Consider the following 144,179-nt stretch of genomic DNA (forward strand, 5'->3'; position numbering starts at 1 on the left):
GTTGACCTTTCGACCCGTACCCAGACACCTCTTCTCCTCCGTGATGGAGGAGTGAAGGTTGTGCGTTTTTAACTCTATGCAGCGAAGTCAAGTGCTAATTGGAGGTGGGCAGTTTGTCGGTTTGACTGGAGGCCACAGCCACCTGCTCTCTCTCTCGCTCGCTCTCTCTCTCTGCAAACACACACACACATGCAGCTCTCGCGTTCTGCATGCACTTACGCCTTTGCTCACACACTCAGTCCTGCCTCCAGCTAGACAGCCTCAGTGGTCTCCGCATCCCAGTTTGGGCCGAGCTATTCCATATCGATTTTTTGGAGGCTCTTTAAATGCGTTTATAAATGCATGAGTGTGAGAGCGTAGTCGGCTGCTCTTTGCAGTCTGCAAACACTTTTTTTTTTTACTGAATATACATATATAACAGCAAATAGACTGTTAAATCTCTCCCCTCTTGAAACAAATGTATTTTGGTGAATATTACAAAATCTGTTAAGAACATTTCTGGGTCATATTCTCCTCTGCCTCGAAAAAAAGAAGAAAACAATAGAAAGAAATATTTTTTTTAAATAAAGAAATTATTATTTTCTTAAAAAGGCCTACTGCATTTTGGGGTTTTTTTCTTTAAAATTATTATTTTTATAATTCTCATTCTGAGTAGAGATTTTCTTTGTTGTAATGCAGTATTTTTTTTTATGTAATTACAGTAAGAAACACTAAAACAACGTTTTTTATTTTTTTATTTAATCTAAATCAGCACGATGGCAGTGCAAAAAGTACAATCATATATATATATAGTCTTTTTTAATATATAACTAAACTATTTATTGTTTTTTTCTCTTACCAGTTTCACTGTACTCATTCAGAACAATGTCACAAAGTTTATATTTCATATTTTAGCACATTGTGATGACAAATTATTTTAAAATTGTATAGAATTTGAAGTTGAATATATAATATATTTGTGTGTGTGTGTGTGTGTGTTCTTGAGAGGTTGATATTCAGCAATAAAATGTATTATATATTCAAGTAACACAATTCTATACAATTTTAAATAAAATTGTCATCATGACAATGTGCTAAAATATGAAACATAAACTTTATGGCATTGTCTGAATGAGTACAATTAAACTGTTCAGAGAAAAAAAAAAACATGTGCATGTTTGCAAACGTGTTGGAGTGCAGGAGAACTATTACAGGCACATTGTCTGATTTTATCAAGTAATTGCAGTAGTGCTCAGATGTGGTAAGGCAAAGTACACATAAAAAAAAAAGCATGCTCCTCTTTTTTATATCATGCACTTACACACACACACACACACAAACCATTAACAAATCCTTCACTTTTTTTCCCCGGAACACACACAGGCGTCAGGGATTGTGTGTATGGCTTGTTAGAAATGAGGAGATAAAACTTAGCATAGTGCTCCCAATTAGTGCAGCAGTGACCATGCGCTGTCTCCGACTAACACACTCTCCTGACGGCACGCGCGAGAGAGAGCGATAGTGGAAGAGAAGAGAGGGAGATGAAAACGGCTTAAGCATTCATTCTGAGTAGAGAGACAGGTCCTATTAACATTTAACAGCGTTTGTGCAACTTGGTGCCGAGGTTATGATGCAAATGAAGGAGAATTAAAAGTGGCCAGGGGTTTGGCATTGATGGATTGCAGTCTGGCAGCTCTCACACTTTCCAGTGTCCATCAGAGGCGATTACTATGTAATTAAAGCTTATTTCTGGACTCTCCGGCGCATAATTACTTTGTGAATGTAACCATCATCTAAAAGCTAGAGAAAACGCTTTAGCGTTTAGTTGGCCAGTCATTTCCGCTGGCTTGTGTCAGATATAGCCATCAGACGGTGCAAAAGAACTGTCACTTTTAATAAGAGGCAAAATATTAAATGAAACAGTATGCTTATTACCGAAAAATTAGGCTTTCAAGAGTCCTTTCTGTGATTTGCATAATTTATTCTTTTCCCCCCTCCTCCTCGCCCGGAGCTTTAGGCAATTTCCCTCACATTTAAATCGATTGCACATTTAAGGCTACTTAAAGAAAATTATCACTTTGCATATTTTAATTGTTATGAAGGAAGTGATTTGAGAGAGGTCCGTGCCTCATCCTCTTGAGCAGTGTGTGTGTGTGTGTGTGTGCGAGAGAGAGAGAGAGAGACGCGCTGTGGCGTCAGATAACCTCCGAGTTCACAGACTTTCCACTCCACTTTCATCAGAATGCTAATGAGGAAGCTAACGCTAGGACAAGTGGATCTTTGATATTTACAAAATAGGCCCTAATAACTGGAGTGTAATTTGTTTCACACAACTTTAGTTTTTCCTCTTGTCTTATCACCACTTATATTTCATTTCATTTTTCTTTTCTTTTTTTGTGGCCAGAAATAAAACAGAATTAAAGTTCACAGGCTTTCCACTCCACTTTCATCAGAATGCTAATGAGGACACTAACGCTATAGTGGATCTTTGATGTTTACAAAATTTAGGTACATAGATTATTATTTTTCCCTTTCTCACTCCTTTTATTAGTATTTTTTGTTTGTGTTTGCATGTGTGTTTGGTCAGTTGTTTTTGTGCAGAAATAAAGACCGTATAGGGTGTGTTCACACATATGTTTGGTTGGATTAAAACAAACCCTGCTGCGATTGCTCTAGTGCGCTTCATTTGAATAAGTGTGAACGCTGCCATCCGAACTAAACAAGCGGACCGAGACGCTGAAAAGATGGCTCTCGATCTGCTTCCAAACGAACTCTGGTGCGGTTCGGCTGAAATATGAACACAACACGGACCAAAGACATGATGTAAACAAACCAAAAACAGGAAGATGAGACTCTAAACAGGACAGAATGCTTAAGCGTACCTGTTTTTTCTCGTCATAGTCGTGATGTTGTCAAAGTTCATTACAGGCATCAGAACCACGTCTCCTCACAGTTGATCTTGGTTTGTGTGTGTGTGTGACGGAGGGATTCCTGCCGCTGTTTTGACTCCTTTAAACATTTCATAAGCGCTTCACGAGTTCTCAGCTGGTTAAAATATCATCATATGTACACTGTAAACCCGAATAAGTTGGCAAAACTCAAAAAAATTTGAGGTAATCAGTTACATCATTTTTTTAAGTTAAGAAATGTTACATTTAAGTAAGCAGAACTTGCCGATTTTTTTGTACTAGTACATTTTAATAGCTCTTAACTTGAAATATTTGAGTAAACTATTTCATACGCATTGCTTAAAATTATCATGTAATCTCAACTTAAATATTTTTAGTAGTGGAATTTGGCTAGCTAATTCAATAAATGCTACCTTGCTAATTTGAAACACAATGGGGAGTGAGAATGAGAGAATGAGTGATTTGCGCGTAAAGAGACCTTCCCGAAAACTCATCTCTTGATTCACAAATACTTGGTAAACGTCAGATGTGATAGTGAAATGTGTGTGTGTGTTAATGAATTCCAATCAGTCGTAAATGGGACGCGCGTGCACACTCAATTACCATAAATCCCGCCCATATATCCGACTCACAACTATAGATGGGCATCATATTATGACACCAAACGAAGGATTTCAACATGTCTTCTCAAAAGCGAATGAAAAAGAAAAATTTCTCAGATGCAGAAATCGAAGTTTTATTATCAGAAGTTCATTCAAAATTTTCATTTTCAAGCGTAGGCTACATAGTGGCGTATCAGGTCCTAAAGAAAGCAAGCTTGGCAGCATATTACAGATGCAGTTAATGGAGTTTCATCTGTTAATCAAACACTCCCAGAAGTAAAAAGATAAAGCGTATGTAATTACTATATATAATATTTTTTCAAAATGCTGTGCAAATATGTACCCGATTAAGGTGAATTAAAATGCAGCCTTAGTTATTAAAGAGCAAAACGTTCGGATGTTAAACTCACTATTTACGCGTGGCTGGGAGCAGGTGTAGATTTCTTTCGTACCAACTAACATTTGGAAAATACGAACATTTTAATGAATCCGAAAATTTACGCCAGAACCACTTTACACACGATTTACACAAAAATTCGTTCTGCTCGTGTTTCATGAATGAGACCCAATGCTTTGATAGCATTAGCATAGCATAGCACTTGCTGAATGAGTACAGCATTTAACATACTATCTGTTCTCAAACTAAACTCATGCTCCACTCGTGACGATGGTAACCCCCAAAAAACCCAACATAACAAACTCTTCTAAACTGGCATAGCAAAACATTAAACACTACTAAATCTCCCCTTTAACATTAATCTTGCACAAAAAAAGCATTTACTCACGTCATGGCAAAGTATGCTGGAAAATAGAAATCCCAGCTCACATTCTGTTAAATTAATTTTGTCTAAATTAAAAGAAACAAGTTCATAAAACTCAAAACAATGAAAAAAAAAACAGATTACTTAAAATGTATCAGTTTTGTGAACTCAAAAGAAAAGGAAGTTCTAAATACTCATAAAAGTTAATTTGATTGAAGAAATCGTTTAATTTGAGTTAGCTCTACTCAAACCAAATAATTATTTTGAGCATTAGGGTTTACACACATACAAGCGCATTTAGCCCAGCAAATGTTCGGTAAGTTCCTTTGCAAAATATACCTCAGAAAAGCCGACCAATCAGGTTGTGAACACATCCCATGCCTTTAGGTTCGGTATCTTTAGGTTTAGGTGATAAAATGCTAATGTGGGGACTATATATAAAAAAAATTTGTCCGGATCAAATGAACGAAGTGAACCGAACTGCAAGTGTGAACACACCCTTATGGTTCACTTTCATTCAAATGCTAATGAAGAAGTTAATGTGAGTATAAGTGGATCTTTGATATTTACGTGGAGTGCATCTTTATTTTTTTGTTTCCTTTTCTCCTGATTTTTGTTTGTTTTGTTTTTCCGTTTCAACTTTACCACCCATACATTCATCATGATAATCAGGATACTGGTACTGATGATCACAAAACCGGCCCTAATAATTGTGTAATTTTATGCAACTTTTACTTGGCTAAAGCTTGGACAAGTGGACCTTTGATGGCCCTATATTTACAAACCCCAATATCTACAGTGTAGTTTTTATACTCAACTCTTCCTGTTTTCTAATAAACTATTCAAAAATATATATTAAGTGCACTCACAGATACATACATTGTTCTACAGGCTCACTTACACAAAACACGGCAGGCGATCAATGTGAGGAAGGAAGAGTTTTATATCAGTCTCTGTTTGTTTGAAACTGAGAAACAAAGGAAAGTGAATTTCTCATTCATCATACTAAACCCGATGACAGCAAACCGAGGCCTGCAGGTTTTTTTACAGCCCGTCTGTGTGAAAGGAAACATTCTCCAAATGTTCTCTATTGAACGCTAAACCACAAAGAAGAGATCAGTTTCATTGGCACCTTATAGAAGGGAATAAAACACTAGTGCTTCATGGACTCAACTCACGCTATTGTATAAAAATCAATGTGTTCTAATCAGGTTACGTTGACATTCATTTATCATTTATAAAATAAACGGTAGTATTGCATTCTTAATCCAATTTTGTGAAAAACATCTTAACTGTTGCGGTCCGATTTAATGAGTCAAGAAAGAAAAGAAATCACAGTTGATGTTTCCATTAATTCATCACTTGGACATGAAAGGTCAAGCATTGCATTATGCTCTGTTGTAGACATTTGAGCAGATAGGGGATGTATTTATAGGAATTTGTGGTAACACTTTACTTTATTATTTATCATTAGTTAATACTTTAGCAAACTAAAAATGAGCAATACATTTTTTACAGCTTTTATTAACCTGTTATTTTGAATAAAAATGTTCATGTTCATGCTAGTAGTGCATAATGGTAACAGATACAACTTTTGATCTTCAAAAATAGTATAGTAAATGTTGATATTAACTAAGATTAATAAATGCGGTAACTTTACAGTAAGGTTTCATAGTTAACATTATTTAACAACATTAGTTAACATGAACACAATGAACTGCACTTTTATTAATTTTAGTTCATGTCAATTTCAACATTTACGTTATTACAAATCAAGAGTTGTATTTGTTAACATTGTTTGTTCATGTTAATTCACATGCATTAACTAATCAACAGCTGGATTTTTATTAACTGTTAACAAAGATTAACAAATACAGTAACACATTTATTGTTCATGTTAGTTAATGCATTAACTAACGTTAACAAATTAAAACCTTATTGTAGATACCAAAAATACTTCTAAAACATTTATTAATCTTAGTTATTTCCAACATTTACTAATACAATCATTAAAATGTGTTAATATTATTTCATGTACCTGAGCTGACATGAACTAACAATGAATGGTTGTTTTTTAAGAATTAGCATTGACTAATAAATATTGTAACACATCTAGTGTTCATTCTTAGTTAATACATCAACTCTTTCCCCGCCATTGACAGAATTTTCCGGCTTTCTGTGTTTTCACGGTTATATGGCAGGGGGCGCTATTACACATCTCCTGAAAGAGTACTGAACCTCCAGATCAAAACACAGTTAAAGAAGCAGAAACAAGCGATAGAAGCATTGCTCACGCACATGTAGACTCAGGGTGAAGCTTTGGGGTGTTGATGGACTCGATCTACTCCATCTGTGTTTTGATCATCTTTCTGCATGTAGTCTTTGACAAAAACACGATTTTCTCAGCGTTTTGTTCAAATGCTGCTATTTTTTAATTAAACTGAATTTTTTTGTTGTTGTTTAAAAGCAGAGGCTCTGTTCTTTCTTTTGACATATTGCATGTTCAGATATTCAACACAAAATATACTGGGGGGCATTACATTTTTGTGAAAATGATCAAAAATGCTGGCGCTGACCAACTATATATATATATATATATATATATATAAAAAATCAACTCTTTAAAAAAAAAATCTTTTTCAAAAGTGAATCACTACTTTTTCAAAAAAGAATCGCTACTTTTTAAAAAATGAATCGCTACTTTTTCATAGTTCTATAGAGTTTTTCATAGTTACATTGTAATAAACGTATAATTGCATTGTAAAACACGTATAATCACATTGTATTAAATGTATAATTACATTGTAATAAATGTATAAGACTAAGAAATGTATTACTTTTTTTACTCTATTTTCAAAAAGAATCGCTACTTTTTCAAAAAGAATAATGTAACAAAGTAATAATTTAACAAATGTATAATAATAATGTAACAAACGTATTAGATTGTAACAAACGTATAATTACATTGTAACAAACGTATAATTACATTGTAACAAACGTATAATCACATTGTATTAAATGTATAATTACATTGTAATAAATGTATAAGACTAAGAAATGTATTACTTTTTTTTACTCTATTTTCAAAAAGAATCGCTACTTTTTAAAAAAGAATGTAACAAAATAATAATTTAACAAATGTATAATAATAATGTAACAAACGTATTAGATTGTAACAAACGTATAATTACATTGTAACAAACGTATAATTACATTGTAACAAACGTATAATCACATTGTATTAAATGTATAATTACATTGTAATAAATGTATAAGACTAAGAAATGTATTACTTTTTTTTACTCTATTTTCGAAAAGAATCGCTACTTTTTCAAAAAGAATGTAACAAAATAATAATGTAACAAATGTATAATAATAATAATGTAACAAATGTATAATAATAATAATGTAATAAACGTATAATAACACTGTAATAAACGTATAATTACATTGTAAAAACTGTATAAAAAAATGTACACTACTTTTTTTCAAAAAGAATCGCTACTTTTTCAAAAAGAATGTAACAAAATAATGTAACAAACGTATAATAATAATAAAACAAATGTATAATAACACTGTAATAAACGTATAATTACATTGTAACAAATGTATAAAAAAAATTTACACTACTTTTTTTCAAAAAGAATCGCTACTTTTTCAAAAAGAATGTAACAAAATAATAATGTAATAAATGCATAAGACTGTAACAAATGTTTAATTAAATTTTTTATACTTTTTCAAAAAGAATCGCTACTTTTTCCAAAAAGAATAATGTAACAAAATAATAATGTAACAAATGTATAATAATAATAAAGTAACAAATGTATAACACTAATGTATAATTACACTGTAATAAATGTATAACACTGTAATAAATGTATAATTACACTGTAATAAACATAATAACACTGTAGCTGACAGAATGTTTATTTTTAAACCACAACTTCAATGTGTGCTTCTTTCACCGATATATTTAACGATATATTTTGCATTTCTAATCCAAACAATGTGAAACTCTGCACTGCACTTATCCGCGCCCGTAGCAAGACACCTGTCAAGTTTGAAATCCATCGGACTAACGGTTCGAGAGATATTCGATTAACAGACAGACAGACGTTCCTGTAATTTACAGATCGATGGAACCTTATTGTAAAGTGTTAATAATTATAATACTATGTATTTAGTATGCTACTTTTAAAATACCCAGACTTCGGACTATGATAGCATTCATTTTAAAAGACAAAAAAATATATATATATACATACCAATAAATTTAAATGTAGTGTCACATGGACCTTTTTTCTGCCATACATTCTGAGTTCGATTTTAAATCATTACCTCAACGTTTATTTGAATAATCAATTAACTTATATTTTACACATTCATTAGCCTAATCATTTTGAATAAATAAAATGCAAAGCACTAAATGTAATGAACACAGCGCTGAGCAATACAAATGTGCGACAATGACGAGCTTATGGTAAAATAAAAAGTGACCAGAGAGTTTTGATGAAGCTAAAGCCTCGTGATTATCAGCTTTTATCAGTCGATGCATGACTCAGCAACACTAGCCCGTATCGGCTGCCACGCTCTGACCTATATCGAAGGAAAGGAGACTCGCACACATCAACAGCACAGTTGCAGAATTAATTGCATTTTAATGAACACTGAGGCAACCTTCCAGGTATTTGAAATCAAAAGGAAATGTACAATCAAACGAGAAAGAAATTACAACGCGTCTCCCATTAATGTCAGATTCTGAAGGCGTTTGCGTGAATTTATCTTCCCACGTTATAAACACACACCGCATGTGACTCCAGCATTGTGTGTTTGAGGTCCGCTCGCCTTCTTTCTCCACTTAAGACATAAATTACAAATATGAACACGAGACGCCCCAATAAAAAGTACATCTCATCGTCCCCTCGTTGTGATTTGGCCCGAGCGCGTTCCCTGTGTTTCTGTGGAGGACCCTGTTGAATTGCATCCATTAAGAGAGAGTATTTGAACATGTACAGCCATGGAAATGACACACAGCTCTTTACAGATGAAACAGCCATGGGCACCAAATGCACCAACTTCCCAATGTTAATTGTACCGCAGCTTCCCACGCATAGACCATCCAAATACATAATTACGCCATCAAAAAAACAAAACATCCAGGGCATTAATGGAATGTCTTTTTCGAAATGAAGAATAATGAAATATCACAAACAATGGAAACTGTATTTAAGAAATGCAGCAAATGGTTTTGGAAACGGATGCTAATGGTCATCTTTCAGAAGCGTAATTACTGGGTAGACTCTGGAAACGTGCCGCTTAAACTCCAGGTATTGGGCTTTAAAAGCTTTAGTTTTGTTTAATGCAAAAGTACTCAGCCTTTTAAATGGGTTGCTGTGTAAAAACTTCACCAAATAACATCTGCAGTGCTAGCGCTGGGCGATACAATGAGTCGTCGATAGATTCACGAGGATTAAGTGACTGTAGGCCTACAGGTAAATGTAGTGAAAATGATTTTTTTTTTAAACAAATCAATTAAAAACCTAATGAACTATTTGTTTACATCACTCAAAGGCCCTGTCCCAAAAGTGCTCCGTTTTTTTTGTTTTTTTTTCATAGTATATCATATATACTTTTAAGCCAACAAACCAAAATGTACATACTGATATTGCAAACAGGCTGAAAAATAAAGATTTAAAGGCAGGGTAGGCAATTTCAGAGAGGCTAGCAATAGCAAGTTAGCTTTGATAACCACATAATTACCGTGAATAAGAGATGACAACACGTGACACTAATTCGAGCCGTTCCTCGGATTCAGACTTATAGCTACGTTTCTCTTGCACTATAAACTCGAATCTGAGGACGTGAACCGCTCCGAGTAGAAAATGACGTGAACGCAGCATTAGCTCGTTGTTTTGGTTCAGGAGAAGCTGTAGAAGGCAGCTGCTGTTGGTTTGGGGCGCTGTGTGTGTGTGTGTGTGTGGGTTAGTACAACTCTGCAGAGCCACGAACATTGAAATCAGACTGAACGCAATTTGGACAATTTTTTTTGGTCTTGAGACTTCAACAGAAAGTGCACATTTTTGAATATTTATTTAGACCATTTCTACAATTAATTACTATCAGGATGCGAGGAGTTTCAACCAGTAGCCTTAATGGATTTTTTTGTGAAAACCATTGTCTTCCATAGCTTTACTTTGTTAGAGAAAGCACATTTTATTTGTACAGCACCTTTCACAGCACATGTGTTTCAAAGTAGCTTTACAGAAAAACATCCTAAAATCTGGAAATTATCACATAATTCAAGCTGTATTTACAGCTCATTATGAGAGTGAAATAGTACAATTTCCTACCATTTAAGGGGGTTAACAGTTTTGTACAGATATTAGATTATCCATTAGCACCATTAGCATTTATAAATTTGCACATTCACACAATGAAGAAAGAAAGAAAACCATAAATAAATGCGATCTGATTGGATGTCTAAACCGGTGCCCTGTTAAAATGTCATTCATCGTAGAAAAAAAAAACTTTAATGTTTGATACATTGTGCAGTGTATAGGTCTCTCTCAAACAGATCTTTCAATGAACCATTTCATTTCAAAGCAGATTTACAGTTCACAGAGGTGTCTAAAATTGTGATGCACGAGGCATGCAACAGAAAATAAAAATAAAACACGACGTTTCAAAAGCATTTGAATGATCTTTTATTGTCCTTTGCCCCTATGCATACATGAAAATACATTTACGTTGAATGTAATTATGGCAATATTGTACATACACACACATATTAACATGTATGTGGTGCGTTTCAAAATGTTATACTAATAACAAATGTACATTAAGTACACAAATGTGCAAGTGTATCTAATGTACAAATACGGTATATGAAATGTACCTACATTTCATATAGAATTTTCATATATAAAAATGCACACTTACACACTTCATAATAAGTGCACACACATCCACATGCACACTACAATTCACAAGGGGGGAAAAGCGATTTACTTCAATTGAAAAAATGAAAAGAAAAACTTGCATGTAGAGACCTTGGAGAAGACCTATACAGTCCACAATATCCCCGATCACGGCGGCGTAACGAATGGTCCGAGTTCGTGTGGTCAGTGTGCATCGTCTCTGCCTAATGCGTGTCTTTTCAGTATGTGCAGCTACTCCACTGCTCAGTGTACGGACAGACAGTCTTTCTGAGGTAGACTGCTCAAGTTAAAGAACAAGCCTTTTTTATTTATTGATTTTTTTGTTCTTTTACGTTTTTCTTTCTTTTTTTTTTTTTTTAAATTTTCTTTTATACAAATGTGTGACATTCAAAAAAGACAGAACATAGGTACTACATGTCAATATGTAGCAATGAGGTAGAAATGGTCATAAAGAATAATGGTTGAAAAACAAACACTGATGACAGTTACATATTGGTGAAAGAAACATCTATAACAGCGCTGAAGCAAATTAACACAAACCCGAGAACAAAAACAACTCAAAAAAAACTCAAATCAAGTGATATTTTGATTTATATATACATAGGAGATGTGCTTTATAACTTATTGTACTTTTTGGATGTTCCCACATTTCTTCCCCCCCTCTCCCCTCTTTCTATTTTGCAATCAATTAAAGGAATGTTCCGGTTCAATACAAGCTAAGCTCTATCGACAGCATTTGTGGCATGATATTGATTACCACAGAATATCATTTGGACTAATCCCTTCATTTTCAAAATTACAGTAAAAGTTACACTTAAAATGGAAGTAAACAGGTAAAGAGGGTTTAAAAGCTTTTTTTTTGTTACAGCACATGCATGAATTATGGCTGTAAATTTGTTTAAAGTGGAAAGACTTCTAGTGGATTCATGCTTGATTATCATAACTTTTGTGAGTAAAGTTACCAACTTTACTGTACATTTTCATTGAAGTTGAATACAAATGATTTTAAATCACGCTAGACTTATGGTAACATGTAAAGACTTCTGGCTATAATAAAAATAAACAACTTATTTTAATAAATGGCCCTGTGCACTTTTAAATGTGATCTGGTGTTTAAAAACAATAATAAAATAGAAAACAAGTGACGAGTCATACCAATGCTGTCGGTAACATTCCTTTAACCAATTATAAAGAGCTTTCAAAAATAAATCGGTTTTGTTCAAGGGCATATAGGCTTCAAACATTAGCGTTAGCCCCAACCCTGACAACACCACCAGCAGTAGCACTATAAGATCATTCCTCTTCAGGGTTAATGTGGGTTTTGTTTATCAGTGCTATTTGGCTTTGAAATCCAGAGTACGATCATTTTCAACAAAACAGAGCAATACTTTGTGGATATCACAGGTTTAACCTATGCGAAGTTCCATACAAATTTCTCCAAACGTGTAAATGTGTCCATGGATCTGAATATTTGATCTTAGAGTTATGGATCAGTTTTGGATCTTAAATTGTTTTGTTCGCTTTGGTTTTGAGGGAGGACAATTAAGTATGATCGGCTTTAACACAAAACATTAAAAGTGCATTTGACAAATTGCACATAGTAACTTTTCTTCAAAACAACACAAAACAAAAACAAGAAAGCAGAATGAAAATACCCCTAAAGAAAAAAAAAAGGCTTCCACTTTAGACGACAAAACAAGGCTAGAAATCGTAGTCCTTTGGGCGTACATATCACTTTACGAACATTGTGAAGTAAGTGGTGTCTCACAGCTACTGAAAAGACTATCTGGATGTCTGTCAAAAAAGCAAACAGATATTTCTTCAACGATATGTCATATATATACACACGTGTATTGGAGGTTTGGTGCCTCCAACCGCTAAATAAGCACCTTTAAATGGTGTCAAATTACACTGCAGTGGACCAACAAAAAAAAAAAGTTCAAAACAGAGTGTGCATTCTCCCCAACATTTGAGACGCATGATATAAAAGGCAGAGAAAATTGACAGAGGGAACACATCGCTTCACCAACTCTAGTGCTAGACAAAAGAAAAAAGCTGACTCAAATGATCAGAGAAAGTAGACATCAAAAAACAAACAAAAAATACATTCAAACACAAGGTTTCGTCTTATGGTTACCAACATCCTGTGCTACCTTGAGCCAGAAACATACTGTAAGCAAGTGCACAAATGGCAACGCTTAGCCAAAGCATGGCAAGAGCAAGGTCTTGTTGTATGTAATATTGTGGTTGTAGCAAACCTCCATACTCAAGGGGGCGATAGAGTTTCTTTCAAATGTCTGTGCCGGTAAACTGGGTGGACAGACATTAAAAATGTAGAAAGTTTGACTTATTTGTTCAGCAAGATTCCCTAAATAAACTGTTGCTTTGCTATAATAGTTGTTGACTTGAAAAAGAAAACTCAATGTATAAAACACAATTTATAGCAATGCCTGCTTTAGCCTCCTTGCATTGCGTTATAAATTGCGATCTGGCGCCTTTCGGAATGCAACAATGCTTAAAGTCTTCTAACTTGCATTGCTAGAAGTGCTTGCGTACCTGCGTAGAGTATGTTTCTAGCTTTAGGTAATGCATTGCTAGAAGTGCTTGCGTACCTGCGTAGAGTATGTTTCTAGCTTTAGGTAATGTGGCCCCAATAAGTGTCCCCATAGAGACCCCATCAATAAGTGTTTTAGAGACATCTGGGCACTCTAAGCAAAAAATTGCACAGGTAGTGAGACACAAACGTTTGTTGTATCTTTTTTGGGGGGGCAAAAAGGCAGCTTGTTCTTTATAGAGGCTTCAGAGTGGAGAAAACCTAAAGAGGTTAAAGACACCAAGCTCTCATCTTTCTGTTCTAGTTGCAGAGAAAATAGTGCTAAACTGAGGTAGAACAGAATGTAGGGTACACATGATCCTTCAGATATCTTTACACCAACACCACACAGCAGCAGGACAGAGTCCAAAACAAAAACGAAACGTGTTACGGAAAATGTTTCCACTTCAAGAATCTAGTAGCCTCTTTGTAAAGTTTTGGTTCACCCCAACGTTTCTGTCTGCAGAGAGGAGACAAACACGCAAATGTTGACGTCTACTGCATACTCTGGTGTGGACGTGGTTTCAGACAAACCTTATCTACACAAGAAGACACCGCCCATCTCTGACTCAAGCATTCGTTGCAGAGTCTGAACTGTGCTATGCAGGGAGGAACCAGTGCTGTAAGTCAATACTGGCACGCAATTCTGCTTTCGAAACTTGAAGAAATATCCACAAAGGAATTAAAAAGTAATTTAGAAAGAACAAAAAGAATATAACGGAAGAAAAAGAAACTCTTCAATTTTTTCTTCTAAACAACCCAGAAATGTTCTGGTTACATTCATAGTCATATCCTTTTCATTTTTTAATTGGTTGAGGTAAACCTAGCGTTAGAAATTAGAAACCAAACCCAATGTTGTCAGCAGTATGTAGTGCTATCTCATAATCTTTTTTGAGGTACTGTACAAATCACAAATCACTTTCCTGAGTTTTTGAAGAAAATCTAACACAAATGAATTTCATAAATTAGGATCCAGATTCAAAGTACAACATGGACCTTCTCCTGCCCTTCCTGGGGTCTACAGGTCAGACTTGATTGAGGAATACTGTTGTTCTTTTGAAAGAAGTGTTGAAAACAAGGAAAAGAACAAAAAGCAGAACATATCTGTTTTAGTTTCATGTTAAAGCTCTCTATATTAGCACATGCCACCAATGAGATGGTGAGGCAAACAAATCCAAATCCAAATCAATAAAGTACCACTTCAGGCACTTCATAGCAACATAATCTCAAAAACAGCAGAATGATATTTACACACAAAGAAGTTTGTCCTCACTTACAGAGCCCCTCGGTAAGTGGAGCTCTGCGTCTGCAGTACTGAGCCCAGAAAACAGTATTTCTCTGTCTGGATTATGTGCAAAGGGCCAGACCTTGACTTAAGTACAGTCATGCATCATTCAACTCTATCTGACCGTCCTTCAGGTTCTTCTTTAGGGGTCATCTACATTTGTAATAACCACACTGTTTAACTGCATGTTTCACCCAAAGAATTCTGAATTGTATCCCCGTTTAGAGTAGGGGAGGTCACCCCACCGATTTAGTTATGCCCTCGCTCTTTACTGACTACAGCCAAACATCTTATTCCATTCAGTGTATGTATCAAGTTCTTTCTGTGATATGCTGGGCTGGATTTTGCAAAACACATTCTCAAAGTCTTGGTATGATACCGGCCTCATCTGACCCGGCATCATTCCGGAAATGTCTGTACCGGACAAGCCATGGAGAGGACCGACCATGGCCTCTTGGCAAAGTCGGACCACATCCAGCCCGGAAAAGCCGTCTGTCCGCTGAACAAGCAGGGCAACCTCTTTGTCGCTGAGGCAGTAGTTGTGCTGTGAGATCAGCTGGCTGATTATCTGATGTCGTGCAGTGGCATCCGGTAAGGGGACGAGCAACCGCTTTATAAAGTACCTTCGCAGAGATTCATCAATCTCTTCAGGTTTGCTGGTGGAACATACCACTAGAACATGTTCCTCTGGTGAGCTTAGAACTCCATCAAGCTGGAGGAGGAGTTCACTCTTGATTCGGTTCACCGGGCTCTCTTCGCTCAACTGGGCAGACAACAGCAGATCTACGTCGCTGATGAAAACCACCGAAGGCTGCCGGCAGCGAGCGACAAGGAATGAGGCCTGGACGATCTTCTCGCCCTCTCCCAGCCACTTTGTGACCAGTGCAGAGCCACTAAGCAGGAGGAAAGTAGCGCCAAGCTGACTGGCCATACACCGACCAAGAAGAGTCCGACCCGTGCCCTGAGGTCCAAAGAGAAGGATGCTGCGAGGTAATGTGGCCAGTCCGCTGAACATGTCTGGCCTCAGAATAGGCCACAGGACCTCATCTTTGATGGTGGCTTTCACCATCTCCAGTCCAGCAATGTCACTCCAGTCCACAGGGGGCGTCTGCTGCAGAATCTCAGTGGTGACCATCTCTACCAGACTAGCATCGCTGTTTTTTAACTGCTCCTCCGCAGGGTGGCTGGATGAAGTAGTCGTGCCCATGGAATGGGGGAGATGCTGTCTGTTGTCGTCACCATGGTCACTCAAAACGGGGGAACCAAACTTTCCAAATGACTCGCCTGACCGTAGGGATCCCAAGGAACCTTTGGAGGATCCGTATGAAGGAGGGGTTAGTGCCCTGCCGGACTGACTGCCAAACTTCCGCTGCTGATCCGGTGGCATTGACTGCTTTGTGGGCTTAAACGCCAAAGATGATGTGTCAGCATTCCTGTCAAATCCATTCCCTCTGGTTGAGTCAAGACTGTTGTCTGGCATTCTGTACATGGGGCTTTGAGCAGAACGCTGCTGGCTGTAGTTGAAATTTCCATAACTGGAGTCTATATCTCCCTGGCCCGTCATGTAAAATGCTTTTCTTTTCAGTGTGTTAGCCGAGCTGCCATTCAAAGGGGTTGGTGCAATTGGCCCATGGTTGTGGGTCTGGTAGGAGTAACCGGGAAGGGTGGAAGGGGGTAGGGGAGTGGGGGCAGCAATGCCTGAGGGCAAGTAAGCTGAAGGAGGGGGTGCTCCTCCTGGGCTGTAGCCTGGGGGAACAGCAGTCTGTGGGGGATACCCTGCTGGAGGGTAATTGTAACTGGAGAGATTGGGGGAACTTGCATTGTAGCTGGGCACCAGGGTTGGAGGTGGCGGGGGTGGAGGCTGAAGGAGCCCAGCGCTGTGCAAAGGTGAGGGATGTGGGGACGGGAGAGCTGGTGTGCTTTGCCCACCGCTGTAAGTGGAATGCAAGTACGAGCCATTGTAACTGCTAGCGAATTCCTGAGAGGGGATACCCGAGTGGAGTGCAGTAGACGCATGATTCCCACAGTTACTGCTGGAGTAGCTGGGCTCGCTCAAGCTACTAGCCACTCCCGTGGAGCTGCCAACACTTGCCGTCACATCTGGAGGAGGCAGGGCGGGCGTCATGCCAGTCTTACTAGCAGAAATCACATCTGCAGCGCAGCTCATTGGGTAGATCCCCTCCTGCCATGCTTCGCTCTCCGACTTGCGTCCGTTCAGGAGTCCATGGGCACTCTCGGAGTATGAGCAGAGGAGCGCCCGCTCGCTGGGACCCTCCAGGATACCAGAATACTTCTCTGCGTACTTTTTCAGAAGGTTGGAGGCCGTCAAAGCTGATATATCGTCATTGGCCCAGGCATACTGGTAGGTCCGCTGCAGGTGTCCACGATACGCCTCTGCTTTATGTGCGGGGGAACGTGTGGTGGATGAGATGTCGAAATGTTGCTCGGCCCACTGCGCATGCTCTGGGGTCCACTGCATCTTTAAGCCTAAACAATCAGCAAAGAAAAAACAAACGGGTGTTAGAAACTTGATAAACAGCCCTTATGAATAGAGACTGATTAATCTTGTAATGCCGTGTTGGTTAATCTGCCAATATTTGGGTTTTTGAGATGTTTGCTTTGGAAGTAGTCACGTGGCTTGATATCAATGGGTAGTACATATATACACTTTTTATTTTCTATTTTTCAATAGTTCAAAAATATTTAATAAAGACATATTTCATGCATATAATCTGTTTTCAAATATTTAATATATGTTATTAAATATCGCATAAACTAAAATGTTGTGTACATTATATTACACAGAAAAAAGTACTGGACATTAAAAACACATCGGACAACCACTATTTGTGAATTTCAGGGTTTTCTTTTTTGTCACATCAGACTCAATGATCCAATAAGCAACTGCCATTGAAAAGAAATGAAATGCACACAAAACCGCAACAACAACCGTAAAATATTATTTCCATTTCCCCCATCCAGCTCTCCAAGAGTCCTGGCTTCATATCGCAGGCACTGCTGACAGTTGGTATCTCAGGAACAGTGCAGATGTGGGCCTCCAACACCTGGTTAGCACAGTATAATGCACCCTGCACACAGCCGAGTGACACAGACATCGCAGGTCACTCTATAATCCAACTCTCATCTAAAGCAGTCCCAGACAGTTTCGAATCTGCTTGGAGGAGTGCAGCAAAGCAATCTCCCAGGCAGCGCTCTACTGCTTTCATCACACAAACTCGCAGCACAGCATGAATTACAACAGCTTTCTGTCTGCCGCCCGCCTCCCGGAGCACAGAGAACTGGAAAGGGGGAAAAAAAACATGCCTGCCTCCCTCTCATTCGCTCTAATGCTCCCTTTTCTCTCTCTTCCTTTTACTCTGACGCTCTGGGTTCTGCCTCTCTCTTTCTCACTGTCTTTTCTCTCCACAGCCTCTGTCTTTTATTGGCTCCAGGGCTCAAAAGCCACCATCAAGTTTAATCCCAAACTCCATCTGCAAACACAAGCAGTTACATACGCTGTCATCTTAGACACAGCATGGGATTATCAAAGAGACATTTACTCAAGAGCCGACGGGATGACGGGGGTGGTCGCGCGCACACTCGCGCGTCTGTAGATAGACTTCTGATGACAACAGCGCTCGGCCGCAGTGTCCAGCAGGCGTGTTATTGTGCACACACCACCCGCTTATCCGAGCTTACTGGGCCTAAGCACTCACGAACACTATTCACGGCACAAAAAGGGAAGAAGATGTCACAGAAAACGATGCCGTTTACGAGCTTTTAGCCATGAGTCCATGTACCTTGATCTTTAAAGTCTGTCAAATTACATATAGACTGAACCTTTTTTATTACTCAATTGCAAATAACAGAAAATGAGCATTTAAAAACTTTACACACCTCATAAAGCCAAGACATAATAAACAAAGATAGTTACTCCCTATAGCATGTGCACCACAAATAAAAGATAAATCCTTTATCAGTAAGACCACAATTTTTGGATTTGGGGACTGCATTAATTTTCCACCTTCTGAAAATATCCTATCTATATATCTTGATATTTGGTCCAAACTCTTTTTTTTTCTCTCTCTCAAAGGAACCACGATTTTGACAATTACATTAAAAATGATTAAATGCATGAAGCAAAATATTATAATAAAAGCAATCATGTTTATCCACAAACAACATTTAGTAAAAACAAAAGTGCAATATTAAAGAAAAATACTTTAATATACCGGTATGAAAGATGCGTAACACTTTAGAGTCCAATACTCACTATAAACTAGTTGCTTATTAGCATGCATATGACTAGGATATTATTGGCTGTTTATTAGTACTAGTTTATAAGCACATATTAATGCCTTATTCTGCATGACCATATTTTACATCTTTTATTCCTTATAAGCAGTAATTAGGAGTTTACTGAGGCAAAAGTTATAGTTAATAGTGAAAATTGAACCCTAAACTAAAGTGTGAGCGAAAGATGATGCATCCATGAACATTTTTGAACAATGACACAAATTAATAATTTTGATTCATTGAAGTTGACAGTTTGAACAGGTTTCATAAATGCTGTTTTCACTACTGAAGTTAAATTCTTCTGAACGAGGCAATAAAGGATTGAGAAACTAGTCTAATTACACATTAGTGCACTAAAATCACTGCACTATTCTCAATATCGCTTAATTTTGTGTTGCCAACAAAATCATCACAAACATAACATAATATTCATTATATCACCCTGCCCTAGTTGTATTTGAGGCATCTACTGTATGATGTCTACTGACTGTCTCTATAAATAAATCCCATCAGTGTATTGTGTGTATATCAGAGTACTTTTTCCACAATAGAAGATGGCCATGTGGTTTTCCCTCGCCTGAATCCCCCAGCAGCCTGGCCAGACACCACACACACACACACACACACAGAGAGAGAGAGAGCTAATTAGCAGGATGATGCTGAGCTAATTGTGTTAATTTACAAGGTTTTAGTCAAAGGGATCGCTGCTTTGGCTGGCGAGGCTGTCAGGCCCGCGAGTTAATGACTAAGAAAGGCTGAAGACAAAGAAAGCTGGCAAGAACATGGCAGACATGCCAGCAAGCCCATTAATAAAGCCCAGGGATAAAACCAGTGCTCCAAACCTAGACAGATGTCAGTTCTAGCACGATTATCAACTGACCAGCAATGTAACACCTATGTTTAAGACTTGCTTGCAATAAATACATTTAATTATCATCACAGTCCACTGTACGACACTGACTTTTTATCCAGACTCCCTTAATCAATTTTCAAAAGCAGGTCTCTACAGTGTGTAAGCATAAGTGCAAAATTGCTGCATGCAAATGTAAAAAATAAAACTATTTGGAGCAATTATGCCGTTGCAAGTGACATCTGACATCCAAATCAAAAGTAATTTTTTCAACAGATCCTCACTTTGCAGGCAAATTACGTTTCACACACTGCGGTTTGCTGCCTTTCTGTTGCTTTGCATCAAAGTCAATAAAAAAAAAGTGTGTTTGCAATTGCTAATGTATAAGACAAATGTCAGAATAACTGAAAATATTAAGCGTTCATAAGTGAAGGTGTCTAAAGTCCTTATTCACATATTAAATGTATGTCTTTGCGTCCATAAAAAAATATACACGTGATAAGAATTTTAAAATCAGCCTTACGTTTTATTTTTACATACAAACATCTGCTGGTACATATTGATTTAGCTCCATTAATAACCTACTAAACACCGAATGCATGTTTGCAATCATCTGAGCATAAGCTTTATTTTTTTTTACTGTGGCTGTAGCGCCAGGAAATATTACCTTGGGAATACAGAGGTTCAGCTTTCTCCTTGCCTCTCTACATCCACTTGTTAATACATTTATTACTCTTCTTTCATGTTCCACTTTCGAATATATATATATATTTATATATCGCTCCTCTCACAGGCAGGTCTTTGTGAGGAATGTGGGTGTTAACTTGCTCTACAACAAAGTAAGACATTTCAAGAGGTTGAAATCCTCGGCTGCGCACACAGAGAGATTTCAAACAATGCTCTCGTCTCGCTGTTTGATGGGTTTTATGAAATGCACTACTCTCGAACAAAAGAACAAATTCACTTCCCGTCACTATTACCGAGCCATTACAAAAATAAAACCTTTCTCAACAAGATTAAAGCAGTTGGAAATGAGACGGGGATTTATTCTACAGATGAATAGCGAGAGTTGCTCTGGACACTTTGAATTACAGTACTCACCTCATGTATGTGCCAGTGCCAGTATTTGTAAATTGCTTCTTTTCTATTTTTATTCAATATGCTTACTTTGACCCTCCAGTCAGTCGCAGCCCTGTCGTCCCTATAGCTTGTTTAAACACAAATTGGGAGCTTTGTACGATGGCACCACTTGAGAAAGATTTGAGGAAAATAATTGAGCGTACAAGTGAACTATGGAGGAGGAAAACGGCAGAGAGAAGAAAAGGAATCCTGAGTTTATACTCCACTAAATCAACGCTCAGATTTCAGTTCAGCACTGTGACAGAAACATAAATAACACAAAAATCACAGCCTTATCGCTATACTAGAGTTATAAAAATGTCATTCAGGCCTCTCTAATCTGTCATGGTAAGCTTGCTAACATGTCGACTAGCACTATGATCAACAATGAGGTTCCTGTGGCCATACCATACTATATTATGTCATAGTTCCTAAATAATAATTGCATATATATATATATATATATATATATATATATATATATGTGTGTGCGCATGTATGCATGTATGTATGTATGTGTACTGTATGTATATATACACACACACACACATTATATGTAGTACACACATTGCCGTTCAAAAGTTTTTTTTTTATGTTTCAACTTTTTTTATGTCTCTTATGCTCACCAAGGCTAAATTTATTTGAGTAAAAAAAAAAAAGAGTAATATTGTTTAATATTATGACAATTTAAAATAACTGTTTTCTATTTGAATATATTTTAAAATATAACTTATTCCTGTGATCAAAGCTGAATTTTCAGTCTTCAGCGTCACATGATCCTTCAGAAATCATTATAATATGCTGATTTGATGCTCAAAAAACATTCATTATTATAATCAATGTTGAAAACAGTTGTGTGCAATTTTGTTTCAGGATTCTTTGATGAATAGAAAGTTCTATTTGATTTATTTTGAAATGGAATCGTTTGCAACATTATAAATGTCTTTACTGTAACTTTTGATCAATTTAATGCATTCTTGCTGAATAAAAGCATTGATTTATTGTGTAATAATATTTGACAATATTACTGTTTTTTTTTTATTTTTAATAAAATAAATGCAGTTGCAGTATGGTGAGCAGAAGAGACTTCTTTTAAAAACATTAAAAAATCATAATTTGCAATATATTTAAGGTAGGGGTAATCAGTCTTCGGTATTAAATTAGGCCGATCTACGTTATGTAATGGCGCTTTTCCACTACACAGTACCAGCTCGCCTCGGCTCGACTCGACTCGCCTTTGTTTGGTTTTCCACTGTGTAAAAGTTGTACCTGTACCTGCTTTCGGGTACTTTTTTTCGTACCACCTCCGGCGAGGTTCTAAGCGAGCTGAGGCGAGCTAAGCCGATACTAAAATGTGACGTGAAAACAATGCCGACTGCTGATTGGTCACAGAGAATCTGCGTCATCATTGCACGCGCCAGATGGAGTATCCAGAATAATCCCGCCATTTTTAAATAGTTTGGCCAGAGATAGTTACTAAACTTACTACTATTATTATGGCAACTCGGAAGAATACGCCGTGGTCAAACGAGGAGGTGCAGACATTCCTTTGTTTGGTTGCCGAAGAGAGGATCCAGCGAGAGCTTGATGGGGCAACGAGGAACGAAATGCGTCGCTATGACGACCGGGTACTATTTGTGGCGGTACTTTCTGCAATGGAAAACGGAGCGAAAAGCGAGCCGAGTCGAGGCGAGCCAAGGCGAGTCGAGTCGAGTCGAGCTGGTACTGGTAATGGAAAAGCGCCATTACTGACTTAAAAACGTTTTAAGGAAAAAAATAGATGACTAACTTGTAAGACTGGTCTAAGCTTATGCAGTTTATGCAAGCGGCTCTATGTAGGCTGTAGACACCAAGGCAAGCTCACTAGGTTTAGGAACAGAGCAAATGTCAGTTCTAAGAAACAGTAATTCTTCTCTGTGTAATCTGAATGGTCATATAATTACTTGTTTTTGTATTGCAGGGATGTTTGGAGACAGCCTAAGCTCAATTTTCACTGATTGACTTCTCACAAAACCCCCTTTTGTTTAATTTACCACTGTCTGCCGGTCTACTTTACGCCTGGAAAATCTTAGATTACGCTGACCATTGTCACTCATTTGGGTGAGATGCCAAACAAAAGCAGGCAAGACTGATTGATCGCGAGCTGGACTTCATTAGACTGGATATTCTGAAGGTGCATTGACTCTCTGATAATAATGTGCCACTTTCCAAATGAACTTTGCACATGATGTGGTGTCGGTGGGTTTTTGGGTCACAGGTCTTTTCTGAGGGTCACAGACAGCAGGGAAAAGCCATTTTAAATGCATATGATAAAATGCTAAATGCAGTTAGGGAAGTGTAATAAGTCAAATGTTTAAAAGTATGACGCCAAAAAGACAACATCAAACTCGAGTTTTGAAGACATTTATCTGGCATTTGATAGAAACTCATCTAAACAGATACCAAGACAGGTTGCGAGACATGCTCTCATCTTCAAAATCATGAACAAAACCCCACAAAGTGAAAGAAAATACGACTCAAAATACATTAAATATGGTTTCACTTGCAGCTGGGATAAATAAGGTTTGTGTTGATGACAATATGCTGAGAATAATGAATTATTGACCATTTATAGGCTGAAACATTCAATTTGAAACATTTAGAAGCCACAATTGACTTTTATTCCATTCAGCCTATGTGATTTTGAATTATTGTTAGGCCTATGAAGTGTATGGTGGTGGTAATATCAAAACATATCAGCATTTGATTTGAAGGATTTTTTTGTTTTGTTTTATATGATAAAAACTTCAACATAATGGGTCCTGAAGCAGAAACCAGTGATTTACTAACACATGCTTTGTACAAACTCCACTATCACACAAACACAACGTCAAATACAAGCTATACATTTCAAAAAGATAATGGTCAAATTTGTCTTCCCAAGCACAGACTCATCTGAATGATTAAAGATACGGCATACTTCCTCACCTATTACAAGCTGAAACCTGACAGTAATTACTGATCATCTGTGCTCGTCTAATGGCTCTGTTAGTTCTCAGAGTGATCAACACAGCGAGTTGGGATGGAGGGGGGAGCGGGCGAGCGAGTGAGTGTGCGGCGATACACTGCAGTGTGTAATTTCAGACACTGTGATCATGGCCAATGAGACAGAGAAGCTGACCTTTTTCGGATCTATTAATCTGGCTAGCCTCGGCCGATTTTAAGCAAACAGCGGCGAGCTTGCGCTCTGTCTGTCCAATTTCCCAGTGCGTAAATTGGACAGCCGCTCGCACCATTCTCAATTCATTACTGTGCTGCTGAAAGGAAGCTATGAGGTGGTGGAGAGGTGTGTGTCCTGATGTGTGTGTGTGTGTGTATCATCTAGGGATGTGCAGTTTGGTCATTTTGACTGCTCAAATACTCAATAGATAAATCAGATGAGTAACCGGATGGACTTCGGTCTATATTGCAGTTAATTTGTGCACATTTCCACCAGAAAAGAGAACTTCGGCCATTGCATTGTTCCTTTTGTCATTTTAATTCTGTTTTCATCTTGCTCTCCAGTAAAATGACCTAAACATCCCTTAAACAAGTTGAGTGTACTAAATCGCAAAAGCTACTATTTTAATAAACATATGCTTTTGAATACTTTTATTTTTCTTACAACATTAGCAAATAGATTTACAAGTCAAGTCACCTTTATTTATATATTTGAAACAATACAGATTGTTTCAAAGCAGCTTTACAGAGATTGCACAACACAGTGTTTCCCCTACCATTGTTTTGGTGGAAACGACCCCCCGCCCCCCCTAAAATGCTGACGAAATCCAGTCATAAAAAAGGAATTTAGTGTATAACATTTCACGGAATTTGTAAATTTGAGGAAAAAAATAGAAAGCAGTTCAGTACACTTGAAATCAAATCGCGATGTAGAATAGTGTGTGTGAATATTAAAACACAAAGACCATTTAAATAGGAATCCTGCATGTTCTGTGTGAATGAATGGTGCCGCCGACGCGCAGTTTCATTTAACGTTACCACACACACACACACACACACACGGAAGCACGTGTGACGCTTGCGCTGTTTTTTGGCCTATATGAAGACACAAACGCATGAACTTCCTCTCAGGCTCTAGATCCACTCTGAAAGTCACTTCGTGATCATTTCACCGCTTCATTTGAGAAAAACTATCATCATGACATAAACAAAAGGTCTTCACGGCAACCCGTCAAAATAAAAGTTCGGTTTAACTTGACAGAAATATATTACTGTTGTACATTAGAATTTAGATATGTCCCAATGTAATACACTAATCCAAATAAATTAACATCAAAACTGAAATTTTTAAGGAATAATCCATGTTTTAATTTTAACAGTAAAGCCCATTGTGCAGCAAGTTATTTGACAAAAAGTTTATTTAATTTCATATGATTAAAATTGATGATAAATGATTAAATTTGTGTTTTATGTCTTCATTTTATTACCAGAAAAAACACAACACAGAATTAGTGTGAATTTTTTTTCATATATATATATTTTAAAAAGTTGTATAAGTTTAATGATTCATAATAGATGATTTCAATTAATTAGACATGCTTTTGGATTGCAAAAAAAATTACACCACGTATCCGCAACACTAGCAGCAAAAAAAAATGGTTATAATGGGTCTCAAATCTGCGTAGTGCTCGATTCCATCAGATGTGAGCCATCTATCGTTGCTGTCCCAAAATTTACCACTCAAAAAGCCAATCCCAATTTGAATAAATGCCACTATCAAGTCACTATAGTACCAAGAAGTGCTAGTTTAGTATCATTGATATACTAGTATTTTCGAATTAGATTTTAGACTTTCTTTTCATTTTAATTTGAGAGTTTAACTCATGTACTCGTGCAAATCCGTAGTATATCCATGCAATCATTTCTAGCCCAATTCCGTCGCATAAAAGGCCTGTTTTAGCTGGTTCTCGTCTGGTGTTTTTGCGCGGGTGGATGGATAGATGGATGATGCGGTTGCCCTAGGAGGAAGCTGTCATAATTGAAACGTGGCCTAATCAGACTCATTACCATTTTGGGCAATTTGCACCACCAAAGATGCTTATTAGGTAACTGTGTTTAATAAAGCGCTCTTTAGAAAGCTAACAGTAATGAGCTCTTTAAAGTCAGCTCGGAGTGTGATTATGCCAGTGGAAGTGTTTAGCCTGCTGCGCACAGACTGCTACATTTAGTCTTGTGCAATGTCATAATTAAGCCATGCAACCTGCTTTCACTGGCTCACAATGGATGCGGCTGCGGCCTGTAAAACCCGGGAAAATATTTATAATTACTGATCATTACAGCCCAGGGATTTTTATCTGCGGATGTAAACACAATTATGAGAGCCTCTTGCTTTCATGTGCCTCAAACAGAGGACTCCATATGACAAGCGTGCAAATAGTGTGGACACACATTAATTACATTTATAAATAAAAACAAGCTTGTGTTTTTGTTTCAACGCTCCACAGATCGCCTTTTCTCTTTCTCCTCTTTTAGTGCGAGCCTGGGATGTGCTACTAATTCAATCGCTACTAGAAATTATTATGGCAATTCATCTTACATATCAACTTAAAAGGTAATTTGAAAATCCATGTCGTCCTCGTTCAAATGCTGGCGGAGACTGAGGTCATCGTTTAGTCCCTAATTTACTCAAGAAATGTAGTCGAGGGCCTGTAACTGCTGTGGAGCGTACGGCCTTCCTGACCGCACGTGTGCCATGATGGAGGACGACGTTGATGGACGGGTTTTCTCTTATCTCGGTTTTATATTTTTTTATTTTTCCAATTTGGCTGGACGATATTAATGAGTTCACATTATATTTGTGAAGTTTATGCAGCCTAAACAAAATTAGCCAGTGTTGTTGAGAGTAGTAAAAATTGTGTTTGAGTTACATTTTTATTAATCACACTACCCATAGAACGATAAGAGCTATAAATGGGACGATAGATAGATAGAACGATAGACGGATAGATAGGTGGATGTATAGACAGGCGGAACGACAGAAAGAGACAGACAGATAGACAAACAGACAGACAGATAGACAGGCAGACAGATAGATAGATAAAACAATAGACTGAACGATAGATAGAACGACAGACGGAACTATAAATAGATGGGACGATAGATAGATAGAGCGATAGATAGATAGAGCAAGAGATAGATGGGACAATATAACGATAGACAGACAGATAGACAGATCGATAGATAGATAGAACGATAGACAGATAGATAGATAGACAGGTAGATAAAACGATAGATGGATAGAACGATAGACAGATAGCTAGATAGACAGATAGGTAGAACGATAGATGGATAGAACGATAGACAGGTAGATAAAACGATAGATGGATAGAACGATAGACAGATAGCTAGATAGACAGATAGATAGAACGATAGATGGATAGAACGATAGACAGACAGCTAGATAGACAGACAGGTAGATAGAACGATAGATGGATAGAACGATAGACAGATAGATAAAACGATAGATGGATAGAACGATAGACAGGTAGATAGATAGACAGATAGATAGATAGATAGATAGATAGATAGATAGATAGATAGATAGATAGATAGATAGATAGACAGATAGATAGATAGAACGATAGATAGATAGAACGATAGACAGATAGATAGATAGACAGATAGATAGAACGATAGATGGATAGAACGATAGACAGATAGATAGAACGATAGATGGATAGAACGATAGACAGATAGATAGAACGATAGACAGATAGATAGATAGATAGATAGAACAATAGACAGATAGAACGATAGACAGATAGATAGAACGATAGATAGATAGATAGATAGATAGATAGATAGATAGATAGACAGATAGATAGATAGATAGATAGATAGATAGATAGATAGATAGATAGATAGATAGATAGATAGATAGATAGATAAAACAATAGACTGAACGATAGATAGAACGACAGACGGAACTATATATAGATGGGACGATAGTTAGATAGATCGATAGATAGATAGATAGATAGAATGATAGACAGATAGATAGATAGAACGATAGATAGATAGATAGAACAATAGACAGATAGATAGATAGATAGATAGAACGATAGACAGATAGATAGAACGATAGACAGATAGATAGATAGAACGATAGATAGATAGATAGAACAATAGACAGATAGATAGATAGATAGACAGATAGATAGATAGAACGATAGACAGATAGATCGATGGAACGATAGACAGATAGATAGATAGAACAATGGACAGATAGATAGATAGACAGATAGATAGATAGATAGATAGATAGATAGATAGATAGATAGACAGATAGATAGATAGATAGATAGATAGATAGATAGATAGATAGATAGACAGATAGACAGATAGATAGATAGATAGATAGATAGATAGATAGATGAACAGACAGACAGACAGATAGACAGATAGATAGATAGATAGAGCAAGAGATAGATGGGACAATAGATAGATAGAACTACAGTGTATAGATAGACAGACAGAATGATAGAAAGACGCACAGATAGATCATCCAGTCCTACTTTACACACACACACACACACTCTCTTTTCTAATTAGTTAATGACCAACAACATCAAATGAAGTAACACACCTGCAGTCGCACGGCCTTCTGCGCGCTATAATTTAATCAAGCCGTCTAAACACAATTAATCAATTAATTACTCTTAAATACATGTCAGAGACTGAAGTCCATCATTTAGTGGTTCGGTTAATTGTGGGAGTAAGAGCAGAAACATGACAGGGAAATAACTGGGTCGATGACAAACCCATGAGATGAAGATGAAGACGAGGAATCGTAAGAAAAAATCTAGATTGCTACAAGCACACCTGACACGTTCCTGAAAATATAGTCTTTGTATTCATGTCAATTCCAAGCATATTTAAAAAGCATTTATAAAATTCTCACTGAAAATATTTGAATGAACTCTAAAAATGTCAAGTGGCTTATCAGTCAAGTAAAAAGTAGTATAAATATTTTCCTTAGACCTTCAATACACATTACAATTATTTTCAAAAATATTTATCAAGGTAATTTTTTTTTTTTTTTTTTTACAGTTTTCTTGAGTAATGGAAAAAATGAAAACATAAACTTTACATAAAGAAAATAACTTTATTAAAATAACATTTTTGGTTATACCATATATAATATAAATAAAATTCTTTATTACAATATCCACACAGTTGCACCTCCTAAACATTTTAATGATTAAATTAAATGAATATTTAAACCAAATGAATTGGTTTGAATGAGTGTTGCCAACACTCAAACTGAAACACTAAATTGAATTAAAGCAAAAAACTAATTGTTTAGGTAAAACAAAAGCGGACATGACTAATAATATATTAACATGTGCATGTGATATATCATTTCCTTACTTATAAATAAATAAAAAGTATCAAATCATCATTAGAATGATTTCTGAAGGATCATGTGACACTGAAGATTGGAGTAATGATGCTGAAAATTCAGAAATAATTTATATTTTTAAGTATATTAAAAAAAGAAAACCATTATTTTAAATTGTAATAATATTGAACAATATTACTGTTTTTTTTCAACCCGTATTTTTTTAAATCAAATAAATGCAGGCTTGATGAGCATTAGAGACCTTTTTCAAAAACATTAAAAATAGTAATGTTATATATATATATTTACATTTATTTTACCAGACAAGTCACTTGCCTTTGTGTGTGTGTGTCCATGAGGAAACCGGCTTATCAATCATACTGTGATGTTTTTTTAAAAAGTGAAAATGCAGAAAGTTTTCTGTGATGGGTAGGTTTAGAGTATACATATATGTTTTATTACAATAATTATTATTTATTAACATATAATATATACTATATATAATATAAATGTATACACAAATTCAATTTAAATGATGGCAAATGAGATTAAAAATATTACTTCAATACAAAAATTGTTTAACACTTAAAGTGGACATGACTATTGGGGAATGTATTAATGTGTGTGGTATAAAATTATGAATAATAAAACAATTTATACATAAATAATATATTGCATCACACACATATTTACATGTACTCACACACACACACAAAATACATTTTAAATGATGGCAAATAAGATTGAAAAATTCTGGCTACAGAAATGTGGTAACACTACAAAAAGGTTTCATTATTTCACTACTTGAGTGAACTAATGATAAACAATACTTCTTCAGCATTTTTGATTTCAACATTTACTAAAACAAAAGTTGTAATTGTTAATATTAGTTAATGCACTGAGAACTAACATGAACAAACAAATCAACAGCTGTATTTTCATCAACTAACATTGACAAAGATTAGTAACACATAATACATTAACTAATGCAAATAAATGAAACCTTATTGTGTTTCTGAAAATGTTTAGGCAGCACTTGTGCTAATCTGCCCAATGAACAACTATTGAACGATGCGATAACCTAAAAATGGCCAAATATCACATTTATTACGACACAACTCTGCCTTTCGGTAACCTTGTCAAAAAGAGTCTGTCACAAAAGAACAGTTGGTGCGGTTGACCACACTAACACACCAACAACCTGAAGTGGTCAATCCGTCAATATGTTTGCGAGTCTTGCATATGCGCGGCAGCGAAGCGAAGCTGTACTGAAGAAACTGGAGGCGGATAATGTGATAATTTCTGTCTAATGTACCATCTGCTATTGTATCAATGTCACCGTTAGCATGAAGCAGCTTTACTTTCCGTCTGTAGCCTGATGCTCTCGAAGGCTTTCAGTGTGGACTGCCAAAGCACTCACAACAGCCCTTCACACACACCAAACAACACGGCACCGACGCTTGTTTCCCATACAGACAAACAAGATGACTGCTGGGAAACCAAAGGCCCAAATATAAGCATACCTGCCAGAGCTGCCGAGAAATGCACACCGTGTACTTATCTTTAATGTGGTCGGGCCTGTCAGTCAAGCAGTCAATTTCTAGAGACAAGGCCACTCTTTGTAAATCAGCGTAATATTCACGATTCAATTCAGAGGGAAGACGAAGCGCAGACGGCGTGGACTGTGACAGAGCTGTAATCATTTCAATCTGGTAAACACCGATTATGCCTCTCAAAGCGTCTGGCTGTTCAACTGATACAGGAGTCTCGTCTCTTCTCTCGCACGCTCTCTGTGAAACCACACACACGGCCTGAGTTTCAGCGCAGGTGTCGCGCACAGTTTCAATCAAATCCTGCAAGCTCCACGTTCATGATGCTGCGGGGAATTTCTACTACAATATATAGCTGAGAATTAGTAGATGAATCCACAAAGATAAAGTCAAATCAATCATTTTATCTTTCAAGGGCTCCAGACTGCGACTAAAGCTACGGTTGAATGCTTCATTTCTATGCAAATCTTCAAAACACTGCAATGTGTTCTCAAAAATCATCCAAAAAAAAAACTGGCTTAAATTTACAGGGAAAACCGTGCTTCTAAAATAAATAATAAAATCAATTATCAAATAAATAAATTAAAATTAAAAATGAAATCCGATAAAATACACACATTTTTTATATGAAAAACAATAAAATATACAAATATAAAATAAATAATACAGAAATAGAACATAAAAAATATCAAAATAAAGTAAAAGCTCCTAAAAGTTCCTCTGTAGCCATTGTTGTCTACAGTCTCAAATGACTACAAAAGACCAAAACACAAGAGTTGCATTTGAATTTTTTTTTTTTTGACATACTGAAACAGGGGTGGGAATCTCTAGGCAACTCACGATTCGATTAAGATTCAGAGGGCTGCGATTCGATGCTAAATCGATTATCTGAATCTTTTTGTGTGTGTGAGTGCGACTATAAATACTTTGCTTTAAAAGTACAAAGTAATGACCCATAAAGAATTAACGTACAATATATTTTATTAACATTGCAAAGAACCAACAGGAAAATAAATGTGTGCCTGAACTAGCAGCATACTTGTAGTAAATTAATAATATAACAACGACCTGTACAGCCGAGTGTTTTTCCTCCTCTGGGTGGAAACGCGTCATATGGCTTCTCATGTTTGTCGTGTTTCCGAAATATTTTAGTTTTATTCTACAAAGCTTACAACTAGTGTGACTCTTGACTGTCCAGCTCCTTTCCCCCTTCAACTTCAGAAGCCAAAATATTTCCACACGTCAGCTTTTAACGAGTGTGTTTGGATCTCGCGCGCCATCGCGTCTCTGTTATGTGCACGCCACAGACGGTCCGGGCACTGCACTTCCGCGCTTCAGAGTTCCGTCTTTTGCGTTCCGTCAATATTACGTTATTATAAATATATATCTAACATTTTTTTTTTTTTTTTGAAAATCGATTTTTGACATTTGTGAATCGATTCAGAATCGTCCACGTCCACATCGCGATGCATCTAAGAATCGATTTTTCCCCCCACCCCTACTGAAACATGATATTCAATGAGACTAAGGAAAAAACTAAGGTGGGACTTGATTTTATCCATACGGAATTGATTGAAACCTGGAAGCATTTCACATTCACAAACATGCATGTGATCAGCTAAAGACCAAAAAAAAAGAAGGAACACCTGACACCCCCCACAGATTTATAAACAAATCTTATTACAAATCTGGGAAGATGATTGGCACATGTTGCGTTCTCAAATGCAAATTATAAGCGACTCAAAGTGACACCGCATTTACAGAGAAGCAATTACTGTGAATCGAAACTGAAAATGAACAGTGCTGGGCTTTACTCTGAAACATGCAGCGCGTCAGACGAAACATTTATGTAGTTACATGATCAAAACCATTGCGATTTGATGATCACATGAAGCCATATTACATTCTCACAACCATGCATAGTCAAAATTCATAAAAAAAAAAGTTACCAGGCGAATAACGCCGTTTCAATGCCGATTTTTACTCGCATTTGGTGCTTTGAATCTGTGCTGAGAACAGGCGCGCTCAACTCCCAAAACATTTATGGGTGCGAGTTATAAAGAAGTTTATCAAATAAAGATGAAAAAACCGCACTCTCTAGTTATATCTCATATCTTTTTTATTATTACCATGTCCACTCAGACGCGTTTCGGCCTAAGCCATCATCAGTGTGTCCTAACACAGATGCCGTCGCAATCTGTGCATTATTTGAAAACTTAAAATTTTTTCAGTTTATTTTGCAATTGTACCCTATACTTTTCAGGTCGGAAAATATGGAAATCCGCATAACCTTATAAAAATCACATTCCTGACAACCCTAAAAAGCGGCAACTTCTCGGCTATTGGCCACAGCTGTACATGAGATAGCCATTTTCAGCTCGGCTGCCTGTTCTTACGGCGACATTAAGGGCAACAGAATCGTCTCATTTGCTTCGGTCTCATCCATCAGTCTAACTACAGTGAGCTAATTATTTAGCCCATAACCCAGACATGATGCACATTACATCGGCTGAAAGATAAATCATTACACATGCTACGCTTTCTGATATTAAGTGGTTTGTAAGTACAGTGGATGCATCATATTTCAAGAGCAGACAATATACACCGACGTGACGGCAGCTAGAGTAATGACCACCCATTATCTTATATTGCTTGCAATAATAATTTTCAAGAGACTCGTTTCGTGAAGGGTGGTCCATCAGATGTTTAGGACAAAGACTTTCCTACGTAATCCAAAAATCGCTTTTTAAAGGTCGTTAAATGAAGACACGGATAAACCCTTGAGGGAGGTTATTTTTACATCTAAAACGCCAGTGATCACAGAACATCATATGCGTTTTATAAATATATCATCTTTTATACACTGCCACGATAATGTTATTAAAGCACTGCTCTATCTGTAGCAGGAATAGACAAGAGAAAGAAAAAGGATGATTCAAAATGTGTCATATTCACAATTATTTTTCTGGTAATAGTGAAAAACATGCATTGATTATTTTAAACAAACTAAAAAATTTACCAAAAAAAGCAAATTTTTTACATTAATCAAATGATCAATTACTTTGTTGTTGTTGATAGCTTTAATAAAATACATGTGCAGTTAGTGTTCCAAGACCATGATATCCAACAGCATTCATTCGGCCATATATTAACTATATGAGCGACACAATAGACACTTGCAGAGACAGCAAACAAATGTCTGGCCTTGATAGCTGTCATCTTAAACACTATCAGATCGATTGAAAATAAAAAGTTAAATAATAATAAAAAATAAAATAAATAAAAGATGGTAAAACAGAAAAGGCAAATCTAGTTACAATCCATACCGAAGTGGAAACTTGTTAAAAAAAAAAAACACCAGATAAATCCACCAAAAAAAAAAAAAAAAAAAAAAAGATTTGATGAATGGTACAGGTCAGATCAACAGTCTTGAGAAGAGCGCCATGCCCTTGCCCACCACAAAGCCGTTTTGTGGACTAAATAAAAAAGTATATTAAATGGCTTTAGAAAAATGTTTCTTTTTCAGTACTATGAAACATTTGTAAGTGCTGGATGAGTTTAGCACTTCACAACATAACTCTCCCAAACGTTGTTAATTTCATTTAGTTAAAAAACACATTGAGAATGGAAGAATGCAGCCCAAGGACGGTGAATGCATGGGGCAACGGCGGTAAAAAGAAGAAACGTTAATACTTGGACATTTGGAATAATTTTAATAGAATCAAATTCAATTATATAAAAATGACATAAAAACCTTGCATGACAACATAACTGATTAACCAGGAATTCTTTAATTTAGTTCAGAAATTCAAATGTAATCCAGATGTTCTAGATGTCTCTAAACCACTTTAGCTTAGGCTGATTAACAGGTAAATTAAATGTCAAAAATAAAATCAATAACTAACTCATTTACTGGTCATGATTGTCTTAAAGGAACAGTTCAACGAATACAATTGTGTTTTATTATGTACACATTATTTTGTCATTATTATTGACCCTAATGTCATTCCAGACCTGCATTCATGGAACACGAAAGAAGAAATTAAGGCAGTGATGGTTAATAGTGACCACATCTGAAAAGCTCCAAAAATAAAAAAGGCATCATAAAAGTAGCCCATACAACATGTCTGCCGGTTTTTTTTTACAACAATGCCATAAAAGAACCATTTTTTTTGTTCTCCAAAGAACCTTTGAGTGAACAGTTCTTAAATTAACCATTTTTTGTAGGAATGCACCGATAATTTTGGTCGATACCAATAACTCTTTATATTTGAAAGCCGATAACCGATATATTGGCCGATATTATTTTATTTTATAATTACAAAAACAAGTCTCACCATTTAAAGCCACAACATAACAACATAATTATAAGAATTATAATGTTATCATAATTGTATAGTATGTATTTTTGAAGTGATTTAAATCAAATTTCAAGAAATTTAAAACCATTATGGCGACCAGTGAGCATCTGAAGTGTCTCAACTGAAGGAAATAATCCATTATTTATCGGCTTTAATATATCGGCCAAACTTTTTTTATCGGGCCGATAACCACAAAATTAAAAATGTATATGTATATGTATATGTATATATATATATATATATATATATATATATATATATATATATATATATATCGGCCGATACCGATATGGTGGCCGATATATCATGCATCCCTAATTTTGTGAGTGTGTGTTAGTGTGAAAAACATTGTAATAATTTAAAGAATCTTTTTGCTCTATAAAAGAACCTTCTGTGGAATGGAAAGATTCAATGGATTTAAAAGGTTCTTCATGGAACCATTGACACAAATAAATAATTGTTATTTGTAAGAATGAATGGTCAAATAAAAGCGACATTTCAAATTTAGCGCACTATTTCTTCAATAATGTTTTATTCACTTTTTGATTAACTAAACTAAAGGGTGCTCCGATCAGGATTTTGTGGGCCGATCACAGATCACTAGAAGCAGATACTGATTCACATGTGACTTATTTACCAACTGTTTATGTTCACATAAGACTATAAGCATAATGCTACGTTCACACCGGACGCGAATAGCGCGTCAAATTCGCGCCTACCGCGTCTAGTTATACGCTTGACCACTTTGAATCCATTCGCGCGTCAAGAGCGAAATTGACGCGCGTAAAAAACAAAACTTTGAAGCGAAATTTACGCGCGTCTGAATCGAAACCCGTTGGCGGCCATCTTTTTTTATGTTGATCGCGCATTCATCGAGAGAGTCACCGCTCTGTATTTGCTCTGAATAGCATATATTCTGAATACGAGAGCAGAACAGCGGCGTAGGGATCATCGTCGCCGTATTTGTGTCCACCAGACCCTTCAAAGGCGAACCCAGTGTGGCGAGTTTCACCATTTGCTCGCTCCAGGAGCTGCGCCTGGATGACGGCCGCTGTCAGCGGTACTTCCGCCTGTCCCGCGCACAGCTTGATGACCTGTTGTCCCGCATCGGAGCGAGGATCACCCTCGCCCTCATCCACCTAATCTGTCATTTATTTTTGTTTTGATGATAAATGGAGCCAGCCTCCAAAAGTGATTAATCTGTCCTGTGATTTTTTTCTCTCTCACACACATCTGTCCAGACACGAATGTTAGTTGTCTTTACATTATAATAATAATATTTCATATAGGCCTAATCTAGATATGGAATAAATAGCATTCAATACAAAATGAATATGTCTCATAGGCCTATATTGAAATCAAGTTTTATGTGATAAAATATTTGCTTTGTTGTGCATTAGAACTACATTAGAACCACCGTCAAATTACAAAATAATTTATTGAAGCATCCAGATACTTCACCACGTGACAGCAGCAAGCAGCTAGGCTCCTGATTGGTTAACGCGGCGCGAATTGACGCAGAAGTTCAAATTTTTCAACTCGGGCGGCAGACGCGAATTCGCGTCAAACGCGTGAATGCACAAAATGCACCATTCGCGCGTAACGCGCCAGACGCTCAATTCGCGCCATTCGCGCGAACTTGACGCGCAAATGAGGCGTATTCGCGTCTACCGCGCCACGCTCTACGCCTCATTCGCGCCGCAGGAATTTTTTATGCGCGTAACGCGTCTTTGCATTGACTTAACATTGAAATCACTCGCGCCTGACGCGCTATTCGCGTCCGGTGTGAACGTAGCATTAGACAGAATCACATTTTCATGTTACAATAATAGCTAAAGCTTTTATCACGGTATACGGTATTATCACGATACTGAAATAAGTTGCAACATAAAGTGTTGTCATAACTCTGAACTCTGAACATATAAATACAATAAAGCAATACACAAAATTTTTTATAAAGTTTTCTTAAAATTTAGGGGTGGGAATCTATGGTCACCTCACGATCCGATCCGATTCCGATTCTGGGAGTCACGATCCGATTCCAGAACGATTCTTTATCTACCTTTCCTCCCCTTATTAATTCATTAGTTTACATAAGTAATTAAGTACTTTTTAAAAAATAATTACAAATTAATTTGTTTTTATTAAAACAGTTGTATGTTAAGAATTTTAAACCAATATAACAAATAATAAAGAGGAGCATAGAAAAATATAACAAACAACAAACAAAAAGTGCTTTCAGTAGCCTATAGATTATCTGAACGTTTTCCATTCAAGAACTGTGAGTGATTTTTCTTCATCTTTACTGTTGTTTTTTACTATGACATCATAGACTGCGGGAGATCTATTAAGCTGCATTCACGCACGCATCTCTTTTTAAATAAAAGAAGTAATGCGGTGTGTCCTGTCCGTTTAATCCCTTAAGACATAACTGGCTGTGTTTACATTAATTTTGCACAAGTACATTAAACCACTACACGGAGTCGCACAGCCGCATGCGCGAGCAGTCTCACAAACAAAGCGCGCGTCAGCATTTGAAATTGAAAGCAGCCTTCTGTTACTTATTGAGGTTCATATTTTAAATATATAAGTCCACTGCATTCCAAACCACATAAATGATGACTTCGTAGAGCATTTGTAAGGAAAATACCGACGGGCGAGACAGCACACTTCAAGTGTAAGGGTGTACTCACACTAGGCACGGTTGCCATGAACCGGGCCCGAGTACGATTGTCCCCCCTCCCCACTCCCCCTCTGGCCTGCACTCACATAGGGTTTCAGCATTCGTGCCGGAGCACGCTTACGTCATTATGGTGCGTGCGACGGTTTCGGGATAAACAAGAAGAGCGGCGCTCTCTGAACACAATGAAGTCCATCGCTCTGTTTTCTTTGTGGATAATTTTGTGTCGTTTGGTCCACGGTGGTCCACAGCCTGTTGTTAAACAGATGCGTCGCCTTAGTGGCGCGAAAATTTTCACGTAATCGTGCTGCTCGTATGAGGAGGTTTGCAAGGTACCAGCTGAAGTGCAGCAAGGACTTTGCAGCTTTGATTACGGACTGTGTTGGTTTTGGAGCGTCGCAAAACCATGACGCCACGCGTCCTGTTCCGTGCTCCAGCACGGTTAGCGCTCACACTGCATGCGAACCGCGCCCGAGTCCAACTGAACCGTGCTCTGGCCCACCTCTTCCAAGCGGGCCAGGGCCGGCTAATCGAGCCGCGCCCGGGCACGGTTCGGAGCACTCACACTAGTCAAACGAACCGCGCTTTGGTGGTCAAACGCACTCGGGCACGGTTCAAACTGGCTAGTGTGAGTACACCCTTACATCAAAGAAAGCGCGCGTCTCTCACAGCGTATCCTGTGCAATGAAGCCTGTGAATGTCCTTGTCGCTTCAACCTTTCCGAACTTTATGAAAGATTATTTTACGAAAGGTTCGAGTGGTGTATGTGTGTGAGGAATTGGAAGCAAGCAGAATACGGGTGTTTCTAAAGCAAACTCAACGTCATCGCACATCTGGTTAAAAACTAAGCTCAGAATCGATCCAGAATCGTTGGAGAGAGAATCGCGATGCATCGATGGATCGATTTTTTCTCCCACCCCTATTAAAATTAGTGGTGCACGATATATCGGCCGATTTGGTCAATGTTTTACACATCGGTATCGTTCCGATGTCAAAATAGGGCCGATGTGAACAGGCCGATAAACATTCCTGTGTATTTGACGTGTGTGTAGATGTGAGTGTGGGGTGGGGATGTTTGTTTTTGCACGAGCGCATACATTACGAGTGCAAGTCCTGTCAGTGTAAACATCAAGCGCAAGAAGACTGGAACTTGCGCGCTTTCTAAGGTGTATTTTTGTCCCGCCAAAACCTTATTTGACCGGTGAGTGATGTAGATGAGTGATGTAGATGAGTGACTGCTGCGCTTGTTTAACTGAGAGAACGAGCAGAGAGAGTGAAAGCCCCGGTCGCGCGCGCGCGCACTCTCATCGTCTTCAAACTGTCTTGCTCTCTCTCCCTCCCTCGCGCATATTAATGAATTGAGTTGACCGAATATCTTTGAGAACACACGATTGTAAAAGGTCGGAAGACCGAAGTTTTTTTTACCACTGGTTGTGAACTGGCTAAAATAACGTTGCCTTATCTTCTCTGACAAGCTTTCCACAGATGACAAACCACACTTTCAATAAACAACAACAAAAAAAATCTATCTATCTAGCGATGAAATGTTTTCTGTGTTGAGACAAATCTTGTGCGATGTCCTAAACTGCAAGGATAATCACACAACGACGTGTGCCGTGGTCCGTTAATGACACGTCCGATTCGCGAACTAATGACTCCTTTGAACCGATTCACTTTAATGAATGGTTAAAACAACTGATCTGTCCAACACTGAACTCAAGAGACATAAATCGGAAACACTTTACAATAAGGTTCCATTTATTAAAGTCTAGTTAACTACATTAGTTAACATTCTATTAATATTAGTTTCTATGCGGATTTACTCCATGACAAAACCACCCCAGTCATTCTAGAATGATTCATTCTTTCCAAATAGAGCTATTCAAGTCATCATGGTGAAATAGTTTTTATATCGCAATATATAAATCGCAGAAAAATAAAATATCGCAATGTCATTTTTTACCAATATCGTGCAGCCCTAATCCTCGCTATGTGTTTTCTATACAGAGATATCGACATCGATAAATATCGGTATCGGCCATAACAGCAATATTAATATCGGTTATCGGTATCGGCCACAATTTTCACATCGATGCGTCACTACTTAAAATGCAGTCTAAATAAGTCGTAATAAACAATTATTTATGGTATTTTGAAGTGCCCACGGTAACAATATTGTGCATGTTCATTATCGTAAAATAGCCGTATACCGGCACTTAAGACATAACCAACAGTATTTAAGCGAATACTCAAGCCAGGCATTTTGACAGATTTCTGTGTGTATTTGACCGTTTAGGGGAACAGTATCTCTAATTCAGTTTAATAACTCTTTTTATTAATCGAGCACGTCCTGCAGTTTAGCAACAGTAGCCTATTTTATGACAATCCCTGATCTAGCTGATCTGGACGTGAAGTTTGGGCTTTTATGGAGGAACGAAAGCGTACTGATGTGAAGGAAAGAAATGCAGTAAAATAGCACAGCTCTAGTTTCTTGCTCTCTTTGCTGTAGAGTTGTAATGTGTCCACTCTCTGCAAATGTATTGTCCTTTTCAGACACCTGGTGGAGCTGCTAAAAGCAATTTTAGCTGCGCATAGAACAATTGTCTCTCGAGTTTTGCGTCACCTGATTGGCTCTTCTGATATGCCGTCATAGAGACCACCGATCAAACTATATAAAGCTATTATCGGCCGGTAACGGTAATCAATCAGAGCACTCTTACTATAAAAGATATTAAAAAAGCTTTGTAAGAGCAACCGCTGTAGAAAGTGTCGTTCAAACATTGATAGATTTCAGTGTATCTGGCAGAGAGCTTCAGGACAAACCCTGAGAAGATTCTGGACATAAAATTACAATAAGATAAAAAAAAAGCAGAGATTTTTAACTACACTACTGGGTACTGAAATTCTATTCACCATTTCCATCAAGTTTGTATAGGTCCAGAGAGTAGGTGTGTGCATTAGTTCTGAGTTTGACAGCCATGAATAACCTCTGTAGAAAACACCTCTGCTGAGCCACTGACGCATTACAGAAATCAGCCACATTATGCAGATTACCATCGCATTACGCCACGCATCCTTCAACACCACACTACAGAAGAGCTGGACTCATTTAGTCCAAAACTTCCTTCCATCAGACGGTTTAACTTGTTTAACAAATGTAACTCAAATACTTGTTTGGAGTTATGCATTTAGCAGAAAAGTAGAAATAGTAGTGAAATATAAAATTGTGCACACTTCAAGTTTGACCACAGGCGTTCCTCAGGGTTCAGTTCTCGGACCGCTCCTCTTCTCCATTTACACCACATCACTGGGACCTATCATACAGGCACATGGTTTCTCTTACCATTGCTATGCTGATGACACCCAGCTCTACCTCTCATTTCAACCAGATGACCCCACAGTAGCTGTACGGATCTCAAGCTGTCTGGCGGACATCTCGGCATGGATGAAGGAACATCACCTGCAGCTCAACCTGGCAAAGACTGAGCTTCTCGTCCTCCCTGCCAATCCGTCTCTACAGCACGACCTCACTATCCAGCTAGATTCATCCTCAATCACCCCATCAAGGTCGGTCAGAAATCTTGGAGTAATCTTTGATGATCAGCTGACCTTCACAGACCACATTACAAAGACAGCTCGATCATGCAGGTTTGCTATGCACAACATCAGGAAGATCAGGCCTTTCCTAACTGAGCATGCAACACAACTTCTCGTCCAGGCCCTGGTCATTTCTAGGCTTGATTACTGCAATGCTCTTCTGGCTGGACTTCCATCATGTGCAACTAAACCTCTACAAATGATCCAGAATGCTGCAGCTCGTCTGGTCTTCAACGAGCCCAAAAGGGCCCACGTCACTCCTCTGTTCATCTCTCTGCACTGGCTACCACTCGCTGCTCGCATCAAGTTCAAGGCTTTGACGCTTGCTTACAGATTGACCACAGGTTCAGCTCCCTCCTACTTCCACTCACTACTACAAGTCTACATCCCTACCAGAAGCCTACGATCGGTCTATGAGCGACGGCTCGTGGTACCATCACAGCGGGGCACAAAATCACTCTCCAGAACATTCTCATTCACAGTTCCATGCTGGTGGAATGATCTCCCCACCCTCATCCGGAATGCAGAATCCCTGACAACATTCAAAAGACAACTGAAAACTCATCTCTTCCGGGAGCACTTAACATAAAAAAAAAAAAAAAAAATCCTTTCCTCTAAATCCTCGCTTGCCTGGCTTATGCTACTCCGAGCTATGTCTGAACTTTGTATTTTGAGCACTTCTTGCGTTGCTTTTGCCTCTTCACGATGACTCGCTTGGTTTAGTCCTCAGTTGTAAGTCGCTTTGGATAAAAGCGTCTGCTAAATGACTAAATGTAAAATGTAAATGTAAATGCATCATCACAAAAATATTTAAAGGGTAACTAAACCCCTGGTCAGAGCCTGACTCCACCCACTGGCAATATTTGAAAAATGCTGAAAAAATGGGCAGACCCCAGCGGAGATAGAGGGGATGAACCGAGGGCGGGGCTGAGCCGGGGGGAGGGGGTGGGGTTGCGCCTGAGACCCGCAGTGACAGCTCCTGTCAGACTCTAAAATGGAGAGACGACGCAAGTAGCTTTGCAACAGAGCTGTCATTTGAAGTCGAGGACTTTTCTCCCCCACCTTCACCTGAAGTGGAGGAGGGTGAATTGTCTGTGCGATCGGCATCTGATGAGTTTTGTCGAGTTGATGTCAATAGCGCGCGCTCTCTGTAGGCATATATTCATACCATGGGCGTAGGTTTGGTCTCAGCTTTGGAGGGGACATCCACCCCCCCCCCCCCCCCCCCCACGCGAATTATTTTGTTGTAAGATTACAGTGCTTTAATGGCGATTTCCTTTGTCATTTCAGACTGCTGGCAATACAGTATATCACAATACAGCAGTGAATCTACTTCATCTCATTATATTGTATCCTGACCCCGATACACCATCCTGTATACTGTCAATAAAGAGCTAGTATAACTGTATAATCTCAAAAATGCACTCTCAAAAAATAAAAACCTTAGACTGTGTAATGCTGAACAACCAAACATTTTATTTAACATAAATTATTATGTACATTAGTTTCCGTGCTGCACACCCCTAATTAATGCTCCTAACCTTGAAAGATTGCAGAAGCAAGGTTTAACTGTAACAATATCCTGGGCAACCAGGATCACTAGTTAATACTATTTTCCACAGTAGAATCTGCATTTGAAAGCCTGGTCAGTCACTACTACTGCTAGTTATTTGTGTGGCTATAGTTATTTTGTACGGTGGCCGAGACAGCTCAACGCGCTGCAACTGAAGCAAACACATGCAAATAGAGAAAAACGCGTGCAAATAGAAAAAAACGCATGCAAATAGAAAAAAACACCTGCAAATTAAAAAAACATCTTCATCAGTTTCACAACACACGTGTGCTCCAAATAAGGAAATGCGCTGCAAAAGTTCACAACACAACCAAATACAGAAAACGCGCTGCAAATAACACAGACCACAACGGAAATGTTTCCAGGGGAACCAAATAAGTGACGAACCCGGCTGAGACGTGCTTATTGCTCGTGAGCTTCCCTATGCCATACTCCCTTCGAAAGGGCAGATATTAGAGCCCTTTTGGAGTGAGCAAGGCTCTAGTGGGCTGTTAGGCAGCCGTGTGGAGCGCACTTGATGAAGGGAGCAACTAAAGACATCGTGGGATGTTCCCATGACAACGCAGCACGGTGTCCATCAGCTGGTCTTACGACAGTAATATGATGCTGTTAACATAACGGATGCAAATACATTTTTATTTTTATTTTACAAAAAAAGCTTTTAAAATATGCGTTATATATTTGTGTCTCAACTTAAAAATTTTGGACCCTACATTACCTAACATTTCTTACGAAACTTTTCTTTATGAAAATGTAATAACATGAAACAATTTGTACAGTGTAACTGATCTATAGATAAATATCTTTCCTTCATGTTTTTCTTCTTTATCTTTTTTATTTATTTATTTTAGTTTCCAGCTCATTGTTCTTTTCTCATTTGTATTCTGATGACATTGAACATATTGTTAATACATTTTGTACATTGTATACAAGTTGTATGTCATAAAAAATGTAATCTCTGTATGTTTTGCACAAACAAATAAATAAATAAACAAATAAATAAAGTATAATTTTAAGCTGTAAGCACCAGCACGCATAGATTTATGGATATCAATGGATATGGATATATGCCAGCACGTCCCAGCCGGGTTCGTCACTTATTTGGTTCCTCTGGAAACATTTCCGTTGTGCTCTGTGTTATTTGCAGCGCGTTTATGTATTTGGTGGTGTTGTGAGTATTTGGAGCACACGTGTGTTGTGAAACTGATGAAGATGTTTTCTTAATTTGCAGGTGTTTTTTTTTATTTGCATGCGTTTTTTTTCTATTTGCATGCGTTTTATTTTATTTGCATGTGTTTTTTTTCTATTTGCACGCGTTGTTTTCTATTTGCATGTGTTTTCTTCTATTTGCATGTGTTTTCTTCAGTTGCAGCGCGTTGAGCTCTCTCGGCCACCGTAATTTTGCCTACTTACACTCTGCTTTATGAAAAAGCTTCGTATGTCCCCTTTCTTCTTCTTGGGTGACATAGCTGATCTACAAAGTACAAAAAGGGGCAAAAAAACCGGAATATTAAAATGTTTTACTCTGGCATTTGTATATGGGAGGCAGAGAGACAGCCCTGGTAACTTGTCGGAGTCGTCACGCGCGCACACGCACACACCACCCGCTCGCTGCCAGTGAGTGCAAGCACAGAAAGTAGTCCCGGCCCGCACGTGTAGCCTGTCAGATACCCCGCCGCCAATCAAATTACGGCGTATCTTGTACCTACTGTCGTCGTCCTGGCCGTTGGAATCGATCCAAATAGCAGCGCAAGTATCAAAATAGCAGTTTAAAGGAGCTTGCTAAATATTGGTGGGGACAAATTTGTCATCTCAAAATATTGATTGGGACTAGTACCTAGCGTCCCCCCCTAAACCTACGCCCTTGATTCATACTGATATTTTGCCGCTATGTGAAAAAAATCCAACAAAATGCGCCGGCGCGTTTGTCGACCCCAGAGGATTAACTTTAGCCTAACCATAAATTGTGATTAAAATATACATGATCACTCACATCAAGACGCCGCTGCGGTGGTGGAGTCCACGCAGGAGGAGCAGTGTTTGGCACTGCGTCGCTTTTTAACGTGAGCTGTGTGGAGAAGCGCATTTCCACCTCTATTCCGTTACCATCCTGACCACTGTACTAAATACAGATAAATCTACGCTACCTTGAAGCTATCCTAACTGTACTATGCTACTAACTAACTAACTAACTAACTAGGCTACACAAAATAATCTAAATAACTTTATAAATGCTATGGCTAAATAGATGCTAAAATACTCTATCCTGATCGTTTTCAATACTCGTAATTCCAACTCTTGACTCGCAGTATTTTGACGAAACAAGATGGTTTTTATACTGCCAAGGGCGTGGTAGCTCGTACCAGGGCGTGGTGAGCTGGAACCTGCTTACGTCAGCAGCTCTCACCGCCTACATCACGAAGCACCGCAAACATCCAATAGGAAAATTCAACTGCATTAGCCACCGTTCAACCTGAAGAGGGCAGCACTCGGACGTTTTTACACCATATATTGTAGAATTAAAACACTTTATACCCAAATGTCAAAAAAGTTACTCGAATCAATGATCAGCACTAATAAAGCCCCAGTCTTACAGATCATTAACTAAAGAAAGTTGGTTTAGGGTTTAATTACCCTTTAAATGAGAAGCCTCTAGAAGTAAAAAAAAGGGTTAAATTTAAAGGTGACACGCAAACAATAGAATATGAACAACACTTCAATGATCACACTTTTAAACTGTTGTAGATGATAAAAGGCTAATAAATGCATGTGTGCATTTCAAGTGCAGCGTTTCTTGTACTTAGTAATATAATGCAATAATGGTTTTATTTAACATTGATACTGCTAAGATATCTGAAAAGATTTTTTTTCTTTTTGCTTGTAATTTCATTATAATAACTGGGACAATTACTTGGACAAACACAAAGCAATGTTTAAATGCGAACGGAGAACTACATGAAAGCTACATGACTAATTCAATTACTGAACTTTTAAATAGTTTAGCTGGAGCATTGAGAATCTCCAACTTTTACTAGTTTATATCGAAATTAAAAGAAATGAAACAGACAGTTTGTACTGGATCATGCCTAAAATTCACCACCAATGTTTGCTGTAGTTCATTTTCCACTGGGAACTTCTCGGAAAGACTTATTTTCAAAGCTTCTTTAGCTGTACAATCAACACCGACGTAGACAACTATATAGGCCTACACTCATTACAACAATGCCATTCACCCTTACTAAGATCCATTAGTATTGACTAGGGCTGCACGATTTGGGGAAAATGTCATATTGCGATTATTGAGGTCAATATTGCGATATGCGATTGCGATATAATAAACAAATGGTTTCATGAGTCAACTTGCTTGGTTCTAAAGCAAAATGCACACACAGATTAGTGATAATTCTGAAATGTGTATTTCTCAACTCAAACTAGCAACAACAACTAAATGATTGAGAACACCTATAATGATCAATAAGCTATTGATGTCTGGATAAAAATTAATTTAATTTTAATTTAAGTGAACTTCAAATAATCCTCACATAAACCCATAATAAATGTCATATTTACCTGTGCTCTTCCTGTCTACAGGTAGGACATATACAAAAATTGAATAAAGTTATCAAACAGTCTGCGCTGCATAAATTATACATTATATGGACTAAAATCCTATTTAAAGCTACAAGTTGTTTGGGCAAGAGCAGTGAGTGTTTTTCTCGGTTTCCTTTGTTCTTTGATTAACTTTACTGACAGAAAGCATTATTGGATGCTGGCCCTTTAAGAGTTGCTGACAGAGACGCGGATCTCACACGCGCCTTATTCTCTCACAACTCTTTACGACCATCATAAGACTGCTCTTATGTTATGAAGACACTCGACAAATGATATTTTGGCATAATTGTGTGTGTTATTGTTCGTTCGCTTCAAACGGAAAGAGAACTGTATTCTGGCGCGCGGTCTGTGCATGCGCATGATACCGGCGCGCGTCTTTCAGTCAGGACATTCACAGGCTGCGCGCTCTCTTGACGTGTCTCGCTGAATGGTTTAAAGCATTCGCATGAATAAGAGCGGGATCATGTAACACTAGCCAAAGGATGACAAATAATAACAGATGCTGCGTTAACAGCCCTAATTCGTTTATTTCATATAAAATCACAGTATTTTGCGTCATATAATCGCATAGGTTTGACATCGCGATTACGATTGCGATATGATTAATCGTGCAGAACTAGTATTGACCGATCGACTGGTCAGGGACAGTATGCTCGGACTGGACCGGTGGCCCAGGCGCATTCTCGCTCTCTTCTCTGCGACGGCGAAAGTGACACACACCCATCTAATTCGCTACGGTTAAATACTGCTTATATTGCGCTTCATTTTTCTGTCGGTAATTCCCGAAGGTTTCATGCTCACACCAAAAGCACGCACCACTGATCTATGTAAGTGGCGAGCACATAAAGCCGCCTCTCAAACAACTTGTGTAACAGTGTATTGGATCCGTGCTTTAACTCTTAATGTGACAGCAGTCTAATATTCCTGCTGTTAATCAAAGAAAATCACTCTTTGCTCTTGACTGAATAACTTTAAATGTAAGCATTAATCTGTATTTTATTTTTACAATAAAGACTATATCCAGTGTTATTTAGCATTTGATTACTTTAATTTCTATAGTATTTCTTACCTGAATACTAACCTACTGTTAGACCCACCTGAAAAACTTAAAGCCGTGTTTATTTCATATCCCTTTTTATTCAATTGCATTTATTTGTGCTGTTGTTTGCGTTTTATTTGTTTGTTCTTATTTTATTACTGACTTTTTACTTTTTTTAATGAAAATAAAATTTTGCAGTGAAGAAAAGTAAGACAAGGCAAGTTTATTTATATAGCACATTTCATACACTATGGCAATTCAAAGTGCTCTAAAATAATCACTAAAAATTAAAACAGTTATAAAAGAAATTAAAAGAGATATATGATACAGTTATAAAATGAATTAAAAGAGTAAAAAGATGATACATAGATAAACTTCTCATCTGGCAAAACACCGGTGTATCATATTTTTCACAACTCCCAGTTTTACTCTGAGATTTCCCCATGGTGATGAACACAATCCAAAAAAACACAATCTGGTCCGCACCCCACAAAACCTCGAGTCTAATCACACATCAAACTCACTCCTCCACCACAGACCCAGGCCATCAGTATGGTTTCATCTCTCAAGTTCCCCATTTAAGTCATTTATGTTTCTCTCTTACCCAAAACTGTCTACTAAAGACCTGATTTTTCCCTAAAATCGGACAGGAGGAGCTCTAGGATGGTCTTCACTGCCTCATCAGTCCGCACCCCAAAAACACTAAGTAGATTTTTGTTTGTATGTGGTGTCAATTATAGTTCTTCAATTATATCGTAATCAGCAGGTCACAAGAAAAATCGGAATCGGGCCAAAAAAACACAATCTGGTCCGCACCCCACAAAACCTCGAGTCTAATCACACATCAAACTCACTCCTCCACCACAGACCCAGGCCATCAGTATGGTTTCATCTCTCAAGTTCCCCATTTAAGTCATTTATGTTTCTCTCTTACCCAATTCTCAGTGCCATTTGAGTTCAGTTTACAATCAAAAGGAGGAATATAGTGCAATCATTCGGACATACAGTGGATACAGTTATACAAAGAATTAGAAGAGTAATACGCTTATACATAAATAAACTTCTCATCTGGCAAAACTGTCTACTAAAGACCTGATTTTTCCCTAAAATCGGACAGGAGGAGCTCTAGGATGGTCTTCACTGCCTCATCAGTCCGCACCCCAAAAACACTAAGTAGATTTTTGTTTGTATGTGGTGTCAATTATAGTTCTTCAATTATATCGTAATCAGCAGGTCACAAGAAAAATCGGAATCGGGCCAAAAAAATTTGCTATTGTACATCTCTAGTATTGACTATTTAAATGTTGCATCCTTAGTGTTCACTAGTGAGTACACTGTAAATAAGTGTTTAAGTAATCGTAAATAATTTTACAAACCAAGATTAGTGGAGTATGTTTTACAAGAAAATACCGTTTCAGTTTTTCTACTTAACTTTGTAATTTACATGCAATGTGCAAGAGAAAATAGTTTCAAAGAAAGATCCTACACCATTCTTTTAGTTCAGTGCATTAGCACTGTAAGTCTTGCTGTCGTGGTTAGCCAGGCGTTTCGGTAGCCACCTCAAATTTTGTCCTCAGATCAGAGCAGTCAGATTGTGTTCGGCTGGTGAACCTGGAAGTAAGCTGGCCCTGACTCAAACTCTCGGAGTAGTCCATGCGTTGAATAATGCATCCCGTGTGTCACAAGAGGCCCTCTGCAGCAATTTCTAAGCCAGATTTAAATGTTCACACTCAATTGAGTCCAGCTATGATACATAGACTCGCTTCGACACACACACACTCATCATCATCATCCACGTCCCACCTGAACACGGTTTTATGATACTCTCACTAGGGATGAATATAGATCAGAAACAAACACAGATGTAAGACAAGTTAAACAAAAACCAAAGACTTGAAACACCCGAGGGCTGTTATTCACAGGATGTTTGCATTTGGGCTATGATGATTACTGACGTCTGCAGCCAAAAAAAGGCCATGTGCTGGACTAAAATTACATTTGCAATTATGGTCTTCGCAAATGCTTTCTTGCCAAAGATTACAAAGCTTACAAGACTTGAGACAATAAAACTAAACGCACACACCACACACAATTTAACACCTCTTTGACTAGTGGAAACCAAACGCTGGCACCTGAACAATGCTTTAGAAGAAACGATGCTTTCTTCTGCTTGACAGAAGCAAAATGACTCGTGCGCAGAATAATAAAATGGTTTGCCTATTTTAACTGCACGTATCATTGCATTTCTCTACAGCAAACACTAGGGCTGCACGATTAATCGGAATAAAAATTAAATCGCGATATGGCTTAGTGCAATTTCCAAGCTCCAAGATTGTCGCTTTGACACAATTCAATGTTCAAATCATCTTTCCGTACTTGTAATGAGAAGCGCTTATCAATAAAAGGGAAGCTTTAAAAGGGCTCCCTGTGGGTTTCAGCCAAAATAAAAGTTTGATGGTTTAACGTGTGAAACTGAAATAAATACTAGTATTGTAACTTTACAAAAAAGAGCATTTTAGAATAATAATTTTATATTTATTATTAAATATAACAAAAGTTAGTTACAATTATATTTATTTTTTTATATAAAAATTGTATTATCATATGGCCATATCGATTTATAAATCACAAAATTGTGCCCTACAAACAAGCACAGTTCAGTTCAGTTTCAGTTTATTGTCCCCTAAGGGAAACTTGTCTTGCAGCCAGGTAAACATACAGATGACACACAGGTAAACACCACATACACATACCAATAAACAACACAAACTACTAATTATAAACAGCAACACTTTATGCCATTTTAAAATTGCAAATCACAATTTTTATCAGAAAAATCCCAATTCGACTCCCCCCCCCCTAAAACTGCAGTCCTAGCAAACACAATGTCTTTCCTCCAGTGCTAATCAACATTAATTCTACGCATTTTCTTCTCTTCTCTGGCTTGCTTTTAATAAACCTGGCATTGTATATAACGAATATTGTCGGCTCTTTTGACGAATTGCCGTGGCTCCTCTTTTGTGAGTCACTTTGGATAAAATCGCCTGCTTAATGCATAAATGTAAATGTATAATATTTCAGGCAGCGTTTAAGCCTTGCAGTCATACAGAAGCGCTATTTATCTTGAATAAAAACCAACACACATGTACCATTAATCAAAAATCTGAGCTGAACAATTAGCTCACACTGGGTAAAACATTCAAATGGTTCACTAAACAGCAACAGCAAACAGATCCAAGAGAGAAAAAACCCTCAGGCGAGGTGTTAAGTGAGCAAGTGAAACAATCCACAACACATCTCTGGCGAAATTCATCACGGCATGCTTAAAACGTACCCGCGCGTCATCATTCAAATGCAAATTTAAATGCTCCAACCTTTCCACATAATCACAGATGATTTTATAGCTGATGAGTTGCGCGCTGTTGACGGCGCATATGCGAGGACTAATAGCCCATGATGGCGTTCTGCCTGACTAGCGCTTCGCTGTGAAAAGAGACAACTGTTTCACATTTGGCATTTTCTTATGCAAAGCAATAATTCACGGGGTCCTGCGCATACGTGGGGCGTCGCTATTCTGTCCAAGCGATGCTCATTAAGACACGCCACCAGAGGTCAAAAGAGCTGAGCCCATCACTTTACTCTAAAGAACAGTAACCAGCACACGAGCAGCGGGCCAGAGATGTTTCACCGCAATGGAGAGATTTCAGACTGTCATCTGCAAAACTGTGCATCACATCCATGCGGCCTACGTGAAAACTTCCAGAACTCACAGAGAGAAATTATCAATAAACTATGGCTGGGTGGTATGACAATGTATACTGTAGCGATGTCAAAATACAGGTCAATATTTTAAGATTTTGCTATTACGTTTATAACACGGTAGATGTGTTAGCATGGCTATTGCGCGTGAAAGTGATGGGAATCAACAGAGCTGCGAGTTCCACAACAACTAAAGATGAGAAAGAACAAGGTGAGGTTTAGCTGTTTACAAATGCAGTGAAAAAAATGATGCTGAAAAATAAAAACAATTCTTTTTTATTTCTGTATATTTTTTTCATTCAAATGGCATTTTAACAAAATTAAAAATAAAATGTGATAATTCTATGATTTCCAAAATATCATTATTTCACACAACTTATTCAAATTAATTATTTTAAACTTCTTTTTTAAATAATGCATTTATAATAATAACTTTTTAGTTTTATACAGTAATTACAACAATTTTTAGCGGCATTCAGCACAAAAATAACTGTTTACAAGGCAAAACAATCTGAAGGCAATGCAAAACGACGGCAAAGGTTAATACAGTAACACCAAAGTCATTTTCTTCTTAAGAGAGAAAAAAAAGATGTTCTTAAATAGGAATGCAATGAAATTTTGGCCGCCGAAAATGGCATTTTTGTTTTTTGGCTGAAAGAGAAAAACAGCTCCGCCCCTCAGTGTTTAGCGCTAACTGTACGTTGACACCGCCGCCGACTTGAGCGTCAAAGAAGCTCTGGCCGCCCTGTCAAGGACGCTTGTCAAAAAGTACGGGGAAGCTTGTTAACGCTTTGAACGCTCTGACGTTGCAGGGAGAATAGAAGTGTCACAACATGAAATGTAATAAACAGAAAAAAACAAGCAATACATTGAAGAAACTTTTTACAATGACAGCATTTTTATAACCGATTTGGTCGGGAAAAAAAGAATAGTTAGCTATTATTATTATTATTTGCGTTAAATCGGTGTCACCGTGAGCAAATGAATTGCATTCCCGCTTTAAAACGAGCGTTCGTAAATATTTCAAATAAAAGTTGCGCTCATGCGGTCCCTATAAGCAAACAACGTCAAGTCATAAATGATAGGAAACCTGTAGGAAACCCAGCAACGGCGATTATTAGCTTCTCTTCCATTTTCTCGGAGCTAATGTTTTGGTAGGAACGAAAATTTACATCGTATGTTTCTCCGGAATCAGCCAGCGCGAAGGACGTCTATATTCCGATTGGTTGCTGGCGTTTTGCCGCTGCTTGCCGCTGAACCGCGTCATAGCTCATTACCATAAAGTTGAGCTTCTTTCAACTTTCTGATTGACGCTAAAAACGCCCAAAACGCGACGCCGATGGATTTGACGCTCCTTACAGCTGAGAAAAGCCAGCTTCCATTGAAAATGAGTGACTTCCGGCCGCTTTGGAAGCTCAAGTCGGCGGCGGTGTGAACGTACAGTAAGGTTTCACACTCGCTCAAGCCGTTCTCACGATTCCGTTCTATGTCTTAAAGGAATAGTTCAACCAAAAAAATGTTAATTATCGTATAATGTACTTACCATGAAGCCATTGGTGTATGACTTTCTTTTTTCAGCCAAACACAATCAGAGTTATATTAAATAATATCCTGGTTCTTCCCAGAAATGTAATGGCGTTGAAGAGTGTCTAAGTTTCCGAAGCTCTAAAAAGCGCATTGATCCATCATAAAAGTAATCCATACAACAAAATAGCCATATTTATAACTTTATAAACTATTATCACTGGCTTCTGGCAACAGCCGTACACACGTTCACGAGAGTCGAGATCTGGCGGAAGAGTGACCTCTGACCTGACGCATGACGTAGCTCCTCTTCTCTTATACTAAAATCCTCTGACATAAAAAAAATAATAATAATCATCCTGTTTTAGACTTCTAATTCATGCCCAGCATTTTGTTTTGCTCTATCCTCTGCATTTTCTCACTCGTCAGTTCTCACCTAAGCTTACGCTACGCCAACATCATGCGTCAGGTCAGAGGTCACCCTTCCTTCGTGAACACGCGTACAGCCATTGCTGGAAGCCAGTGATTAAAGTTTTGAAAATGGATATCGCTTCGCTTCAGAAGCCATTTATTAACTCACTATAGTCATATGGTTTACTTTCATGATGGATGGACGTGCTTTTTGGAGTTTCAAAAACTCCGACACAAATCAAAAAGTCATATACGCAGGATGACTTGAAGGTGAGATGATAATTGTAATGGGGTTCAGATGTTATGGGAAGAAGGAGGCGGGAAACGGCGAACATTCAACACTTTAATAATAAAATAAACAAATACAAAATGAAAGTAAAACCAGCAGCCCCTCACGGACGACTGCTGGCCACAGAAACAAAACACAACATAAAATCAGGCCTGTTCCTCTCTCGATCTGCACCTCCTTTATGCTTCCGCTCCTCCGTGAGAGACGCGAGACCGGTGCGTCTCACAGGTGTCGCTCATTACCACTCACGCCACCTGCCTCGCGCCGCTCTCACATCACTCGGCCTCGTCCTGCTCGCCACATACCCCCATCGCATACCCCTCGCAAGCCGGGAGGTACCCACGAGACTGCGCTCTACTGCCCCCTCCCCCGGCGGCGGCTGCGATCCCTGGGGGGTATGGACAGACGAGGCGAGAGAAACGGAGACGAAAGCATGAGGAGCGACAGATCCGAGAGAGGGGAGAGAGGAAAAAAAGAAAAATCTTGGCCCGGTTCCCACAACGCGCTGCCATCTGGTCCTCCACCCGCTGGGCGATCTTCTCCGCCGTGCCTGGCGGTGGCGCTGGCGCTGGATAGCCCTCGGTGGTCGGCTCGACACTCCACCTCCGCCGCCTGGTGGACGGCGACGGCTCCTCCGGGTTCGGGCAGACGGCAGGAATCCCCCGTTCCCTGCTCCTCCCCTTCAAGGCTCCGACTCCTCCGCTCCCTCACGGACGGCAGGCGCCCCTCCGGCCGGCCGCGAGCTCGACCGTCCCCCCGGCAACTCACTCCAGCGCACCGCCTCGAGCGTCCATGGTGACGGACTCTGCCCACCATGCTCGACGGCACCACGGATTCCCCACAGTGGCGAGGACTCTTTGACAGCGCGTTCCTCCTTCCTCCCGGGTTTCGGCACCAATGTAACGGGGTTCAGATGTTATGGGAAGAAGGAGGCGGGAACCGGCGAACATTCAACACTTTAATAATAAAATAAACAAATACAAAATGAAAGTAAAACCAGCAGCCCCTCACGGACGACTGCTGGCCACAGAAACAAAACACAACATAAAATCAGGCCTGTTCCTCTCTCGATCTGCACCTCCTTTATGCTTCCGCTCCTCCGTGAGAGACGCGAGACCGGTGCGTCTCACAGGTGTCGCTCATTACCACTCACGCCACCTGCCTCGCGCCGCTCTCACATCACTCGGCCTCGTCCTGCTCGCCACATACCCCCATCGCATACCCCTCGCAAGCCGGGAGGTACCCACGAGACTGCGCTCTACTGCCCCCTCCCCCGGCGGCGGCTGCGATCCCTGGGGGGTATGGACAGACGAGGCGAGAGAAACGGAGACGAAAGCATGAGGAGCGACAGATCCGAGAGAGGGGAGAGAGGAAAAAAAGAAAAATCTTGGCCCGGTTCCCACAACGCGCTGCCATCTGGTCCTCCACCCGCTGGGCGATCTTCTCCGCCGTGCCTGGCGGTGGCGCTGGCGCTGGATAGCCCTCGGTGGTCGGCTCGACACTCCACCTCCGCCGCCTGGTGGACGGCGACGGCTCCTCCGGGTTCGGGCAGACGGCAGGAATCCCCCGTTCCCTGCTCCTCCCCTTCATGGCGGATGGCAGCAGGCTCCGACTCCTCCGCTCCCTCACGGACGGCAGGCGCCCCTCCGGCCGGCCGCGAGCTCGACCGTCCCCCCGGCAACTCACTCCAGCGCACCGCCTCGAGCGTCCATGGTGACGGACTCTGCCCACCATGCTCGACGGCACCACGGATTCCCCACAGTGGCGAGGACTCTTTGACAGCGCGTTCCTCCTTCCTCCCGGGTTTCGGCACCAATGTAACGGGGTTCAGATGTTATGGGAAGAAGGAGGCGGGAACCGGCGAACATTCAACACTTTAATAATAAAATAAACAAATACAAAATGAAAGTAAAACCAGCAGCCCCTCACGGACGACTGCTGGCCACAGAAACACAACATAAAATCAGGCCTGTTCCTCTCTTGATCTTCACTGTCGTCGCTCCTCTATGCTTCCGCTCCTCCGTGAGAGACGCGAGACCGGTGCGTCTCACAGGTGTCGCTCATTACCACTCACGCCACCGGCCTCGTCCTGCTCGCCACAATTTTTGGGTGAACTATTCTCCTTTAACTTCTTAAGTTTTGTTTGCAATCTATGGAGAAAATGCAATATCAATGCAACAAAATCGACAGGCCTGAATTTCCTCCTGAAAGCGGTACGAGAAAACACTGGCGTGTTCACTTAGTTCTGCAGCACAGTGATGCAGTCGTGATGATCGAAATCAGATAGACGGACTTAGAGGTTTGGATCAGTTGTCCCACTCCAGAGATTACTTACACACTTCAAAAGACGAGGTTGCCAAGACTGCGACCTTGCTACATGAAGCCCTATTGACCAAAATCCACTTCCTCCTCAACACACACTTCCTCAGAACTCGTCGTAATCTCCATAAGGATGTTCACACACAACTTCTAGCGGAAAAAGCTGGAAGTAGGGCAGGAAGGAAGAGCAGATCTCGTCGAGTGTGTTCTAGCTGTTGTGGCGCTTCTCTTCAGCAAATTTAATAGCAGCAGTGGGCCATTATTTGAATTAGGAGCCAACAGGCCCGGCCCGCCGCAAATGAACAGATTACCTTGTTCAGTGGTCCGACACAGGATTGTGATTACCTCACACTCTCCCCTCATTACACACACAGGAATAAAAAGCCACTGTGAATGAAAAAAAAAAAACTGATCGGAATAATCTGATTGCTGTTAACACGCCGTTGATGGAATTAATAAACAGCAGTGCTGATGATGTTCTGTTTACAGTAGCGATACGCTGCGAGTCGCTGCATTTAGAAGTAAACATTTTAGTCGGTGTGTAAAAGACCATCAGAGCAGATCTGAAGTTAATATCTGGAGTAATAAAAACTACAGTTTCCTCCAAAATACCACAGTTACTTCAGTTCCTGAAACAAGACTGAGTAATATAAAATGCTTTCAAGATCTGTCTATTTAAATGTTTTGATGATTGTGGTGGCTAATACTAAATTCACAAGTTTTACTGTAATTATAACTGTAGAGATTTTGATTTTGATGTAACTTAATTAGGATAAAAAATTTATTTTAAAAAAAATCCTATTTAATTTACCCCTTATAAGTTAATAATTTATATCAAAATAAAAATGTCAATAGTGTGAATTTTAATTGAAAAAATATATATATCAATACATATTCTATCTTAACCCCTTTGAAGATGTGCATTTGGTCTTGTGTACTTTCTCTCTCACAAATATTTTAAAACATAATATTGTGATAATATCATCATTAATATTACTTTTATAATTAAAGTATTATAATTACAATATTACTCAATATTGATAATAAATTGTACTTTCTCACTCTTATAAATACAAATAATATATTGTGTCATTATTATTAATAAAAACAATAACATTTAAATAAAATCTAAATATTAAAGAATATTTTCAACATTTTACCACCACATTTGTATTATTATAAATTAACAACAACAAAATAATTATTCTAAAATATAATTTTAATATATAAAAAGTAATTAGACCAAACATAGGGAGAAGATGATGGTTCTTTGACAAAACATCACCCATTAGAGAGAGAGAGAGAGAGAGAGAGGCTGAAAAACACCATCACCAATGCAGTAGTAGTGTGTCTTTCAGAGTTGAGTTCCAGGTGCCATGATCATCTCACATAAAGGAGTGAAACTCAATCTGTGGTCCGCGGCCTCTCTCTCGCTCTCTCATCCTCATCAGATCCTCAACACCTTCTTCTGAAATGCTACACTTCTCTCTATCACTCTCCTGTGTCCTGGGACGTTGAAATATATCTTAAGGCCAGTCTAATAAGACGGGTAAACAGGACAGTCTCCGCCAGACCAGATGACCGGCTCATTCAGCAATCTCCATCATGTCCAGACGAATGTTATCATTATCAACAAAAACTAGATTGAAGACAAAAAGCAGTAGCGAAGATTATATTAGTTAAACATGAACTTAAACCTGAAATTTTTAAGTACAAAGACTGAAATAGTATTTTCTTGTAAAACATAGTTTTTTTTTAGTTTAGAGCTTTATTATTCCCCGTGGGGCAATTAGTTTGAGCTTACATGGTGCCTCACATAAAACACTTAGCACATACATTCAAATAAATAAAAAATTAAAAGTTTTTTACAAGTTTTACCCTAAGTTTATTACATAGCCGCCTACATAGTCACCTAAGTTTATTACATAGCTACTCCAATAAACTGTTTTATCTACAACTAAATACGAATGAAAACGATACCAGATAATTACATTTTTCATATTATAATCAATATTTTACAGTCTGATTTAATTAAAAATTTGTGGTGCTGTGATAAAAACCTAATAACTAGGCTTATAACGAAAACAACTACTAAACTAAATCTAGCTCAAATCAAAGATGCAAAAAAAACAAAATAATAGTGAGATTTTCAAGACTATATTAACCCTGATCAGCTCCATAAAGAATCTCGGCCTGTCTGTGACGTGCCTCGTCATTTCAGTCTGTCATTCATAAATATGTATTTCTATAAAGCCTCTCCACAGCCCTTCTGTTTGATTGCTTAACATTTGGTTTCTTGCTCTTAGAGACTAATAAAAACTGAAGTATGTGGTGGCTAAAGCGTCTCAGGCTTATGAAATATGTACAGCCAAGTGGCTATTGGATATCTGAATGGAATTCAAATAGCCTCAGCGCCACAGTGGAGCTCCAGAACATCACGCGGCCCTTTAGCTTGCTGAGATCGATAGCCCTTAAAACAGCCCGCGAGAAGGACGACACGCAGACTATCAGTTTGGATGAAATTCATTTTTAAAACCCTTCCTGCGTTTCAAACTACACACCTCACAATTTTTAAATGAATCTTGCACTGAATGGCATCAATATTTTGCCTTATAATTTGACTAGTATTTTTTTTCTGATCTAGAGGAGCATGAGTGACTGACTGATATAATACTGATTTAAAGGTAGTACATCATATAGTTGAAGTGTGTACAGGTCTGCTTTTACTATTACTTTATATATTTTAGGATAACAATACAAGCATGAAATCAAAAGATTAATTTGCTAATGTATTAATAATAATAAAAAGATTTGTGTAAATATAATACAATTTAAAAAAAAAATCATACAGGAACAATGTATATTAGTCTAGAAAACCAGTATCAAGATTTTTTTTCTTTTACAGGTGAAACTCGAAAAATTAGAATATCGTGCAAAAGTTCATTTATTTCAGTAATTCAACTTAAAAGGTGAAACTATTTTATTATCATTACATGCAATGTGAGATATTTCAAGCCTGTATTTGTTATAATTTGGATGATTATGGCTTAGTTATGAAAACCTTTTCACAATATTCTAATTTTGAATTTGGGGTTTTCATAAGCTGTAAGCCATAATCATCAAAATTATAACAAATAAAGGCTTGAAATATATAACTTTGCATGTAATTAATCTATATATTAGTTTCACCTTTTAAGTTGAATTACTGAAAGTAACTTTTGCACCATATTCAAATTTTTAGAGTTTCACCTGTAAATATATTTTTTCTTAGATCATAAGGAACAAATACAGCCAAGCATGTCCAAACTTTAGATAGTTATGTCAATGTATATAATTTAATAAGATATTGTGAAGAATGTTTGTAACCAGACAGTTGATGGGCACCATTGACTTCCATAGTATGGGGGGGGGGGGGGGGGGGGGTACTAATAGTCAATGGGACGCATCAACTGTTTGGTTAGCCATATTCTTCAAAATATCTTCTTTTGTGTTCAGCGGAAGCAAGAAATTCATATAGGTTTGAAACAACATGTGAGAAAATTATGACATTTTCATTTTTGGGTGAACTATCCCTTTAATAGGTAAAGTAAAAGTGGTTCATATATTTTGAGCCATTTTATTCTTCCCGTTAAAAGCCAAAAGTGAAGCAACGTATTAATTTGAGTGTAAAATTAGTGTTTAGTCTGTATTGGTCTAAAGAATTTGACATTACGAGTGATTCTGAAAACACTATTTTCATTATTCATGAGCAGGAACGCCCTCTGACTGATTGAAATCCAATCGCTGGAAAGCGCAAACACAGAACTCATCAAGTGAAACATTCAAAGTCCACATGTAAACTTACTTTACATCATATTTAGCTGAAGTTGAAAATATACAAAAAGATGCATTATCCATTAAAAATGGCAGGTAAAAAAATATGAAAAAATAATTACAAATTGTGTTAATCAGCCAAACCTGTATAGGGTGGTGGGCCATGACCAAAATCCCGATATGAGTACGTTTATTTCACGATAACGACATATATTCACGAATTAGTTATTTTTGCTTTAAATAAGGTCTTTATGATATAATTTTTTTGGATAGCATTACAATTTTATAATTATTGTCACCAATTTCAATATCACAAAATAATAATACTAGCCTAAGTAAAAAAAAGAAGTAAAACAGCGATTAAAAAAAGAACAAAAACTAATTTCAAGCATATAGGAAAACGAACTACAATAGAACAAAAGACACAAATGAAATAGACCTACCTGAAAAACTTTAAGATTTAAGGGTATTTCCCATGAATGGCGTCAGCGCTGTTCAATGCATTAAATCAATATTGATCTCTATGAAGTGAAGCATCAGTTTCAACCAAGCCTTGTAAAGTGGCGCTCAAAGTTAAAATAGTTTCAACACATCTATCCTTGAATGAATCTGCATTTTTGAACGTGTTTGTTGAATGAACGGTTTAACGACTCACTCAAAGACAGTCCCTTACCGCGACCTCGCAGCACAGGAATTTATGTGGCACCGAAATTTGCGTTCTGATTCAGTCAGGCACATTGCGGTCATGCATACACTCTTGAACAAAATCTTTAGACCAGGGGGAAACATTGCAAGTATTCGCATTTCGCACTGGTGGATCATAACCGGGTTGTAAGTACTGCTTCAAAATGCCAAAAGAAGAAACAGGAGCAAGAGACAAAAAATAGAGAGTAGGCAATTTATTGAAAACTGCATTTAAACTTAAACAGGCTGTTCTTCAGCTGATCAAAAGTTTAAGACCATAGGCATAAAAAGGTAAAATCTGCACAAAAATATGGCTTTCGTGTCATTGATCTTCAGGCAGTCACACTGTCATGATCTCCTGATGGCAAAGGCAAAAAGGCTTTCTCTCTTTGAACGTGGCAGGATTGTTGAGCTGCACAAGCAAGGCCTCTCGCAACGCGCCATCGCTGCCGAGGTTGGACACAGTAAGACAGTCATTTTACATTTCTTAAAAGATCTTGAGAATTATGGGACAAAAAAGTCAAGTGGTAGACCCAAAAAATGTTCACCTGCACTGAGCCGCAGGATCCGCAAAACAAAGCAAAAAGCAAAACAAAAATGCAGAAGGCATTGTATTTTTTAAATAAGTTTTATTAATAAAGGCATAGAACCAGTTTATTTGTAGTGCACTGACAATAGTTTTATATAATTAGTTTATTAATTAAATTAATAAAAAGACAAAAAGACCTTGCGATATGTTTGGTAATTGTACCTGAATTAATTTAAAATTAATTTGCTATATTTCAGATCAATATTTGTTTTCCTTAATTTTAATTAACATTATTAATTAACAATGTAACATTATTCTCTTCTGAATTATAAATAATTGATTTCTGTTTAAAATAATACTACCATTAATAACGATTCGATTTTCTTTTTTAATCAATGTAGAATGTGTAAGATTAGTGCTCCGAGGACGAGAAATGAAAACCAATGCGATGAATGTCCAAAAGATGGGACCCACAGACTGTTTTGAAATGGAGTTGGATAAATATGTTTTGCTTTTAAAACAGTGTGTGTGTGTGAGAGAGAGAGAGAGAGAGAGAGAGAGAGAGATTTTGGTTCGGTGACAGTTGTAGGTTACAGTTTGACAAGAGTTTACAGTGTGACAAAAGCACAATGTTGTGTTTTATTGCGAGTGTACACAAATATAAGTAAACAGTTTGCAGGTTTAATGATCTGTATGAACAAAATGACGGAGTATGTTTTTTATGTTTCCACTGTTCGATCGCGGCCGCGCCTCTCTCTCTCTCTCACACACACACACACACACACAAACACACACACTCCAGCATTGCAATCTTGACATCGCAGCCTGTTCATTATGTGGTCACACCAAACGCGAATAGAGCGTTAAATTCGCGTCTATCGCGTCTAGTTCGACGCTAGTCCAAAGCGAATAGGACGTGCGTATAAAGCCAACGTTTGAAGTGAACGCGCGTTCAGAGCTAAGCCGATGGTACAGATTATGTGTCCCTAAAGAACCCGCGTATCTAACAGTAGTTCCGCATTACATTAATTAATTTCCACGCGAGTTTTATTTATTTTTATACCGTGTATTCTCCGTGTAAATTCGTGCACCGAACCGTGACGCCCGTACCGTTTCGGTTCGGTACGAATACATGTACCGTTCCACCCCTACTGGACAGTTCTGAGGGCGCGGGCGCGTCGGTCTGCGCAAGCGCCGGAAGTGATCTTTCGCGCGTGTACGTCACTCATTGTTTACACAGAGATTTCGGAAGTGTTACCTTTCACTGTGAAGATCTAAACATATTTAGATTAACAGGAAATCGCAATGGAAGACGATTTCGATATATCAACAGACAACGTAGAATTTTTTTTTTTTTTTTGGAAGAGATCACTTCCGGCGCTTGCGCAGACCGAAGCGCCGGCGCCCTCAGATCACTTGGATGTGGCTGTGGTTACAAGAGGTAAAAACGATATAAATACTGTTCGTTTTCTCATACAAACCGCTCGTTTCGTGTCTTAGGCCATCAATGTGTACTTACATTTACGAGTCATTAAATCATGTTTAATTTGGACTTCTCTGTGCATGCTCTTTGAGGTGGTGACCATAGACCTGCATTATATGACTGACAGACAAGAACGGTTTGACCTAAAAATATCAAAATTGAAAATACTGTGGAAACAAAAGACACCTACATCTTGGACGCCCTTGAGGTAAGCTAAAACATATCAAAAATTAATTTCAAAGTGAACTATCCCTTTAAGTAAACTTCAGTTTTAAATATATTAGGTTGATTGAACACAATTAAATTAAGTTGTGACAAAATGTTAAAAATAACGTTACTTTAGCTTATTTTAATTAATTCAATTGAACTTGAATTTTGAGTGCAGCACAGCAACTATACGCAAGTATGTTAACCACGATAGAGACGATAGTCCAAAATATCTACCGGTTGGTTGACAAAGTTAATCGTGTCTACCGGCATATCGCCCACCCCTACCTGTATAATATCCAAAAATGAAAGTTATTTCAAGACAGGTATTACTGCCAGATGGCTGAACAAGATAACAAAAAAAAATCAGTTTTTTTTTTTTTTTTTTTTACTGTAGTTCTGCTTACAGTAGAAAAACAATCAGAGCATGTTTGGTACAAACGTCCAGAGAGTGACCCACGGGTCTCCGGCATTGAGGCGAACGTGATGTTGAAGTAGCAGACATCTTTAAAAAAAAAAAAAAGAATTAATCTAGGTCAGACTGAGTGGAGCGAGACTTGAGAAAGAAAAAAAGAGAGTGGGTTAAAAGAAAAGAAAGACAGAGGGAAGCACAAAATCAAAGGCGTCTCTATCATTGCAGACCGAATAAACAGCAATTAAGAATCTCAATAATGCTTTAATTAAGAAAAGAGCCGTGAAAAGAGAGAAACAAAGCCTGGACAGTTGCGGTCCCCTGCTGTAAATTGCACCGTTGTGTCCAGGGCCCGCAGAACTCGCAGTCACTATTGACTGCAGCCACTAAGAAAGGTCAGCCGCAGAATACAGACCGCACAAAAGGTTGAATGAGGCAACCGAAGCAATCTTTGGTCAGTATGAAATAGAAATCTCAGGGCTGTACTCTGTTACAAAGTTACTGAAGTGAGGTAGCCTTGCTGTACAGCAAACTTTTACAAATGAAAAGAGCCTGTTGGGGAAATTGGCTCGCCCACTGGCACTCCGACGTGCCTCAGTCATCCAGACATAAAACACAGCGCCATCGGCACTGATTACAGTTTACACATTAGCCATACGGCCCAGATTCATCTGAGCATTTGTACTGCTATAAAAGCATTCATTTTCCATAATTGGAAATTATTTTAAAGATTGATGTTCATATGCCACGGTCTGTGCTGGGTAGTAACTAATTACATGTAATATTTGATTATTTGTTATGGTTTTACAGGTATAAAATGCAACTCAATTTTACACAATAAGGCCTTAACATGGTTAAAAGTCCTTGTAGTAGTATAGTAGATGTGTAGTATTCATCTATATAGTAGAATATATAGTATTCAAAATATGTCGTGAAATAATATTAAATAACGTAAACAAATGGAAGTCTAGGAATGATGCAGTGACCAAACATGTGATGCAAATGAAAATCAACTTCTTTGTCTAGATTCCTGCTTGGTTCACTCTCTGGACATTCATCAACTTAACTTTATGAGGTGCATCTTGGGAGCATGCGTGATGATGATCATGTTTATCAAAATGGATTTCAAGCATTTAAAGGGTTAGTTCGCCCAAAAATGATAATTCTGTCAGTAATTACTCACCCTCATGTTGTTCCAACCCCGTAAGACTTTCGTTCATCTTTTGATTAAATCTGAGAGCTGTCTCACTCCTCCATAGGCTTCTATGTTATTGAAACTTGCCGGCCCAGAAAAGTTAGTAAAGACAAATGTTTAAAATAGTCCAAGTGACTACAGTGGCTCAATCTTAAGTTTATCAAGCGACGAGAATACTTTTTGTGCGCAAAAAACAACAAAAATAACGACTTTTATTCAACTACTCATTTTCTTCTCTGTTGGCCTCGAGATTTCACGTAGTGTAACAGCGCAGCGCTTCTGGGTTGTACGTCACACGCATCACACACATGACCAGCGTCGGCCAATAGTTAGCCTACGTGTGACGTACAACCCAGAAGCGAAACAATGTTTTTACTAACTTTTCTGGGCCGGCAAGTTTCAATAACATAGAAGCCTATGGAGGAGTGATCCAGCTCTCAGATTTAATCAAAAATATCTTAATTTGTGTTCCGAAGATGAACGAAAGTCTTACGGGGTTGGAACAAAATGAGGGAGAGTAATTACTAGGGATGCAACAATACAGTTAGCCCACGGTTCAATACATACCTCTGTTTTTTAACCACGGTTTTCGGTTCGGTTCTGATGGCTTGACACATAAGAGTGTTTTTTTGTTATTCTATGCTTAGCCAATAGGAACAGTAAGAGGTTAAGGAGAAAAAAATAAAAACGATTTATTGCAATTTATACTCCTTTATTTTACTTAAAAGCTAAGAAAAGTCCACTAGTTCCTAGTGTATAGTATAATATAAAATTAACACTGACATTTCACAGCTGCTGGTAGCCCATGTATAAACTGGGGAACACATAAATTCCTAAATTTTGAAAATAAACATACATGTGAAGTTGGTAAACATAAATTGACCATTTCAAATAAACATACTTGCACTTCAGTAAGCATAAATAAACCATCTTAATTAAACTTAACAGTAATCCAGTACAGTGTCCTTCATTCAGAATGTAAAGTGCAATTTCACTTAGGTCTATTCCCATTCCTATAAAATCTATTCCTGTATTTTGAGGTTTCCGTTTGAGTAGGCTACACGTGTAAAACAATGCTTGCACACAGTCATTTTTTTGTTTACCATTTTTTTTCTTCCTCGGTATTACTCAACGGCAAAACCGAAATGTCCCCACACCACGGATTTGAAAGACGCCGGCGCTTCCTCGTACTGTAGCCTCACTTCACCGCCGCTCGCCATGTTAAAGTGCGGAATGATGGTTAAGCCGCGCGCGCCCCACTTGCGGCCGTCGCGGGTGGGAGTTTCCTCATCTCAGCTCGTAGACTTACAGGCACACACAAACAGTCAATTCGGAGAGAAATAAAACGCACAAATTATTTAAACGTAAAACCGAAAAACCGCAATTCACAAGCGCGTATTGAACCGTGGATGTCGTACCGAACGGTTCAATATTATTTTGAGAATTGTGGCATCCCTAGTAATACTAAATACTGACAGAATTTTCATTTTTGGGTGAACTAACCCTAGTTTAAGCAAACGCCAATAGATCAAATCGTTTTCAACAGCATGAGAAACAATTCAGTCCAGAGCGTCCAAACTTCCGAGTGGGAGCACGTGTATTTATAGGAACATCAGAGTAACACATTTTGACAAGGAAGTCCACTACGCTTGTGAGCAGTTTGGATTTTTCTGCCCACATATCATGTTGATTCAGAGTGTTGATTCATCCTGCGAGGTCTAGGACTAGACAGCAGTTCTGACAGAACAAAGTGAGAGGAGATGCACTCGGTACACTTTTTGGCAGGTTAAACAAAACCAAATCTCCTCGTCTCCATCAGTGTAGAGTTTCCCACCGCGCAGTGTGTTCCCAGCAGGCTCGGCGCTCTGCCGGGGCCCTGACACAGATAGATCTGTCTCACTCTCCGAGAGCGATACCTCACGGCCGGGGTTCTCCTGTCATCCACGTATTGATTTGACAAGAGAGACAAAAGGTATAACTCAGAGCTAATGCAATTGTGAAGACAAATGCTCAGCTGAGCAAAAAAAAAAAAAAAAAGGAAAGTGGATGAAGAGATGGGATGGGCAGGGTTGCCGTCCGACAAACACTCAGATAAACATTTATATATTTTATATATAAAATGTCATTCCACTGTAAAGGCAAAACAAAAGAGGCATATATGTATATGCATGAAAAAGTGCATTTATACAATCTTTTTATCAAAAAAAAAAAGCAATAAGCTGATCATAAGGTCTGATGATCTATTCAAACAGACAGCGGATGATTGGACTGATCACTTCTATTGGTAGTCACCACAAAAATGAAACCAGTTCTGACAAAAAAACAAACAAAAAACAAGTTATATGTGCATTAAACATGTGGAAACCGAATTCTGTGCAAGTTTTCCACGGGCCAGGACAAGAATCGATGCCTGTAACCTTCAATGTCACGGATGTAAAGACCATCAACATTGTGATTAATCAAACGGCCAAACACAACACGTCGAGAGGCTGCTTTTAACCTTACGCATCAGAGTGTTAATAAATATTAATAGCTTTCATTTGCACACCACTTTTAAGTCTATTTAAGAGCTATAAAGGCGGCGTCAGTGCGCATTTGGCGCTGCACTCAGATCATGGCTGCCAGCTGTAAAAGCCGTTTGACAGGAATACTGAGGATCTAAGTGGCAGAGTATTGAATTGACATTTCCAGCATGCCTCTGATCAACCACAGTTTTCCTTTACAAGTCTGTGAAGGATTGCAAATAAAGAGCCTCGTTACAGTTGTTCTTTCCATCTAAATAACACATAACCGCGCTCACGCAGATTAGCAGGCGAATGACTGGTCATTTTAAATGGCAGTAAATCAAAAGAAGAAAATCTGACAGGAGGAGATAACCGACTAAAGTATGTTGGATAATAAGCACTTAGGGTCCAGTTGCTACACTTTAAATCGCTTGATAAACTAACAGTATTCCCCAAATGTTGTTCCAACTAGCCAAACAGTTTTCTGAACAAAAATACTGTCTCGTTTGGCATTAAAAATGAAATTTGCGATGGTCTTTTCTTCCCTATTGTGACGAATCGAGAGAACGTAAAAAAAAAAAAACTGTGGGGCGGGACTTGATTTTGTCCATGGGGAATTGATTGGATGGTTGTGGTTTGCCATTGGTCCATCTCATGTGATTGACAGGTTGGTTGTCCTGCCCTTGTGCCAGTAAACACATATTATGTGCATATTATGTGGTTCTTGCGCTGATAATGTCAAAATGGCCAACTACTGAGTAATGTCCTGATTGGACTATCACTAGAAATAATGAACGATAAATGCATAATTAAAGGGATTTGGATTGAAAACAAAGAGAGAAGAGAACTGAACTATAGACATGCTGCTTGGCATCTTGTCTTTCACACAAAAAGCTTCCTGAGATATCGGTCAGTCATAATTAACAACATACTAGCAATAAATATATACTAACCACAAGTTAAGTTTTGGTTGCAAGCCATAGCATTACTTATGCAAACCCTTGCATTTTCCCACTACTCTCTTGTGGTGTGCCATTCTCATTGAAATCAATAGACTCTAAACTCTAGTATACAAGTTCCCTTAATTCCTAAATAATAACATCCTTAAAGAGCAGTGAGTGTGTTTTTGACATATAAAGCTGATTACCAGTCACCAGTTAAATGACCACAATCCTCTAAGAGTCGCCACCTTCCATTAAACGCAAATGAATGTACAATTATATATGCCGTTAAGTAACGACTGCATCTGATTGTGCTATATTTGCATGTTCTGTATTCTTGCAATTAAAAGCTAATTAATTAGATACAATTCTATTAAAGAACAAATCCCACTCTTCAATATCCACAAGCTGAGGTCAGCCACCGCTCAAATGTGAATAGCGCTTTTTTTTTGTTGCATGGTGTGAAACTAAAAATAGAAGGTGCTTTACATGCTGGAACGTATAACAAGCAGACATCATGAATATGATTCACTCTTGAGCAGCGACAGAGATATCGCTTCACATAAATAATTCGCAGTAGAACATGAGAAATGTACCAGAAGATATTGGTGCAAAATGTACATTTAAATTTCTTCATGTAAATATTTTATTTACATTATTACATTACATTTGTTGGGAGTTTTGCTTAAATACTTTGGCTTGTTTGTTTTTAAAGAATAGTATAATCTGTTGTTTATATATATAAAAAAAGTAAGCATAATGTAATAATTTTTTTATACATTTGTATACTTATATAAAAAAAAAATGTAATTGTAAAATTAAATTAAAAACAGTAAAAATGTTAATAGTTTATAATGCCAATATAAAAGTTAAAAAGAAAATAATTTATAAACAAACAAATTATATCTTTTCACTAAAGAAAAAAAAAAAGTTCTAATGTTTGCAATTGTAGTTTATAAATAATGCTTTTTTTTTTTTTTGGTAACACTTTACAATACAGATCCCATTAGTTAACACAAGTAAACGCATTGACTAATATTATCGAACATTGACTAATATTATCGAACATTGACTAATATTATCAGACAATGAGAAATAAATTTGATACAGTATTTATTCATTTTTGTTAATGCTAGTTAACTAACTGTTAAGTGTTAGTTCATATCAAGTCCATTAAATAATATTAACAGATACGACTTTAGATTTTAGTAATTTATTAGAAAATGTTGAAATTAAGATTAATAAATGCCTTAGAAGTATTTTTCATTGTTAGTTCATGTTAACTAATCTAGTTAACTAATGAGAAAGTGTAAAATGTAAATGTTTACAATTTTACTTTGTCAACTTATACAACTTAAAAGACAAATTATATAAAAAAATACATAGAGTATTTAATTTTTCAAAAATGTTTTAAAACCCCTGTGTTCAGTTCAATTAGAAACCTATATATTATATTATCTTTTTATCTAAAGATTTAGGACTTTTCTTCCCTCGTTGTGTTTCCTTCAGAACTTGTCCTTGAGCAGCGTTCAGCATTTCCTCTCTGCAGTAAAGCAACACTTCTGCTATTAATCTGTTGTTGCTGTGCCAGCTTCAGACACCCCTGCCTGAGAAAGTGTCGTTTGTTGAGGAAACGTGAAAATGCTTTATAAACAACTCTGCGAAAGACGAACAATTTATCTCAAAACTACTTCCAGCATGTGGGCGCTGATCTAAAATATGGCTAGAGTGTTTTTGGCTGCGAGTTGTTAGGACTAACAAAATGCTTCGGGTCAGTGTGCTACTACAAAACAATGTTAAACGAGAAGGAAAATTCCCGGTGTATTTCGAGCGTTCGCTGCGGTGGACATGCTGGCTGGAGGAGAGGAGAGGAGGTTGAGCACAGTCGCATCTCTCCGTTTCAGACCCATCAGGAGCAGATGTGACTGTGAGCTTCCTTTATGAATGTTAAAGCATACAAAAACGATATAGTGATATCACAACACAGCTGGCTCTTTCAGACACCTCTTTGCACAAGTACAATACTATCGCCTCAAGAGTCTCTTTCACCATCTGTGAAATTACGACAGCTGATTGCATTGCCGGCTTTCCTAAACACTCAGGTTAAAGACTTGAGCCGAAGATTACACACGCACCTCACGGGCTGGAATCCACCTCTCTAACGCATGACGGCATGACGTTGCAGGTTTTATTTCCATAGAGACGGGTTCGCAGCGAGGCGGCAGTGTGTAACACTGACCTGAGTGACCTCTGACCTAGTAAAGCTGCCCAAGGCTCCTGCTCGGCAAATCCTCATTCGTTTGCAATTACCGCCCGTGCCCTTTCCTGACGAGTGCACTACCTAAACCTACAACAGCGCAAATAGGGATGGGAAGCATTAGGAAGTTAACGATTCCGGTTCTTTTTAATGATTCCATTAACAATCGCTCCGCTCCCAAAACGCTTTCCGTAAGCACAACCACTTCGTAAAAATATATTTTTACTTTTCTTCTGCTCTAGCTTCTGTACTACAATGTAAAAAATATGAAATATGAACTTTTGAAGTTGATGAAACAAAGAAACTACTTCGAAATTTCGCATTTAATTCAATGTAGGGCAAAATGGCCAAAACAATTAGGCATATCATGATAAAATGTCTCTTTAAAATGCACGTTTGATAGCACAGTATGCTACAAAAGAGCATTGAAAATATTAGATAAGAAACCTTCGTCATATCATCATTGTAATATTCTAGATAAATAGAAGTTTTTAAATTTTGCGAATTTCAAATTATTTAAATCAGCCTGTCTAATCTATAAGGTTATACATGGTCTGGCGCCTCCACCATTGAGTGATTTTATTAAACAAAAGTCTATCAGTGCTGTCGGGTCTTGAGTGACTAGAGCCACTATGAGAGGTGACTGTGACTTGGCGTTTAGGCGGACCGCCTTTTCCCAGAACGCTCTATCATATCAGGGGGTGAGCTCCTGGAATAGTATTCCTCAATCAGTGAGGGAAAGCACAAGTTTTCCTATTTTTAGGAGTCGTTTAAAAGTATGGTTGAGGGACACACAAATATGTGAGCATGTTTAGTAATCATAAGTTTATATATCAGATGTAAAAAAGAGTTAGTGTTTTATAAATATAAAGGGGATAGAATTATTAGTGTGATATGGGTTGTGTAATAGGAGTTAGTATAGCATGGGTTGTGTAAAAAGGGTCAGTGTAATATGGCTTGTCCTAATATGTTGTGATCACTGTTACCGTCCTTGCTTCTCTGTATATAGCCTGTGCATAGTGTGTCTGTATGTATTTATTTATGTGTAACATCTACCTGCTTAGGGGTCTGCAGATGGAAATTAGCCCATGGCTATAATCTGGCATATTTACATTTGTGAAAAATGTTCATTAATATGTATTGTCCCTTTTGTCTTTTTTTCTACAAATAAAATAATAATAAATACAAAATAAAATAAATAAATAGGGTGAAATTTGGTCTTACATAGTTTTTGGATCATGTTAACCACAGGTAAAATCCCACATTGCACCTCTTTACCATGGTAAAAAGTAACTATATTGTTTCTGTTATGAAAAACAGTAGCCTAAAGGCATTTAGTATAACACAAATGCATTAATAGCCTCTTAACAAAAAATACTGTAATTATATTCCATTACTCCTTTCATACATTTAATGTCTACATTAATAATATAATAAAATTCGATATGAATATCCCACATATCTGCCACAATACCATGGTTACAGTTTGCGTTACTAGAGTAAATCCATGGTAAATGTATGTGATTTGTGGATTGAAAAGCCTTCTAACTAGGGGTGTAACAATACCCTCGTGTCACGATTCGATACATATTACGATACTGAACTCACGATACGATATTATTGCGATACTCCAAGACATATGATAAAAGGTTAACAAAAAATGTACTGTTGATTAAAATGCTAACTTTGATATTACATTGTGGGTTTAAATGGATAGGTTTGTACTTGGTGCTTGTTACCCAAGGACAATAGAGACACCAGAATAACAATATTCATGATTCTGAAGCTGAAAATACAGAATTATTTTAGACGAATATGCTTGCACTCTGTCACTGACTAGATATATGTAAAATAACACTTTTTACTGGTAACAAGACATTTGGCATTATCCTGACCCACAAATATTCCCCCATTGCATTATTATACATTATAATCAACATTATGTATATTAGTTTAATGTAGTACTGACACTAAAACTCTGAATTTTTTGTATTTTTTTCTCACACAGTAATTTTTATTTTGGGGGAACTATCCACGATACATATTGTTGCATTTTTGTATTGCGATATATTGTGGCACGATATATTATTGTTACACCCCTACTTCTAAAAGTATCGTTGTCGCTCAATGTTTCTCCTGTTTTCCGCATTAGTGTTGTTGAGAACGTCAGCGCTGCTTCATCTGGCGTTAGTTTAAATCACAAGGCATTTGATTTGTGGTTTGCATGGGAGAACTCAAACGCTTCTCACTGGATCTCACAGCGTTGTTCAATGGTCGTGATTGAGACGGTCAGCGAGTAAATGCATTCGCTTGAAGCTCACGCTGCTCTGTGTTTTGAGCCAAACTAACAAATGGTCTGTGTGGCGCGCTGTTTAAACATGCTCTCTTGCCCTTTCAACACGTTTGCAGTTTAATGTTTTTCATACTGTAACGGTGGTAGCTGCCCTAATACAAATAAATGACTTTAAAAGAAAATTTCGGGCGCCAGACAGGATAAAACCTGTCAACATTTAAATAAACCCAGGATAGCCAAAAAATAACCACCTGTTACAACAAAATTATAGTAATAATCCAAAAAGAAAAAAAATCATTTCACAAAGGATATTTATTCATAATAATACTATTATTTCTGCAACAGAAATGCAATCAGTGCAACGGTCTGCAACAAGCATGCACAGCATTATTTGCATAGTGCGTAAACATTATATCAAACTTTTGTTATAATTTCACTTTGGAAAATTACATTGCGGTAATTATCGTTATTGTTTTATCGGCCAGTCCATCATAACTGCAAAAAAAATCGTCCATTTACCATAAACATTTCTTTTTATATTAAAATTACGGTCCCACTTTATAATGAGTGTCTTTAACTACTATGTACTAACATTTCAATTAATAATTTGATGCAATGCACTTATTGTGTATACGACACGTACATGTTTTTACAGTGTACTTATATTTTTTAAAAATACCTGCATGTCTTATAGGAGTAATTACTCTGTTGACCCTTCCCTTACCCCGCCCTTAAACCTGTCCCTAACCCCTAACCCTAACCTAACCTGTATCACACCTCACTAGCAGTAAAAGTGTTTTGCAATGCAAACATCAACACAATAACTACATTTTACTTATTTTTTGATGCAAGTGCATAGTAATTAAGGACACCTAATATAAAGTGAGACCAAAATGATATCCATGTAAATATTCAAAGAAATACAAAATAATACAATAAAATAACAACTGTTACCGTACACAGCAAACACACACACCTTACAAATCATTAGACCGGTTTCAACCAATTCGTGAGTCATTCTGCTCATGTCCTTCATTTGCAAATCTACAACATTGGTTGCACTGTATATTTGTGCTTGAAACTGCGAGAATAACGCAATAGAATTTTTTTCTGCTTACCGACTTTGTATTATTTTGTTCGTTCCTTTTCTCATTCACCACTCACCTAAAACAATGCCCTTTGCTGTGGCTCTGTTGGTGGAAGAACATCAATGTTCAAGAACTGCTAACTAAATCTAACGTCATAAAAACATCCTTCGTTTCCAGTATTTAAACAATAGACAGGTTCTCAATCCCCAACTCTAGTGCTAGCAACATTTAGCTCTAAAGGAACCCACAACATAAACAAAAGATCTTTTATTAGGGTGTCACACTATAGACAAACATGAGGGTGTCTCACCAATGCAAAGGCTCTGTTGTTTTGTTTTATTCATCTGTGTCTGAGCAGTGGAGGGGAGATGAAAAGAGAAGCCGTGTTTTTTCCTCAGTGACTGGTCTCTCCAGTCTGCATGTCTCCAGTCATCTGTCACTGGTTTACATACATACAGTGACACCTCCAGTCTCCAAGGGGAGGCAGTGTCACCGCGCGCCCCAGCTAAAGGCTGACTGGGTGGGTACGGATCTCCTCCAGGTACCCCTCGGGAGAGACATTAGGCCTTGGTGACAGCATGACAGGCCCACACACACACATAGATTTGTTCTCTGTTTCTCTCCCTCCACAACACACACACACACACACACACAATCCTGCGATGCACGCAAGAGCACACTGAGGCCTCCTACACAACCCCACGGTTGCATAAAGCATAGATTTTGCATAAAGCGCTGACTTAGCTCCACATAAATTTAGTCAGACAAAATTATTTTTCAACCCCCCCCCCCCTCCCGGCCTCCAAATGCAGAACTTTTTTGGAATGAATAATAGAAACAAAGAGGCGAAAGGCTTTGGGGAGCATTAAAATGTGGAAGAAATTTCGTCAGGGTATGGAATGGAAAAAAAATGCCTGTAAAATCCAGACAGACTGGAATAAAACAGAAAAAAAGTCAAATAAATGCTAAACAGAACTTGAGGCAGTCCTCTAGATGTTGCCATGAAATATAACTTAGGCCTATATACAGTGATATAAATATTGCATCGTTAACAAATGCAAAAGATGTAATGCATCTTCTCAAAAGCTAAACGGAGCTTGTACTTCAGCGGACGTGACCACTAGGGACAACTCGAGTACTCGACAGAAAATGAACATGAAGATGAACATTTGTGCCATGTTTTAATTGCATTACAGATGAGAGTCACATGGACATCTTTGGCATCGTGTATCAAGTTAAAAATAGCTGTAAAATAATAACACTTTAACGCATGTCCAAGACCCTGTGTTTGAGAATGTCGTACAATGCATGCACCAGTTTCCAACAACAGCTGGTTTTTAACTACAAACGATTCAAAACAGAATAATTTGGCTGACATTTTTGTTTCTATTTTTAAATGAAAAAGAATTAATACAACAAAGAAACAGGGCAGCATGAAAGAGAAGTTGCGATAGTCTTTTCATCCCCATTGCGACATATATCCGAGTGGAATTGCTTTTAAAACAAGTAAGAAAACAGGGCGGGACTTGATTCTGTTCATGGGGAATTGATTGTGAAATGTGTTTGCTATTGGTAGATCTCTTGTGATTGACAGGTTGGTTGTCCCGCCCCTGCACCAGTTAACACGTCATCAGAGAAGAGAAGAGATGTCACTCCAAGAGCGGGAAGAGATTATGAGTGCACTTAAATAAATAATGGTGTGCATGGATACACCATTTATAATAAATACGGCAATAATCCATAAAAAACTAAGAATTGTCAATAATGATTAGATGGTGACTTTAAAAGAAAAGGCTTGTAACAGTCATTGTTTTGTGAATCAGACTACACGTGTGTTATGCTTGATAAAAAAAGATTAAAAAAAAGAAAGAAGTAAAACATGTTTACATATCATTTTTGGTTACACTTTATTTTAAGGTGTCATTGTTACGGTGTAATTATACATTTAAGTACTGAGTAATATTAATCAACAACATGTACTTACTATAGGGTTAGGATTTGGTTGAGATTTAGTTGCAAGTAATTATGCATAATTTACTGTTATTACTAAGGTAATGTAACAATGTAACAAGGACACTGTAAAATAAAGTGATACCTAATTTTTATTGGACCTCAATTGGTGCAAAATGTCATTAATACATTAATTATTAATTCAAAATACATGCACACACACAAAAAAAGCATACAATTAATGATTTCATGATCGATCATCTCTGTCACTTCCAAGTACTCGAGTACTAGTGACCGGTGCTGATTTCCACTGCGGCGCCGCTGTCTACGGTCGCACACCAGAGTGTTACACAGCACATTAGCAGCTATTCTGGACGGTGAAAAGTCAACATTCCTCCCTGAGGTGATTTCACGATAATGAACACAAAAGAGGTGCCAGCCCTCATAAAGCTCAAGGATGATGCTGAACTCTATATGAGCTCTTTCTCTTTTAAATTAACGCAATTCCATGTGGACATTTAAAGGGATCGTCAAATAGGCCAGATCCTAAACATGCTTTACATAGCAATCCATCTCTTAAAGAGGACAGTGCACCTAGATTTGCCATCTTTGTGCATATTAAAATAGCATCTCAGAATAATTAATCATAATTTTTCTAATACGGGGATAATTGCTTAAATGGCTTTGAAGAGATACACACTTATTTCTCTGCAGGTTCATAAGTTTGTGCTTTCAACATACATTTCACCAAATATATATACTAAATGCAAAAGATTCAGGCAGGTTTGGTTGCATGATATATATTACCAATGACTTTATCAGCCAATACTAGCATTTTCAGATTAGCAATATCAGTTAGATTTGGCAGATGTCATAAGCAAACAAATATAATCTTTCTATGCTGAGAGTCTAAATCTTACCAATTGTAAAAGTTTTGATATGCAAAATGTAAACCATGTAAAATTCAAGATTTGCTTTAAAATAACAACAGATTTTCACCATGTCACCAAAGTTACTAAAGGCAAAAGCAACATTATTCTCAAGTAGGGATGTGCAAAATATACAAAAGGGTTTAACAATCTTTTCTGTACTTGTCCAATTTTACTTAAAGCAACTAAACGTAAGATGGGAGACTTCAGGTGAATAATTTTAAAGTGACAGGATAGATTCACAGTAATGCTCATCATATTAAGACAGTGGTCAAAATAAAAATAATTAGTAATCAATCAAAATGTGTAGATCAGTCAGTGCATCCCTAGCATCAATCAAACAAAATGATACAAAGCATATAAAGACAAATCGGTAAAATAAGAGAAATATAGAAAACCAAGCTTGAGACAAACACCTCCAATAAAACTCTTGAGAAAGTGGAAGCCGAGAAGAACATCAGCTATTCACAAACAAACGTCATAGAGAAGATCTGCAAAACTCTCTGTGGAAATGTGGCGGTTCATATGGGAATCTCATTAAGAGAAACCTTCAGGCTCATTCCAAACCAAATTGGTTCTACTTAGGAGTGAGGAAACAGGGTCATCCTTAACGCCTGCTGAACGGGGTGAAAAGGAAGGGTGGGGGGTGCAGAAGATGGGGGGGTTGTTCAGACATCCTAAAAAATAAAACCGAGCCTAAGCCCAAGGGAATGACCATTATAATCCACTCCTGCTAGGCCTCTAAACACTAAACGCTCCACATATTAATCAACTAAATCACAAAAGGGAAGTCTTTGTTTAGTAGCAATTACACCACTGAATATACAACTACATTTTGATCTTGTTCTGCTTATAATATGCTTGAATTAATCTTCACGCTCATGTTGAGAGTGCTAACTTTAAAAGTTGGATGTCTGAGCAATGGGCAGCTTATCACTTGTGTCTTAACTCAAAATATTAACATATACATTAGCATACAATACAATTTCTACAATTAAATTCATGAAATTTACATCTATTCCATAATTATCCATGTTGAAGGGCATGAATGAAGGGCACTTCACACAATTTATGCGACCAGGAGATTCAGTGATGTCCTTTTATGCTAATTTGCAGGTTAATAATTTATGGGAGTTTCAGCAGATGCACCTATATGTTTTGTGTTTAATGTCTATGTAATACCACAAATCTATTGAAATAATCAATAAACATCAATACTTTGGGCAAGTGGAGAATAATAGCATAATCAATTTAATGTCTAATTTCCTAAAGCATTGATGCTTTAAGATACTTGACATTAAAAAAATAACAGGTCATCCAGTATAAGAGAATATAAAATGATTTAATAATAATCAATACTTTGGGGAAGTGGAGAACAAATGCATAATCAATTCTATTTATGCTTCAATTTCTAAAAGTATTGATGCTTTGATGATATACAGGTGAAACTCAAAAAATTTGAATATCGTGCAAAAGTTCATTTATTCCAGTAATTCAACTTAAAAGGTGAAACTAATATATTATATAGACTCATTACATGCAAAGTGAGATATTTCAAGCGTTTATTTGTTATAATTTTGATGATTATGGCTTACAGCTTATGAAAACCCCAAATTCAATATTAGAATATTGTGAAAAGGTTCTCATAACTGTAAGCCATAATCATCAAAAGTATAACAAATAAACACTTGAAATATCTCACTTTGCATGTAATGAGTCTATATATTAGTTTCGCCTTTTAAGTTGAATTACTGGAATAAATGAACTTTTGCACGATATTCAAATTTTTCAAGTTTCACCTGTACAAAAAGATACTTAACGTTAAAAAACCCCTACATGTTACACAAAGAATATAAAAGAGCAAGTTATATAAATGCGTAGATAACGTAGGATACATAGCCTAGTGCCTTTTCCTAACAAGTCAACATTAAACACTCTGCTCAACCCAATTTGCTTATGTAATCTCATGTATTTCCAAGTGAAACAGGATATTCAAATTTCAGAAGCATCAATTTACAACATTCATAAAGTAAAAATGAGAGCCATTGAATCATGCACAACCCGACCAGGGATGTGCATTAATAAAGTAAATAGGGTCAATTCTGATTTTCCCATTGACTCGGACAAGAAATTGCACATGCCAAAAATCAACAAATGGCGAGGCTGTCAGCCCTTCAGGGCACTAAATGCAGGGTAATGCCTATGAGAGAGAGGTAGGCCGTGAAAGGCTGGGGTGAGTCAGGGTCAGCGTGAGCTGGTGAGCGCGACAGCTGAAAAGCGCAGCTCTACAGACTGCTGGGATGAGCTAATTACATTAGCACCCATCATTAGCACAGCCAGCCTGCCACCTCAGCAGCCAGCACTCGTACAGCATGCCTCAAGATGACCGGCCTTGGTGGCTTCACTACCTGAACCAACTCCTAATGGACATCACGGTCATGATGGAAGTCTCCGGGCAGCTGTCGGGTTTGTTTAAATGATCCAAGATTATGCCACAGAAATAAACACCTCATTTAAGTCAGTTTAGAGGGAATTGTTTTGCGAATGGCTGCTAGCATTTCTAACCTACAAACACACATCTTTTTTTATGCAAGATTCCAAGATTCTATCAATTATGATCTGTGGTGTCGTATTTGGAATTCTAGACCTTTCCTGAGAGCATATAAATGTGCGATGGGAGAAATGTCAACTGTTAGAGAATCTGCAATACCTTTTATATGGATATTTAAACGTTAAGTTTAGTCATTTGGGTTCAAGACACAACTTTTCCAATTTATAAATAATTCAATTCATGTGCAAGAACATTTGTGCATCAACGCAGTTCACTAAATTAGAATTTAAAGTGATACCCATTGCATGCTGTTATTTTTTTTTAAATCTTTTAAACTTTTAAGTATCAAGTGAGAAGTTGCACTTATGGCAGCCTTAATAATTTGTTATAAATAATCTGATATTTTGGTTTGCATCTGTTAATGTTGATGGATTATCTATATATTTATATATATATATTTTTTTTTTTACAAATTCACCATACTGTCCCCAATTGATTAATCAGTGTATTAAGTAATTGTTTTGTATTACAAGTTTTCTAAAATTGTAATGTTTAGATATGCAAATTAGGCATTATCTAAATAAATATGCACTAATTTGCATACATTTCCAGAACAAAAACCTGAACATTGGTTAAAGTCAGGTTCAAAATATAGTTTTATTTTGTTGACATTAGAGATTAAAGTTTTTACGAAGGGGATATCGGATTTTTATTAGTGGTGTGACGAGATATCGTGATATTAAAACATGACGATATTTCTCGTCACGGTAAAAAGCCGTCTCGCGATATCAGCATGACTAGGTTGAGTTTGTGGCAAAACCTTCTAGTGCTTCAGTAGCTGGTAAATTGGGACATTTTACTGCATATAATAATTCATACTCAGAAAGGGCTGTCACGATTCCTCGATTAAATTCGAGTACTTGATTTAAAAAAATCCTCGATTGCAATTGAAATGGAAGTGGCGCTTTCTATATAAGAGAATCCTTGAAAGTTTTCTAAGGCTGCACGATATAAAACTATTCAAAAATCTTAATATAGCTTAGCATAGTGCTATAATTTATAAACCTTCACTAACACAGGAGTGAAACTCGAAAAATTAGAATATGGTGCAAAAGTTCATTTATTTCAGTAATTCAACTTAAAAGGTGAAACTAATATATAGATTAATTACATGCAAAGTTATATATTTCAAGCGTTTATTTGATACAATTTTGATGATTATGGCTTATAGCTATGAAAACCAAAAAATTCAAAATTAGAATATTGTGAAAAGGTTTTCATAAGCTGTGAGCCATAATCATCCAAATTATAACAAATACAGGCTTGAAATATCTCACTTTGCATGTAATGAGTCTATATAATATATTAGTTTCACCTTTAAGTTGAATTACTGAAATAAATGAACTTTTGCACGATATTCTAATATTTCGAGTTTCACCTGTACATCAGTGTGTTTCTAAATATATACGAACTGTCGTTTATCATGATTTCAAAATAGAAGTTTAAACCATCGCTCTTGAGTTTGCATGTTTTGATGTCCACATATTCTTGTTCAAGAAATGACAGTGGCTGTAGCATTTCTATTGTAACCAAATATTAAAGATTAAGTGGACAGTTGAATTAAATGTTGTTTGGTCAATATTAAATGAGGATTTGATCATGCTGTAAAGTGTAACAATCACCAGGGCCGTGGCGCTCTCAGTCGGCATTTGCTATACATAATGCACATAAGTTGATTGTTTTTAAATGTTATGTATATTGGATTATGTATTTTAACAGTGTTATTCAATAAAACCATATGATTTCTTGCTTTTGAAACTTTATTTGAAACTATTATTACTGCCTGATTGTTATTATATATGTATTTTAAGTCATTTTAAAGGCTATTGTTCACTTAGGTCTATTTTCATTACCACAAATAACTTGATTAATCGTCAAAAAAATAATCAACCGATTACTTGATTACCAAAATTATCGTAAGTGACAGCATATCAGTTAAATGATAAATAAAATGCACCTGCATTGTGACTTTCAGTCGAATAAAAGACTATTTTTCCAGTCATATTTAGTCATTGAAGATTTCTTAAAAATATTGTCTCGTTTCATTTTCGTGAACCCAATATCGTGTATCATCACACCCCTGATTTCTATCACTGCATAAATATAAATAAATAAGGGGGGGGGGGGGGGGGGGGGTCACCATGTTTTTAAGCATAACATGTTGTTATATATCAGGTTAATGCTATTTTAATAAACTACTCAGTAAAAAATATATATATCGCTGTAAAATATATCAGAATATAGACAGGAATAAAACTATAAAGTTTGGCGTATGTAAAGATTTGCTTGTAGTGCCTTGAGTGTACACTTAAAAGTTAAAAAAATATAAAAAAATAACACTATGAAATGGGTAAATACATTTATTTTTCACTTAAAGCATTTGATTCTCTGGCATTACTACATGGTTTCATATAGAAATCATTTTTGTTGCATTTCCAGTAAAACTTTAACTACGACATTAAATTACTGACAGAATCACACAAGATTGTGTTCATACCGCCCACCCTAAACCTTAACCCCTAAAGCCAGCAAGCTTCGGTACGGCTGCAATGCTCAAACCAGTGTCCTTCCAAACGCCTGATGCCTCAAACCTCCACAGCACTCGTCCCATCTGCGTTCGCTCCTGCCGGCAGGCCTCACACACACGGCTCCTCGCCGCCACACACTCAAGGTTTCTCCTATCAATCCTTGGCACACTGCCAACCTGTCAGCCAGCCGCGCTCCGCCGAGGACGAATAGAGCGCCGGGAAGTTAGTGCGCGGCATCGGCACGATAGCTCACGTCTCCCCATGATCATCAGCCTAATTAAGATCTGACTGCTTTTATGTGATCTTTAGTAGTACATCAAAATATCAATTTGAGACAATTAGCTGCTGAACGTGATAACTTAATTCATCATTCCTGAAGGATTTTTTTCATTCTTTCGTTCACAGGCACAAAATACAAAAAAAAAAAAAAAAAAAAGAAACAGCCAAAATATTGGCTCTCATATTGAATGTTTTCTGCCATGCATATCAATGGACACGTTTTTTTTCTTCTTTTTTTCTCAGAGGCTAATTTCAAGACATTAATTACAATTTTATGTTCTCATTAGATGATATAATTCCCTCTCCAAGTCGAGCTTCAAATGACTGTGATCTCCACTCGCCATGTTTTCCCCGGCTTAGGGTAATTCACATGAATTTAAATGTCATGAAACATCAAATAATGAATTAAAGAAAGGGATTTCAGCAGCCTACAATAAAGAAAGTGATGCCTATGAAAATGAAGCGGGCGGTTTTCCCGTCAAGGCTGTAATAATAATAATAATAGGGACAAACCCCTTTCAATTAAATCCCTCCAAAATCCATAGTCCAAACTAATTCAAGGATATTATATTTTAACACAAGACATAAGGGTGCACTAAAATCTCAGATGCATTGTAGATCAGCTAAAGCCTTGAGCTCCCAGTCAACAGCGAGCAAACTTGTTGCATATGCAGCATCTGAGGCTAAACAGAAATAGAAAAATCCCCGTTTGTCCTATAGTGAGCTTCATTTTGCTTCAATTCAACAGTAGTTTATTTCTTTACTACATTCATTTCTCTAATGTTTCTTATCTTTATGCATTTCCAGACACTTCAGCAGGCATAGAAACTAGGGATGGGCATTTTTCAAAAATATTGCATTCGAATATTCGGGCTCATAAAAATCGAATATTCGAATATTCGTTTATTTAAATTAAGTTGAATGAAAAAGACGTTATTTTGTACGTTTTTTTTTTTTTTTTACGGTTTTGTCACCATTTCTGAACAAGCTTAGGCTACAATTAGGCAATATACACAACAAGCTTACGATATATGTTAAAGTTTTCTTTTAGTTGAAAACATTAAACAGTAGGCCTATGTGTAAACAAAAAAATATTAAAAACAAAAGCATTAATAAAAGCATGCTCAAGCAGCGCGAACGGGAAAAAAAAACGCCTAATAAAGCAGATTGCGCCAGATATCGTACAGAACGTAGGCCTACACACACTCGAGTCAGCATATGATTATAGTTTATATTGTTTCACGTTTATATTGAGAAAAACAATATCCACATGCAGGGGCGCCGCCAACAATTTATGCTTGAGTGAGAAAAGGCGCTTTGCTGGTTCTAAGTTTCTAACAGCACTTTGCGTTTTCTGTTCTTAAACCTGTCTCCCTCAACGAAACTTAAAGGAAGTATATGTCCAGCTCAAAATCATTTTGCTATAAGATAAGTTATCATTTCGGATCACGCGGGGTCCAGCTGCGCTTACATGCAGTCGTGAATGCAGTGATGGACACTATCTTTCCTCATTCGACTCTTTGGATTTCATGGGATTTCTCATTGTGGTGATGATATTATAACTCAGATTAATTAATTAATTTGATCAAAAGTAATTCCATTTAGTAAGATCATTTTCAAGTAATTCCAAACTTCGCGAGGCAGACGTCAACATTATGTAATCAAATACACACAGCTTGTTAACACACTCCACAGCGCCACCCAGTGCATTTAATTATAATTGCGAGTTAGTGCTTGGGATTTATCATGGATTCACTGCATTTACGGCCAGCAAAGCAACGTAGTAAAATTCGAATAGTGTTTTATTTTTCGAATAATAATTACAGATCGAATATTCGAATATTCGTGCACATCCCTAATAGAGACCCCTCGCTGAATACACAACAGAACGTCTTGAAGTGGGACTGAAATTGCTCGTCTCATTTCTCAAGGTTGTCCAATGATAAAGGACGTATTTCTCGGCTGGAAGGAAGGAAGGTGTGGACAATTCTTGCTTGACCCTGCTATTCTAAGCCCTGTGAAAGCAGGTGACATTAGGTTTTTATATGCATTTGTGATTAACAGTTATACAACTTCACATTTTAGAATAATCGCAACAACACAAATGAATCTAAGGACTTTGTATACTAAGATTCGGAGAAAGGCGTTGAAAAAGGCCTTTGCAACGGCAAACCGTTGAACAGCAATGAATTGTCGTCAACTCATGCTAAAATAGGACGTTGCGGGTGTTCGAGGTAGCGAACAATACCTCAAAAGTAGCCTACACTTCAAAACCAGATAGTTTGGCATCAAAGGTCAGAGCAGGAATAATTATTGTCATGCGTTAAATATTCAGAAAAGTGCAGATTGTCTTTCAATGCGAGGTGCAAGGTTCGCTCTCAGCACGTCTCCTTCATTTCCCTTCAACTAAAGAAGGGAACGTGTTCTGCAAAGCCCATTAAAAATCAAAAAGTTTAGTATGTCTAATTAAAATGTAAACAGAGTAATGAAGACATCAGTGATTTAAGGCGATGTCTCTCTCCTTGCCACTGGGGGTATGATAATTACTCAAGCCAATGTGGGAACGCAGGAGAATCTGTGCGCTGCCTAGATTAACAGTTCTGCTGCTAAAACTGGTTTTTCCCACCAGGGGATTGAGTGTTCGCAACCAATCCCCAGCAGGCTGTGCGCTGCCACTTCGCTTTATGTAGCCAGACAGCTTTAGTGACCAGGGACAGTGAAAACAAAAGCTCCGACTCATTGTTTGAAATGGCAGAAAAAAGAAAAAGGACCAAAGCGTCGCTTATGTTCCGTTCTAATAATTCAGATTGTTTGTTTGAAACACTGGCGCTGCATTAACTTTATCGTCTTTGTTGTTTTTTTTCTCAGGGCTGTAGTGGATTAGTGAGTTTGCATGGTTTACATTTCTCTGAAATATGGCTGAGGGGTACAATAAAGTGTCACAATATATCTGCAGTGATTTTAATTTGGCTTTAATTGTTTGTCTCTGATTTAAACCACAACAGGCTGGCAAGTTTGATTCATTTATAGTGAATCAGCTCAAACTGTCCATTTCTATTAACTGTTAATATTAACAATTAATTCACAATAAAGTCGCTTGAAACGGTTCAGAGAAGTGCTTCACACATTAAAAATATATGCGAGTAAATTGCTGTGATTATTTTAACTGGATCTTCTTTTAACATTTTGAATCATTTCAGTGAATCAGTTCAAACTGTCCATTTCAATGAATCAATTCAAAACTCTGATTCCACGTCGCTTAAAATGTTCACACTCAGTAGTGTTTTTCACGCATTGTAATGTTTTGGTAAAAATATATGCAAGTAAATTGCTGTGAAAAACCTTGATTATTTTAGCTAGATCTTTATTTTAGATCATTTCAGTGAATCGTTCAAACTGTCCGTTTCAGTGAATCAATTCAAAACTGTGATTCATTACTAAAAATGTTCACCATGCATTAAAATGTTTTGGTAAAAATATATGCAAGTAAATTGCTGTGAAAAACCTTGATTATTTTAGCTAGATCTTTATTTTAGATCATTTCAGTGAATCGTTCAAACTGTCCGTTTCAATGAATCAATTCAAAACTGTGATTCAACAGTTAATGTATGACATTACTAAAAATGTTCACCATGCATTAAAATGTTTTGGTAAAAATATATGCAAGTAAATTATATCGGTGCATTCAAACGAAAATAATTAACTATCATGATTCTTCCTATTCAGTGTTTTTTTCAGAAGAAAAACAGCGTGGATTATTTTTTTTATATTAACTATCTTACAGTATTTAACTTCTGACATTAAACATTTTGAATATGACTACAATGGCTAGCTGAAATTAAGTTAAAAAATAAAATAAACAAATAAATAAATATCACACTTATAAGCAATTGAGAGCAAATAGATAAATATTAAATGATCAAAAGGGTCATACATTATTTTCAGATATTTATAGCTATATAACAGTCTGAAATCACTCATACAATCATGCATTTCTCCTCCAAGCCAATTACTGCGATCAAAAAAGGCAACAATGTTCTATAATTTTCTGTGTTCACATCCATCCTCAACGAGTTAGCTTTTAAAACAGAGCCTTGTTTTGACTGTTATTATCCTGTCGTGTGTGTGTGTGTGTGTGTGTGTGTGTGTGTGTGTGTGTGTGCGATAACGAACGGGAGTCCAGTGGCGTCCTCACCGCTGACTGTCAATCACGGTTACGCTCCTCTGATCAGATCACGTCGCCGGCTAACTACAGATCAAACCGTCCTGACAAATGTTAAAAACACCACATTTACATGGAGCCAGCTAGCGTGACCCTAATGAAAGAGAAAAGACACTGAGACAAACACCTTTCAGTGTCATTTCTTGCACACGATTATCGACTAAAAATAACCCACAGCGAGCCAAATGAATCAAATCAAGTATTCTGCAAATCAATACGTGTGGCGCGTTTAAGTCCTCATTTGTTGATTCGCCCCATGGAGAGGCCGATAAACTGGTGAGAGATGAGGGCACTTCACCTCTATTCAGGTTTACGATGAACCGCTACATCTTTTACATCATCAGACAGCCTTTTTGTCCAATATCTGAATGGCAGGAACATTTACTGGAGCAGAACGCCTGGAAAATTTTTGCTTCACGCCACCGCGCACAATAGAGAGCATCCTAACGCCACGGTCGATACCATCATTACGGCTACAACAACCGCCTGATAATGAAATTCCAGTAACATTGACTTAAGCAAACAAAAAGGAAAATGTAATGCGTTTAAGAAGATACATGGAAGGAGAAGACAACAGCCTAGAGCGCGAATACTTTCTTCTTCCACGACTCCAGAGGATGATTTCAGAGCCGAGAAAGCAAAACAGGCCTACAGCACGGATAACAGACATATGTGCGTTAAAAAAAACATACAACCCCGTATGCTGTCAGTCACAGCAAGGGAGGTAGAGAGAGGCCGACAGACAGAAAGTGTCTAAATGAGCTGGTGGAGAGGAGCGGGAGGGGGATGTCAAGGATTCATGGTCCTTCATCTTTGCAGTAGAGCAAACACATCTCTCAGTATAGCAACAGACAGCTGCAACCACTTCCAAATGCACTCTAACTTAGATCAGTGAAAGAATTGTCAGCGCACACCGAATCATACGAAGATAACACAGCCAGCTGCCACGAGAGAGAGAGAGAGAGAGAGAGAGCGATCCCTGCGTGGAAATGAAATTTGTTGCGTTTGCACGCGTCCGTCTCCCTTGGGGTTCTTCCTCAGCGTTCGGATGAAAAGCGCGCGAGACTACGCTTAACATATTTGCTTAAAGATGACAAGCCGCTACTGATTTCATTTGAGCCGGGCTTTTGTCTGAAACGGAGACAGGGGGTACCGAATAAGATTTGTTACACAGACTGACAAATGTATCCGTCTGTACGGATGAGTGTTTCATCAATTTGAAACGGCCCCCGAGATCCCCCAAGGTGCTCATCCGCCAGCGAGCCGAGTTAGTCTGAAGGTTCCCTTTAATTGTCACCATTAGATTGAGATAAAACCTGTCATTCTCATTTATACAAACAATCCCAGGAGGCCCGGGCCACTTACACGTCTAACGCACCAACGGCATCGTCTTCTGCCAACGCTGGGCTTCTAAACCGCAAATCCCGGTATACCTACAGCATGACGCTTGCTGTACTGTGGCACATACGTGGACCATTGTACAGTATTTACATGAAGAAACATTGCAATGCGAAAACACACGACATGCACCATTTGTGTATATTAACCATTTTAGAATAGATTTGAATGTGGCTCGTCCAATTAGAATCAATTACTCAAAAAAAAAAAAAAAAAATGCTGGGTTGTTTCAACCCAACTTTGGGTCAAATACGGACAAACCCAGCCATTGGGTTAAATTTTCTAATTACATTTTTAACCCAACATTTGGGTTTGTCCGTGTCTGACCCAAAATTGGGTTGAAACAAGTGTTAACTCAAGCCGTTTTCTGAACTAATGCCCAATCTAGTTATTTCTCAGTTGACGTCCATAAACATCCAAATGAAGTTTCATTTGTAAAAATTCATTTCATTTAGAGATTTTCAGAAATCATTTCAGACTAATCATTTCAGATTAGTCAGATAACATGCATCACCGAATGGTTATTTATATAATCCATTTGTTTTAGAATTTCTCGCAAAAATAACTAGCCTATATTCTGTGATATTCTGGGATTTTTCAAATACTTGTACCATGATATACGCTTGTGGCCATTCGCCCACCACTAACCGACTTGCTAAAGATTCACCTACAGATTTAAAAAATATATCTCTTGTACTATTAATCTTCGGTTATTCCTAGTATCCTTATAGAAACATTCTGTGGTGAGCTTTGTTACTAAACAACTAATAAGGCTGGAATCTACTGTAAAAATAATAATAATAATAAAAAAAAAAAAAACACAAAACTACATAACCCCACATTGTTCCATGATGACGAGTAATAGCTCACAATCCCAGCCTGATGCATTTGCTTCAATAAGCTCTACATGCCAAACACAGATCAATAACGACTCTGTCATACACTGTAAAAAATTAATACATGCAACTTACTCGTATGTTGTTTTGTAAGTGTAACCAAGTTGAGCTTGATTTAGACTCATTGAATAATTTAAGGTAATTGACCTGAATAAATCCAGATTAAATGTTCTAGGCTTTCTGTCTAAACATTTTTACAGTGTGATGATAGTCTATTTAAAAACTACAGTGCCTTTCACACAAAAACCCTCCAAACGTTAATGGCTGCCCACTATGAATATGTAAAAGAGCGGTTTGCAAACCACCAGAACAGAAGGAAATTGAAATCTGCATATTGAAAAATATTATATTTACACCAGATATGACTTCAGATAATTCAGATTTGATCATGTGAGAATTCAATCATTTCCTTGATGAACAATGCTGCTGCCTCACTGTTGCCAATATTAATACATCAGACCAACAAGCAAGTCAACAAAAAACTTGTTTCAAATGAATGCAAGTTTGATGAATGTGAATTAATATATGCTATAAACACATTTATATAGGCCTTTGTTTTTTGACGCATATATTTTAAACGCAGTGTATACAATGCTGCAAAATATTTGCTTTCACTAGCACAAAAACTCACAAATAATATATATATAATGTAAAATAATTACAGAAAACTTGGAAAACTGCACAATATACAAATTTGTCGAATGGAAAAGCTTTCGATTTCTAAATATGCTAATACTGCATGTAACAGATTTGTGAAATAAATTTCCAAAAATAATGTGTTTCAGCCAATTAACTGCATGATACAGGCAGCTAAATACACATGTCAGTACATATTCAAACGTCATAAGAATACAAACTAATGAACATTACAGTCACTAGGTTACATGTTGAAAAAAAAACATTCAACATGCTTTTAGTTTTTTTCCACTGCATGACACTGTTTAAACTGCACAGACAAACAGTATACTTATTTTTATCATAGAAAAGCGGTCTAGTTCTAACTATGTTTATACTGCCTGACCCTGGAACAGATTTGTGCAAGAATTTGACAAAAAGAATGTTTTAAAGACAATTAACTGCATGATGCAGGCAGGCTAAACCAAATGACAGTACATTCAGACGTCATAAGAACACAAACTAATGAACACTGCAGCTAACACTATCACTATATGTTTGAAACTTGTCAAAATATTGCCCAAACGCAAGCGTCAATCTAATTGTTTGCACGCATCTGCTAATTGCCGCATCATCCGCGCGGGCTGAACGTCTTCTATAGGTCTGTGTATAGCGAGCTGCCTGTAGCCCTGTGCTAGAATGTCAACACCAGATACATCAAGCAAAGAGGGTGCTGAAAAGGGGAGGGGTCAGCATCTGTCATCACGCACACCACAAAACTCAACATGAGGTTTCATGTCAACCCTGCGGACTCACACGCACAGCTACACACACATACACACAGGCTCACGCAAACTGACGTGCCACGCAATCAAGAGTGTGTGAAGCTGTCGTGTCGTTTAACATGCTCATAAAGCCCAGCCTGGGGTTAAACCGGGACCCAGTTAACGATAACAGCGCTTTCACACGTCAGCCGCTCGCTGCGCCCACAAGGAATCACTCCGAGCACCAACCTAGCACATCACTTTGTCAAAATAGCATCATATTAAAAGCTTAAAGTATACTTATTAATAACATTTACACCTCAAACTCATATCTGCAAAGCTAAATTAGGTCACCGATGCCTGTTGTGTTAATATACCTCTGCTAACTGTAGTGCATTACACATCTAATGGCTTATTAGACCTCCCTACAGGAAAGAAAAAGAAAAAACACACGCTCAATGTCCACTTTGATTAAAACACATCACAAAAAACACTCTACAGTAATGAAATCACTCATCATGTAGTGCATTTTTCTATTGATAGAGCTGAAGAGGCTTGGAAAACACACTTCAGTCTTAGTCAGGCGATTTTGATTGTGTTTTTAAATAACAAAATGCAAATGCAAGAGGTATTCCGAAAATAACTAACATTATACATGAAAAATGGAGAGTTGTTGTTTTTGTTGGTTAGTTAGTTTGTTGAGAGTGAAAACCAAAGGTTTGAATATGAAAATGTAAAACAAATCGACATTCAATTGCCTTCAAAAAACACTACAAGTTTGCAATGACAGTGGCATAACCTTCAACAAATCAATTTCTGGCCTCAAGTTTCGAATCTGACAACATCCACAGAACTAAGAGTCAGAGCTAAAGAATTTGGAAAGAAATATCCACAAGTACAAAGAAGAAAGGACATGCATTGAAAAATAGCTAAATGTGCATAATGCAGGGTGCACATCAAAAATTCATGCAAATATGTGTTCAAGAACTACATAAAATGGAGTAATATACAACCTCACTGATGGATGAAGTCCCATATTAAGGCTGAAAAATGTATGCGGCCACATACAGTAATTCCTTCTGGTAACTTCTCTATGCCCGCTTAGTGCTTGATACTAAAAAAGTGAATATTTACAGGGGGAAATTTCTACCTAAATCACTAAACATTGTGTTTTGAGATTGATTTAGTATATCAAATAATATAATTGGCTTGAATAAAGCAAGTCTTTGTATATATTACTATATATATATATATATATAGTACATGTTAAGCTGTTTTGAAAAAGAGATTATAAATACCGTGAATGCATATCACTCCAGACTGACGTTTTATGCAAATTTACAATTAAGCAAATGCCAACTACAACTTCATAAACAGATAATTAACTCAAACTGAAAATGCCTAACTTATTTTAATCTAAATATAGTTGGGTTTAGAACAAATTCAAGCCTAGATAAAACAAAATAATCGGCAAATGTAAAACAAAAATAGTAATTTTGCTTGTAAAAAAAGGGCTCGGTAACGACATTAGAGTATATTTTCAAAGATAATAGTAAATATTAATGTTACATGTCTTCTGTAAAGATATGAAAGATAACACATATTTAAAGACCTCGTGTTTAATTTAAAAATAAGTCGCTATAGTCATCATTGTGACAGTATGTTTACATTGTGTCAACTTAGTTCTGACAGACTGAGGTAAACACATCGCACGCGACTCTTATAATTATATATGCAATATATGCAAATTTACACAACTTTTATACAAATACGCTTAAGTTAGATCAAGCTATATACATTAGGAATGCTTTATACGTGAGAAATCATAGATTCATGCATGCATTATTAACATACAATCTAACAGAATATAGCTGCTGTTTATAGTCTAGCACGCATTTCATGACTAAAACAAACCACACCATGCAAGTACAAGCACAAATGTAATAGTGTATGCCAAAATATAAACAATAAATCAACGTACCATGTACACTGGAGCTAGTGATCATCTTCTCAAAGGCGCAAACAGGAGAAAGGAAAATGTGAATTCCAAAGGTTGCTTACAGCCACTTTTTCCTCTCAGCTATCGAATTACACTGTGAAAACCAGGGGCCTTTTCGTCAGGTATTCATTTAACCTACATGCATATAATTAAGAAGGCAAAACCAACAAAAGCTCTTGGACAACATGTGAGAGGAGGAGAGAGAGGAGGAGAGAGAGAGGGAAGGGAGAAAAAAAAACACATGACCACGACAGCGAGCTCATGTCAGTTTTCCTCCCCAGGTTTAAAGAAACGATATTCTCTGCATGGAAATTGCATTGTATGTCTTTTTACTTTAAAAACACATCTGCGGTCCTAAAAAAAAAAGCCAAGAATTAAAAAATGCACATTATCTATGATACGCAAAAAAGGAAGGGTGCAAAAACTTTTTCAGATGATTATTGTGTGGGCTATAATGCGGCTCTAGTGCACCAGAAAGTTACTTTTACGAATTTCAACCCACTCTCACTTTCCAATGCAAAATGTAATTAATTATATTCAACTATCACTGATCAACTTCATCCGCCTGCGCGTTAACATCCCGTTGCACGCGCGATCACATCTCGTATCAAAACACAATCCATGTATTTAGATATGGACAGCGCGAGCGTTTCATTTCAGCCCGGTGATGCATAGACTGGACATGCGTTGCGATAAAGGCAGGCAGGCGCTCGCGCTCCTCTCCTCTAGTCCAGTTTAATTCCTAATTTCGGTGGAAATAGCCGGGTTAACTCTTACCTGTTAGTATGACAGGATAACCTCTCAGGTTAGAGCGGCATCGATCCGACGGGCACGCTGATGAATGCTTCTGCGGGTTAAGCGACTTGAAACCATTCCAAGTTAGTGTGGGGAAGACTGACCACTGCCTCTGCCATGTTGGAATTTCAAACCCCAAACAGCTGCTCTAGAGAAGCACAGCGTACCGCAGATTGCGCATGCGCGCTGCGCGAGAGCCAAATTCAAAGCAACGGTCAGATTTGCCTAAACACTCTGAGTGGAGTAGCGCTCGTTGTCCTGTCAGAGTACACTGACAGGAATTATTCATCAATGGGCTGTATATGGACTTTTTGGCTCTATACACGATGTATATTTAACACAAGAAGTAAAATAAGTGAGTATAACATTTAATATTATTGATATTGTAAAATCCACGTCGTAAAAGCAAAAAACGTTCACTAAATGAATCACTGCGCAGCAAACGTGGCGATCGTTATTTTTTATCTATTTTCAATGAACAGACAGAACAAAGTAAAATAACATTCAGAACTAACGTTACATTAATATAAAAACACAGTCAGAGGGGGTAGGCTGATTATTATATAAATAAATGTAAAGATTCGCATGTAACGTTAGCCATCGTTATTTCTATTATTCATGAACATTACATTTTAATTAAAAAGTTTTTAAAAAGTTTGTCATATTGTAAATGGATATAGCACAGCCTCTTGTCTCAATGTCTAAATATTAGTGCTGTAAAATCGATTTATCACATCTAACATAAAATGTATAACTATGTATAAATAGTAAATACTATACAGACACACACACACGTATAGAATATATATATATATATATATATATATATATATATATACATATTATATAAACAAAAACCTTTATGTTGGATGCAATTAATCACGATTAATCAGTTTGACATCACTACAAATATATGATCAAATTAAGAAATTAGTGATTTACTAGGCGTTTTACTATTCCTCATCCTTAAGGCTATACATTTTTCAATATCACAACTACACCCACAACAACCTAGCATTTTACACGAGCAAGCACCAGTCACATTTTCTTAAAAAAAAAAAAGTAAAAATGCACTTTATTGAATGATACCTTATGATGATTTCAATATGAATTTTCCATTAGTGTAGTAAAAGCAATTCTGCATGTTTTAAATTTGTGGACAAAACTGTAGATATCATACCTTTATGGTGTATATCTATCTGGGTTTTTTTGGGGGGGGAAATGAAGGGCAAATCTTGATGTGTCTTCTTGTATCTGAGTTTGACATCCTGTCGTATATCACACCATGACAAAACCACTCCACACCTCTTCTCTGTCGTCTCCCAGTGCTCTTTTGACAACCCAGAGGGACCTGGCTGAGGACCTGGAGTTTAGACACATGATGTGTACTGTGGAACCCACAGTCCCAGCATGGCCTCTCGCATTCGTGCGCCGGGGCCTTGGGTTGATGCATCGATCTGGCCCTGAGCGTTCCCCGATGAGTTTGCAGGCCATTTCCAGTACAGTCCCAAAGCCTTTGGAGAATTTCTGCCCGTCGGCAGTCAGCACCACTCCATTCAGCCTTTCCTAACAAACGACTGCTTGCCGCAATCTAAGGTAATAATTACTGTACTTCTTCAGACTCTGATCGGTGGAGACCGATTGTGTCCCTCTTTCTATTGTTGCATCTCAAATTTTGATTTGATTGAGTCCCACCACACCTTGCAGCCCTCATTATGTCTGAACAATATGTATGTGATGAGGGTAGAGGAAGCGTGCCGGTTGGGGGGGGGGGGGGGGGGGAGCATCCGATTAAATGCTGCAGACACAATTGGTAAACTGGACCAGACAAGAAAGAACAAAGAAAGCGAGAGAGATAAAATAGCTCTGTTTCAAAACCAAGTGAGCTTCTATTGCCTACATATAGTCAGCTGCTTTCTAACTAAGTTAGAACCTCAAAGTGACTGATTTGCAAGCATGTAAACTCATATTTATAATGTTGGTTGACTGATACGGCCCATTCTGTATGCGCTCACTTTGGGACAGTGCGGGCACGAAAAGGATGATGTCGTTGTATCACATAGCAAAATCAAGGTCCCGTCCTATCTTTTTTCCAATTTTTTTCACTCAGATATACGTCACAATTCGGAAGAAAAAATATGATCACAATTTCCGTTTCATGCCAACTTTAAATCACACACAAATATTGGGTACATATTTAATAAGATCATTTTTTTTTTTCTTTTCGGTGTTGAATAAAATACATGAATATAATAAAATTTCGTCCACAACTTAGATTTATTTGGTGCATGGATTGCATCCGCTGAAAAAGACTACATACAATGCTGCCTTAGAATTTGCCATCTTTATTTACTAAAATGCTACTACCTTTTGGAAAAGTGCTGCTCTAAATTGCTGCCTACTAAGTAGGCAGCTCACTAGGTATTGGAACAGAGCGTTCGAGTGAGAGAGAGAGAGAGAGAGAGACAGTAAGCTCTATCGGTACTGTAGATGCAATCAGGACGGTTATTAATCTCCAGGTTGTCAGTGTAAGAAACAGCTGAAGAAAAGCTGTCCATTAGTATTGGTGTTTCTCTACCTGCGCGCTGCACGGGCACGATGCAGGAGTAATGCAGGAGAGCCTTGCTGTCTGCTGCCTTCGACCATCACTCTAAGGACGAGAGGTCAGAGAGAAAACAACCGCTGTGTAGACTCCAGCCAGAGCGGCCGCCATTGTCTCCCAGCCGCATATGAGAAAGTTCTCTCTGCGCCTTTTGTCCTTGTGTCAGCAGGCAGGACATTCTAAATTATTTTGCTCAGCTGCCTCCCTGAACTCTTGCTACGGCACGTCAACACACACATCATCCAGACACACACACACATACGCACATCGGAGACGTGAGTGTGTGCCTGCACTGCCCTAACATCCACCACAAATCCTCAAAAACACTAATACACACACTCACATAACACACTAGCATAACATTAGCTACGGATGGAGCACGGCTCCGGTTTCTTGTTAGTGTATTGATTAGTCGTTTAATTGGTAATTACTGTTCAAGTGCACACCGTTCCCTTGTTGTGAGGAAATTTTGATAACATATTTAGTCATTTGAGCTTGTTGAATCAAAATTTTCTGATGAGATACAACAATGCATATTGACATAATTGGCTGTACATTGTTAAACCAATAAGCCACTTACAGTGATTTTACAATGGGATGTTTATCAAACCCCCATAAAGGCCTGTTTATACCGACAGCGTTTAAATACCCGGAGGTTGGCGAGTCTCTGGTTGCTCGTAGGCGTTCCTACTCGAATGCAGTATCCAGTTTTATCCCGTGGTGGATCGCTCTCTGCGCTCTCACTGGTAGCTGTCAAAAATTGAAAATGAATAACATCTGGTATGTTTCTGCAAATTGCTTGTCATCGTGAACAACCCTTAACTGTGGTAATAATCAATTGCTTTTATAAAATAGTGGCAACAGCAATACGATAAAAAAAAAAAAAAAAAACACCAAGAGTATAGCGGCACAATTTATTTGGTAAAAGATTGCGTTCTTGAATCAAAGACCCACGCGAATTTATTACTAAATTACGCTTCAGCCATGTCTATTAAAATTATGAAAAATACAAATTTGATGTACACTTCACATTCATATTTCATATATTCAGGTTTGGTAAATCCCTAAAAATAAACATTTTACTTCAGAATAGTCAGAGTAACATGATCTCTATTCTAAGCAAAAATAAATATGTGTTTCTTAATTTATCCATAAAGTTTCAATGTGCAATTTCTGTGCCACTAGCACTGCGCCACCTAATGGAATTGCAAAAAATATTGTTTTCAAACAGGTCTATCTATCTATGCAAATCTGTTGTTCCCATTCTCATTGTCTATGAAAAATGATTATGCTCTATTATCATATGCGTAAACCATTACTGTAGTGGTTAATACCTCACCCGGTGAAGTTTAGCACCAATGTGAGCTATACAAGTACTCATTAAAGAGGGTGATGAAATAGTCCTTAAATGCATGACATTACACCTTAAATGTGTTTTTCCTCACTTCAGCCGCTCATCCATGCTGTGGTTAACAACAGCCATTTATCTAAATGGATTTCAACTGATTAACCATTTAAGTAATAATGATCGGGGCAGTGTAGACTCTGCATTAGTTGCTAATTTGATAGGAATGTGTTTCTAAGGTTGTTTACTTAGACAGACACACACATGCACACACACACACACACACACACGCACACACAGTGAAATTGTCTGGTTCCTCAGGACTGGGGTTAGGGGTTTGTCCAGTCACGTGATGTGCTGTTTTTTAACCTTCTGCCTGCAGACTTTGCTGTCAGCTTCCATCATTTCAACTGAGCTTGGCAGAGATTTCATGAGATTTTTTTTTCTTTCGTTCTTTCTTTCTCGATGGAGACAAATGCTTTGGAGAAAAAGCCAAACAATGCCAGCTCTGAAAGCACAGCTCATGAAGTGATGTGTTTAATTTAATACTTGTTAACGTGGTCTGTAATCATGGCAGCATCATTAAAAATGTCTTCATTTGGTATTACGACGTTCTCCTTGAACCGAGAAAAAAAAAATGAAAAAAAAAGTTCACACAAAATTGAAAATGTTGTCATTATTTGCTCACCGTCGTGTCGTTCCAATCCTGATTGCTATTTTCGATAACAGCGCGAGGAACAGATTTAAATTCAAGCTTTTAAATCTCATTCTCCAGCTCTTTCGAAACTTTAACAAATAGCTACTTAAATTTCAGTGTGTTTCACACAATGTTATTGCGTGACTGCAAGAAATGTTCAGTGTTGCGCAGTCATATGCACTACATGGTTTTATTGTGATTTTCTTGTCCTTTTAGGAGCTTGACAGTTCAATATAAACAATGTACACTCTTAAAAAATAAAGTTTTTATTTATTTATTGGCATACATGGTTCCATAAAGAACCTTTAACATCCATAGTACCTTTCTAGTGCACAAAAGGTTCTTTATAATGTCCTTCACACTAAGAAAAAAATATTCTTTTAAGAACTGTTCACTGAAACGTTCTTTGGGGAACCAAAAATGGTATATGGTAACTCTTTACAATAAGGTTCCATTTGTTAGCTGCAGTAGTTAAAGGCACACTATGCAAGAATTGTACCTTAATATAACAGCTTCAAAGTCATTTCGGTGGTAAACAAAGTCATAGTAGGGCGAATCATCCTGGTAGTAAAGCTTGGGGGGGACGCCGCTGTAAAAACCAGCAATGCAAGTTTGAGAGGAGCGCCCCCGACAAATCTCACGAGAATCACGACATGCTTTACGGCAACGACGTCACACACTTCAACAACAACATGAAGCACGAAGACACTTGCGCGCATTTCAGACGTGATACTCGACGATGGAAAAAGCAAAGAAAACGCGGTCGGAAGAGACCAGGAAAAGGAAAAGAGAATCTGACCGCGTGAGGAACCGGACAAGAGTCCCACTCGGTCGGGCTTTCACTAGTTGGCGCGAGCTAAAAAGCAGCACTTGATGCAACAGCGATGCTGACCTGGCGATCTTGTTGATGGACTAGTAAGTCTATGTTGTTGCGCTTGCTCGTAGTATGTCATTTTTTTACGATGCTGTTCATTCATCCATTGTTGATAATTAGACCAGTCCAATAATTTCCACATATGTCTAACTAGCTATTTACGACATGTGCAAGTATTCCACAGCGACTATAGGGGTCGCTGTTTGACAAAACACAATTTCTACATAGTGTGCCTTTAACATGAACTAACATTTATTATTGTTAATTTCAACATTTAGAAATACATTATTAAAATCAAAAGTTGTATCTATTAATAATATTTAATGGACCCAAGCTAACATTAACTAATAATTAACAGTTATGTTTTTATTAACTCATTTTAACAAAAGTAAATAAATGTGTTGCTCATTGTTATTAGTTCATGCATCAACTAATGTAAACTAATTGGACCTTATTGCAAAGTGTTACCAATGGTTCTTCTATGCCCTTAATTTTTAAGAATATATGGAAAAGAGCTACATGATGTTTCTTTTAAAAAAGGTGAGTAAATTATGACATCATGAATTTTATTTTCAAAAGCACTATTCCAATAATAGAAATGACAGCGAGAATCCAGCCAGTCTGAGGTCGCGATTGTCGGCGAATGGGCTTAAAGAGGGAATAACGGGCAGGCGACAAAGACGAGAGTGAGAGCGGGTGAACGAAAGGGAGAGAAATGAAAGGTTTGGTTTCACATTATATGATGATGTGTAGCCAAGTCCCTTTATGGTCTCGGGCTAACGTCCTAATGGGGACAAGCTCGCAGTGGATGAAGCCCACAGAGGATAAGATACTAAATCTCGCAATAAAAGCAATGTGATTTACAGTAAATTCCAGCAGGCTGACAGCGCCACAGCTGAGGGCATAAACACGCTCCTTTCAGCAGAGCTCCTTCTCTCGCTGAGAAGTACAATTGTGCGGCCAGGCATGCTGGCTCACCAGCAATGACTTTGATAAATAACCAGGAAGTCCCACTGTTGGCTTAAAACTAGAAGTTGTTCAGTTGCAATTCTGCATTTGTCCTCCTTTAATGGGTATGGAAGTGGCTTTAGCCGTAATCTGGCATTGATTGATTAGGTCTCACTACAGCTCCCACCGCCCCCTTCCTCGCCGTGGAATAGACGCCCGGCCGCAGCTGGGCTCTTGCCGAGCGATGGCTGTATTAGGGCCCTACACGCCTTATTTACCTGCAACACAAACACAGTTAATTCCACTTGGGTGGACGGACAGAGGGGTGGACTCCAGGAAAACAACAAACGAGAAGTGACATGTTTTCGTTGGTGCTCGAGATATCTAGTGAAGAGGAAAACAACCATGTATTCATAGAGCTGTAGCTGGCAGCCGTTAAAGAGACAGAATGGCCACAGTTTACTGCGAATCCAATGAAGTTTCTGAAGTCTATTAAAGCAATAGCCACGGGTGAGGGCTAGGCATGAACAAAGCATAAAATACACCATTGTTCAATAAATCCCTAAATTAATTCATTATATATTTTTTTAAAAATCATCCACCAAACAATAGGTTGACAGGGAACATAGCCACCCGGCACATTAATATAAAATGCATGTCACATATATGTGTTTAGTTGCTCTATATCCAGCTTATTCTCAGTACACTCACGTAAAGTGATTTATATAAAGTTGGATAGATAAGTATAGTATATCCAACTTTATCTGCATACTGTACATACTGTATACTTGTGTAGGGTTTATCCATTTGAATCCACTTCCCCTTCACAATAGCATATCTCAACTGCTTATATCATCGCAAAATGCAATATATTATCGCCCGCCATTTCATTTATAATGTTTTCCAATTAAAATTTAGAGTCAGAACTGTTATATAAGAACACAATGCATCTTTACCATGATTTTACCATGTTCAAGGCTGTTCATAATCTTTAGCATAATAGTCACAATATTTAAATCAATAGTTATATTTGTTAATCAGAACAAACAATTCTTACAGCATGTAATATAGTCTGTTAGCAAAACCTTAGGCCATCTTATAGTCGCACTAATATAACTAATATCACATTAATATCAAATATGTCACGTGTGTTTCAGCGGCTTTGAATGTGGCAGAATTAATTTAGTTTAGTATTTATTCCATTCAGAAATGTAGAATTAGAAACAATCCTTCAGTTGTAAATTGTATAGTCCACTACAGTTTAATGAAAGCAGCAATAAGACCAACATGCACAAGTTAGAAATGAATCTGTCTATTTATACTGTACAATAATGGTCTCAAGGCTGTCCTTTGTCGTCATTTATCGAGTATTCATTCAAATCCGATATATACATGACTAAAAATCAACTCGTGCATATATTGAACCGAAACAGCACCAAGAATTGACCACAAACAAACAGGGTTTGAGGACGATGTTCGACGTAATGAAAAACAATGTTTGTTTTGAATGAGGCGCGGGAGGTTGAAAATGTATTTTCGACAGAGAGCCGGATATTGATTGTGTTTTACCAGCAGCAGATCCATTTTAATTAAATATTAAATACGAATGCTGGACACAAGAGCTACAAGTTGTTTTCAGCTGATCATCGAGCATCTTCTAAGAAATCACAATCTGTGCCGACAGCCCTATTCTTTAATCAAGTATTTAAATCAGGGCTGGGCTGAAATGCAATTCATTTCACATTCAAAGAATACTTTAGTTATTTTTAACAGGAGGCCTTCGTGTATGAATTTTAATGGAGACACTTAAATGGTAATTATTCTACTCAGACTCAAACGCAGGTAACAAATGGAATTCAATCAGTGGCTATGCATAATGACCATCATTAGGAGACAGAAAATAATAATGACATCCTCTCCGCATTAGAGACACGCGCTCTGCGAACTAAACCCGTAGCCATTATTGATCGCCATGGAGATAAGCAATTGTCACTTTCCCGCAGCATTGTGTGTGAATGTTAAATACAGCGGAACAATCCTCACCCCCCACACACCTTTTGTCTGCTGCTTTTTTTTTACTTCCATTTTACAGAGTGACAGAATGCGTTTAGTGTAAAATCTTAACGCGAGTCCGGTGTAAATGGATGGATGTCACCGCACATGTTTTTTTTTTTTTGTCAATTGTGGTTATTGTGCAAAGGTCACGTGACCCTCTTCATGCTGGTTTTGTGCTAATGTGAAAGGTGCACTGACATCACTTTAAACGGTATGTAGAATATGCAAATGACACCATGGAAGTAGTGCTGCACCTACAGTAACACAGGTGTCCAATAGATTACGCTTTATGAGTGCTGCACACCTTCAGTACCTGTGGCTGGTCAACGTTGCACAAGCGTGTACAAGTTTGCAGACATGAAGTTACATTAAACATGACTGTTTTCAGAAATATGCCTTGTATAAGATAATGTGGTGACCTAGAGACAGCAACTTTACATATAAGGTGTATGCTGTTCAAAAACATCAATTATCACTTTTAGATTAAACTGTTACCGTATGAAATTACTGATCAGACATATGTCTAAAGCATTAATATAATGAAAAGCCAATCAGGAAGCATACAGTATAGTTCCCTGCCAATGTGTGTGTGTGTGTGTGTGTGTGTGTGTGTGTCTGTGTGCGTCCGTGTGTGTAAACAGTAAATACTCTGAATAGGCCAAATATCCACTGGTTAACAACAGCTCTATCAGCCTATTTCAGTCTATTACCTAGAATATGAAATATTCAACACCAAATGTTGATGCTGAATGCAAGCATATTGCGAAGAACGTTATGGGTAAATATATGAGAGCTAAAGACACTGGTTATGAGTGGAGATTGAAGAGTGTAAAGGTAGTTATGGGTAGATATATGAGAGCTAAAGACACTGGTTATGAGTGAAGATTGAAGAGTGTAAAGGTAGTTATGGGTAGATATATGAGAGCTAAAGACACTGGTTATGAGTGAAGATCGAAGAGTGTAAAGGTAGTTATGGGTAGATATATGAGAGCTAAAGACACTGGTTATGAGTGAAGATTGAAGAGTGTAAAGGTAGTTATGGGTAGAAATATGAGAGCTAAAGACACTGGTTATGAGTGAAGATTGGAGAGTGTAAAGGTAGTTATGGGTAGATATATGAGAGCTAAAGACACTGGTTATGAGTGAAGATTGGAGAGTGTAAAGGTAGTTATGGGTAGATATATGAGAGCTAAAGACACTGGTTATGAGTGAAGATTGGAGAGTGTAAAGGTAGTTATGGGTAGATATATGAGAGCTAAAGACACTGGTTATGAGTGAAGATTGAAGAGTGTAAAGTTAGTTATGGGTAGATATATGAGAGCTAAAGACACTGGTTATGAGTGAAGATCGAAGAGTGTAAAGGTAGTTATGGGTAGATATATGAGAGCTAAAGACACTGGTTATGAGTGAAGATTGAAGAGTGTAAAGGTAGTTATGGGTAGATATATGAGAGCTAAAGACACTGGTTATGAGTGAAGATTGAAGAGTGTAAAGGTAGTTATGGGTAGATATATGAGAGCTAAAGACACTGGTTATGAGTGAAGATTGAAGAGTGTAAAGGTAGTTATGGGTAGAAATATGAGAGCTAAAGACACTGGTTATGAGTGAAGATTGGAGAGTGTAAAGGTAGTTATGGGTAGAAATATGAGAGCTAAAGACACTGGTTATGAGTGAAGATTGAAGAGTGTAAAGGTAGTTATGGGTAGATATATGAGAGCTAAAGACACTGGTTATGAGTGAAGATTGAAGAGTGTAAAGGTAGTTATGGGTAGAAATATGAGAGCTAAAGACACTGGTTATGAGTGAAGATTGAAGAGTGTAAAGGTAGTTATGGGTAGATATATGAGAGCTAAAGACACTGGTTATGAGTGAAGATTGGAGAGTGTAAAGGTAGTTATGGGTAGATATATGAGAGCTAAAGACACTGGTTATGAGTGAAGATTGGAGAGTGTAAAGGTAGTTATGGGTAGATATATGAGAGCTAAAGACACTGGTTATGAGTGAAGATTGAAGAGTGTAAAGTTATTGTAATTGCGTGTCAGGCGGATGCTGTGGAAGGTGAAGGACAATGGTGTTTCGTCTGGCTCTGAGCCAGTGGACAGCACGCGCTCACTCGCTCTCTCCGTCCTACAGCTTTTTTTTCTCTCGGCATCTCTGTCTTTCTTTTACACATGCACATATTCACAGGTCATTTTCCCTTACACACCTAAACGCTGTCTCTCTTTCCCGATCCGCTAGCTGCAGACCGTTGGCGGCACGCGGTGCGCTGCGTTGCGTTGCGGTGCCAGGGTCTGAGCCCACCCCAGGTGAGACAAGCTCCACTGCTTTGATGGATCTGCCATTTCAGCCCTGCTCTGTCCGACAGCAGGAGCCCAGGCCTTCACCCTCTCCCTCTTTCCCCCGCCCGCTCATCTCTTAATCTCAGAGAGAAAATATATATCCTATATCTCACAGATACATCCCTCTGTGCCGGCTGGAACAGCACTCATCTGGAATACAGACCAACAGGCTATTATTTATTTAATGCACTGACAGAGAGAAGGAGGAAGAAACAAATGGCAGACATGAGATGTAGGCAGTGAGCGGCACATAAGAGTTTGAGGCAATTAGTCAAAATAGTCAAGAACCTGCGGACGTTTAACATGGAATGGATTTAAACATGTAAAATGTATTAAAGTCGACATGAAATGTGGATGATCGCAACCACTTTGCATATAATGTTTCGTATTTCAATGAGAAAAAATTAAGACGGGACTTGATTTTATCCATTTTGGATCTTAAAAAATGGACGTGACATTACAGAATGGATTGTGTTGGTTGATTGCAAAGGGTTAAAGAAAAAGAAGTGGGCGTTCACAAACACATGATTTAATTGCTGTAGGTCGCCAAGTTGTTTTTGGCTTTCATACTGCTGGATGTTATGCTAATGCTAATGTTTTGCACAATTAGATATTGCTGATGTGCAAATCTGATCACAAACGGGACGTGCTGTTTAAAATACGATTTCTGCTTAATAAGATTCTCTGCAGGTAAATGTGGCCCAAATCCAATTTTTTTTTGCTTATATGTGAGTCAGATCTGTTTTTGTCATGACAGTGTGAACAGCACAAACACATGGAATCTGATCTTTTCGATTTCAATTTGTGCCACTTCCATATGTGGTCCTAAATCCGATACAGGTCTGATGTTTTGCAACGTGACCTCAGTCTGAATGGTCATATCGGAATTCATGCGGCTTTTACGTCACTCTAGATCGACATTCGACAAGATTTTACATACTCGAAGTTATCAAGACAGTTGTGAAAGGTAGTCAGTGAAGGACAATGATGTGTCAGAACTCATAAGTATTACAGTGACAGCTCTATATACAAGAAAAACATCATAAATGTTTAAAAACTCTGCTCTTTTTTCACATCCTCGTCTTTGTTTTTAATATTGCCTGGGCATAAATTCGCTGGGTTCCGCAGCAGATCACACAATAACCAAATACGTAATCTCTTACTGTAATGTCATCTGTGTTTACTTCCGTATGACAGTGTTCTGTGTGACGTCTTTTTATCGTTCTTTTGCACATGCGGGTCAGTTCAGGACCACGGTCTGTTCACACTGGAATCTGATATTGGTCACATTTAAAACAACAATGTGAACTGCTATTCTGATAAATCAGATTTGAGCAATAAATCGGAATTGAGCATTAAGGCGCGTGGTGTGAACGTAGCCTAACTTGTAAGTCTAGTCTTAGCAGTTTATGAAACCAGTTCCCAGGTCAGAGAAAAGTGGTTTCACAATAAGACCAAAAACATGCATTGACAGCGAACAAGGTCAATATTCATGTTGATATTAAACAGAACTTGTGTTTTACACTCCTATAGTATTTAAAGAAATTAACCAGAAGTATTAGAGGTTGCGATATGCATTTCAGATCTTGCTAATTTTGGACACATTATATACAGACTAAACAAATGCCTTTTTGAGACTTGTGAAAAGGAAAATGTCTTACCCTCGTGAATGGATATCAACCGGCAGACAAGTTTTTTTAATTGTTTCTTTTTTCTTTTGATGTATTGTGCAGTCATGTTTCTTTGGTACATTCATATGATTATCACTGGGGCCTATTATATTTAAAAGCCTTGTTGAGGTTTCCTGAAGAAGGTCACAACTGTTAACCATAAAATGTCATTTTCAGCAACAATGGTCAGTGTTCAGGGAGACATGGTCAAAGCACATGGTTTTAAAATACCCACTAAAACACAATTTTGTCTTCCTCTCTCTGCATTCGATGTTGAAGTGGAACTCCTGAAAAACCCACCCATGCCAAGGTCGTTCAATTAACGCCTCTCCCTTTCATGACCGCCAGGAGTGTGTGTGTGTGTGTGTGTGAGAGAGAGAGGGAGTTAGATTCTCTGTCTATCGCGCTAAAGTGCTGCGTCCATAGCCGTGGCGGCCCAACATCCTTTTCACAGCTGGAATATTTTGGGAAATGCCTGATATGCTGTGAAAGGGTCTAACAATCCATATGAGTGAATAGCACAGGGCCAGAGATGAAATAATAATGCTGAATGCAAATTTCAAGAGATTTATTGCTTTATCTGTAGCAAGGTCATTCACATTCTTAAATTCACTCCAAAAAGCCTGTGAAGATTAAATAAATATGACAAGAAAACTAAAGGCAGACTCTGTAATGTTTTTGCTTTGCTGCTCAGGTTGATTAAATCCCAATATGATATATGAGTAAATTGGACTACAATAACACAAAATCAAAATTTACCCTGTTCTAAATACCATAAACAAATACAAATATTTGTAATCTTTCATCAAAATATAATAACTAGCTCCATTCCGGTATCCACAACAACGAGGAGGATCTTAAATAGGCTAAATAATTCAATTTGAACTGATAATTGCACACCATATACAACTTATAAAACAAACAAAAAAGCAGTACATTTTATAAAATGATGTAAAGATCAACAGCAGCATTCAATAAAATATTTCCCAAAAGGAAAATATTTTTGGGAACGCATGTCTCGTTCAGATAACGAGACATGCGTCTCGTTATCTGAACCTTTTCATTTCCATTAGCCGTCTGAATGAACTGATTCAAATTTCCGCAATGTTAAATATAAGAGAGTAAACTGGTTGTTTACTACATGAATGACAACTAATGAAACTAAAAACACACTCATTTATATAAAACGAAGTAATGAACAGCAGCTTGTAATAGGGGTGGGCGATATGGCAAAAATATCATATCACGATTTTTTTCAGGAAAATCACGATTAACGATTTTATCACGATTCTTTTTCATGTTGGTTTTACTATTTTGCAAGTGACTGAGCATTACAGCCAAACTAATGTCCCTATTTAAAAAAAAAAAGCCTTATAGGTAACAAAAGAAAAATGAATGGCAGACATTTAGGCCAAAGTGGCGAAGATAAAAATTATCCTTATTTTCTTTGTTATTAAGAATTAGGAACAAAGATACACATTAAGCATACACAACTGAATATACAAATGAAATAAACAGTGCTTTATTTTTTCAGCTACAGTAGGAGTATTTAACAGTAGCATTGAAGAAAGTAATTAGGCTAAATGAACAAATACGAAAATAAAACACAACATAGACTTCACTGTATAAATTATTCATTGATTATTATTAAAGTTACTACTAAAGTTCTCAGTCAAGAGCAGTGAGTGATTTCCTCTTTGTGTTTTGTTGTTTTATTAACATTAAAGGGATAGTTCTCCCTAACATTTTAATTGTCATCATTTACTCTCTCAAGTTGTTTTAAACCCGAATAAGTTTCTTTCTTCTGTTGAAAATAAAAGTTATTTGGAAGAATGTGGCTAACCAAACAGTTGCTGTACTCCAGTGACTTCCATATGTTTTCCTACTATGGAAGTCAATGGGGACCAGCAACTGTTTGGTTAGCCACATTCTTCCAAATAACTTCTATTTTCAACAGAAGAAAGAAATTAATACAGGTTTGGAACAACATTAGAGTGAGTAAATAATGACAGAATTTTTATTTTTGGGTGAACTATCTCTTTAAGGACAAGAGGCAGCTTGTTTACTAACTGGCTACTGTCGCTTTAAGAGCTGCACGCGACGCGTCTAATATACACGCATTTGACAAGCAGATTTTCTCTCATTTTTTTTCTGTTTGCTTTCACTTTAGACATAACCAACTTTGTTTATGTAAACCTTGTGTGTATTTGACAATATTAGCGCAATAAGACTCGAAAGATAACTTATAACGTAGTCCAGTAAACAGACGCTGTTAGACAGGCTTTTAGTGCCCGTGTGCTTCGGGTGTATGCGCTCAGAAAGCACACGTCAGAACAGCGCATCAGCACGTGAATTACATGTTTAACCAGCAAGGCTTTAAAGCACATGCAAATAATGAACTTCTGTGAACTGCAGTGTCCCGTTCCTCTGCGTTAACATTTGTTGTATGTTGAGACGGAGCTCGGCGCCAGAACTGCAACTGATAAAATGCACGATACTACGATATTTCTTCAAAAGCAGATCGTGGAGACATTTTAATCGTCCACGATCAAAAACCGTGATATCGCACACCCCTAGCTTGTAATACAATTTTCCCTCAAAACAAAGAGCACATGTTGCGACTCGTTTTTTTGAACCAGTTAATTTACATGAACCATCTAAATGAACTGACTCACAAAAAGGAATCAGTCTTGTTACATATGATATGAGAGAGTAAACTAATTGTTTACTGCATTTGCAACTATTTTAATCAGTTTGGAAATATAAATGTGCAGCTTTTGTTGTCTCCATAAAGCACTAAACTGAAAATAAGAGGATATTTGTGATTACCGCCTTGGCAATGAAGTTGTACACGCAATAAATGTTACCAAAAACAGCTACTTAATGCTAACGGGTAAAAGTAGATTGTTAGACAAGCTGCATTGTATTGAAACCAGCTACTGTTAGACAAACATAGATAAGTTAATAGCATCACTAAATCAGTCAGTTACTCCCTAACACTGTATGTCTGTTAGTGTCACTATGTAAATCTGTGCTAATCTGTCATTTGGTTTCTGTGTCTAATTAAATAACTTTATTCCCAGCATGAAGATCAGTCACTGGTCCTTCAATTAGAGTCATTAGCATATGCCAATAGAGACGTTTCATACTGGCAGAATGATGTCAGAGCTTCACTTCACCTCTGATTTTATCTGAAAGAATTCCAACCTTATAAAGAGAGAAAGACAGAGATCGGGGTGAGGAGGGTCACTTCTCATTAAAGAGTAAAAATTAGCTATGAATATGTAAACAAACAACACTCCATTTGATAAAAGAAACACTGTTATCACAAAAAGAGATGCAATCTTAATAGGAAATATTTTAAATTATAAATATGATCTTAATATTAAACGGATACCATACAGTAGTTCAAGCTTTAAATTCTGATGTAATGTTTTATATAACGCATTGATACAAGGGTCAGTGAAGACATTATAATGGTACAAAAGTTTTCCATACAAAGATTTCAAATAAATGCCACAAAAACATGAAAAATATTTTAATATTTTAATATTTCACAATATTACTGTATTTTTGATCAAATAAATGCAGCATTAGTGAGCATAAGGGACTACACATTAATTTACACTCACCTAAAGGATTATTAGGAACACCATACTAATACTGTGTTTGACCCCCTTTCGCCTTCAGAACTGCCTTAATTCTACGTGGCATTGATTCAACAAGATGCTGAAAGCATTCTTTAGAAATGTTGGCCCATATTGATAGGATAGCATCTTGCAGTTGATGGAGATTTGTGGGATGCACATCCAGGGCACGAAGCTCCCGTTCCACCACATCCCAAAGATGCTCTATTGGGTTGAGATCTGGAGACTGTGGGGCCATTTTAGTACAGTGAACTCATTGTCATGTTCAAGAAACCAATTTGAAATGATTCGAGCTTTGTGACATGGTGCATTATCCTGCTGGAAGTAGCCATCAGAGGATGGGTACATGGTGGCCATAAAGGGATGGACATGGTCAGAAACAATGCTCAGGTAGGCCGTGGCATTTAAACAATGCCCAATTGGCACTAAGGGGCCTAAAGGGTGCCAAGAAAACATCCCCCACACCATTACACCACCACCACCAGCCTGCACAGTGGTAACAAGGCATGATGGATCCATGTTCTCATTCTGTTTACGCCAAATTCTGACTCTAACATCTGAATGTCTCAACAGAAATCGAGACTCATCAGACCAGGCAACATTTTTCCAGTCTTCAACAGTCCAATTTTGGTGAGCTCTTGCAAATTGTAGCCTCTTTTTCCTATTTGTAGTGGAGATGAGTGGTACCCGGTGGGGTCTTCTGCTGTTGTAGCCCATCCGCCTCAAGGTTGTGCGTGTTGTGGCTTCACAAATGCTTTGCTGCATACCTCGGTTGTAACGAGTGGTTATTTCAGTCAAAGTTGCTCTTCTATTGGCTTGAATCAGTCGGCCCATTCTCCTCTGACCTCTAGCATCAACAAGGCATTTTCGCCCACAGGACTGCCGCTTACTGGATGTTTTTCCCTTTTCACACCATTCTCTGTAAACCCTAGAAATGGTTGTGCGTGAAAATCCCAGTAACTGAGCAGATTGTGAAATACTCAGACCGGCCCGTCTGGCACCAACAACCATGCCACGCTCAAAATTGCTTAAATCACATTTCTTTCCCATTCTGACATTCAGTTTGGAGTTCAGGAGATCGTCTTGACCAGGACCACAGCCCTAAATGCATTAAAGCAACTGCCATGTGATTGGTTGATTAGATAATTGCATTAATGAGAAATTGAACAGGTGTTCCTAATAATCCTTTAGGTGAGTGTATATAAATATATTACATATAAATATATACAAATACACACAATTTACATCAAAATGGTCAAACATTGTTGGCCTGCATGGCTGATATATCAGCCCATCACTAATTATTTATTGAAAATTGATATCTTTCATGATGTTGACAGTGACTTCACCACAGTTTTAGAGAGTTTTAGCCATTGCATTTAGCATATAAACCCCTTACCATGGTAAAATTGCATCAATGCCTCTCATGGCTTATTGCTTTAACAAAACAGCGTAACAGCAATATGATTTCAAACACCAATGCCAATTTTATTTGCAATCAGGCACTAAATCACCAGTAAATGTGTCCCATTAACCAGTGGAGTACAGCTCATAATTTTTTCCAAATGCAGTTACTGAACGATCTACATCAGCTGAGGATTTGAAAGTGTTCCTCAGATTGTCTTCCCTATAGCTCGACTTCTCTTTAGCTAGCACTTACCATGCCATTGATCAGTGTAAATATTAATTCAAATAAACAGCTATAAATAGAGGCTACATCTCACCTATAGCAGCCTCCTCTAATACCTCCATTACACATATATACACTTGCTCAATATATTGACTGCAGCAGTGAGGGCGAGCTGATAGAAAACGCATGTTTTCAATGTCAAAACAACAAAGCGGGCCAGACTCCTGCTGCAGATATTTTGCATTATAGATCTGAACAGCCAAGAGAAAGATTTGGAAGTGTGTGCGAGGCTTACAAATCACCTGCTTATTATGAAAAATAAAGGAAAGTAGCTGGGTATGCAAAACAACACAAGAAGAGTGTTAAAGTTTCATGCAACTTCATGTCTTGGTTCCTTAAATGCAAGACTAAATTGCAAAGAAACAGCAAGATAACAGCCAGATAACCGGAATGATCTCATTCGTATTCGTAGGTAAGCGTACACATACATTTGTGTATGTTGAAGCAGACTCTGAATCATACACATTGAATATGAAAATAAATAGCAATACATTGACAGCATGAATTTGAATGCAATTGAGGTTAATATTCATACAGAACCCCATAGTCTAACATTTATCAGTGAATGATGGAGAAACCGTCAGAGAAATACTGTTTAGAGGCAAATTTATTTACAGATGAAATCCAAATGCTAATGAAAAACATTTGGACTGGTGTTGTCATCATTAACTTAAAACTAAAACCATTTTTGAAATAAAATAAACATGAACTGAAAAAAAGATATTTTATTTCATTTTTCTTTTTCGTTTACTTTAAGCTGAAGTACTAAAATAACACAAATTAAATAAAACCTAATACGTATAAACATTTATAAAAAATTAAAACATAATATAAAAAATATAATATAAAATATTAGAAAATATAAAAATAAAAGCAAATTAAAATGAAAAAATCTAAATAATTGCAGTAGTTTGCTTTAATACTTAACCAGAATGTATGAGGAATATAATATATATACTGTATATATATATTTTTTTATGTAAATAAAACAGATTATTGGAGTACATTTTCAAAATGTCACCTTTAATTCAATCTGTTACCTGCTGTTTCTTTGTAATTATGAAATTTACTAGCAATTTGAAAATTGTTTCTATTTAAATTTGTATGAGTGCACTGAGAAATATTCTTTCAGTCGAACATTTTAGACAGATGGGCAGATAGTTAGAGGGTAAAAGATATATATGTGCAAAAAGTCTTTTTTTGTAGTCTTTGCCTTTCTCTCTCCCTCTCTCTCAAACACACACACACACACACACACACACAAGTCATGGTGAGCGATGGACTCCTCAGTGTTTACTCACTCCAAACCAAATGATCTCTCTGCAGCTCTGCCACTTCAGATGTGAAATGGAATTTGCCGGCCTGTTCTATTCCGAGTCCATTTCTCTCACCGTGCGCTTTACCAATTCCCAAATAGAGTTCACTCGCTCACAGATAATGTTTGTGAGGATTGAGCCCGACTCCTCGGCCGTTCAGCGGGCCCTGGGGAGGGACCTCCGGAGAGCCTTGCGAGTGGATTGGAAAGCGCACGACACTCGATTTCATTTTGTACTATTTGCCAAATTGTGTTTGTTCATTTGAAGATGGTTGGATATCTACATTTAGTTGTGTGATTGAGCACCGGAGCAGGAATTGCACCGACGGCCCCCGTTAGCTTGTTTTTTTTGGCTGGGCATCACAGTCCACCAGACCATGTTTGAAATGTCACCTGAAATTAACTCCTCTCTGTGTCTGCTATAGCGAAACTAGAGTGACGATCAATCTCCAATCTGACTTTTCTTACGCAATTCTGCAGTGGCGGCCATTGACATTTGTGGTGTACAATAGAAATATTTGAGTTTGTAGGCCATTTACGTTTGCTTGATTGCATTATATGCATGACGACGTGCTAGATAACCGGGATAATCTCATTCGTATTCGTTGGTAAGCGTACACATACATTTGTGTATGTCGGGGTAGATGTTGATTCATACAGTTTGAATATGAATAGCAACACACTGACAGCATGAATGTAATACTTATATAGAAACGCATAGCATAACATTCATCAGAAAATGATGGAGAAACCGTCAGAGAAAGCCTTATTTTTTAAAGATGAAATCCAGATGCTAATAAAAGTTATTTGGACCAGTTATTATCGTTAATTAAAACTAAAAACATTTTAAAATGTCATTACTTGAAATAAAATAAAACATGTTACGCTGAATTACACACCAAATAACACTGATTTGGACCATTTATGACTGAACTGCATTATTATAAAAGCTCAAGTAAAATATTAGTGTGTATTTTACAGTGTTACAGTGTGTTTCACTTATTTACCCTTTTGTCTGTTTGTGTCCAAACCATCTTTGAAAGTCAGACACAACAGAAAGACACCATGAGAATGTCAAATCAGTTCAATGCATTAAGTAAAAATCTCATTTATTAGATATAAAAGCATCAGTTTATGGATTCCAATAAATGTAATATTATATATTGATCCTCACAAGATTCTTTGACATTTGTACGTCTTTAAAAATGTACATACATAAAAAAGGTTTATGATACAGTGTGTTTTAATATCAATATCTACACATATATAAATAGCAATCAATATTAATGAGATCATGTTTGAAGATTTGTCACAGGGGAACCCACAAGTAATCATCTTGAATCAAATCTCAATATATCATTATTATTATTATTATCATCTTGTTTATGTTATAGTTATTGGACATTTCTGAGCCCTAGAAGGATTTTTGATGAGGAAAATTTAGTTCTAGTTTTAAGGGGGATTGATTATTATAGCTTTAAACTTTTTATTGAGTCTCATGAATTATTATTATTTATTTGTTTTATGTTAAACATGGAGGAATGTCTCTTTTTGGCCTTGTATAAATCAGTTTATGCTTAAAAAGTAAGTAATTAGGCCTAGCCAAATACGGGGAAAGAAATCTAAACATAATTCACAATTTTGCTTCTCAAGTTAATGCATCTTATTTGAAGGGTCCCCTCCCCAATACAACAATATTGATTAAGAGCATGATTTTGTGCAGTGCATATTTCAGCTTTACTAACTGAAATGTCTCAGTCTAATTAAAAAGAAACAGTCCAAACATGGATCTCCCTGATCCGCCCTGGCAGAACCATGATCATCTATTAGTTTTCCATTGTGTTGCTGCTCCAGCGGTCCTTCCGTGAGGACTAAACCTGGGTTTTTGTCTGTTAATTGGAGAGCAGAGGGGACGAAACACCATTGATAGGTTCTTCTCTCAATCAGTGCATCACGCTGTGGAGAGAGAGAGGTCAGAGGCTGGATCGGCCCGTGTCCCCGCGGACACCTTGCTGCGGTCCGACCAACACAGCAAACAATTAAACACACGGCTCTTCTGGCCCAAGTGGCTGGAGCGGTCGAGCCAGGAGAAGCTGAAACCCAGCGGGTTGTTGTTAGTCACTCCTTAGAACAATAAACTAGTGGCCTGAGCAATCAATACGGCCACAGCCGCGACTGCTTCCATTATCAGCCACTCTGAGGCTCGCGGATCCGCATGCATCCCTGAGCACCTGTGTCTCTGTCTATCACTTTCAACATTTCTCCATCTCGGGGTAATCTCAGAGACTCCAGTCGTCTCACACAGGGACTAAACGCTCGCTGTCTTTCAGACAACAGTCACTGCATTCAGGCACATGCATGCAGATGGTTTTGTCAGCCTTAAATAGCATGCTGTTAGTCTGTTAACAAACCTTATAATGCTTACTGGAAAAAAGGAATACTAGAAGAAGCACTTGTGGAAATTGCAAGCTCCTATTAGATTGAATTAATCATTAAAGTCAAATCAAGTAAAATGAAAGCTATGTTTACAAAATACTAAGTTGATTCAATAAGCACGCCTGAGGGAAGTTATCAGTGGGGTTGCCAGTAAGTGTCATAATATAAAAATGGCATAAATATAATATAATGATATATGATATGGTATGATAATGCTATAGAGCTGGTAAGTCCCGCCCCTTCCGCTTACCCCGCTGGACCTCTAGGTTGAAAAATCGTCAATGCAAGTGAATGAGAGAAAATAATTATTTTCTAATCCCGTTTGAATTTTGCAATGAATGTGAACATATGTTGTCTGTGAATTTTTTATATAATTTTTCGTGTAAAGAATGCTACAATTTAGCAGGTAGAATTTTCATACGGTTAGACTTTGTGTGAGAGCACTTTGTGGACTACAACTCTTCGCTGCTTTCGACGCGTTTGATATACGTCACCACCACTAGCACACGGATCCCGCTAAACATGCCTTTGTTTGAATAATGACATATGGGTACAAAACACACAGGCATCTCGATCTAATTAGATTATCGCACCGTGATTTGTGGAGGGAAAATGTGTTATGCGGTGACGTCACATATGCGACGTGTAGTCTTTCTCGTTATGTCTATTCCACAACTGCTAGCCAAAGAATCATACAATATACTGTCAAACTCGTTACATGAGAAATTATATAAAAAAAATCACAGACAACATATGTTCACATTCATGGCACAATTCAAACGGGATCAGAAATAATTATTTTCTCTCATTCACTTGCATTGACGCTTTTTCAACCTAGAGGTCCACTTGGAGTTTTACGGATGGGCGGGACTTACCAGCTCTATAAATCCACCCCTAAACAATATGTATAATAATAAAAAATAAAATAAATTAATATATATATATATATATATATATAAACAACAAGTCAGATTGGTTGCTTCATGTCTATTTATGTTTAAGTTTGTTAAATAAATTAATATCCTAATTAGTTTTTTGTTTAGTTTTTTCCCCCAGAAAATGTATTTATTTTTATTTTTATAAAACTTATTAAAACTATATATTAAATCTATGATTATTTTTCTTACTCCAATCTTTTTTCTTCATGTTTTAAAGTCCCACTCCGATCATATTTTGAGCTATTTTTAAACATTCCCAGTGGTCTTTAAATTATGATTATGCCATTTTTAGCCAATATCACAAAACCTGTGCCGTTTTCTGGGACTATAGCTCATTAGCAATTCGCCTCTGCGTTGTGGGCGGAGCCGTTGGCACGGAGACGCCCCTCCCCCTGCCCGTTGCTGAGAGCTCTGTCTCTCCCGCTAGCTTACACCCCCAATACCGGTGGGGCAACAGTATTATATACACGTTAATTATTATTATCCGAAGTTAATCAAAGTTATCACCGATCATTATTTCACTCCAAGACGGCGCGTGTGGAGACGCCCAGTGGAGTTACTACGTCACAACTCCAGTCGATTTTAGCCGGCATTTTAGCGTCTGCTACTGATTCACAGCCATTTGAATGTAGAAATACTCAGAAATACAACTTATTGAGCTTATTTTTCTCAAGATATGTCCTCTAACATCAGAAAAATGCCACAAGAACATGTTAACACCTAGAAAAACATTATTTTCATCGGAGTGGGTCTTTAAGGTTGAAGGTTTTTTAGAGTTATTTTTGTTCTTGTTGGTGGTTGAGGAAATTTCCCCCTCCAAATAAAGTGCTCAATGTAATTCATTCATTCATTCATTCAGCTAAAAACTAAAACTGAAATTTAAGTTGATATGTGTAATACTCCCTTTTAGACAGAGAGAGTGTTTGAGCAACTTGTTTGAAAACAGACATTATTTGTGCAAATCTGTTTGGTTTCACTATAGAGATACAGAAGTTGCACACTTCCGCTTTAAATGTAAATAAAAACACATTTGCAAAATGCAAAACTATAATAGCCTTAAGGCCCGTTCACACCAAGGACAATAACTAAAGATAACGATAAAGATTTATTTCTAAAAATCGTTATCAATATTAAAGTTATCAATATTGTTTATCAATATTATCAATATTTCAGACTCCACACCACAATTATACCAATAACGGCACTGAGAAATGATATCGTTGGAATCACTTTCAGAACGATTTTATCCAGCTGATGAATGATAAAAACATTGACAGCCAATCAGAATCCATCCTCGAGCCCGAGCATTTAAAGTGACAGACAAGTGCGCGCTTAGAACAAATAGAACGATCTCATCCGCTGGTGTGGATACTGAAATGGTATCTTTATAGTTATCGTTCTTGCTGTGAACAGGCCTTTAGTCTTGGAATTATGTAGGGATGCCAAAGAAATTACAAGACCTGAACTTTCATTTAGAAGAGAATTTCTTAAAACATTGAATCCAGCACATACACTCCATCTTTTCAGTGTCGTCCTGTGGAAACAAACGGAAAGATAACACAAAAAGACACACAACACAACACAAAAATTCAGGGGATTCAGATCCAGCTGTATTCCCAGACAGAGAGCAAGTGTTACTTTTCTTCTCTGGAAATAGGTATCTGCCAACACTGTAAAAGCAGCACTGTCAGAGCCATTGTGAAGCTCAATGATCATATTGTGTGCTGGGTAGAGCCAGGGGGCATTTAGCACAGTGTGTGTGTGTGTGCGTGCATGTGTGTGTCTGCTCAGAAACATAGGCGTCTTGCCTTAGGGGGAAGCTAACGGATCCGCTATCAAAGCTCACACACACACATAGGTAAAAAGCACACTCAACTCTGATAAAGAACACAAATAAAGAGAGGAAAAAAGGAACATATTTGTATTCACAGGTATAAAGCAGAGAAAAGTAAATGAACAAGAGAGCGCGAGGGATGAATGAAGTCAAACGACATTCCACTCTCGTTGACTTTGTTGTTCCACTTTGCGCTGCCATTGTTTGACTGCTGGATAAAAGAGAGTGTTTGTAAAGTGAGACCAGACTAATGCGATCATTACACGGCCCTCATCAACCTCTGTGCCGGAGAATACACACAAAAAACACATTATACTATATGACAAAATCAGTGTTTTGTGGACAAGTGAATAAAGTCCCTCCTATTACCTCACTGAAGCATTCATACTGAAGACAACATGATACAAACAGCCATTCTGTAATCTGACATATACATATCAAAACCGGATATTTAACCCTGTAAAGCCTGACATATGAAATCCTCTTTTTGTTTAATGAACTTTTAGAAACATTATGTTTTTTTTTTTTTTGTTACATTGGGCTTTAATGGCTCATACAGTGTGATATAGTGAGAATATGGAGCTTATACTCGACAAGGAAAAAACACCTAAATTTTATTCTGAGGCCAAAACTGAGCAAAACTACTATTTGCAGCAGATGCTGATATTTATGTGGCCAAGATCTTCATAACAGTATCACAGACTTACACAAAATGCACATAAATATCAGTTGTGACTATATCTCTCCAATAATATGTCTTTTAAGAATTTAAGAAGTAAATTCAAGAAGTAATATGTCTTTTAAGAAGTAAGATTATTGAAATGCTTAGATTTATGATCAAATCTCTGTAGTTTGTATTGTGGGGCAAAACATAGAATGCAATGCAATACAATAAACGTTCCTCAAAAGCCTGATGGATCATATTTGATATTCACATATTAACATGATTTTTCTAAAAAAAAATGATGTATTGATAAGTAAACATAAGCTGCTTCAGGCCAGTAAATGTTCATCTTGAAATATTATTAGCAGTATAAAATGTACTCTTACATTTAAAAAAGTATATAAACTATCAATTAGATGACATAAGCATTGTAGTAGATTGTGTGCAACAGGTTTTAATCAAACTTTTGATCATTCTGATAATTTAGAGGCTTTAGAAATGTGTGTTTCAGATTTGATTCAAGCTTTATTTAAGGAGAAAAAAAATGTAGACTTGATTTCATCCATCAGGAATTGACTGGATGATGAAAAGTGGGTGTTACATACAAGAATAAAGTCAGGCTGTTGATGGATTAATGATGTCAGCTGAAATTAATAGACATGTCAAAGGCAGAAAAAAAAATGCACATAAACACCAAAAAGTACTATGGTAATATTTTTTTTTTTTTTACATTGACCATATTAGTACCATTTTTGGAGGAACCTTGGAGTACCAAGTAAAGTAATGCCATCGTCACAGTACTTTTTCTGTAAGGGTTTTTTAAGCATCACATAATGTCAAGTTGTTTTGAATAATAAAACAAAATTAAAAGAAAATAATCAAGAGAGATGCAGCACTTTTAATTGGTAGTCTTTACCAAATGATGCATTTTGTAAAATGACTATATTGTGAAACATACTATTAATGTGATAAAATGAATTCATATCATCCATCCCTACTTTATGCCTAGAGCCAAGGTACTACATTCACACACTGATTCAGTCAATAGCATTGTACTTTTTCATAGAAACTGTCTGCAGTACACACACACACACACTCTCATACTTGCCATCTAAACACACTTGGTGCATTAAAAAATGCTCTTGGCTCTTCTCCAACAAGTCGCCCTCGGGGGAAACACAACGCTACAGTGGTTCCATAATTAAGCCATTGGCAAACAAAGAAATAGTCAGCTAAATGCTTCCTGGATATGAATCATAACAGATCTGCTGGGATTTACTAGACGTGAGTTTTTTTCTCACCTCAACAGACTAATTGGTTCCCCTGCTCATTGTTTGTCATGCACAGTAATATGAAAGCACCTTAACTCAGATCCCTTCAACCAAAACCAAACTCAGTTCACACGCATCGAACTGCAGGCACTCCTTTAGCTCTCGCTCTCTCTCTCTCTCTCTCTCTCTCTCTCTCTCTCTCTCTCTCTCTCTCTCTCTCTCTCTCTCTCTCTCTCTCTCTCTCTCTCTCTCTCTCTCTCTCTCTCTCTCTCTCTCTCTCTCTCTCTCTCTCTCTCTCTCTCTTTCTGTCACTCGCCAATTAAACAAGACTGATACGTTTGATTTAAACCAAGCACCTGTCTGCTGGCAGTGATGAAAACAGGAAAGACACTGGAATTATAATTACTCAGTGACCATGTTTACATGCACACCATCTTCCGATTATGGTAATCAACATATTCTGAATACATAAAAACATGCATGTCCTTTTTACCACTATTATCTTGAGATAATACTGGAAATGCTCTTTGATGATACATATTTGTTTCAGGTAATGTTTAATAATATGTTAGTCTGAGAAATCATTACTTATAATCTGCACAATTTATATATATATACAGTACATACACACGCACCAAAGTGGAAAACCTAAGTGTAATATATTTAAAGGGGTCATATAATGGTACATGCACTTTTACAAGTTGATTGTACTGAAATGTGTGTTGGCAGTGCCTGTACACAACCATCAAAAAATGATAAAAATCCATCCATTGTTTTTGTTTTAATCTCCTTATATGTTTTCCCCTGCCTCAAATCGAGCCGTTCGGCCGTGTGACGTCACACGCTCGGAAGCCCCTCCCACGATTGTTGATTGACAGCAGCGTTTCAACACAGACCCGCCCTCGCTCGTGAGCGAGCTGTCAATCATAGTCTGCGCGGACCGGCGCGGTCATTGTTGATATGCTGGAGCACTGTCTATGAGCAGAATGGCTCTAAGCAATTGTGGTGTTCTGTTCTTGGGTGTAATAACGAACACAGCAGTCATTTTAATGTTCCTGAATCCGAACCGCTGAAGACGCAGTGGCTGAGTTTGTTTTCGAAGGGAATATTCCCCACGAGCAACGTCAATGCTCTCATGTTTGCGCGAATCATTTCACACACCAGACTGCTTTATAAACGAGGAGGGTCAGTATAAAGCTGGTTTTGCTAAGCAGCAGCTCCTGGATAAAGGATCGGTACCAGATATTCGTGTTCCTGCTGAACCTCCAGAAGAACTGAAGTGAGTGTAACGTTTTATTAAACTTTATATTTATATGAATCTTTGCAAATCGCTTGCATGCTTCACAATGAATGCGTCAAAGGTTTACACTCAGGGTACATTACGGCATGTTTTCTATGTACGACGTTCTCAATATAATTCATAATCCCACGTTTATAATTAACAACGCGTTATGGTTATTGTGTTACAAACGGTGTACGCACAGCACAGAGGGGCGGGGTGAGCAAAGCTCATGATCATTTAAAGTCATATGCACTGAAACGGCGTGCTGAAAACAGAGCTGTTTTTGACCAGGTAAAATAACTGTTTTCTTACAATACTAATGAGAATTTTTAATTAAAGTATATTACAAACTTTTAATTTAGACCCTAAAGAATCATATTAGCTTGTACAAAAATGGCATTATATGACCCCTTTAATATACAATATATGCATCCTGACAGATGTTTTCTGATGTAAATTATATCAGCAACTGTCAGACTATCATTCTTACAATGAAACTTAATCTATGTAATGATGCAGTTCCAGTTTCTATCCAACTAAATAACTCACAATAGTTCACAATTCTCTGCAATAATCGATTCTGATTGGTTCATCAGGTCACTCTGGTCAAATATTTGTTGTATACTGATGATCATTAAACAAAATAATTAACCCAGGCAACTCCACTCTGTCTTTCTTCTCACATAATAAGCAATTCTCTAAGCAATATTTGAAGTCCACTTATTTATTTGTTACGTCGCCATGTAATAAGTAGGATAATGTACAGTCAAGACGTTCATTATCACAAAATAAGCCTCTTCAGGATGATAGATCACCCAGTCAGAGTTTATTTTGTGATAATGACCGGCTGACTGTACATTATCTGTGACTCGTTTACTGGATGAGGTGAGCGATTCCTCAGCGCAGAGAAGCCGGTGGGAACGCGCTTTCTGTGGGCTTCAGTGGAGTGTCTACAGAGAGCTACACTTCAACATTACGTAAGCGATTGTTTCTGTAGTACGCTTCTTCTCCAACAGGCCCTTAGCAAATTGAGCTACTTTGGCGCATGAAGGGAGGTTAAAAGAACAACACTTCACAGCTAGAGACTCTGTGACTGGAAGAGAAGAGTTAGAAAATGGGCTCTATTTTTGCAAATTGATGTCCATTTTCTCTCAAGTAAATACATCCTCAAAATATACTTCTGTAGAGATGTGCTAAACAGCACCTGAATATTCATTTTTGGCAAATCGCAAACTGCCCTTCTGAATGCAAATGTGGCAGAATCTATCATTGGCGGCGCGAGCGGGTTTGTCCTCTCTGTGGTTAAGAGATACTGTATGTAAACATTAAAAAAAAAACATTCCATCTAATGGAAAATGTGAAATTTACCAACGTGATCTCATAAGTACTCATAAGTAAAGTGTGCTTCTACATTTTCAACCTATAGCCATCAATCCTTTTATCTTTTGATACATGCAAATGTTTGAGGTGCATAATATAGAATGTGAATAATGAATAATTCATAAGATAATTTTTGGATCATATTTATAAAATTAGATGAATTAAAACCAATCACATTATGCAATGCATTGAACTAATTTGACATTATAACGGTATTATAACGTGTTTCACTAATATTTAATACTTGCGGAATTCATTAAACTCATCTGTACAAAGAGGGCAAATTTATTTGATTAATTTGAGTAGTTTTAGACCTTTATTAGTCCATTATCATTTAAACATTTTGGCATTAAAAGTTCTTTAATGCACATTGTTTCTCCATCAGAAGATGTGTACATTCCTAAAACTTTGCATAATAAAAAAGTCTTTCGATTTTAAACCGACAATGCTGTCAATTAATGAGTTAATAATAATATTAATATGTAGATATGACCTATGAATATGAATAAGCTCATCCTGAATCTGCTTTTCTCAGTCAAAGTCCAACAAAGCTGTTTCCTCAGCACAGATCTGTGAATGGCTGATTTTCCAGAAACTTCTATGTCACACTTTATTTCATTGGTCCACTATAATCAGTATAATGTCTGTTGGGGAGCATCAGAATAAAGTGTTAGCAGATATTAAGCAGACAGTCTAGTAATCTAATTAGAGTGTAGTTCCAAAATAGTTAGTAGAATGTCTAAAGTGGACCATGAAAATACAGTGTTAGAAACTTCTTTTCTGAGAGAACTCAGGGTAATCCTGCAGAAACAGACGAGCAGAATCCTAACCGAGTGAACTGCTCAAAGATCTCAATGTTCGTTTCAGAACACACAAAAACACATACAAACCCAGTATTGTGCAGAAAACGTGGTTTTGTTGTATTTTAAAGAGCACAGACCGTCATGTTTTTGATCTTCGCCACTGAGGTTGTCAAATGTCAGTAGTCAACACTAAAGAAACTCAAAGTAACGTTGATAGCAAATTGTATATAGTTACATATATATTCTAAATAGTAAATATGGTAACACGTTTTCGTTTGTCCACTTTAGACATTCTACTAACTATATGTAACTTTGCAACTACATGTCCGCTAACTCTCATTAGAGTATGAGTAAACTGTTAGGTTAGGGTTGGGGTTAGTAGAATAAGTTGAGTAGTAGTTGCAAATTTACTTATAGTTATTAGAATGTCTAAAGTTGACTATCAAAATAAAGTGTTACTGCGAATATTAAATATTATAATTTAGCATAAATATTAACAAATTATATTAAAATGATGGCATGCAACTGTCAAAACTTTTGCCACTAAAACTTTTTGCCACACATCAACATATTTCTCTCTCATACCTCATTTCACCCTGTATGGGATTTTATATATAGAAAGGTTTTTAAAGCTACAACCAATTTTGGTTAATTATCGGGTGACCCGGCCTCAGACCTGCACCAATTAGCCGCTGGCTGCTGGAGGCTTTGGGTCAGAAACCGTAATGCAGTTACCATTGTGCTCACTGTACTTCTGATACAAGACAGACAGAAAAAAGTGAAGGAAAAAAAGCTTTTCCTCAGAGCATCTCACAAAATAATTGAAACCGAACAGCATCTATCATAAACAGACCTTATAGGAATATTCAGCATTAAATACAAACTCAACTTAAGGGAGAATTCAATTCAATTCAAATTTATTTGTATAGTGCTTTTCACAATACATATTGCTTCAAAGCAGCTTTACAGAAAGTGCATTTCAGAAATGTACATAGAAAAATACAAGTTTTTAATACAAAATACAAGTACATAGAAAATACAAGAATCTCACAAATACAAGTTCAAGTCTCATTTCACCCCCAAATCAAAAGAAAAAAATATTACATTTTATTTTGTACGAATTGAACAATATTGTATACTGTAATATTGTATAAATATGTAAAAAACTTAAATTGTTAAATTATCTAAAACATTGATTAGTATTATTTTCTGACTTACAGTAACGAGAATAAGGTATATTTAATATCCTATAGCATATTAAATAATGAGACAAAAATAATGAGAGTTATTCACTTGATGTGCAAGAGCATTTCAAAATCTGCAGGAATATTGCCAGGATTAGGCCTTTTCTTTCATTACCTGATGCAGAAAGGCTTGTCCATGCACTCGTTACCTCTAGGGTTGATTATTGTAATGCCCTTTATCTTGGCCTACCTGCGAAGTCTATTAAAACCCTTGTGTGCTGTTGTGGCTGTTTTCAGCCACTACAGGGTATTTTTGAGTCTTAATTTGGCCATAACTTTCTCCGTGTTTCAGCAAATGGAATGATTTTTGGTGACAAATCTTATTTTGACACATATTTTTGGAAAATGCTTTGAAATTTTTCAAAAACTCAACAGTACTCTGTGGGCAAATTCACTACCCTTTCGTTATGTTCGTGGCTGAAAACAGCCACTACTTTAAACTGCTGTAAAAATGTATCAGATAAATATTTTTTTCAATTTTTTTTTGCATAAATCTATTAATCAACCTCAGTCCTGATCAAAACTACTAAATGTTTTTAAAAAATTCTGGATTTTAACTCTTTAATTGCCAAATTCATAAATGATGTCACTGATTTGGGGGAAAAAACACGCAAAATGACTTATTTTCAATATAAAATATAATTGTGGACTGGATTTTTTTTTACCTTTTATCACAGTCTTAGACATGTCAAAGATTAGAAACAACATTGGTTTTGATGCATTGTTAGTTTTTGTGCAGCATCAGATTTTAACTTTTTCTCCCTCATTTACTGTTCGTGGCTGTTTTTGCCCCATTGACTTCCATTATAACCACATTTTTTGATTGCAAATCCATGACACCATATAATCATGCATTTTTGATTGTTGGTGGTTTTCCCTGTTGGGAAGAGGTAAAATTAGTAATTTTTACTGTTGATAACCAGGTGTCACCATTAACCCTTTAGATAGGCCTGTGCAAAAAAAAGCTTAGTTTCTGGCTTTTACATGGAGTTATATGGAGTATAATAGCATATTAAAGTGTGTGTGTGTGTGTGAGAGAGAGAGAGTGTGAGAACTCACCTTGATGCGTCTGAGAAAATCAAAATATGCACCTCAGCTCTCAGAACTATATGGAGTAAACAAAAACAAAGTAAGTGTATTTATGCATCTGCTGCCTTTTGATGGTGAGAAATGCAGACTAAACAAAAACAAAGCAAGTGGATGTAAACACTTGCATGCAAGCCTGCTGGTCATTTGATGGTGAGAAGAGCAGCAAGCAACATGAGAAAGGCTTTAGTGGTGAAGTGTTAGAGATGATTATGCAGCCTGACCCCTCCAGCGAGCTGCAGGATGTGTTCTCCCTCTGACACCACAGACTCAGGAGAGGCAGATCCTGATTTGGATGTGGCACCCTCATCATCCTCTCTAGCTTCCACTGAAGGCGAGGAGGATTCGGAGGATCCTGGATCTGGGTGGATTGGGAGAAACGGCGAAGTGTGGTTTTCCACCAACACGGAGACAATTCCCTTTCTTCAGCCTGCCAGAGGCGTGACTCCAGGGCCGACGCGCTATGCCCTCGCAAGGGTCCAGAACATGGATTCTGTGTTCAATCTGTTTTTTACGGAGGAGATGATTGACCTCATTGTCAGCATGACCAACCTCCATGGACGCCGCACAATGAGAAACTGGACCAGGGTGGACTCCACAGATCTCCATGCCTACATGGGGCTACTGATTTTGGCCGGCGTCTACAGGTCCAGAGGGGAGTCCACACGTTGCCTGTGGGATGATCGCAGTGGTCGTGCGATTTTTAGAGACACCATGTCCCTCTCAAGATTCCATGAAATCAGCAGACCAAGACCAAGAGAGCAGAGACCAGCTCGCCGTAGAGCTCTAAAAATCACATGACCACTGCGATCATAAAATCCATGTTCTGGACCCTTGCGAGGGCATAGCGCGTCGGCCCTGGAGTCACGCCTCTGGCAGGCTGAAGAAAGGGAGTTGTCTCCGTGTTGGTGGAAAACCACACTTCGCCGTTTCTCCCAATCCACCCAGATCCAGGATCCTCCGAATCCTCCTCGCCTTCAGTGGAAGCTAGAGAGGATGATGAGGATGCCACATCCAAATCACGATCTGACTCTCCTGAGTCTGTGGTGTCAGAGGGAGAACACATCCTGCAGCTCGCTGGAGGGGTCAGGCTGCATAATCATCTCTAAAACTTCACTACAAGTCAAGCCCTTTCTCATGTTGCTTGCTGCTCTTCTCACCATCAAATGACCAGCAGGCTTGCATGCAAGTGTTTACATCCACTTGCTTTGTTTTTGTTTAGTCTGCATTTCTCACCATCAAAAGGCAGCAGATGCATAAATACACTTACTTTGTTTTTGTTTACTCCATGTAGTTCTGAGAGCTGAGGTGCATATTTTGATTTTCTCAGACGCATCAAGGTGAGTTCTCACACACTCTCTCTCTCTCACACACACACACACACACACACACACACACACACACACACACACACACACACACACACACACTTTAATATGCTATTATACTCCATATAACCAGTGTTGAGCATGTTACTTAAAAAAAGTAATTAGTTATAGTTACTAGTTACTTCTCACAAATAGTAACTGAGTTAGTAACTGAGTTACATCATTATAAAAGTAACTAATTACCAGAGAAAGTAACTATTGCGTTACTTAAAAAAAAAAAAAAAAAAAAATCAAATAGGCCTGTCAAATAATTTGGATGCCCCCAGTATTAAATATGTTAAATTAATGAAATGGACACTTAATAGTGTAGATTAGTGTTCAATGTTTTATAATAATAATTTATTCTATTTTAATGTTGCTGTGGGACAATGTGAGAGACGCCTATTAAATTCAATATATTATTCTAAATATTAGCATTACTATAGTAGAACAATAAAACATTATAGATGGTTTACTTAATATCGCACAGACCCCAACTGGCCAACAAATAAGTTTAAAAATAAATTATGCTTCTTAAGAAATGTACCAAAAATGAATAAATAATAATAAAAAATATGCATACTCTTTGTGCATATTAAAATGATAAAACTGTTACACAACTTCACAACTAGTAGACATACTGTAGCCTGAGTATTTTCTTCCTAACAAAAGTAAACAGTTTAACAAGTGCTCTCTCAATATAATACTGAACAATTTACCAAAAAAAAAAAATATATAATACTAAAATATAATATTTTGGGGGTTTATTTTTATAATAGCGAACGTTATCATCAGAGATTATTTAAGCCAAATTCTAGACATGTTTGCCGCACGTGTTTACAACCGGTCAAACAAATAGCCTGTTTTCTGTGAATGTTCCCTGCAGGTTATTTTCGGGTTTATTTTATAACCTAAACAGAACGTTACCTGACGGTAATTTTTTAGATTTTACTTGTATAACCCTGTAAATTAATTAACGTTGCAGATATGTGTCATTTATTTATAAACAAACTATATAATGCTCGGACACCCTCGGTCTCTCTTGCGCAACTGTTAAGCGCGCTCTCGGACACATTCGGTCTCTCTCGCGCATTGAGCGCGCTCGCGCCAATCGCTTCGCTTTTGTCCACTCCGGCGCCTCATAAACACACACACACACACACACACACACACCAGAGAAAAAAACTTTGCAGGTCCTATGGCGGAGAGAGAGCCTACTCGGATGAAAGCCGCTTCAGTGAGTTCAATTATAGTAACGCCACATTTTTTTTCTCAGTAACGGTAACTGCGTTGTAACGGGGGAAACAGTAATTCGTTTGATTACTCGTTACTGAAAAAGATAACGCCGTTAGTAACGCCGTTTATTTATAACGCCGTTATTCCCATCACTGCATATAACTCCATGTAAAAGCCAGAAACTAAGCTTTTTTTTGCACAGGCCTATCTAAAGGGTTAATGGTGACACCTGGTTATCAACAGTAAAAATTACTCATTTTACCTCTTCCCAACAGGGAAAACCACCAACAATCAAAAATGCATGATTATATGGTGTCATGGCTTTGCAATCAAAAAATGTGGTTATAATGGAAGTCAATGGGGCAAAAACAGCCACGAACAGTAAATGAGGGAGAAAAAGTTCAAATCTGATGCTGCACAAAAACTAACAATGCATCAAAACCAATGTTGTTTCTAATCTTTGACATGTCTAAGACTGTGATAAAAGGTTAAAAAAAAATCCAGTCCACAATTTTATTTTATATTGAAAATAAGTAATTTTGTGTGTTTTTTCCCCAAATCAGTGACATCATTTATGAATTTGGCAATTAAAGAGTTAAAATCCTGAATTTTTTTTAAACATTTAGTAGTTTTGAACAGGACTGAGGTTGATTAATAGATTTATGCAAAAAAAATTGAAAAAAATATTTATCTGATACATTTTTACAGCAGTTTAAAGTAGTGGCTGTTTTCAGCCACGAACATAACGAAAGGGTAGTGAATTTGAACAATGCACAAGGGTTAAGCGCCTGCAACACATTCAGAACTCAGCTGCACGTGTTCTTACACATACTCCTTCTTGTCAGCATATCTCTGGGGTGCTTAGGAACCTGCATTGGCTTCCAGGCCATGCCCGTATTGATTTTAAAACTCTTATTTTAACATATAAAGCTGTACAAGGAACTGCACCATCATATATATGTGATTTAATTACGCTATATACGCCCTCTCAATCTCTTCGCTCTGCCGACTCTTTTCTCCTTAAAGAGCCTTCTCCGTGGCAGCCCCTAGGTTGGGGAATGCACTACCTTTAACTGTTAGGAATGCCCCAGTATTAAGTAATTTTAAAATACAGTTAAAACCACATCTTTTTAAGATAGTGTTTGTGTCTTAATTGGAGACACTGGACGTATATTGTATTCTATCTGTTGTTGGATAAAAAAAAAATGGATGTACTTTTGTACTGTACTTTTTGTAGCGCTTTGGGTATAAGAAAAGCGCAATATAAATAAAAGGTGTGTATATATATATATCCTGAGACCCAGAAAAAACTTTTTTTAATTTAGTTTTTTTTTCATGTCATCACATTGTTTTTTAGAGCATAAGAAACAAATGGTAAAAAAACAACAACATTTTTTAAAAATGATATTTTATTCATGTTATACTATGTCCTCTGTAGTGGACGCCAGGACTCAGTTGTTAAAACAATTAAATGACATAAAATTATATGTGTAGGCAAAAACAATGGGATTTTTTTTTTCAATCACCAATACATTTTGGGGTTTCATACAAAATCTGTATAAAGATGATTCTCAACTATGTTATGAAAGATAACGGCATTAATTGATACACCATTTTACTTTATGCAATATGTGGGTAAAATGGGCATAACTTAATATTCCCATTCAATGCAATGTATCTATACACTGTATCTAATTTGCACATTAATGTGTTCTTGGAGCAACATTTAATGAAAAAAGAAGTGTAAGAATTGGAGTAATAATTAGCAACATTTTAATAATAATATCAAATATTTAATAGGAATATTGATGTATAATTTATTTACATATTCACTTGTTGTGTCTCCCAGAATGCCTGATGGACATGCTTTAAGTCCTGATGTCCTCTACAGTGGACATGTATGAAATCAATGCCCTGTTCTGTAACAGAAAGTCATTTTTTGATTTGAAACCCCATAACCTTTTCCCGAGATGTTGGTTGATGAAATACAATTTGAAAAGTAGTTTGATTTAAATTATAATTACAATATAATATCATATTTCCTTAAGAGTGCTACATTTGATCACTAAATTAATGTTAGACATTTTTAAAGACCAAGGAGAAGTTGTTTTCAAGGTGAAACCTCCAAACATTTGGTATCTCTGTAGAGCCCTGAATGTGCTCTTTACAGGACATCCATGATAAAATTGTGACATGCATGGTGTCAGAGAAATACTCTAAAATATAATGTCCACTACAGTGGACAAAAGTCTATTCCTGGGTCCCAGGAGGATATATAAAATCATATACAAAACTTTAAATATTGTGTATGAGTCATATTGACAATTTGGGTGAATTATTCCATAAAATAACCATGATTAAACAATGACCTTATATTTTTTCCTGGCCAGTTCTGTAAGAAAAAGGAAAACAGCGGTCTGTGAATGGTGTGCAAACATGACGATTTCTTGATCCATCTCTCTCTCTCTGTCTGTTTGCCTGCAGGGACTTTGCTTCACTCATTCTGCTCACAGAGGTCTTGCCTGCAGGCAGCCAGAGAGCCAAAGCAGCAACAAAACAGCTTGCTACAGGCTTCTTCACTCCGCTCCATTCTAACACACAGATGGTAATCAAATCTTCTGATTTCACTAATGCACACACTTGAAGAAACACAAAGACACTTTGGACACTGTTTGAGGCCTCTTATTCCTCTTATGTATTATTTTGATGCTTAATTCCCAGTGCAGATCAGCTGCTTGTGATATGAGATGAGAGCCGCTCACTGCTCAAGTGCTAGTACTGGTTTTGCCAAAAAATGGTCAGGTTAGTGGCATAAAATCTTTCAAAGATAATCAGACTTCTGTTTTGAGGCACTTAGTAGCAAGTAAAATAGATAGATATCCATATTATACACACACACATAAATAAATTGTTATTATTACTAATAATAATATAAAAAAAGCCAAGAATGCAACAAATCTATGCTGTTTGCAAAAACATACAGTCCTGATTCAGAATGGAAAAATGTTTATTCATGATTTCAGATGCAAACTTCCATTCACATGGCTACAGATGAGTCATCATCTCCTGTAAACCGGTAGCAGCATCAGCAGCATCACACTAGAACATGAGACACTGTGTGGGAGATCATCTCGCCAGGGGGTTGCTATGCTGTTGCTAAGGTGTTCTGAGTGTTTTAACACTTTGCTGTGCGGTTACTAGGCTATTCCAGGTGGTTTCCAGGGAAGTTGCCATGCAGTTGCTGTAACACTCTGAGGGCCAGATGTACTAACGCTTTTGCGCCCACTTCAGGCGTATTTTAGGGTTGCCGCGGTGAGGAAAATTTCCCACCGGTTAATCGACGTGTCACAACACCGGTAATCCCGGTGTCACCGTGGGGGGCGGGGCGGGGCGGGGGGGTTAGTTTTAAATGCGTGCGCGTTATACTTTCACTTTCGAAATAAGCGTCAATTGCTTGAATGGACAAAAAAACAACAACTCGGCTCGCTGATAATAAAACGGGGTTAAATAGCTTTTAAATGCCTGCGCGTTATACTTTCACTTTCGAAATAAGCGTCAATTGGCAATTCAGCGTCAATTGCTTGAATGGACAAAAAAACAACAACTCGGCTCGCTGATAATAAAACTTTTATTTATAGACAGAACTTTTATTAGCAGAACGAACGAATAAAAATAACCCCATGCATAGGCTGAAAATCGTCAAACTGTGGGCCCAAACAAATAAGAACCATAAAACGTTTATTAACGAATAAGAAAATAAAACAGGCCTAAATAAATTACACATTCCGCCATTATCTTGCTTTTCTTTAATTTGACTCGTTCTCATCTCCACACGTGCTAAATGGAATCCTGATGCTTGCTGATCTGTGACGTGACTGGCTCTTGGCACGCACTGCGCAGTTCAGTTTTTAATTATAATGTATGCTCTCTTCTGAACTAAATAATTGATAATTATTATTTTTTATTAATTCAAATAAATATTTTAGCAAAAACGAATACTTTAAAAAAGTCAAGACATCGCGGTGTCACGGTGGGAAAGTGATGTCACCGGTGATGGGGCTTAAAACCGGTAACACCGTCAACACCGTCTATCGCGGCAAGCCTAGCGTATTTGTTTCGCAAAGTGCGCATAAAACCATGACGAGGTATGTACGAACGGGACGCACCGAGATGAAAGCGCAGACTGCCTGTCGCGGGAATTGAAAATGGCAGAATGCGCTTTTCGTGTCATGCATATGCATTAATGGGATGGTCAAGGGGAAAGTGAGAGTGTCACATAAAGAGATGGGAGGGGAAGCGTGAACTGCGCCTAATTATGTATTCCGCGTTATGTACAGAAAAAGCCGGTGAAAGCGCGCCTCTATTTTGCGCTGAAAATTCTCCGCCTCTTAAAAGCAGGTGTAACTTAGGAAGCGGGTTTCCTGGCATTTATGCCTCCTGGTGAAATGGCAGCAGTAATCCGATTATCCGAGCAAGACGAAGACAGGCTAAGGAGACGAGCTGAAAAGATTTTTGCCACAAGAATCACACTTTTTCAGTTGAGTGAAAACGAAATCATTAAGCGTTACAGATTAAGCAGCTACGCAATATTACAGTTACTGGAAGAAATCAAAGATGACATCGAATCTCCGACTCTGCGTTCACATTCCCTTCCAGCAGTTGTTAAACTCCTCGCTACATTACAATTATTGGCATCAGGATCATTTCAAACAGTCATAGCATCAGCAGTGAGAGGAGGAGGCCCATTCAATTGCGCGTTTAAATTCGCGCAATTTATGGTATAGTGGGTGGGGACAGGCGCGGATTACCTGATGAACTGCAGGTTTGGTACATAACACGCACACTGCGGTTTCACATCACTTTCTGCGTCTTGGCCATGGCGCTATTAACGCTGCGTTCGCAAATGTACGTACATCTGGCCCTGAGTGTTTTAACAATGCTATATGTTTACCTGGTTGTTGCCAGGTTGTTGCTAAGATGTTCTGAGTGTTTTAACACTGGTATGTGCTTATCTGGTTGTTGCCAAGGTGTTGTTATGCAGTTGCAAAGGTTTTCTGAGTTTTTAACATTTTGCTGTGCATATACTACTGTAGGTTATTATGGGTGGTTGCCAGGGTGTTGCTATGAAGTTGCTAAAGCATTCTGAGTGTTTTAACACTTTGCTATATGCTTACCTGTGGCATAAACTGCTAAAACTAGTCTTAAAAGTTAGCCATCTAATTTTTTTTCTTCAAGACCGGTTCTAACTTTTTAAAGTCAGTGACATAACAGGTAGAACGGTCTCATTTGAATCGTTAAAGACTGATCACCTCTTGTCTTACTGCTAGTTGGTCAAACTAGTTCTTGAGTCACAATCTTAACATAGTGGCTAATTTTATGCTACTGGCCCCTTGCTGTTGCCAGGGTGTTGCTAATGTGTTCTGAGTGTTTTAACACTTTGCTGTGCAGTTACTAGGTTATTCCGGGTGGTTGTCAATGTGTTGCTATGCAGTTGCTGAAGCATTCTAAGTGTTTTAAAGGGGTGATGAACTGAGAAATCAAATTTTCCTTGAGCTTTTGACATCTAAGAGGTCATCAAATTATAAGAATATCCTGTAAGTTTCAGAACTGAAAACGTCCTTGTTAGTCCAATAAAAGCTTTTATTGACACCAGGCTCAGCAAACGACTCGTTTTTCAAAGTGGGGAACTATGACGACAAAGAGGATAAAACACCACCCCCGCAGAAGAAGATCAACGCCTACTTCAACACGGCCGGTTTAGCCCCGCCCACCGATTCGCGCATTACACGAAACTCATTATAATATGCAAAACTGTTATCCACTCACAGCAGTGGGCGTTTACTTCCAAGTCTTCAATGCGAGACGCCCATAAAAACCGAGCGTTTTTGAGGTAGGCTCAAAACTAGGATAGAAAATAGCCTATTACTTATTCATTTTGATGTTTTTGAATGTAAAAACCAAGCGAACGTCATAAGTTGACCTCAGACAACAATATAAAACAATTTAAAAAGCCAGTTCATGACCCCTTTAACACTTTATGTGCCTACCTGGTTGTTGCCAGGGTGTTGCTATGCAGTTCCTGCGTTGTTCTGAGTGTTTTAACACTTGGCTATGCAGTTACTTAGTTGTTGCCAGGGTGCTGCTATGCTGTTGCTAAGGTGTTCTGAGTGTTTTAAATACTTCGCTATGTAGTTACTGGGTTGTTGTCAGGGTGCTGCTAATGCTGTTGCTAAGGTCTTGAGTGTTTTAACACTTGGCTATGCAGTTACTTGGTTGTTGCCAGGGCACTGCTATGCTAAGGTGTTATGAGTCGTTTAGCACGTTGCTATGTGCTTACCTGGCTGTTGCCAGGGTGTTGCTATGCTGTTGCTAAAGCATTTTGAGTGTTTTAACATTTTGCTATATGCTTACCTGGTTGTTGCCAGGGTGTTACTATGCAGTTCCTGGGGTGTTCTGAATGTCTGAATCACTAATAGTTGCAGTAATAGTGATGCTTGACTTAAACACAACTGAATACACTAAAATAAGATCTGAGTAAAGACTGACATTATAGATGAACAACTTCTGCATGTCCATGAGGCGGTCGGCAGCTCTCCTCACCAGTTCAAGCTGGCTCTCTGCCATTCCTGAAGGTGACAGCAATAGTGCCGACGTTTCATGGCAGGATGCACGCACACACTCGCGCCGAGGGGGTCTGTGAATCTCAATGTCAACTGTGTTACAGCATTTACAACTCGACAGAGTCAAGTTGACTCAGCACATTCCTTTCCCGGTGGTCAGAGAAAGACGGAGATGAAGAAATTAAGTGTGAAGCGGAGCAGCCTAACTGAACCCTGCCAGAGTGCCGCTGTTCTGACACTAATTATTGATTGGATGATTAGGGCAGATGAAGAGATCTCTTTTTGAAAGCGCGGCCTGTGATTGTGCCTCCCGCACGCGGCTACAGAGCAAGCGCAAGTAAGCGATGGAGCAATCGATACTTTCAATCACATTGAAGAGCGTTGCTGTCAGTCACGCTATAGTGAGGTGATTAGGATTGAGTCTTAAGACAGTGAATAAGTTCCCGCGGCTCTCTCCGGAGCCTCCTTCAGTTTCCCGGGCACCTAATGAACTCACACGGAGCGGCGCGACATTCTGTCTGCGCTGATCCTGCAGTCCGACCAAACTAGCTCAGCGGTGCATGAGGGATAACACACGTTACTCAACATCACCAAAAACGGGTTTGTTCTGACTCTAAATTCTGATTTGATTAGCTGCTTTTAAAGTCATTGCACAAAACCTCTGACTGCACATTCTATTAATGCAAACATAAACAGCCTACATTTAAAGGGATGGTTCACCCAAAAATGAAAAATCATTTACACACCCTCAAGTTGTTCCAAACCTGTATGAATTTCTTTCTTGAAGAATATGGAAGTCATAATACTATGGAAGTCAATGAGGTCCATCAACTGTTTGGTTACCAACATTCTTCAAAATATCTTCTTTTGTGTTCAGCAGAAGAAAGAAACTCATACAGGTTTGGAACAACTTGAGGGTGAATAAATGATGACAGAATTTTCATTTTTAGGTGAACTATCCCTTTAAAACTATATTACTTGGTAAAAAAAATTTGAATTATTTTTATTATAATTAGGCCTGGTTTCACAGACAGGGCTTAGATTAAGCTAGGATTAGGCCCTAGGTCAATTGGGGCATTTAAGTAGCTTTTATAAATGTGCCTTAGAAAAAAAGCATTACTGGTGTGCATCTTGAGACAAAACAATGGCAGTGACATATTTGAAGATATGCGAGTGCAAGTTGCTTTCAGTTAAAACAGCTCAAACATGCATTTTAAGGCCCTTTCACACCGTAACGAAAAAGCGAAATGGAAAAGCGAATAGTTCGCGTCAAAACCATTCACATCAGTTGAATGGTTTTGAATTTGCGACGCGAATTTGCGACGTTCAGAGCTTCAACATTCCAAAACTTTCGCGCCGACAGCTGAGAAAACACGGACACTTCATCATCATCATCATCATCCAGTGAAGACGAGCTTTTCGTTTTCTTTATAAAGACAGAAAAGAAGGTTTTGTGTGCACCCAAACTTAAAGAACAGAGAGTCTGAAGGGGAGTATGCTAATCTTGTAAAGTAGCTAAAACTTTGCCACAAAGAACCGGCCAAAGTAAGGATTATGCATTAAACATTTGAATTGTTTATTAATAAAGTGTTTTCTGTCAGTTTTCGGTATGAGACGCGCTCCAGTTCACGCGCCGGCGCCTCCGTGTCCTAATTATATTGTCTACTATATTTGCTTCTTATTCCTATTAATCCAGGCAATTTGTTGATGAAACATTGATTAAAATGTAGATACAATTTATACAAAACGAAATTCACTTTAAAGAAAGGCTTTCTACAAAACAAAACTTAATAAGTGGTCAAAATTATGTCTGACCAATTCCAAATGTTTTCGATATATTGGGCATCGTATGATCCTTACTCATCTCATGCGGTTCCCTTTTCATATAGATCATCAACATAGATGAAATAAAAAAAATAGCATTATATTATTTAAACGTATATATGAAACGTATGTTTTGTTTGAGTTTTTTAACTTATAGGCCTATTTAAGCGTCACCCCGCTCTGCTTTATTTACGCACATGCTCTGGTGGGTGGCCTATACATGCATGCAAAAATAATATGAAACACACAACCATGAATGTTGAAAATATTCCAAATCAATTATTTCCCTCCTAGTCAAAAATATTATAAATCATCAGCACGCACTTCATCAACTCGCCGGAGACACCAACTAACCCTGCTATTTTATCCCATGCCTCGTTCTTTTGCTGGTAATAACACCGTCATGTCATAAATGATAGGGTATGCGTGCGTTGAGATGCGGAATAGGCAATATAAAAATGCTGTCATAATAAAAGGTTTCTAGTTTCAATGTATTGCTTGTTTTTAGTTTACATTTCATGTTGTGACACTTCTCTTCTTTCGCACATAATGCTGCTACGTCGGAGCGGCCAAAGCGTCAACGAGCTTCGCCTTTGTTTCCCTGTATGTGATTGGCTGAAGCCTTTTCTGTCGCCGCAAAAGTAAAAAAAAAAATCGACATCGAAGCGAAAAAAATAAAACTCGTTTTTTCGCCGCAGCACATTCGCGTTCGGTGTGGAAGCACTCATTACACAAACAGCTGATCAAAAAATAAAACTATCGCGCGAATTATCCGTGCGTCAAAATCGCGTCCAGTGTGAAAGGACCTTTAGTCTGGGACTATATTTAAGCCTTGTCTGTAAAACCAGGGGTTCAAGTGGTAAATTAAAGTAATTAATTAAAGTATTATTTGTGCTGTTTTATTAAAGCAATAATCCACAAGATTCTGTATGTTGCATTGATTTTACCATGGTAACTGTACTGAAACTGTAAATCACTGTAACACATGGTCTCTTGTGGCTTATTTCTTTAATAAGCAGCAGCTGGGAGAAGCAGATGAGAGGTTCATATGAAGGGTGTGGACTGGAGCTTGTCATGGAGAATCTGTCAAAGGAGGAGCGACGAGCACAGGTAGTGGCATTATTTATCAAACAGAAGTTATTCATCATCATCTAAAGTCAACATGAAATCAGATTTCTATTTCCATATTTAACACAAATTCCTGTATTAATAGTCTTATTTTGCATGATTCCAAAATAATAATAAATATAATAATAAGTAAAATGGTTGATTGGCATTTCACGTTGACTTGGTTAATGTCTTCTAAACGGTGTGTGTTTATATGTGTTTGCATGTGCAGGAAAGGACAGATAAAATCTACAATTCTGCAGTGAAAACAAGCAGATGCAGTACATACAGGTATGAACGGTTTGTTTTAATTTTTCCTCAAGCAAAAGTCTGAATTCTAATGAGCAAAGCTGAAGAGGCATATTGAAATCGTTAAGCAGAAAATCCTTGACCTTCTTCTTCTGTGTAAAAAAAGAAGAAAAAGAGGGGGGGAAAAACAGAAAGCAAAACAAACTCTGTCTGGCTCTCTCTTACGCCGACTGTCAACATGTCTCTTGATGTGGCAGCATCAGACTGTGTTTATTGTGTTGCTTCAGTGTGATAATAACTGTAATCGCTGTGTGGGAATTAGTGGAGAGTAGTGGAGAGAGACAGCGAGAGAGAGAGACAGATTGACAGAGATTAGAGGTGGGCTCTGCTGCTGTCTCTTTGTGTGGTGCCTGTCTGTCAGCCAAGAAAAGAAGAAGAAAACGCTGCTCTGTCTGTCTCTCCGAGTGCTGATCTTGTCCTTGTCAGCCTTAAAAAAAGGGCTCTGAGCCAGAATGCCTCATTGTGCGCCAGTGATTCCAAAGGCGGATACCATAAAACACATTAAGGGAAGGATGCACATACATATAAATGTAAGTGCTTGTACTGTAAACAAAAAACATGTCATGCCAATGTATGCATTGAATATGTACATTGAATTGTGCAGCAATGATGCATTAATTGATAAAAAGTCACAAAGATCCTATAAGCAGCACAACTGTTTTCAACATTGATAATAATAACCAATGTATCTTCAGCAGCAAATTAGCATATTAGAATGATTTATGAAGGATCATGTGATACTGAAGACTGGAGAAAATTCAGCTTTGCATCACAGGAATAAATTACATTTTACAATATATTCAAATAGGAAACAAATATTTGAAAATGTCACAATTTCACTGTATTTTTGGTCTTCTTTCAAATACATTAAAAAAAATCTCACCAACCCCAAACTTTTGAACGGTGCCGCGTTATATCAGCCTCCGCACATATGAGCATAATAAAGCTTTGGCAATCTAAAGCTTCTATTCGTTATCATGCCAATAAAGCCACTCGAATCTGACAGAGGAATCAGACAGAGCTGAACACATCAAGCGAGATTAAAAAAGCATGGAGAAAACAGGTCCGATTTCCCTCCCCCATCCGCTCCCCTTCCCCTCAGCCTGACATCGGCTGGCTTTTGAGGGAGCCGCTGACTTGTTAGTACTCTAAGCAACACGAGGAACAGATGTGTCCCTGGCAGTGGATGGATGGTCACACTCCATCTGGCCAGTGCAGCTCTGGACAGGGATGATGAATACAGCTTCATCACTGAATGACTGTCATCAATCCGTTCTCTCTGACAGCATCAGGCCCCAGGTGGAGCCGCCCAGAGAGAGGCCATTCCAGAATACAGGTCAATCAGCACCAGCCCAAGCCAATATTAGCTCTCGATATATAGAACGCTGGACGCATTATGCCGTGAGATCAACTCTAAGCTTCACAGGAGAGCTCGGGTGAGGAAAGACGGGCTAAATCACAAGGCTTTGATGTAGACGCCGTGGATTTATGTGCACGCAGGAGGCTAACACCATGTTTTCCGACGGAATAAGAATGAAAGACAAAGCAATGCTAGAAAAGAGACCTGTGAACAGACAGACCTAGTTAACCATCTAACGAATATAGTGGAATAAAGTGGGCGGCCTTGGTTTTTTCCAAAAAAATGTTTCAAGCTAGATTTTTAAAGCCTTGAACTAAACCAGCTCTGTTAATCACACATGTACACATTAAACAAAACTGGCTTTGAAACTATTTCCACTCAGAAGTTTCACAAATCATTACAAAGAAACAGCAAGTGTGACACATTGAATTAAACATGAATTGGTAACACTTTACAATAAGGTTTCATTCATTAACATTAGTTAACTACATTAGTTAAAAGTACTTCTAAAGTAGTTATTAATCTGTTAATTTCAACATTTCATAATACATTATCAAAAGTTCTATCGGTTAATGCTATTTAATGGATCTGATCTAACATGAACAGTTGTACTTTTATTAAGTAACGTTAACAAAGATGAATAAATACTGTAACAAATGTATTGCTCATTGTTAGTTTATATTAGTCAATGCATTAACTATCGTTAACTAATGGGACCTTATTGTAAAGTACCCGTGAAAGTAGAAAGACTGAACTAGTATTTTCTTGTAAAACGTACTTTGAATGTTTGTTTTGTTTACAACTTCAAAAAAAACTTTTTTTACAGTGTATAATATACAATCTTTTGTAAAGGAATGAACCAATCATCCCATGAAGCTGCATTCCTGTAGCTAGAAACGCCGGTTCGATTCTCAGGGAATGCATGAACTGATAAAACGTTGACATTAAATGCAAATTCACTATGGATAAGCATCTGCCAAATGCGTAAATATAAACGTAAGCATTGCAAATAACAATCAAATCGGGAATGTACAATATAACTGCCGATATGACATTTTAATGAAAATGAGTTTAAAATATAGTTTATTTGAAGAATATTGCACAATGTTTAAATATCTATGTTTTTGAGAGTATACACAAATCCGCCGCGAACTCTATGGGCGCCGCCATCTTGCCTGCCGCCATTACTGCGTGCCTGCTAAGGGTGACGGTGTGACACTTGCCGGTGCCCTCTAATGACATTTCAATGAAAGCGGATCCTGCTCATGAAAGAAAATGTCTGGTGAAAGAGAACATTGGGTAGATGATGTCAGGTAGTGGCCAAAACTTACCGATAAAGGTAATTTATTGACAACATAATGTATTAATGTAAAAATGCGTCAGCCAAATGTAATGTAATGTAATTAAAGGAGAACTCCGGCGCAAAATGAACCTTTGGTCTAATTACACATTGTTACCTAGTCAACCGTTATCTGAGATTTGTTTTCATGATTATCGAATGTAAATAGTTTTATCTCTAAAAACAGTTTAGCCTATAAAGCTAGTATAACGCTAGTATATTGGGCATAGTGTAATGACAAATAAAAATCGCTTGTTAATACCACTAACAAGGCTCAAAATAGCCCCACACTAACACGGTAGCATAATGAGGGTCCCTACCTTCAAACCGAAGCATTGAGAACTTTGTCAGTGTCCAGACAGTTTAATAAGAAGATATTTCATACATACAGTCAACTTCGCGTATACAGGCAGGAGCCATCTTTGAAAAAGAGTCTCTACCAGTCAATCTACGAACGCCAATCCAAGTGCGCTGGTGAGATGTGAACGAGCTATAAGTTGTGATAAGGTGAGCGCGAACAGCAGGCTTGGATCGGCGTTCGTAGATTGACTGGTAGAGACTGTATTTCAAAGATGGCTTCTGCCTGTATACTGAATGCGCGCAAGTGCGCTCCCTTAATCATCGGCAGTGGCTCAGTGGTTCATGTAGGTTGTCTACAAACCAGAAGGTTGGTGGTTCAATCCCCGGTTCCACCTGACCAAGTGTCGAGGTGTCCATGAGCAAGATACCTAACCCCAGTTGCTCCCGATGAGCTGGATGGCACCTTGCATGGCTGACACCGCCGTCGGTGTATGAATGAGTGAGTGAATGGGTGAATGTGAGGCAAAATGTAAAGCGCTTTGGTGGCCATTGGGTCTGTGAAAGCGCTATATAAATGCAGTCCATTTACCATTTACTTAATAATTCCTAAAAAGCTGACGTCAGTTCATCGCGATCTCACACATCTCTGTTATTATCAATGAAGCTGCTGACTTCACAATGAATCTTTCATAATATATACCCTTTGTTTGTTATAATTAGAGGATTTGTTTCACAGAGTGAGTGCATTACCGCCCGTGCCCGCACCAGGCACTCTGTGTAATCCGTATGGCCGTAAACATGGGCAGTCAATGTGCAACAAAGGTTTGTGAATTTCACAAACGGTTTTATTTGTTGTTAAAAGAGCCAACCACACAACACGCTCTTCCCGGCATCACTGGACAGCATACGTACTAAAAAAAACTACATAGAAATAACATTTCGTACAGCTAACATCTGCTACAGCCGCCTACGGGACCAACGCTACTTCCGCTACTTCCTTAGCAGCAAGGCACGCAGTAATGGCGGCGCTGCTTTACTTCCGTGTTTCGCCGGATTTGTGTGTAGGGAGACCAACTTGATTATGTCATTTGCAATGCATCATGGGAGTGGCCAGTTGCTACTGAGCTCTTTTCACCTTATTTCCGCTTCCATTATTTTCCACTGTGACTATGGTTATGGAGATAGCTTTATAGAGTGGATAAACATGAAAAAAATCAGCAATTAAACATGATTGAATTTTTTTTTTAGGTCAACCAATATGGGGTTTTCATTAAACGCAATAACTTTAAACCTTTAAAGACAGACCTACTGTGAGCTACGAGGATGTTAATACATGGTATTTGCTTCTTTTGAAGCCGTCGGCCTGCAGTATTTTAGCTTATTTTTAAAATAATCGTGTTTGACAGTGGAATTCCTGGTGAAAAACTGCATTACCCATGATGCTATACAGACAATTACACCAATCAGAGAGTCGAAAAAAGCAAAAGAGCTCCACCTACTCCCATGAAGCACTGTGAATGATCGAGTCGATCTCCATACGCTCTCAAAATACTGAAATGTTTTTATATATGCGTCTCTTTCAATAATTTTAAAATATATTGTTTTTAAAAAAATAATCAAGTTTTTAATTATGACGTTCACAATGCTTCACGGGATTTTAGTTTTTCCCCTCTCTAAAACCGTTAAGTACACAGTCTTGTATCTGTGTCTTTTTGTCCGATTTTCGAAAACTTTTTTGCTTCAAATTAAATACGGTCATGATTCAATTCGTAGCTGATTGGCTTGGTTGATGGCTTATAAACTCTTTAACGAAGACTATTTTAAAATCTGAAAAAGGAGGCGGGCACTGTAGCACTCTATAATTGACCATTACTGATAAGTCTTCTGACCTGGCGGAAGTATTATTGTAGTTAATACTTACATAATTCCTCAAATCCACCTACAGTCTTGTTAATAATTAGTTTCTGTTTGGCACCACTTGCGCTGCTACTGCCATCCTTGTTGTGTTTGTCTTTTGTAACCGTCTGTAAGGTTGATGCATTGGCGACATGTCTGTAAAGCTTCACTGAATCTATCTGGGAAAGAACTAGATAAAAAGAAAGCCACAGTGTCATCATAGAATCAAATAAAAAGTGCAGTAGTCCTGTAAGGCTATATTAAACTGACAACATATCGTAGGCCTGACCTTGTCATGGTCCATTTTGAATATGTTAACACTCCAGCGTTCCCTTGAACTGTCACAACTTCAGATCCAACACTTTTAATGCTTTCCCAGGGCTCATGCCTATAATAAATATCTCACTGGACAGCCGCTGGACGTTTCACCTTGTTTCCAGAGCCCTAAACAGCTCCGGAAGAAGATCGAGTCTATTCACCTCCTCCTAGTTTCCACGTCTTTATAACTGTCTCCTATCCTCTTCATCATAGACATGAAGAAAGAGAAGAAAGAAATCGAGAGAGAGAGAGAGAGAAAGCTTGTGATAATGAGTTGCAGTATTGGCGATGGGAGGAGGTGATTCAGGGCCTTGATGTCAGCAGGACGAGGACACCTTAGCTAGCACAGGGTGGTTCAATAACACGCGTGTTTATAAATGACACTGGTTCCAGCGGCGTGCTGGGAAATTACACGTCTGAAACCCTGAACCCTGAAGCCTCCGCACAGCACGGCACGCACATTAAAATATCCCCAGCATACATGCATGTACGTATGCTCATATTCCTCAGTTTAGCTAATGCAACCGCCACAGTGCTTAAGGCAACACCCTAGCAACCACATGGCAACACCCTGGCAACCACCCGAGTACTGTATAGTAACCCTCTAGAAACCATCCAGCATATCAATCTGTTTTTCTGATAGCCTACAAACTTTAAAACGACTCTAAACTTCTTTAAACTATTAACTGAAAACCTTCAAAATACTTCAAAATTTCAGGTCAGGCTTTCTCGAGTTAACATCAAAGTTTTGTTACACTTTTTAAAAAAATATTTCCTGTTTTAATTTTAGTTACAGTTTTAGTAAATCTATTGGGCTTTTGTCATTTTTATTTTTATTTTTCTATTTTTTTTTATTTTATTTTTTTATATGCCTATACTGTCATTTTTATTTTTAGTTATTTTAGTACATCAAGTTGAGCTAAATGAAAATTACAAATGTTGTCTTGGAAACTAGCTGAAATAAATATTTTAATATTTTATTTTATTTCAGTTATTGCTTATTTTATTTAAAATAACAAAAACTTTTTTTTTTTATGGTTTTAGTTTTAATTAACCATAATAACCCTGGTTGGAGTTTAAAATTGACATTTATCTGAAACTTGCGCAGCTTAAACCTCAAATCCAGCTTAAACTAAATCCATCAAACCAGACAAGCTGAGAGATGAGAAAACCACATTAGGCTGATTTAAGATTTTTTTTAGGTGGATCGTCTTTCAAATATTGCATAGACTGATTTATTTGAATGAAACAGTTGGTTCAGATCAATAACGATTCACTGATTCAACAATCAAAGAAACAATTCACTGATTCATCCTGTGCTTTGCATCCAATTAGTTAAATGCTAGTCGGTTGTATATAAATTCTATAAATTTGTGACCAGTTTATTTATATCTCGCAAATTGAGATCATCACAATAAAGTAATGCACTGACTGTAAAAACTAATGATGTAATCTGATAGTTATGCACTTAAACAGATACAGTATATTTGTCCCCTTGTATAGTGGAAAAAGTAGTTAGCTAACTATGTTTTCTAAATGTTTTCCTTGACTGTAGATTAATTATG

At 37.7% G+C, this 144,179-nt stretch overlaps 1 protein-coding gene across 2 annotated transcripts; it reads right to left on the minus strand.

Annotated features, from left to right (window-relative positions):
* Positions 1 to 14,449: 14,449 nt before the first annotated feature.
* Positions 14,450 to 92,950, minus strand: fign (fidgetin). Of its 2 annotated transcripts, none has more exons than XM_056244122.1 (2): positions 92,801 to 92,950; positions 14,450 to 17,554 (listed from the first exon to the last, which is right to left on the minus strand). In XM_056244122.1, exon 2 carries the CDS (start codon positions 17,544 to 17,546, stop codon positions 15,336 to 15,338), a length of 2,211 nt encoding a protein of 736 aa, XP_056100097.1. In that variant the 5' UTR covers positions 17,547 to 17,554; positions 92,801 to 92,950; the 3' UTR covers positions 14,450 to 15,335. The 2 variants fall into 2 exon arrangements, with proteins under 2 accessions (XP_056100097.1, XP_056100096.1); XM_056244121.1 differs by lacking the exon at positions 92,801 to 92,950 and adding an exon at positions 92,006 to 92,175.
* Between the last annotated feature and the right edge of the window lie 51,229 nt (positions 92,951 to 144,179).

The sequence above is a fragment of the Rhinichthys klamathensis genome, unplaced genomic scaffold (genome assembly GCF_029890125.1).
Source record: "Rhinichthys klamathensis goyatoka isolate OS25496 unplaced genomic scaffold, OSU_Roscu_1.1 h1tg000917l_1, whole genome shotgun sequence".
Lineage (NCBI taxonomy): Eukaryota > Metazoa > Chordata > Actinopteri > Cypriniformes > Leuciscidae > Rhinichthys > Rhinichthys klamathensis.

What these genes read in the sequence shown, in the direction of transcription:
- fign (XM_056244121.1), bottom strand. Translation starts at nt 92,030, where the DNA reads ATGATCACTAGCTCCAGTGTACATG. An exon ending in CACTAGCTCCAGTGTACATG is followed by an intron (nt 17,555 to 92,005) that starts GTACGTTGATTT and finishes CTGATTGTTTAG; the next exon opens with GCTTAAAGATGCAGTGGACC.